Source organism: Coloeus monedula, assembly GCF_965178545.1.
Source record: "Coloeus monedula genome assembly, chromosome: Z".
NCBI lineage: Eukaryota > Metazoa > Chordata > Aves > Passeriformes > Corvidae > Coloeus > Coloeus monedula.
The window spans coordinates 73555153-73699331 of NC_138822.1; the positions used below are offsets into that span (position 1 = coordinate 73555153).

At 38.1% G+C, this 144179-nt stretch overlaps 1 protein-coding gene across 1 annotated transcript; it reads right to left on the minus strand.

The window, feature by feature from the left end:
- Positions 1-28728: 28728 nt before the first annotated feature.
- On the minus strand, positions 28729-101757 carry SPEF2 (sperm flagellar 2; the record flags this gene model as incomplete). The annotated part of the gene is given in 36 exon segments (XM_082301700.1): positions 28729-28812; positions 29107-29229; positions 29354-29542; positions 32607-32780; positions 37031-37213; positions 40155-40218; positions 43743-44214; positions 50697-50938; positions 52120-52258; positions 53883-53984; positions 55986-56145; positions 56935-57112; positions 57995-58155; positions 60544-60681; positions 65030-65168; positions 65276-65403; positions 66812-66999; positions 68500-68657; positions 69456-69561; positions 71007-71254; positions 71742-71845; positions 72598-72683; positions 73184-73250; positions 73467-73597; positions 74079-74295; positions 79359-79527; positions 80778-80965; positions 82262-82450; positions 87593-87809; positions 88658-88740; positions 89767-89907; positions 92049-92053; positions 92056-92218; positions 95427-95676; positions 99879-99981; positions 101700-101757. Coding segments are annotated over 36 exon segments (5547 nt in total).
- Positions 101758-144179: the final 42422 nt, after the last annotated feature.

Here is a 144179-nt window from a genome sequence, read left to right on the forward strand (position 1 = left end):
AAGCTTCAGATTAAAAACAGGCATAGACCTCAGCAAAGAGGAAAATGCGAAGGAGCAAAGAGAGGCAACATGATGGCCAGATGGCCAGATGAACAGATGGACAGAAATCATCTTGAGGAAGCTGAGCCTGGTGGCATGTGTGAAAGAGCAAGAGGAACCTGAAATAGTGTTCTTAATATTCATGTTTATTGTGCTCTGGATGTGGGGCTTCCCCACCCCCAGATAAGAGGGAGGGAGGCAGGGACGGTGTCCACACACCAGGAGTGGCAGCACTTCCTTGTGGCTCCCCTTTGCCACCTGGGCAGGCACAGGATCCACATCTGCCTGGCACAGTCCAGCATGTGAGTACTGCCATCAGTAGCTCCTGCAGTTGTGGAGGTGAACAACAGTGGGAACTGAAACTCCAGGGAAAACAACTGGTGTCAAGAGCAGGTGTTGTGGCAAAGCCAGGGTGCCCACGGCCTCCAGGGAGGTGGGGACAGGTGGGATGGGGAAGGACGATGGCTGCTGTGCTGAGTGCCCTGATGAGAGGCTAACCCTCTTAGCATTTGTCCTCTTACACCATTTCCATGGGTTTTGTGCTGCAGCTCTCAGATGCAAACCCCACCGTGTCCAGGTCCTCATCCCTGCTCCCAGAGAGAACTCATGGAGAGGTAAATCCTCCAGGGATGGGCTGAGGGGGGTGATGGCTTTCTAAACCAAGTTTTGTGCGGTTTAGGTGAATGTGAAGAGGACTTGGATAGCAACTTGGGTGGATCATGCTTCCAAAGGCAACCTTGAATATCTGCATAGGTTCCCTTTGCTTCTCCTTGCTCATCTTAGCACATCCCTGTCTTCCAGTTGCTCAGCAAGCAGCACTGAAGAGGCAGCTACAGCCATGCTCACTGTTAACCACAGGGGTAACTGAATTTACTGGTTAAATATACCATGGTTATATATAGCTTTTTTGGTAAGGTTAGAGTCACTAAAATATTTTTAAGACTGTTTTTTTAATAAAACATTTACCTTAAGCAGATGAGCATTAGATAAACATTAGACAACAAAAGATCACAAGGGAGAGTAATAATTTAAATGCTTTTACACTTGAATGTGTTTAAAAAATCTCTTCCCTGGTATAAAACCAACTTAAAAGTAGAGGACCTGAGAAAATCAGACAAGAAAATGAAATCACAACTGATTGTAAAGAAATATTGTCAAAGGTAACAAAGAGGTATATAATTCATGTGATTTGGTTTGGCCCAAGTTTTATGCACTGAAATGTTTAGATGTTCAAAATTAATTACATTTATGTTGTACCAGTTATATAGAAGTAATGTTTGAGATATCATTAAATTGATGTCTGTAAACCACAGGAAAAGATACGTGATCTACCTAAAAGATTATCCTCCTTTTAAATTATGAATATGGGGGTAGGAAAATCTCCATAACAGGGAAAAATAGTTACACATTTCCTCCCCATTCAAATGCCAGGTTAACGAGAAGAAAAAGAAATAGGCTGATAAGTCATTGATTTCAGAGGTCTGTGACAGGACCCCATCTGGCAGAGTTGGCCCGAAGATGTGCTGTCATTTTGTCATAACAGAGAGCATTCAAAAGCCACACAGAGATGGTTTCACATTTGGAAATGCACAAACTCCATCAGATTTCAAGGCTGTCCAGGATAACACAGGATGCATTCTTTAGTCTGGCTCTCAGCCCAGCTACCAGCAAGAGGCTCTACTCTTCCCTTGGTGCCCTTTGGGAAACATCTTTCTTTTAATCTCTGTTAAAGCCTGCTCCTGGCTGCTTTTGGCTGTCTACATTCCTGCTGCAAAATACCCATTCGCTCTCTCACTCCCACTCCTCCCATCCCCTCCTGCTCCTCACACTCCACATTTCTCTTTGGTGAGGCTCAGGGGCAGAACCTCTCTTCCCATGTCCCCCAAAGCAGGGTTTCACAACCACCACCACAAGGCAAACAGGCAATGCCTTGCCCTGCTTCTGCCAGGGCAGGGAACAAAAAATTTTATTCAATCACTGACAAGAAAGTGATGAGCCATGGAGAAAATGTAGACCGGGTGGACACCTCCTGTTGGGGTCTCCTCCACCTGCCATGTAGCCCTGGGAGAGGGGCCCTGAGGGGAGGTACGGAGTTTCCCTGCCCCTGGTCAGCCTCATTCCCCGTTGGATGTTTTGTGTTCCCCTGCGCGGGGAAGGACCCTCGGGTCCCGTGATTGAGCAGTTCCTGAGCAGAGCCCTGGCCACGCAGCTGGAGAAATAAACATCTCTGAAACATCTACCAAGAATCTGTCCATACTTATTTCCTTTCCACGGGACTCCTGGTTTGGTGCATTGTGTTACAGTAATCCCCGCTGTAACAATTGGTAGAGAATTGCCGGCAAGACACTGATCCCTAAGGACAGGAAATTTGTGAGTAAAAACCACTCTAGATCTCTCTCTTCTCACCTTGGTTTGGATATTCTCTCTGGACTATGGAAGAATTGTGGGAAATGTGGCTCTCTGAGCCACAGAAAAAAATGTATCTAGAAGTTAAAGGAATCCTTGAACAACACAACAAGAAAGTATTGGAACCGGGAGACCTAGAACATTTTTTAACTGGCTTTTCAAAAATTTCTTCTATATTTCTTGAGACTTACTTTTTGATATTGAACCTCCTGGTACTTGTCATGGGTGTTTTTGGGACGAGATCTGGGATGAGATAAGGGATCAAACAAAACATGCATTAGTGATTGAACCCTTGCGTGGATCCCTCGTTGTCAGTGAAGCTATTCAGGGGCATTTATATGGTCCCATTACCCCTAGAGCAGAGGATGGCCATAGTCCCGTGGCCAAGGCCATGCAGCCGCCATCCCAGGAGGGTGTGACTGCAGCCGTGCCGGCGGAGGTGCCTGTGCTGGATGCGCCCGGCCCGCTCAGGAGCGCGCTCCTTATCGCGGACCCCATCCCTGTCTCGGGGTCCCCGGCCGCTCAACCACAAGTGAGGGAGCGATGCCGCAGGCGCCGCGGGTGCCGTGGGCCACGAGCAGCCAGGAACCGGGGATCAGCGTGGCAGCCCGCTCTGAGCACACGGCTCGGAGAGCCCTGCGGAGGGAGAAGCGGCGCTTTCCACAGCGACACGAGAAGCCGCGCAGCGCCGAGCCGGAACAGGGCCGCTCTCAAAGCAGCGTGGAGTTTGCAGAGCGGAACCGCTCACAGGGCACGGAGCCAGCGGCGATGGCAACGCGGGGCCGCGCAGAGCCCAGACACGCCGGAGCAGCGCCGCTCGGAGGGCGAGGAGCAGCCACAGCGCGGGGGCCCGGCCGAGACATTGGAGCCGGCGAGGCGGCGGCCACACGGGACCGGCAGCCACGACGAACACGCAAGCACGTGATAGGAGAAGTTATAGCCACGAAAGTCACAGGAACTGTGAAATGGTACAATGTAAAAAACAACTATGGATTTATAACACGAGATGATACAGGGGAAGATTTATTCATCCATAGAACTGCTATTAAAAGGAATAACTGTAAAAATTACCTGCAAAGTGTAGGAAATGGGGAAGTTGTACAGTTTGATACAGTGCAAGGAAAGAAGGGCTTACAAGCAGCAAATGTTACTGGGCCTGGAGGTATTCCCGTCAAAGGCAGCCGTTATACACAAAATTATAAACAATATCCATCCCAGCAATTTCCCTACCCACAACCTACTTTCCCCTTTTACCCTATACCCAGTATGAACCCTTTCCTAAGTTTACCCCATCCCCAGTTTATTCCTAATCCGTTTTTCACCCCATGGCTTCCCTATACAATTCCCTTTCCCTACAATTCCTCTCCAATGCCGAGGGGGGAATGAAAAGGGGGAGGGAAGAAATTAAACCCTCTCCTGCCTCAGTTTCCCCACAAAGCATGCCCGGAGAGTTCTGTCTCCCTTCTGTCAGCCTTAAGATGTTCCACAGAATCTGTTTGGACATTCAAAGACTCAGGAGGGTGGCTTGTTTTGTTTTGAAACTGTCCTGGTTGTTTTCAATGTTAAGTGTTACATCTCTTTTGTTAAAAATAAACGGGTGAAATGTTGGGGTCTCTCCCCCCTGCCATGTAGCCCTGGGAGAGGGGCCCTGAGGGGAGATACGGGGTTTGTCGAGCCCCTGCTCAGCCTCGTTCCCCATTGGTTGGTTTGTGTTCCCCTGCACGGGCAAGGACCCTCGGTCCCATGACTGTGACAGTTCCTTGGCAGAGCCCTGGCCATGCAGCTGGAGAAATAAACATCTCTGAAACATCTACCAAGAATCAGTCCATACATACTTCCTTTCCACGGGACTCCTGGTTTGGTGCATTGTGTTACAGTCATCCCCGCTGTAACAACCTCCCTAATCCTGAGGGACACATTATTTGCTGTCAGGTTTTTGCGTGCTAGCTCAAGGACAGCCCGGAGGTCCAGCCGCACCCGACTGCCCTGCGGCAGGCACACACACACAGAAGCGCAGGCAGAGGGTGCGCTCCTCACCCGAGGGGGCTGTCCCTGAACAGGGTGTGAAGGCACGCAGGCAGAGACAAAAAACAAAAGAGAGAGGGGACTCTCCGTGTAATTTCTGCGCAGAAGGTTTATTGAAGCGAGACAGTGCGGGAGGAGGAGATGGAAAGCCAAGGATCTGAACAGGGTCCAGGGATTTTATAGTGGGGATTGGAAAGGCGGGGGATAAGGGATACAGCAAATGGGATACTTGACAGGAGGCAGGGCTGTGTGCAAGGGAACCAATGGAAATAACACAAAGGAGGGATTTAGGGAAGGAACCAATGGGGCATCGAGGAACAAAGAACTTTCTAGAACTGATACATATTAAACTTGGGAAATGAATATCTACAACCTCATACATAAAGCAAGGAGGGAAAAACAAACATTAATCAATCAGGGGGAAACATGGAAACAGCAGAACAAAGGAATCATGGGTTTTCAGCATGACTGCAAAGTTACATGCTAAACTTGGGTTGCTGACTACCACAGCTGGTTGTCTGAATTTTCCTCAGGAGACAGAGCAGCTGGAGCAACCTGCACTGCCACAATTTGTTGCATATTTTTTGTTTCATTTTTAACTGTCTCCTTCTCCATGCTGATCAAAGCAGGTGAGACCCCCAACCTGAGAATGAATAGTCTTTCTTTCTCTAGAGGATTAAATTGATTTGTATTAGTAATGTAAAAAAGTGAAAAATGGCCCAGGACTGAAATCTAAAGCACAGTGTCTGCTCAACAGAAATCTTCAGGTGTGGGGTCTAGCAGGTCTGCATAGGACAGCAGAACACTGTTTGACATATTATTTTTAATTATTATTATTGTTACTGTGATCATCATCATCATCACCATTATTATCCTCACCATTATTATTCTCATTATTATGATTATCATCTACATGGCACTTCTTTATGAGAGATTGCTGTGACAGTGTCTGATGTGTGGTCATATGGGACTAACAAGCCTTTTTCAGCACTCCACTGCTTCACACTGAAGTATATCAGCAAAGTGAGCAAAGATATACAGGGAATTTCACTACATCAATGCAGAAAATGTAAGAAAGAATATAATCTGATTAAGTGAGAATTTCATATTATCTGAATGGGAGAACTGAGTGAATAAATGGTACAGCCAAAAATCTGCAGCCAAATATACTGAGCTTTCAATGCAATGTGTAAACTGGCCCAGCAATACTCTTGGTCCAGTGAAGGCTGGTGGTACAGACACCACCTCAGAGGCTGAACACCTGTAGTTATGAAAGCTGGTTGCTAAACAGCATTATTAGCACACAGCTCTGATTCACCTAATATGCTGTACTGAGAGGTGGGCTCAGAGCACTCTGTGTCAGCACAGCTGCATCACTGCTGCTGTTCACTCCCTGCATCTGGACAAGACGTGCTCCACCGTGTGCTGTGAATGTAGCCTGAGATTTTTCAAGGTAGAACAGACTGTCCTGATGCGGTCTGTCCTGCAGCACAACATTGTCCTAAGAATATTACTCCCTGTCAATTCTAACTGTGATGCCTGACTTATTACATTGCTTCTTCTCAAGACCTGAAGTGAAATAGGAATTAATGCATTCCTGTAAATTTGTCTAAACATAACTTTCAGACAGCAGACCTTGCCTACTTTGGTTTATAAAAATAAGTTATCAGAAATTCCTGCTCACACAGTTAATTGCAATCAACAATGAAATTATCATTTTATCATGTTTTTTAACACATAAGCTAAACTGTAAGGCTTTAAACTTCTCACTGAGTAAAACAGGTCTTCCTGACATGAAATTTTCCTTCAGCTTTTTGCTGAAGTGCCCAGAGCCAGACACAACACTCTCAATAAGAGTCTCACTAATCCTTGTGTGGAGGGATATTGTCACCACTGCAGTTCTCTATGTTCTAGTGCTTATAGGCTTGCTCTGCATTTACTGGTAACACCTGCTGAATTACGTGTCCACAGCCTTACCTAACTTCATTTTGGAACCATTAACCCCATAAACTCAGCGCTTTATCTAAAAAAAAGGGTTGAGAGAGTGCAGACATTCACCAGATGGCATACAAAATCTGACTTCTGGGAATGTGAGGCTGCTGCTTGGCACCTGCTTTAGTCAGGTCCACTTGGGACAGTACTTGCTTAATTTCATGGGGCTGTTGCTTGCCTTGCTCACATGCCTTCCCTACAAACTGAAATTAACCTTCCTGCTGCTTGGTCTGCCTCTCTGGGGTGTCCAGCATGGGCTGGACAGACATCACCACAGTTAAATTTGTGTCATTAGGAAACACATTACCCAAAGAGTTCTGATGACCAAAGAAAGGGTCATTATTCTGTATAATTCCAGCACTATAGTTTAAGAGATATATTGCCTATATAGGGGTAGTAGAAGAACAAAATTGAAAGGAGAGTTATAAATTGTAGTGTAAAATAGCTCTCAGTGCCTGCACAGGCAGCAAAAGCAGGAGAAGGTGACCTAAAGTGGGATGTCCTACCCATCTTACAACTTCTGAGTGACCAGCTTGGTGCTTGTGGAGAGGTCTGTCAGGAACTGTACAGTGTCAGCATCACATGAGTGGGAGGCAGAGTCACAGAGAGAAGGAACAACAAAAAGACTGACCAATTTTTGGGTCTCTGCACACAGGCATGCTGCAAAATGCACTGGCCCTGAAGCTATGGCTTCTTGTAAATTAAGGGATGATCCCACCTGCAGCATTACAGGGCTTGTTCCTTGCTCTGGGTAGAGTGTAGGCCAAGAAGGAGCTTTTGGTTTGCTGTTCACCTCACTGAACAATAGTACAGAATCACAGAATCAATAAGGTTGGAAAACACCTTCAAGATCATTGAGTCCAATATTTGACAGAACACCTTTGTGCTAACTAAACTACAGCACCAAGTACCACATGTTTCTTGAACACCTCCAGTAGTGTTTACTCCACTACCTCCCTGGGCAGCCCATTCCAATGCTTAAACACCCTTTTCATGAAAAAATTATTCCTGATAGCCAGCCTGAACCTCCCCTGGCACAGCTTGAGGCCATTTTCTCTAGCTGCCTGGGGCTGATACCCTCCTAGCTATACCCTCCTTTCAGGGAGTTGTAGAATGATAAGGTCTCCCCCAAGCCTCCTTTCCTCTAGCTCCCTCAGGTTCTTCTCATCAGACCTGTGCTCCAGACATTTCCCCAACACCTCAGCGTCCTTCTTGCTGTGAGGGGCACAACTGGACACAGTGTTTAAGGTCTGGCCTCACCAGTATCCAGGACAGGGGTATGGTCACTGCCCCGGTCCCGCTGACTGCACCACTGCTGACACAGGCCAGGATGTCATTGGCCTTCTTGGCCACCTGGGAACACACTGGCTCATGTTCAGCTGCTATTGACCAGCACCCCATGGTTTTTTTCCACCCAGCAGCTTTCCAGCCACTCTGCCCCAGCCTGGAGCTGCAAGGGGTTGTCATGACCAAGGGGACCTTCCTGCCCTCCAGCAGATCAACACTCCCACCCAACTTGGTGCCATCTGCAAACTGACTGAGGGTGTTCTTGAGCCCCTCATCCAGATCTTTGATAAAGGTACTGAACAGGACTGGGCCCAGTGCTGAGCCTTGGGAAACCCCACAAGTGACTGGCCAACAACTGGATGCAAATATTGACTTTGCTGGCAAGATCTCTTTGCAGTCATCAGAGGTGCATGTGCTGCAGGAGGAGCCAGCCATGTGCAGACCCTCAGAGGGGCCAGGCAGCTCCCCTTCCATCCTAGCATGTACTCTCTCTTTCACAGGATTAGCCAGAATTTTCTGTTACTACACAGAGCTGATTTCTCTCCACTATAATGCATACATATGTACATGCTGGTTCTTACTGTCTACCACGGTATGAATTAAAATCATGTACTGCTGTCTGACTTGCAGGAATGGCACCGAGTTTTGTATGAGACACAGTTTTAAACTTTGCTTTCCCTCCACAATAGTTTAAATGCCTTGAAAGTCAAGGAAAATGTCAAAACCAAGTCAGAAATTGCTAAGTCATATGAGCCTGTTCCCTCATATGAAAAGGAAGCAATGCTGGTAAAAGCAATAAACATGGATTGCTTGCAGGTTTTGCAGGCTGCCCAAGCCTTTTGGTGACCTTGGCCTGAGGTTTGTTTGTTTGAACATTAAAACACACCTACATCCCCTGGTTTCACTTTTGAAGGCAAACACAAGCCCAGCCGCAGAGCAGCTGAAGTATGACTTCCATGGCACCCATCAGGTCAAGATGTCTCTGTTCAAAGCCAAAATGTTCTTCTGCTAAACTAAGCCTGCATGAAATCAGCTCACCTTGGAAAGGAAAAAAGGAAAAAAAAATGGGGAGTGAAGTAAAATTTTGAATGTTGATCAGCCAAAGGAAAAAGCCAAGCCACAACAGACAGCAGCTGCTGAAATGCACAATCATTAGAGCCCAAGATGAAGTGATCAGTGAGGTACTAAGTGCAGGTACAGTAGGAAAGGATGGCACTGGCCACGGACTTAGGGGTGGAGAAGTGGTACTGTTAGTGTCCTTCCTGTGATCAAGTAGAAAGGGAATTCATGAGGTGCATACTTTGTTTCTCAAGGAGACAGCGGTGAAAACTGTGGAAGGATTGAGGAGTTGATGGTCTGGGGTGTCAGCTCTCCACTCTCCACAGCTCAGCTGGAGGAGCCAAGCTGCTGCAGTGAAGGAAGCCATCTGCTTCTGGGCATAGAAGAGAGCAGGTTCCTGCTCCTCTGAGGAGTAGGAAAGGCCAGGTAAGACACAGGGACACTGAGACAAAGGGCTCTGGCGCCCAGCATTGCTACCTGACCTGAAGCAAGCCAGAAGGCAGGGTGCTGGAGTGCCTCATGGCTTGCAGCCTGCTCTGGTAGCAGTACACTAAACTCACTAACTAGAGTGCAATATCAGTGTTCAGATATTTCCCCATGACGCAGAATCATAGAACCACAGAATTATAGGATCACAGAATCCTTACGTTTGGAAAGGATCTCCAAGATCATTGAGTCCAACCACCAGTGCAGCACTGCCAAGCCCACCACAAAACCGTATCTCTAAGAGCCACACCCTCATCTCTTAAATACCTCCAGGCATACATCATGACAAATGCCATCTCTCCTTCCCAGAAACGGTGCAGTGTGACCAGGCCTTCACTTGGGCAAACTGAGATCAACTTCAGCATTTGCATTCCCTTCCTTGAATGTTTCCACAACTATCAGATCCAGTAAATGTTAATAAATTGTCCTCCATGGGCTCAGCCACACTTGGAGGAAAACCAGAAACTTTAAGCACTGGATGCTCTAATCAGTGAGAATCAGGAGTGTATAGTGACATCCTCCACAACCACAGATACATTACTTTGTGGTTCAAGACAATTTGTGAATGTTTACAGGGTAATGTTATAATTCTCTATAACTCCATCTCTCCATTAAAAATTTTTAGTGCTTGCCAATGTTTCACTAATTGGCTTCTCCTGTCAACACCCTTTCTTGCATGCTAAAGCACTCATCATTTGTGTGTGTTTATGTGAAGTGAACTTTGCAGGGAAAAGGGAGTTGCATTGCAAATGGACAAGAATCACATCTTCACACCTTCTCAGCTGTTACATTTAAATTTCTCAGCTTTCTGATTATAACAGGGAAAAAAGTTCAAAGTGGTATTATCCAGTTTAACTCCCACTCAAGGAAAATATTTTCAAAGTAATTAAGTAAAAGAGAGGGGAAAAAGCAATTTCAGTGGGATTTGTGCTTTCATTGGGAAGCTTTCAAAACTCCCATGATAAATGTTTTGTTACCAGAAGTTTATAGTGATTTTCATAGCTGATCAACACCTTACATTTATCTGTTACAAGTTGATAAATACCTCTAAGCAGTTGACCATATATCTGAGTAACTACAAATGGATTTCTGTCCCTGAATTTTAGGAACTATTTTGAGAAGGACTGTTCATAGTTTCTAACACAGAATGATGTTCCTTCCATTTCACAGCCCCTTTGCCTAAGTGTGGGGCTACATGGGGCAGTTTTATTTACTGTGGATTATTATTCTGCAGTTAAAGGAAAACGTATGTAAAATATTTTGGAGAAATGCCCAAAATTGGGAGTAATTTTATGTTGACTCACTCAGGGCTTAGACTATGCACAAGGACTACTGATTTCTGTCTGCAGTCTGATGCAGTTGCCGTCAGCCTCACAGCAAAGAGGATGTAGACACCATCACAAGCATGGTTTGAAAAAACAAAGTGGAATCAAGCTATTTACAGCACACTGATTTGGAGCTATTGATAACAAACCCCACAAAATCTTACTTTTTAAGATAAGTAAACACTAACTTCATTTCACAGAGAGGAAACTCTGCAATGTGAACTATGAATCCTGCCAGCATCCTGATCCTTTAGCAACCCTTTTTGTCTTTTGTCCACTTGTCTATCAAATTCAAATACCTGAAAAGGATGAGGAATTGAACATTGTTGGTTAGGAAAGCAGATTGGAAATGGCACCAACATTTGAACAGAATCACATGGTTTGGAATACTTTGTACTTCTGCCCTACTGGAGACTTAATGAAGACATTCTTCTTAACAGGAATTAGTAACTAAAGGCACTAAAACGAATAAGCATTTCCAGTGAATTCATGGTAGCAGTCAAACAACATTTGGGAAAGTCTGTTACTTAGAAAGTAATAACAAAAATAAACCCTTTCATTTCTGCTCCTTTCTGAAACCACAGAAGGACCATACAAAAAAGAAAAAAGTGCTTTCTTGATCATGAGAACTTTTCATTTGCACTTTTGTATCAGTTTGACTTTATTTTCTCTGAAATTCCTCATGTAAGTAAAACCATGATGAGAACTCTGGATCTCACTACGTAACCAAGCCCAGCAACATGGGATGTAGTGTGGAAAATGCATTATGAATCAGAACAGCCCATGGCCATATTATGTCTCTGCCACAAATATGCAGCCTTGAGTCCTATACAGATGTACTCTATATACCCCAGGCACCTTTGCTACCTAACAGTGGTTTAGGCTGTCACAGAAGTGTTATTTTAACAAACACATGAAGAATCTAGAAGTTTCCTGACAATTGACTCACATGCACATGCAAACAAGAAAATGGTGTTCAGATAGGAAGTTATCAAAAAACTATGCTTTCCTGTTTATGTAGTGGGGCCAATACTTAGCGCTTGAAAAATTTATTGTAGTCCTGAATACTCTTAGAATGTTCTTACTAATATAAAAATTTCCAACCCTTCATGTGCACTGAACACCTGAACTTTTCTATTCCAAGGTAAGAATAGGTAGCTGATGAAACAGAGGGTTCAACGTTAGCTAGAAGCTGAGAAGATACCAGCCCTGGGGACAGTGGAGAGTTAAACAGCTTCAGCTGGTTTGAACTCATTATTTAGTTGGGCTGGAAGTCTTCAGAACAGAGATTCTGGAAAGAGAAACAGACTTGATAACTGATTAGTTGTTGGTGAGCCAGGTCCATAAGTGTTGCTTCCGGTGCTCAGAGGCAGTGGAACCCTGAGGTGAGGGGGTGACTTCCTGTGCAAGAGATTTTGTCATAGACACCAGTGAGGCAAAGATAGCTTCCAGCAGCTAATCCATGTAGCTTTCTACCTGTCTTCATCTATTATTAACAAATATTTTAGGAGGAGCGTTATTTTTATATAACTACTTGAAAATTGACGTCTAGTTTCCTTGCTACAAACAAGTGCATTATCCACACAAATTACTAAAAATATGTAGGACTGATACATACAAACTTAAAATTCGTATTCCAAAACCTAAATTAAGTTTATGAGTCATGAGTACATTGGAACATCTCTGGATCAGTTTATGAATGCCTAGCAAAGATGAAAGGAGCTAAGTGAGCTTTTTTTCAAAAAATATTTGAAAAGAATAGTTTCAATAACTACAAACAGTGATGAATTTGATAGCTCTGCTAATGATGTTTGTCATGCAATTTACTCTGAAAGTCTTCCATCTACTGTAAAACCACAAAAATCTAGTGCCTTCAAATCTGCTGCAAGAATTTACTACATTTGAAAGGACGGTCTATGACTGCTATTTTAGACAACAAGCTCCAGATTCTTACCTTAATTAAAACTCAGCTCTCTTATTAGGTTTCCCATCCTAAAAGAGATACAGCAACTTGTGTTAGCATGTTTTGTTCCATCTCTTTATTTAAACACTAACAGTCTAATAGACTGTTTTGTTGTGTAAAAATAAACAAAAGTATTTCTGAAGAAAACATTTGCCTAGGTTGATTTTTTTTATTTACCCTACAGAAGCAGAAGTGGTTCATATAGGTGTGGGTGCGACGTGACACTTTTGCCTGTGGTTTTTGTGCTAGAACTGTTTTATCTAATGAGCCACTAGCGTGCAAGCAACCTGCTGCTGGCTGTTCGTGTTGGGAATGAATGATTGTGGTCTGCATGTTTCTCATAGATCAGCACTAAGTTACTTAATTGCATAAGAAAAACTCTGTCTTTTGAAGAAGTTTCACTTCTCACAGGTGATAATGGAAAAATCTAATGCTTGGCACAGTCCTTCTCCTTTCCCCTTCCTTAGTCCTTCCTTTCCCTTGCTTAACCCTTCTCTTTCCTTCCTTAAACATTCCCTTCCTTTCCTTACCCCTTCCCATTCCCTTTTGCTTTCTCTCCCTTCCTTAACCTTTCCCTTCCTTAACCCTTTCCTTGCCTTCTCCAGAGATGAAGAGGAAAAAAATCATAGCTTCCCACTACAATGCCATCACCACTTTTAAAAAGCCATTTTTAACAGAAAAGGTTAACTACACCAACTTCATGCCCTCTCTAATCCTCCACAGCCACAGACCCTCTTAAGAGGCAGAGAGATACTTGCCCTTTCTGACTACACAAAGGCAAGAATCTATGACAAAAAATAAAACCAACAAGAAACCCCAAGCAACCCTAATTAATGCTATTGATTCCACATTTGAAAACCACACAAGACTTTGAAAGGAGGATGAAGAGGTCCTCCAGTTGTGCACTGGTCTGACAATGTGTATCTTTGCCATCTTTTCAGATACGAGGAAGAAAACTGACATGATATGGAGTTTCCTGATGACATTTCAAGTGTTTAAAACATGGGTTAAACTCAAATATGTAAATTATTATATCTGAGTTGCTGCTGCTGTGGCAATTAGTGAGACAGTAATTTCATTTGTTTTGTCTATCTGAAAAGTTTGCAAAGCCCTTCACTTTTAAACAAACATGGCAATCAATTTAATGCAGGGACCTTTTAACCACAGTAACGCATGATGACCTAAATTAGGTCAGCTTATGTTTGTGAGTTTGTTAGAAGTGCAGCCTACTCAGATCAAATTAGGTCAGCTCTCAGTGTCCTGCTTAGTGAAATGTGGCTCTAGAGCAGGAGGTGTAAAACCTGTCAAAACAATAACTGAGAAAGCCAGAGCAACCTGGGAGTCCATCACCTTGTCTTTCAGGCCAGCATACCACATCTGGCTCTTAAAAATGGGAGTGAGAAAACATACACCAAATGCCCTTCCTCAGAAATGTTATTATGTATCTCCTCCAATACCATTTACCTGTTTACTTCAATTGTATGTCTGTCTGAATGCAATTGCTTTTTCAGACAGGTGAGTATCATCCAGGAAATTCTACAATATATTTTCTGTTTGCACAGAAAAAATCCCCAGCAATAAAAAACTTGCTCTTTCTTCTTAATTCCACAAAAGTATTCCAGTCTTTCCAAAAGTTTTTTTTTTCATGTTCATGTATTCTTTGGCTAAGGAGAAGCAATAAGATAACATATATTGACATTTTCTTTTTGGGTATACAGGTTCTTCCCTCATTAAGCCTTTAAACACGTTTTTTCCCCCCCAATCATCTGTTTGTAATATGTGCCTACTGGCTATTTACATTCCTTCATTGATTAATACCGCTTTAATAATACAATTCTACTAGGATAAGATTGATTTTTTATCCTACAGCTGCTGCTTAACTACATTAATTCCCTATCAATAATGCTGACACATACAAGTCTTTAGCTTATAAACAGAGGAATGCATTTCTCTACAGAAAATGGGGCACTCCTTTAGATGAAGGCAAAGTATCTGATGTGCAAAACCTTTTATGCTACTAGAAATTGACAAAATTTCTAGCCAGTCATCCTCAAAACCTGCCTGGCCTCTGTATTGTGTATTCTACTCTCAGTTGTCCTAAATAGCCTTTTCAAGAGCAGTAGTTTAACAGAGTCAGCTCCATTAAAACATCAATGCAAGAATGTTACCTTGAAAATCTCTGACAAAATATCTCTAATATACTGTGCAACTCCTGCCAAGCAAATCTAATTCTACTCGATTTAATGGATGGATTTGTAAATCTTTGTTATGGGAGTCGAGTTTGCAGTTCTAAATATAGAGCAGGTAACTGTTCAGAACTGGTATCAGCACTTACCTGTAGATTAAAAAGGACAAGTGAATTGATCTGAAAACCCAATTTGCAATGCCTAACTCCATGTAAGCACTTAGCTTGTTCTCCCACTCTGAGAATGTGTAGATCATTTACATTCATATATAAATCTAACCTAGATGTGAGCTCAGTGTTTCATAATTAAGCTTACAAGAGCTTTAATGTGATCAAGATCAGCTGTAAAACTCACCAGCAAAGAATTAAACATTAGTTTGCCTTCAAGTGTTCTGTAGTGAAGTGCTAAGAATACAATCAAAATACGTTCCTGTATTTATAAGCTAGACTTGTATGTGTCAGCATCAAAAGTCTTCATTGGGAATTAGAGAAGCTGCAGCTGCCAAGATACTTAATCAATCTTATTCTAGTTATATTGCATTATTTGACAGGCATTAATAGATAAAGGAACCTATGGTATGACATAAATACCCAAAATGGCACTTCCCCTGAATCCCCCCCACCCAGTCCAAGCAAAGCATATCTGCTGTCAGTAGAATATTTTAAAGAAAATTGCATCCTTATTCTGCAATAATATGGGCTTACTAATTTTATAAGGGCATTTTTAGGCCTTTGTAACACATTTGTTTGAAACTGGCCTTTTCTACTTGAAAAACACATAAGAAATCTTTGTTAGCTATTTACTGGGGAGACAGAACAGAAGGTGGAAGAAGAATTGCTAACAGCTGATTTCTTGATGGGCTTAACATAACTGAAACTGTAAAGCCTGACCAGATACCTAGGATGCTTTATTACAGAATGTGAACTCATTAATGCAGAGAAAAGTCTGTACAGACATATGGGGAGAGGCATCAGAACTCCTGGTTTTCGCCTATAAAAGAAAGATTAATAAAATGTGGTCATTTTATCTAGCTTCCAAAAGAAAGAAGGCTTTTCAACTTAGAAAAAAAAGCATAGCAAAGCTGCTGGACCATGGAGTTAGAATTCAACCTGAACAAGAGGGGAATGTTTTCTAGAATTGGAGTGTTAAAATAAATCAGTGTCTGATGTTCTGCATGTTCTTTTTCATATTCTCTTGCAATTGTAAGTGAACACTTTATTAAAAACTGCCAAGAGTAATTACTAGGCATTTTGCTGAGAGCTTTGGGATGAACTTTCTTGCAGTCAAAGGTCAATCTCCAGATGTAAACTTGGTTTAGTTTGAAATCAGAATAAAACAGTCCACTGATTTTAGTCAAGAGAAAAATTCACCTTTGAATATAAATACTCCAAAACAAACTCTTGATAGGAAACAGTCTTTGATTTTATCTGTGTATCAGCTCTTTTTTTTTTTTCTCTTTTTTGAGTTTGTCCTCATTTTGTTCCTTGCCTTACCATTGTTTTTGTTGTTTGTATGTTCAGATGTGGGTAGTGGTAGAGAAGAGGAAACCTGTGTCTTCTAATTCATCTGTTTCTGAGAAGCCACCCTAGCCCTTCCTTTGCTCAGTTTTGGATCTTTCAAGGAGACCTGCTTTTTAGCCATTTGGGTTTACAATTGAGCATGAGAAGAAAGAAGTAACAGAGATTTTTCTTCTTTCCCTTAGAACCAGATTGAAGAAAGATCAATTCACACTAGAGTTGTTTGCTTGGGGAAAAAAATAAAGCTGATTTTCACATAGCCTGTATAATTCAGATAATCAGAGGTGAAGATATGCCATGGGCTAAGCTTCAGAGTGCTCATTAAATTAAACCAATTTTAAAGGAAGTGGTGGGGGAGGAAAAAAGCCAAATAGGCTGAGGTACTGCAGATACATTTATTTTGAAGAAAAAGTCAATTGTTGCTAAAAGTGTTAAGCAGAAAACATGAAGAGGTTAATGTTAATCTCAATCTGAAAATTAGGAAAATAAGATTCTATGGGTCCTTTGAGATTCTTTAGAAAAGAAGCTTCTATTCCCTACTCCATTTGCCAATGGCAGAGCACAAAAGGGCATTTTTTTGAAAACTGTATTTTGTCTCCTAAGGATGTATGTATGCTGCAGAAAAAATGCCAGCCTTTGATTGTTTCAGCAAGATTACAGCGTCTGAACTAGGTTATTAAACTGCAGCCAGTTGTGACACTCCTGTATTACATTTCACTTCACTTGGCTCCATCTCAGGCCCAGTTCCCTTCAATATCTCCATAAATGACTTGGATACAGGACTCAAAAGGATATTAAGTAAGTTTGCAAATGATACAAAACCAGGAGGAGATGTTGACTCCCTCAAATGCAGAGAGGCCTTGCAGAGAAGCCTCAACAAATCACAGAGATGGGCAACCACCAACCATATGAAATTCAACAATGGGAAGTGCCAGATTCTGCACCTGGAATGGGGTAACCCCGGGTGTACTGACAGACTGAGGAATGAGAGGCTGGAGAGCACCACTGCAGAAAGGGACCTGGGGCTCTGGGCCGATGGCAAGTTGAACACGAGTCAGCAGTGCCCTGGCAGCCAGGAGGGCCAACCCTGTCCTGGGGGGCATCAGGCAGAGCATCGCCAGCCGGGCAAGGGAGGGGATTGTCCCACTCTGCTCTGAGCTGGGGCAGCCTCACCTCCAGTGCTGGGCAGTTTTGGGTGCCACAGTGTAAGAAAGGCATTAAACCATTAGAGAGTAACCAAATGATGGCCAGGAGGATGGTGAAGGGTCTGGAGGAGAAACCGTGTGAGGAGTTGCTGAGGTCACTTGGTCTGTTCAGCCTGGAGGAGAGGAGACTGAGGGGAGACCTCATTGCAGTTAAAACTTCCTGATGAGGGGAAACAAAGGGGCAGGCACTGATCTCTTCTCTGTGGTGACAGTGACAGGACTCTCGAGGGAATGGCCTGAAGTTGTGTCAGGGGACGTTTGGGTTGGGTATCAGGAGAAGGTTCTTCGCCAGAGGGTGGCTGGGCACTGCAATGGGCTCCTCAGGCCAGTGGTCACAGCACCAGCCTGACAGAGCTCAAGAAGCATTTGGACAATGGTCTCAGGCACATGATGTGATTCTTGGGGTGTGTGGTGCAGGGCCAGGAGTTGATGATCCCTGTGGATCCCTTCCAATTCAGGATATTCTATGATTCTATTAGACCTTACTGCAGAACTCTAACCACAAGATCTTACTTCTCTTTTAGGCTTCCTCCCTGAAACAATGTAAATGACATGTCCAGTTTAAAAACATTCTGGTTTCATTGTGTCACTAGTAATCATTATCAGATTAAAGAGGAAAACATGATACTAAATAAATTGCAATATGTACTATCTGAGTGTCAGCTGTTACAGTATTGCAAGGTTTTATGTTTAATCGAGGCCTGAGTATACTGAACCTTGACTTCCAAGAAATTTCAGCACATGCAGTTTTTAAAATACTGAAAATGCTTATTTGATTTTTGTACATGCTGTTATTTCCATTAACAAATTTAAAATGTCCAATGAAAATCCTACACTAACAGAATTAAATATTATTTATCTGAAAGTAGTAACATTTCCACAGGACAAATTATAATAAAGATCTTCTCCTAAACTTGCTTTATCATAGCTACAGTATACGTGAAGGTCTGCAGTGGATCAGATTATGTGTTCAGCAGTTAAGACATTGCACATTAAAAAAAAAAAAAAAGAATTCAAAAATCATCCTGAGCACTGGATGTCATTTGCTGGAAAAGCAGCAATTCACGGTTAACCAGGATGTAATTAAAATTCCTCATGTGAAAATGCACTCCTATCTGTAATTAAGCAAGAAAAGCTTTAGTTTTCTGAACATACACATGTATGTATATATGTGTAGATATATATTGACATATGTATGTATGAGTACATGTATACCTGTATGCATGCATATATATACATATATATATATATATATATACATATATATATATATATATACACATGTATTGGAAACAAGGAAAAGATGAACCTCTGTCATGAGAAAAGTGAGGAAAATGAAGGTTTTGCCTAATTTAAACAATTAATCATGCGTGGGCACACTCTTTCTTACTGACAAGTACTGCCGCTACTTTTTAATTAACAGGTATGACATTCATAGTGTAAGAAAAGTACAAGTTTTTCACAAAGTACAGACAACCACTTTTGTTACGTTAATGTATCACGGTCATGAACTAGAAGCTTGTCAAGCCTTTAATTTACTAAATCAAAACTCTGCTATTATGAAGTGTAAGAATGTCCAAAGCATTGCTCCTGAAGCCAAGAAGTTGAGAAGTCTTTAACATGAAATCTTGGATGCAAGTGAGAAGCATCCTACATGTAAGTGTTGATGTCTTCCTGGTATTGGGAGGTCCAGAACTGTAGTCATCACTGTAAATGAGTGCTAATTGCTTGAGGCCAATGACTTTTCTCCATCTACTGCAAGCTGTGTTCCTGTTAACACATGCCAAGACTGCTCTTGCTGCCAGGGCACACTGCTGGCTCGTGTTCAGCTTGCTGTCCACCAACATCCCCAAGTTCTTTTCAGCACAGCTGCTCCTCAGCAATTATCATTATGAGAGGCTACCCCTTTCAGAGGGCAACCTTTTTGCACCTTCCTTCTTGAATTTGCAGGGATATTCTATGATGAGATGTTGAACTGCAGAATTTTCATTACACATTGTATTTAAAATAAACTATAAAGAAAATGGGTTTTTTCCCACTGTCAAGGACATTTTGTAAAACTGGGAATTAAATTCAATTGCTTTTCTACTTACAAATAAGCATAGTTGTTATAGAATCTGTTAAAGATAATAAAAGCAGTATCAACCTAGGTAGTTTTTACTGATAATCTGAACAATACTACAACTTTTGAAATTTTCTGATTAATGTTTCTTTAATTTCATAACATTGCAAAGAAGTTTGTGTAGTGTGCTTGATTTTCAGATTGCATTTATCACTCTGTTCTTTCAATGGTTTGGAGAGCTTCTCTTAAGCTGTCTTCACACACTTAGAAATTTCAGCAGAGCTAAGAGGCTTTCAACAAAACAGCTGGCGTCACTTATGAAGAATAAAAAAAGAAAGCATGTCTGAACCTCATGCTCAGTGGAAATTTTGAGGTAAGGACCACAGAGCAGATTGAGGAACTTTTCTTGCTATTATGGTGACAATGTGACAACACTCAGCCATTTTCAAGCAAAATAAAAGTGTTCTGGTTACTTGCAAAATTTTGAATCTTCCTGTACCAGAGTTTGCTTTCTGAGGAAAGAATTTGGAAGTATTCTATTTCCTGTATCCCTGTAAAAGAATGGATCATAGCCCTGAAACAGATTAATAATGGTGCCTGAATTCTATAGAGAATGAAATGTTGAGATTGATTTATGCAGGGAGATTATATACAAATTAATAAAAGTATATAAAACATCCTAATTCAGCAGTAACTTTTGGTTTGTAGGTTTTTTTGAAAGAAGATTTTTGCAGGGATGAAATACAATTAATTTTAATTATTATGAGAGTATTGGTAATATAAGCTTCATTGCATCTTTTCTAAAGCGTGCAAGGCATTTTCTATGCAGCATAGACAAGAATATCTGACATAAATCAAATTAAGGAGTAAATAAAACATTAAAAGATAGCAGGCTGTGAAAACAGGATTGAGCATGTTGCATACAATTAACTGAAAGCCAGATTAGTCTTTCAGGTTTAGTTTTTAAGTCCATATGTTAATATCAAATGGGCAGTTATTCTTCTTTTAGTTCCTGTCACAAACTGTGTCTAAAAGAATTACTCATCTTGATTTTACAACACTGTGTTGAGGAAATTGGCACATTTAGCTAGTTGCTTCAACATTTCATCTACTTCCCTATTAAAAATCTGCATTTTATTTTGAAGCCAAGGGTTCCAGCCATTGAATCTAGATGGTGTCTACCAGAATGAAGATGGGTTCTTGTAGAAATGATATTTGAAACGCCATTAAATTTTCCCTTAGTGAAGTAAAGAGACCAAGTTCCTCACACTTTCTTATACAAAACATGATTTCCTATCATTCTTGACATTATTCTCTGAATACGTTTTAGTTTCAAATATCCTGCTTGAAGTGTAACTATAAAAGCTGAACATGATATAACTGTAACTCTCCTCCTACATCTGAATGCAAAACTACTCAGCATTCCCCCTTCATAAAAACAAGGACCTCTTTCCTATCTGGGTCACAGCTGGGCTGGGAACTCAAAATCTCTTGAATAACTCTTGAGATACTCGGCTATACTCAAGTAGTAACTGTTGAAAAACTACATTGCAATTGTCAGGGTGTACATTCTTTGCTTTGTAAATTATACCTTTACTTTCCCATGGAGGAGTACGATCTCACTGCATGAAGCTTGACACTTTATACAACCCACTTCACTTTCTACTCTTTGACACTGTTCTGCAATCTGCACTTAATTTCAAACTATCTCAGTAATGATTTTATGTCCCATTCTAAGCCACAGGTAAAATATATAAACAGTGTATGAGAAAGGTGTAATACTTGAAGAATGTTACCTAAATAGCAATTTATGATTTCCAGTAGCTGAAGCTTCTTCTTCCTTCACTTGGGTTTATGAACTGTAGGGAAGGCTTTTTGAAAATAATACCTTTTTTATTTTCTCATGGAGATCCCCAGTATGCTAAGTCAGAATTAAACACTTACTAATTAAAGCTGTTTTTTAATAAGAAACTAAAAGTGTAACAAAAGAAACAATTTAAAGATTATGAAACATGCAAAAGGCAGAGAAATAGATTGCAATTCTTTTCTATCCATGTAATATTTTAATATGGAAAGTAAAAAGCCAAATTCTTGTATGAATATATACCTGTGATGTTTAAAACATATTGGGGATGAAACTAACCAAATTGTACATGTTATGTAAAGAAATGATTCTGGTAACAAAGCAGATTAATTTGTATGCATATCATAAAGTCTGTTGTCACAAGCAGAACGAGGATGTTGAGGTTTTAGCATGGCTTGCGGGGGCACAACAAAGTTACATCTGTTTCTGTGCTGGTGTGGTTAGCACAAACTATGTAGAGTGAAGAGACATACCATTTTTTGCCTGAAGTGATAAGCTGACTGGGTTCTATTCTGAGATTCATGTATCACATATAGATGCTTTGATCTGCTACCCCTAGACTCTCCTTTCAAAATATGACTGTCTTTAATCAACAAAGAAATAAACCTGTCATTATTGACATCAGGTTCTAAAAATCTGAAAAAATATTTACTGCCAGATAAATTTTTTATCTGGTTTGTTAGTTGTTGTCTAACTGTAACTATGCCAGTTCCTCTGTTTTTGTATGCTGCTATTGTTTTTTTGATACAGAATTGTTTTACACCTCAAGAAGGTAATCTAGAAACCTTGTAGGGAACATCATCAAATGTTATGTGGGTACTATATTATGTCATGCACACTTGGCTAAAAAGTAATAAAGATATATTAAAATATAAAAAATATTCTGTGCAGATAGCATTCTCAGCAAAGGGTAAAGGTTTGTGGTTCCCTATGGGTTATATGACTTTGATGGGATTATTTGTATTCTTAAATAGCATCATATGTTTGAATACTTTGCTGAATCAAACCAGGGAAAAGAACCTTTAAACATTTTGTGCAATTTTTATGAGGGTAATGCTGAATGCAGAAAAAATATACTCCACAAGGAAGGAGCAGTGTTCAGATATGAGCTACTAAGGCAGGGTAGAATGCCGAAAGTATGCTAATACCTTGGGCAGCTGACAGACTACAAATAGACTATACTGAGTTCAGATAATCATAGTTACCAGTTTTCCTGTATTTAGTCTTCAGGGAACTTGACACTGTAGATCAGACTAATACCAGAATACCACTGAGAACTGAGAATTTATTAGGCATCTCCATTTTTAATTCCAGGGGAATTATTTACAAAGAGCATTCTGGAATGTATGTCACAAAGGTTGATGAAAAAAATAGTTCCTATCGACTTATAGCAGCCATCAATAGACACAAGAGAAAGGAAAAATTGGATAAAACTACATTTAAACACAAACATCCTACTAACAACTTCCAGGAAAGCCAGTAGACTCAGACTTCATACAGAAAAAGAAACTACCACTTCAGCTGTAAGTAAGGAGAATATTTGAGCAGGACTCTGCTTAATCTGCCTCAGAAATCAACAGTCTCTAGGTGTCATGGTGTGCCATAGATATTTTTAGACAAGCACCTATCACACATGAAAATCTGCAGCATGCATCTGGAGTATATGGTGCCCTTGAATGCACCAAGTGAATAAAAAATGGAGTCTTGGTGGATAACTGAGAAGGTTTGTGTGGAACCCCGCTGTGAATTTCAGCCAATGATGTGATGCTCAGATTCAGCAGTGGAGCCACAAACACTGCAGTGCTTGCTTGCCTACCCTGCTGCTTCACGTCAGGACCCGCTTGGGGCCACATGCTGGGAGGGGACATGGCCAGGGAGCAGCACCTGTGACGCCCACACCTGCAGGGGAGAGAGAGCCTGCAGGGTTTTAGCAGGTGGTAGAGCTGAGATGTAATGCAAGGGTAGAAATAGAAAGGTTGAATGGCAAAGATTAATCATCTCCACTGTCAACAAACAATCCGTTTTCATGTACATGATGCCCCGTTTATCCTGATCTTAGAGAAAACACTGTTTTCATTTATTTTATTAGCTACAAATTGCAACATGTTTTCAAAGATTAACTGATTACAGCATTTAATTAATTAAAAAATTAATTAATTAATTATATAACAAAAGCTGAATAGATATCTTAGTGCACTTGGAAGAATTGGACATATTCTTTTCTTAAACCAAATCTTAATGAACACACTACCATCTCTAATAAAGTTCAGAAACTGGTTTAACTTTATTTAAAAATATCATCAGACTGTTTAAGATGAGCAAACCATAACTTTCCCTGTTGGTGGTTTTGCTGGTTTTTTTTTTATTTAAAGTAACAGAAAACGTGTAGTTGTAATGGGATTTTGCTCTTGCAACAATAAACAAAAAACCTTTTCTCATGGAAGAGAGGACTGGACTTGTAAGACATTTCTTACAGACTTTGAGAAAAAAGATTTCTTAATGTTCATGAACAACATTTCATACATTGATGTCTTCATATGTGTTTTTTTCCCCATCAGTTGATTGTGCTTCTTTGAATCTTTGGAGAAAGACTGTAATATCCTATGAGAAGGAAAAAAAGAAATTTTAAAAGATCATCTCATGTTGCAGCCTGAAAACTGCAGTAATGACACCTTAAAACTTGCGGTAGTAACACCTGTCTATCCATGGGGTGAGCTTTCCAGTGACTAGATTATGGTGAAAAACTAGCTTTGGTGGAGGTAAATTACACATTCCCCACATTACAGACAATGTCTTCCAGCAGGGCACTAGAACTCACTCAGCTGAGGTGCTGTAATATCACTGAGATGATGTTTTCATGTTATCCACAGGAATTCATTGCTTTTGGAGGTTTTACAGAACGACACTGTGTTAAAATGCAACTCTTAAACAGAGATCTTAAACATCAGCTTAAAATTATTGGTAAAGAGAGGTATGAAGACTGTTGTTTAAACCAGTAAATGTTATTCAGAACATACAAAGGCAAATTCTTCAATTAAGGGTTTTTTAAAAAATATGTCATATTTCAGACTGAACTTTAACAATTCCAGGAAACAGATATAAAAGAAAATAAGTAACTAACACTTGGAATAATATATACCCACAACAGATTAATTTTCTGCTTAGTTCTTTGTAACATATTATCTGAATTGTTAATTTTCAATAATTTTGTATTAGCAGAATCTTCCCCATTTCCCATTTCAGCAATACTATCCATTGTAGGATGTGTAAATAGGATGAACAAGTAATGTCTGGTTTAAAAAAATAACATGCTGAGTGTTCAATATAAAGATAAATATTTAACTTTCTAGCATTTTCTGATATTGTCAGAATATGCTTTTTTTTCCTTTTGGAGAATAAATAACAGTCAGACTTTTTATATATATATATAGTAGTTTTATATACATGTTGTCCTATATATATATTTTGTGCATATTTTGAAGATACAGCCTTTTTTCAAAAGCAGGACCTGCCTGAATGTAATGATGCCTTACAAACTTGCAAAATATCAGAAGCATTTCAGTGAATACAAAACTATGCTAAAAGAAAATTTTACCAGTCCCTAGTTTTAGAAGGTTTCACTAATATTTATCTTTGACTAAAGGAAATACTTCACTATAAGAAGGCCTTTTCCAGCAAATTGAGTCAGAAAAAGTAGTTTCAATCCTGGTTTGACAAAAATAAATGTTATCAAATGTTATACTAAATACTGTCAAAAACCAGGAGAGAGAGAGATTTTATACGATTTTACTATTTACTATAAACAGATTTACTATGTCTGTCTTTAATGAAGGAACCTCACTTTTTTTTAACATGAACACATATTATTTATATTTCTTTAATATAAGAAACAACATCTTTTCTGTACCATTAAATTTTCTAAGACTATTTAGGGATGGGATACATGCTCAAGAGAAGCATAACATAGGTCTCTTTTTTTAATGAGGTATTTAAACACTGAGTTAGATTTTCCTTTTCTTCCACACTGGGACATTTAAAACACCACATGAAAAAAGCTTCTTGGGTTTCACAAGTATTACAATTACAGCTTATGACTAGACAGTGATACAGCAGTCCTCTTTTTAGGTCAAAGCATTTGATACATGGTCCAGTTCATAATTTGCATTTAGTATAATCTGCATGAACTCTCCCTATGACAAGAAGCACTTTCACTTTGTGAAATGATACATGGAGTTCTGAATGTTCGTTGAATTGTGTAATAAATTGCTGCTGTGGGTATAAACAGGTTTTGTAATTATTCTTCAACATACTAATAAGTGTTATTTGATAAAGACATGTTAACTATACATTAACAGCAATCCTGCTTCAATGGAACTGCTCTCTGAAAGAATATCTGAATTATGTTACTGAAATGATTAACAAAATGACCAACAGTAACAGCAATAACCATATGACTATGACAATTAATTTTAGAAAGAACAAGCATAATGCAAGGGCCTGTGCTAAATGTATTCAAAACAGAAACACATAGAAATGTGATGTGACATCCCTATCTCCAAAACCAGAGCTTTTTAAAAAGGGCTATTCAGGATTTGAAAGCAGAATAAGAAATGTAACACAATTTATCCAATGCATAATATTTTTGATATAAACAAACTGAATTATCAAACTATCTTATCTTCAGTAATTATAAGAATGTAGTCCACCCAAATTAAAAAATACTGCATTAAGAATTATAGAAGCAGAATATATCCCAAACTTTTCCTTTAAATTAATCACTATCAAAATGTAGAATTACTAAAATATATGGTTGTTTCTGTATTACCATATATGTGACAGTAAATAATGAGCCCTGTAGACAACCCCTTAATTGACCAAACCAAATAGACAAACACACACAGCAGAAAAAGCAGATTACTTCCTTTTCCCATCTGAATCAGCTGATCTAATAAAAATCTTCTCTCATTTTTTATTAAATTTATTTAAAGAAAATTTAATTGAGCATGTAATGAAGTGCCTTCATAAACATACGTTTATGTGTCAGCTGCCTATTCTCAAGGAATAAATTTCATCTGATAAATGAAAAAAATGTGTTGATAATGGTAAACACTTGAAAGTTCTAGATAGGACCAGAAAACTTTGTAATCAGAACAGAAAAGACAAGATGAAAAAGTAATAGAATTCCTGGGCTTATTTATTTCTAGAAATTTTTACTAAGGCTGACAGAAAGATCATCATCATGTAGTATGTTGCCAGCCCCCTGGCAGAGAAAACAAAATCCCTGCAAAAGACAATATCTCTCACACGGAAAAAATATTTTCTGAGATATGACAGATAATAATGGTTGAAATTGAACAGGTCATCAAGATTCAAAAGAATCAGGTATCCTAACTCAAATTTAAAAATTTGTAAGCTAGATATTCCCTTTATAGTTTTCAGCAAAACATTTTACTTTCTGCTGTTTATGACTGCATTAGTAGAAACATTTTAACTTTAAGAAACCACACCCTAACTTGCTATATTTATCTTGTAAAAGATCTCAAAATAACAGCACTTTGGTTGACTTTCATTTTTATAGACATCTCTGAGGAGAATTTCTGCAAAAATAATTGATGCTAAAAATACTGTCTTCGAAAGAAAAAAGTTCACCTGTTCCCCAAATATGGAATTGATACAGGAAAAATCATCCTGGAGTCTGTATGTTTTAGACCAGAATTGTAACCTACTCAAAAGAATGGCCCCTTGGTCTCTATGCCTGTTTACTGGAGAATATAACACTTTTTTTATAAACCTGAGTGTTGATTTCATGCATAAAACAAAAGTCTGTATTTAACAGTATGGTCAAGGAATGAAATAATCTGTGTTAAATACAGAAACCATAGAGTACTGTATTTGAGATACAGTCAGTATAAGCATTTTCAAGAGGAAATGTTAAGTATTACAAATGAGAAGTGAAGTTCTGTATCATCTAACTGTTGAGTCAGGAGATACAGGCATCAATGGAACCTGCCAAATAAGTGGAAAGATGTCTTATTTAAGTGGAATGATACCAATATATAAATAAGATGGGGAAACTCCTCTGGGCTAGAAACTTGTGCACTGAAACCCTCAGTTACTGCCAAGATTCATATACACTATCCTACAGGTCTTCTCATAGCCTGACAATTTTTATAACTGTACTGCCCTGAATATCTCCTACCAGTCAGAAATAACATAGGTGATTGATGGTAGTAATCAAATTTAAACATGTACTACAGTCTACTCTTTAAGCTATGTAACAAAGTTCCTCCTAGAAATGGTAAGGGAAGATTAGAAATTTTAATAAAGAATAGACACTGTGAGTTTGATTTTCAGCTATTTGCCAGTGTGAAAAAGTTTTAACAGAGTCCCTGTAAATTGCCAAGCATGCAGATATGGCTTTACTCTGATTACACCCTAATCAAGCTTTAATTTAGGTTTCATCACATTTGTTCTTCATGAAGAGGTTGCATCATGTTAAATGTTATGAAGTCAGTGAGGGTTTGTGTAAACAACAGTTCTTGATGTGGAACACATCTAGAGAGCTGGTTTAAAAAACGCTTTGGTCTACAAGAAGTTCAGTGAGGTTGGAAAAAAATCAAATCAGAAAATTCAGTATTCAATTAAATAAAAGGAGTCAGGAAGAAAGAATGCAGAAGGGAAGAGAGGAATGACCTAACATTACATGGCATCTGTCTTCCCAAATTGGCTGAGACATCAACATAGGCAGGATGGATACCCATTTATAGTTATAATCTTCCATTGTATTGTCTTTGTCTTACATTTTCTATAACTTTCTACTGTAGCAAATGAATTTTTAACCCTCATTTTACTGACTAAATATATTCTTTTATTCTTTTATCTTTTACTAACAAAGCTTATGAGTGATGTAGTAAATGCTGGGCAATTCACATCCTACAAGTGAGGAATATAATTAAGAAATATCAAGTTACTCCTGAAGTATCATGTATCTTACTCAGATTTACATTTTGCGGGACACTATGGTGGTGATCATCTAAAATCTGTGAAGACTTTATATCTGATGTGGGACATGCACATGCAAGAATCCTCTCATCTTCTCATGCTAGTTTCTTACACCATGTATATTGAATACTTTTGCCATAGCTTGTTATCTTAAATAGGGTGATTCTCTGGCCCAAATTTGCCTTTTGTGCAACTGTTTTAAAGCATGTTTAAAGATAAGTGCGGGCAGCAGGGAAGCTCTAGAGAATGACAGGGAAGAATACTTGGACCTGTACTACCTCTGCATGCCCTTTTCTGCTGCCTGGTTGGCCTAGGATGGAACAGGATCTACCGCATATCCTACAGTGTCCTGCAATACGATCCTGTTGGGAGGATAATTCAACCAGACTCCTTTCTATGGATGGGGAGAAAGGCAAATCCTCATTGGACAAAGCAAATGGAAAACCTGTAGGCAGCTCCAGGCCAGCAAGACTCGTACAAAGAACAGGTCAGAATGCAGCACAGTCTTTGATGGATGGAATTTTCATGGGACACAAAACATCTGATCTACCCTACAGCTGCTGGGCTGTATAGCTGATCTATATGGCAAATTGGCAGTACCTGTATTAATTACATGTACATTTCTGGGATAATGCAAATTTAAGCATGTGTGCTTACAAAGTCTTTGGTCCCAGAAAGCAATACTTACAGGAAGTTTGTATTCTTGGCATGTGTTGATCAAATCTTCCATGAAAGGGTGCTTCAAAAGGAGTTCAACTGCAATGGGTGTCAGATCTTCAGCACCTAATTCTTGGTACATCCTGATGAAATGCTTTAAGTAAAAATAATACGTGGTCAATTTATTGTTTAAAAGAATTGTGGAAAAGCAAATACTACAAAATATTTTTTAACATATGATGCAAGCTACAAAACCTTTCTTGACTCACTCTTCCTACCTTATCATAGCTGTCTGCCTTCTCCAGAGGGCTAAATCTATGATTATTTTCATCTTTACTTCCTCCAGTATGAAACATTTTGAGTAGAGATGTCACTGAAACAATTTCTTCACCTGTGTAATTCAAGACTTCTTTTTCATCTTCTATTAAAGTCTTGTCATTTGACAGTATGTTGGGGCTTGAAGAATCCTAAAAAATTAAGCACAGGTATCATGCTTGGGAATAAACAGTCTGTCAGTAGATGATCTGTTTAGGTTAAACACTCAGGAGAACCAGTGGATTACACTTCCAGACTTCAGTTCTTACAAAACAAAAATCATCAACTCACACAAAATTATCTATTACACTGTAGGATAGAGGAATAGATCCTGAGAGTCCAGAAATATCCATAATAGTGGCATTACCAGAAATTTAATAAACAGCTTTTTCCAGGAAATGTGGCCAACATTGCACAGAAAAACTAGTATTTCTCAGAGCAACAAAACATAAAAATATTTAGTAGTTAAAACTACAATACCAAAAACTTTGTGTTTATTTAAGGAGCAAACTGGGTAATTCTGGATGTTCTCATGAAAAAAACAGTATGAATTTTCTAATCCAAATTAAGGAGTCACTGCAAGAACTGTGCTTTGGCCAACAGTTAACCATCTCTCCACAGAAACATATATTTTCTAGTTTATGCAGAAAAATTAAGTTTACGTTAAGCAAGCAATTAGGTAGTTTTGTGGTGATATTAGAGCTCAAAGAGACAAAAACCAAAAACTAAACAAAAAACCTGCTGTAGAGATTTGTGAGCACAAAGATGAGAAAGGACCTCACAAAGGTGAGCAATGCTTTGACTAGGTTATGCCACCGTGTAGACTAGCCAGTAACAACAGGAAATTGCATTTAATTGAACAAACCATTTCTTTCCCCATTAGGAGGGAGAGACTGCTGAGGTTCAGTCACACCTGTACTATGTGCCTTGGGCCTTAATGTATTTTATTTTGAGCACAGGAGGACCAGAGTCATTCATACAGTCTTTTTAATACACAGTAGTCAGCACTGAAGTTGTTCTGTCTCTCACAGCATTGTTTACACTGAACTGTGAGACCTACACAAGTGATAACAACATTGTTTAGACTTAGAACGAAGTGAGTAAAAGAAGTCTCAAGAATGTGTGTCTGAGCTTCCCTTAACAACATGAAGGCTTCAGATGTATTTCTGTAGACAGATACCAATGAGAAGTGGTTACAATTATAAGCACAGAACAAAAAAAAAGAGAAGAGACAAATTAGGTGCAGTTCTGTTAAGTGCCTACGTATGAGCCAGCTACCTAGGACGTAAAACTTCCTAGAGATGAGCTGGATAGCTCTTTATATTTCACAGATGAATGTTCCACTGACAACATTTACTAAATTTCCAGTACCTGGAGTGAGAATATTTAGATCACATGTAAACAGCCACAGAGAAACAATGGTTTGGGTTCTTAATTTGATCCTGAAAACCACTTTGGATGCCTTCAGGACTCTGTGTATTTGACGGAGCTTGGCTCAAACATGACATGATATCAATGCACAGTTTAGTTTTTGCCCCCTTAATGAAATGCTGGCTCTACTAAAGCCTATAGAGAAACTCATTCACTTCATTCAATTCAGTTTCACATTCAGTGGAATGGGATTTCTTTTCTTGTCTTTTGTCTGTATTCAACATTATTGTTTAGGTGCATAGGCAAGGAACACAAGGCAGAAGAAAAAAGAAAATATTAAAATTATGTTCTATCAGTCCTGTCATTCTGAGCACCAGCTTAGACAACTATAAAGTCAAAGAGAATCCACATAAGCAAGATTAATTTAACATCTACTTCTTGGATATTCCTCGGTTTCCAAGGGGACACTCCAAGGTGAATTAGGCACCCAATCTATCTGTTTAATACACTGTGAGACATGTATCAGACATAGCACAGATTGACAGAGCCAACGCCTCCAGTGAGAAAGAAGGCATGAGGAAATTCTCAGGTTAGATGGGACATCCCTTTCTTCTCAGAGATGCAGTTAATTCTGGCTGAAGGCAAATGCTCCCCATCATTAGAGACTCACAGCCTTAAGAAGTTGTTGACACACAGATGATAATGACAGTGCTATTACTTATATATTACAAAACTTCCAACAAAACAGATTAAACCAAACAGAAAATGAAAAAAAGGAGAACAGGTGTAGCTTTATATCCAGTGAGATGAAAGTTAGAACTTTCCACTGAAATATGGGAAATTAGGCACTGGTCCACAACATCTAATTGGGAGCATTCTGTGCTCTCCTTCCTAGAAAATGTGGAAAGGAATTTGTCTTATTCAGTCTCTTCAGTGTACAAAAACTCTGTTGTGCCAAATAAAAGACAGGGAAGTATAATAACTTCTGTCATTTGAAATGATAAAATGCTATTTTGCAGATGTATATGATTATCCTGTGTAGTAAAATAATGCCTTTTCTGTACTGTTTCTAGAGATCCGAACCGTACTTTAAGTTCTAGGCAAGTGCTAGTCACTGTGGTTGAGACAGGGCAATGAATCATTTTATAATCTGGAGCAGCAACCTCTTTACAAGGTGTGTACAGGTAAATAATATAAGTCTCAAAAAATGACTTTTACTTCAATACTAAGTAATTGATGCATGCATTGGACTAATTGCAGTTTTAAGACTGTAACAATAACAACAGACTCCAGAAATACTCATAATGTTCAAAAGACAAGTTTAATTTGATGTGACAATACATTCATCATGTTTGAAAAAATAATTTAAAAATTATTTTGTATAAAACTATTATTAATCCTTCTGGTTTATGGATAAACCTAAATACTTGGAAATAACACAACAAAGATGTGTCTGAGTATCCCAATTAGTGGGTAACACAGTGGAAAATAAAGTAAGACCACCAATAATATCAGGTTTTGTATCTTGAGATAATATTACTGTAAGTCACACTACAGGGAATGACAGCTGGCCTAAGATTAAGCAAAAGAATTACTTCCATTTGTAAGTACAAGAAGTAGTCACCAGTAAGTATCTTAAACTTTCATTATTATTTGGCAAGCAAATTTCCAGACTTTTGAAAGAGTCCTTCTGAGTATTATTACCAATGCAATGTTCCCATGAATTCAGTGAGACTACTTGTAAGGACTAGAGATACTCAGTATAAGCAAATATAGAGAAACTTAGTTCATTTATAATTTGACAGCACTACTACTATTCTCTAGTATTTTTCTGTAATATTTTACCGCACATGGAAGGGAAGCTTCTTTTTTTCTGTGAATATATGTTCCAGTAGCAATGCTAAATGCTCTGTATACACCTTCAACTGGATCAGAGTGGGAGGCAAAATAAAGCAGCATCTCAGTATAGTTCAGCAGAGCAGGGTCTTTTCTGGTATCCGCAAATAAACTGAAGAAAAGCTATAAAGGGCAAAAATACACAAATTAATTTCTATAAGTGGAATTAAGCAAAATGCAAATCAAGGACTGTAGGGAAAAGGATGAAATACAGTAATTACTGCTAATAAGAGCCAACTATACTTAAAAATATGTTGAGGCTCTGCAAATCAAGGCTGTGATAATTCATAAATATGTGTTAAGTAATTCAAGGAAACAGAAATTGAATTTCACAGAAAAGGGAGAAATCAATACAGCCTTGTATCATGACAAATATGTTGAAAGCATTTTTTGTGTTCGGATTATTATTAGCCCCCTCTTTCATGGAAAATTCTATGAGCTCAGATGCAGTGATCATTTGCCTCCCATTCTTAACAAAGCTGGTTGTTTTGCAGCAAAATTAATGTCATTCAAATAAAAAGAGGAATAATTAAGTCTTTCTGAGCAGACTATGATTTAGAATACTCAAGGATGATTCTTGGATTCCTTCCTACATTATCCTGAAGCACCACTTAACCTGAAAAAAAAAATCAAAAAAATGCAGCACTTACTGAAAAACAGAGACCCAAAAACCTCTGAAATGAGACCTCTCATGTTTGAATAGTTATCTTTTCAAAACACCTATGTTTTCAGTTACCTTTTTGAGGTATTTCAGCCTATCTAAAGGCACAGGTTCCTTGCAACTTTCTGTTATGCTTAGATCTTCATTTCCATTAAACCATAAGCCAGCCTGATTTCAAAAAAAAATAAATAAAAAGAAGTTTGTTTATTTTCACACATTGAAACAAGGTGGTCTTTATACTCTCACTCTTCAACAGAGAGCCTAATTTTTGGACTTAATCAAATTGAATTTGTTATTAATATACAATGACATGAGAATAATTAAGCTGCTGTTTATACATCATAATGGATACTTGAGAAATTACTGAAAATCAAGTAGGATACAAGTGAATATATAATTTTGAAAAAAGTGAAAATTGACTACGTAGTTCTAAGTCTATGCTACCAAAGAAGCTGATTATGATATGGAGTTTCTATGCAAGTATAGGTGCAGAGAGAGAGGACAGCTGAAGCAGCTCAAATTCCCAGTGGAAGGTTATTCCTGCTATTCTCAGTGAACATTCCTTGTCATTGTTCTTGTAATGGTAGTAGGACCTCAAAACAATTGCCATAAATTGCTCAAAAAGAATACAACAAAGATTGCAATAAAACCAATTCAGATTTCCTAATCAATCCAGTAATTTGAAATTAGAGGGCTAAACTTAAGTGTGACAATTTCTGTTCCTGTTCTTCTCATAACTGCATATGCAAGAGTTCCAAACCACAATACTATCAGTAACACAAACTGCAGGCCATCACATACAGCAGATACACAGGCAATATGAATCAGCTGCAGACCAAACTCTTCAGAGCAATGCAGATGGTTGAACTGAGTCACTTTGGACAGTCTCTGGACATTGCCAAAACATTCTCTTAGAGCACATATCTTATGTGCCTACCTATACAGTTCTATTCTGAAAAAGGAGCTTCAGCTGTGTTCATATGTGTGTTCATGAACTTTTAAAGTTCTTCTCAGTCTTAAAGTGAGACTGTAGATTCAGAATTAACACTCCCATGGAAGTTGGGAAGAACCAACAGGGAGTATAGATCTAGAAACAAATTAGTTGCTTACTGCATGTTTACTATCTTGTAATACTGAAGCAATGAAATTAATTGCTTGGTTATTATTATATTTGAAATAGGATCATGTGCTAGAAAGAACATTTCTGGTCTGTATGTCTTGTAACGGTTAGTATATTTGCAAACTCTCACACTTCAGTAAAACTTAATAGAAAAATAAATGCACAAAGATCTGCACTTTTTGTGGGTTTTCTGGCTTTGCAGAGTTGTTTCTTGGAAAGTCTGTGGTGGGCAGGGATTGGCAGGTGCAGCTAGAGTTTTAGATGAACCAAAGAAGTTCTGAAAATGACAAGCCTCAAGATGAACACAGCCTTTATTATTTTTTTTAAAAACCAACACTAGGTGATTGGAAAAAAATTACAATAGAGGCTCTATGAAATTTATTCAAAACAGTTTGAAAATTATATTTAGTATCACCAAACAAATCTAGAAACTGGCAAGACTGTGTAGAACACACACATAGATATGTTGTAGCGGGTTCAGTTTGTAACCAGGCAGAAACACCAATTTAATGCAGTGGTTTGGTCCAAAATACTCATTACTATTTACCTTCTGTGAGATAAGAATTAGGAGAAACGCAAAGGAGGCACCAAACTTGAAAGAATAAAAAAGAAATTTATTAACAGACCTAAAAGAGGGAAAAAGAAAAAAAAAAAATAATACCACACCTTCAGAACTCTTCTCCTCCCCCCACCTTCCTCCCTTCTCCCACTGACAATGTGAAAAAAAACAACCCTTAAGATGTTCAGTCTGTTTACCACTTCCATAATAACCTTGTTCAGTCCATTTAGGAAGAGGAGTCTCTCTTGTTCATGCTATGAAAACATTATCACAATCAGCCAGCCACCCGGGTTGGTTCTCTGCTCGCATGTGAGTCCCTTACCCCAACTTGCAGCTTTTCCCACAACTGCTTTCGAGGGTCCACTCTTGAATTACTGGGGTACAATTTTAAGGTTGAGCCGTTCAGAAACAAAAGTTCTCTTCACCCATCTCTGGGAGCATTTCACCTCTAAGAATAGAGGCCCTTCTCCTTCCCTGGGAGCAAAGGGTCCTCCTCATCTTCATCTCCAGGACTATCTCTGGGAGCATCTCTAGGAACTGAGGTCTTCTTTTCCATTTGGAGCAAAAGTCCTCATCGCTTCTATCTCTCCCTGTTCAAACTTCTCATTAAATTAAGCTGTGTCAGCATCTGCCTATCTCAGCGCAGGTGCTTTTGCTCACAAGTACAAGTTGAACGCTCCACTCCCCATGCCTTCATGAAATTACAACGGGATGCTCTGATATATCATAGCTTTACAACAGAATTTCAGCTTTAAGCATCTCCTCTTTCTTCTCCCTCAGGTTTTCAGCTCTTCATAGCAATAAAAGGGTTAATCCCACCTGGGCCTTGCAGCTGGAATTTCGCTTATTGCTGTTGGTCACCTGGCCTCTGCCGGACAGTGGTGCAGCTTCAGCTGAATCTTGGCCTCACTGGAGGGGGGGTGAAGCCGAGCCGCTCCGGCTGCCCCCAGCAGGGCTGTGGGGGTGTTCTGCGGGTGGAACAGGGCCCATCGGCTCCAGGATGGCCATGGCCCAGCCCAGCCTGGCCTGAGCAGGGCCTGGGCCGGGCCCGCTGGGCCCCGCATGGGGCCCGCAGCCACCTGTCCCAGCACCAGAAACGAGAGAGAGATGTGCGGGGTGGGGTTTGTCTATTCTTAAATGTGGATCACAGAGGCGGTCACAACTTTAAGTGGCTCAAAGAATTGTCCATATTCAAACTGGCCAGCTGACAGGTTCTGTCAGATCACAGAGGAAGATGTAAGCACCCCTTTGCAAGAACATCACTTCCGGGACTATGCTTGCTAACCCATGACAGATGTGCATCTATAGACAATTATATGTGCATATATATGATACTTACAGCTATTATGGCCTACGAGAGAGAACCAGCAGTCATTCTAAGTATGATTAAAAATGCAAAGTAAAAGTAAGTGAAAATGAGCAGAATCTTGCTTAAAGAACAAAAATGTATTCATTTACATTTGTTATGTAAATGTAAACATACTCTTTTACGAAACTACCTTCCTGAAAAATCTTGCAGAACTATGTGACAATTCAAATAGAAGTTGTCTTCAGAGAAATGATCAAAGAATTTTATAATTTTCCATGTATTCAAGGTTTGAGGAATGATCTTAACTTGAGAAAATTAATTATTGGAAAAAATCTAGAATTATTTAATTAAAATGCAGCTGATGAGATGAAACTGAAATCCTTATTTTTGCTTGGAGCAAATGATCTTATTCAGTGTCAAGTAAGTTAATAGTCATCAAAGTGCACATGGAATGGTTTCTTTAAAACAGAAGGGATTTTCACTTGAGATTAATTTATGGGAAAAGTAGGAAAATCAAGTAAAAAGTAAGTTTAATTAGCCTGACTTGTGGAACTGTGGACAAGATACATACTAGGCTATCGATTTCCTGAAAACACTTTTCAGTAGAAAGCTCCCTCAAACCCAAAGCATTTAAAATTCAGACTGAGTTTCTCAAAGTGAATAAACCAAACAACATATCATTCACCAGAAAAAAACTTGCTAGAAAAGATAAAAGGATTATAACCTGCATGTAGTGCTCCTCTGTAACAAAGCCTGATCCGGTGACATCAACAGACTGGAAGCCATGCAGTGTTTTGAGGAGCTGTGTCACAGAAGGCACTGGCCAAGGCTGTGCTGCTGCCAGCAAGAATCTGCGCCAGTCAGTAAGTTCTGAGTTCACTGTGAATTCACGTGCCAAATTTTGGAACTATAAAACCAAAATAATAAATATTGTCAAATACATGTGCATAAACACACTCTTTCAATATGCTATGTATCCTTAGGTCTTTTCCTGGATAGGATAGATAAGGTTCTGCAGTGCCATTTCATATTTCTAAAAAGGGCATGTATAGCTAAATGAAATAGGGCATGGGCCACTGTGTGTCGACTGTCATGTGCAGTTGGTATTCTCTAAATAAATACCCTAAACAGGCATCTATATCTAAACTGCTTATGAGATATCATTCCTTAGAACAGGCTAACCCCTGAACCATGCTCTGTTTTGTGAGTACCAAGAACTGAACTGACAATTCAGCAGCATGAGCACAAAATCCTTGGTCCTGTGCCCTGGCCCTGTTACTCTTACAGGTGTCCACCAAGCAGCTTTTCTCTGCTCCAGCATTATTTATAGTTGGAAAAAAGCCATGCTAGAAAAGCTGCTTTGCAGCTTGCTGTGTATGTCTTTGCACCAATGAAGTTGTTGCATGTATTCAGCAGAGGAGAACACATGCAGAGGCTGTGTCTGAGAGGGGGAACCAAATCAGCCAAGGTCAATACTGCCCTGTGTCATGTCTGCACGGCCTTCTGCCCCACACCCAGATCTCTCTGTCAAGGGAAGCGTCTGGGTTGCTCCAGACTGCAGTCTGAGAGGAAGCAATGTGTTCACAAAAAGAAGGGCCAGGGGCAGCACAGAGTGAGACAATTTGGTGACATTGTGGATAACATCTGTCCTAACATTGGCCAGAACAGCACTGATTATTATTTATTGAAAATTTGTTTGAGATTCTATTAAGTCACACAGTGATGAAATGGTGAGTTCAGCTCAGAATATCTTGTGCAAAATAAATATATACCTTAGCTTATGCTTTGTGAGTTCCCTTTTGTAAGTAAGCTTGTGCTTCCACAATAAATTTCAAAGTCTAATTCAAAAATGGTTAAGGAAAGAAAATTCTATTATTAAAATAAAGATAGGATTTATGAGCACTAAAAGTTCTCAAAGAATACAGAACATGAGATACATGCACATTTGGTCTATTAGTAGACAATATTTGATGGATAGCTTTCCTTGTATAATTAATTTATTGTACTAAGATTAGGTTTTTATATAGTCAAGATGACAGATGGGACTAGTTTTCGCTAAACTCACTGGAACTACACAACTTTAAACTTTAACTGTAAAATGTTTTACTCATGCAGTTCATCTGTGTGAAGAATATATGAATAATGCTGTGAAATGATGTGGAATCCAATTAAAATTTTAATGTGAATCACAGTTTACTGTCAGAAATAGTTATCAAAACTGGCTGAAACAAGTAAAGATTTCCACTCCATAGGCTTACCAGCAACATCTGAAAGAAAAATTGACTCAGTATGGAAGATCTGGAAAGACTAAATTCTAAGTTTTTGTGTTGCTAAATCTGAAAACCTTGGACGATGTCTTAAGAACTGATATAATTGGAAAATTGTAAATAAATACACTCCTGACAAAATTTCTGGTACAGTGACTTCCATAATCCTTCTCTAGGGAAACAGAAGAATTTTAAAGAAAAACTGATCCTGTCCTATAATATTATAATCTTAATTTTATCATAATAAGGACAATGCTGCATCTTCTACACAAACCAATACTCCAGTTGAAGAGAATATAGGGGTTAACTTACATCTGGAAGTGTTAAGTTCTTCCATGCATCAGGAAAGCAATTTATTCCAAGATTCAAATTAACCAAGCCACTAAGAGTTTCAATAAATAATTTCTTTGGTATAAAACCTAATAAAAAATCAATATAGAAATATGTTTAGCCTTCTAAATAGACTTCCTCTGTTAAAAAAATAAAAATCTATTTTTTCATTTTAATGCTCATATGAAAAAGTTGTTTATTTTCCTATTATGCACTACTGATAATGCTAATATCTTCCAAACCAAACATAAAATCTCCTCATTTATAATTAATCATGTGTGACCTATCTAATAGCAAAATTTCAAATATTTTTCTGCACTGCAATTCTTCTCGTACTTGTCCTGATCTGAATTAAGACCACTAATCCAACCTCACACAGTCTACACTGACAATTAATGAGCTCTTCACAGACACCAATCACACAGAGTTCTGTGTATGGAATACCTACCAACTTTTTCTTCCACTCTGCTCTTTCTAATTAATCATAAATCTATCTTCACTCTTTAAAGCAAGTGCATGCTAGAGAATGGGCTGAAAAACATGCACTGTTGAACTCTGAAACAAACTTTAACTGTTTGAAAAGCTTCTCAGAACCGATGTGTGTGAGTCAAAAACAGCTCCATTAATTTTATTTTAAATAAATCCTAAGAAAAAAATAAATAAGTGCAGCAAATCCTATTTGTTTCTTAAGCAGGAATAGATTTGCTTATGAGCAAACAGAAACTTCAAACTTCATGTATAGTATTAAAAACTAAAATTATGTATAAAAAATTTTAGCAGACAGATATGAGTCTTTTCTTTCAGAAATGCACTTTGCTGGGTCAATGAGAGTTCACTGCAAAACAAAAACATTAGCAACAAAAATATAAAATAAGTTTCAAGTTCTTTAAATTTTTAGAGATAAAGCTGATTTGGTCAGGTTGTGATCAATTCCCTTGCATCAAAACAGGAGTTTTCAGATTACCTTTAAAAGCAAACACAATCACTGGAAAGACTTACTTATTTTTTTCCTTTTTCTAGTAAAACTTCTTGTTCTTTTGAAAAGGCATAGCTGTACACATTCTATGGCTAAGACAATTTGTTTGAAATGAAACAGTGAAGTAATTTAAGTTTATGAAAATGATATGTGGTAGGAATATAAAGAATGTGTTTGAATACTAATTTCATCACATCATTTATTCAAAATCAAGTTCCCAATCTGAATGAATGGTCTGCGTCTCTGTAGACCTGTTTACCTCCAATCAGGATTACCTCCAAATCCAGGATTAATGCTCTCAGCATCTTAAAAAGCAGAGAAATCCTACACATATATAAGCTTGGAGAGAAGAGGACAAAAACAGATTTGGAAAGCTAAAAGTCTGTTGGAAGAGGAAGAAGGAAGGGAGAAACACCTGGACTTGAAGCCTTAGTATCCTCCCACATATTTCAGCATGAAAGCAAAAGGTGGGGAAAAAATACCGTCAAACTGTAACAGTGTTCTGATGTGACATCTTGAAAAGTTTTTGAGTTATCTACATTGAGAAAGAACATCTTCTAAAAATCATGTGATAAATCATGTCCTGTTTACTGACGCACACTGGATTGCTAATATAATAATTTTAAGGTAATCAGAAATTTGGGTTCTTTTATAAAACTTCAAGCTTCACGAATCAGATCATTTTCATATGGCACAATGAAGCCTACATCACAGAAGCAAAATTACTGGGACACTTCATATAAGGTTCAATAAGCCAGGTAACATTTTAGTGGTTCATGGGGAAAACAGGCTACGGTCCATGAAGGAGCCAATGAACAACAAAAAGCAATAGGGGAAATTTTTACATCTTCTTTGCAGACTCAGATTTTTTAGTGCTTTACCATGAAGATCCCAGCTATGATAATTTTTATTTCATTTTTTGCTAAACATTTCCCTTTCCACATTTGATCACTGGCAATCTAACTTAGCTTTCTGTCACACTATCTTATGTTTTATTAAACTGTTCAACTTCTACTATGATTTCCCTTTATGACAATAAAAAATGTAGTTCCTGTATTTCTTAGGAGTTTCTGACTTCCTGAAATAAAATTTGGTTTTATGCACAAAATTTTAAAAGGATACTAATATTGTCATATCCCTTTTTGTGAGGCTACATGACTTCAGAAACATACATGAAAAGTATCTGAGGTGTTGGGGTTCCTCCGGCGGGGGGGGGGGGGGGAGAACCCCCAACACATGGAATTTAAAGAACTTGCATCAAAACTAATGTCTGAAATGGGATTAAAGGATTGCAATTTCAACTCTATTCACAATTTATATAAACTATATAATTGTTTATATTAACTATAGAATTACTGATGTGCTGTAGGGCAATTACTTTTACTTTACTACCTCCTCATGAAACATCTGATGAGGGACAATTCCAAAGTTATAGTAGTTCAAAGCCTTCAGATGGACTGTGACTTAATTCCTCCTGACATACATAGGAGGAATGAGGGAGTCTCTGAGAAATGGAGGAAATCCCTCATGAACAAGAAAACAAGACATGAAATACTTTCCTCACTGTGTTTTTAGATATTTTGTCTAGATTTCATGGAGTTAGGTATATAGTACAGAGCACAGAACTGTTTTTGAGTATCTGATTATAATGCCAAACAAGAGGTGACTCATCATTTCAGCTCAAGGGCTGTCAGTGCTTCATAATCATGGAGAGATGCTGAGAGTGGGCAGCTACACAGATGATAACCAGAAAAGAATACTGGTGTCTGCAAATGGTATTCTGCAAGCAGTGAAAGAAAATAAAGTCCTCTATGAAGGAAAAAGGAAAACAATTCCCAGAACTGGCTTTTTTCCACTTAGCAAGACTCATTCCAAAACAGGTATGCTCTTTACAAAATCCTTTTGTAAGTACAAAATAAAAGGACCCAAACCTAATAAGTTTTAGTTTAATAATGTAGGAGACTAAAGAGAAAATTAAACATTTTTAATTAGAAGGAGTAGCAAGCATCTTGTAAAAAGAATCAGTATTCATGAAGATTTTGAAAAACTGGAGGGACGGTCAGGATCAGTAAGTAAGTTTCACCAGAAACAGACCAAAGTGCTTTTTGGAAACGGACTGCTCAAATTGATGCATTTATTACATTGCAGATAAAACAATTCAGGAACAGACTTCAAGCACATTGGAGAACAGGATTAGAATCCAAAGTGAACTTTAAAAATTGTAGATAAAATCTAGAATAAAAGGACAGTATCCAATAAAGATAAATGTCAAGTGCCCCACTGGGCTGAAATAGTGAACTGAATAAATATCACAATGGGAATCTTACTGCAAAAGTAAAATTTCTATAGAAAAGTCTCTAAGGATTATGGCAGATTACAATATCATCAGAAAGTACATGAGAAGTCATCAGAAATAATGCTTTTTTTTTTTCCCCCAGACATTAAGGCTTCTGCTATAGTATGATTTTGGAATCTCTAGATCAAGAAGGATGTATGTAAACTAAAGACTACCCAAAACAAAGCAGCAAGAATCATCACAGGCTTAGAAAGCATGTCCTGAGAGGTGAGGTTGAAGGAATTCTGCTGGTTTAATGGATGAAAAGAAGATGATGAGAAAACATGCCCCCTCCCTCCATCATGGAAGTGGCCTCAGTGTTACAGATACAAACCCACCATTTTTTTGGTTTTTCTTTCTTTTTTTGTTTTCACCTGCTGGACATCCTCGGGACATATTTTCAAGCTTTTTCTAATCTCAACATAGTTAAAAACCTCCATTTGACAACTCTGAGGGAAAAGAACCCTCTTGGTAATATGTGATTCAAGAGAAAACCCTTAGAATTAACGATTCTAATATATAATAAGCCTCATATCTAATAAGGCACCCCATGAAATATATATCCTGTTGCTTATTAGGCAAACTATATCCAAACATTTTTCTTTTTTTTTTTTTTTTTTTGCCTGAGAAATCACAAGTTCAGATATTTTATATAACACACAGTACTGATCTCTTTTTCTGACCCCTACAGACTAACTCTCCTGGAGTGGACTAATATCCTTTAATGAGGCATTCCTTCAAAACCTACTACTTCAAAACCTACTCCATTTCTGACACACTGTTTATACACAGAAGTAGCATGAACATCTATGCAAAACACCAAAAAGAGACTGTATGTGTACATCTATCTATCTATCTATCTATCTATCTATCTATCTATCTATATGTTTGTGTGGTATAGCATGGCAGAGTACAGAGCAGAGCTGTAGTACAGTAGGGTGTGGGGTACTGGGTATCTTCTGCTGTTACTACATTATGTTTTAAATTGAAAGTAGAGAGCGTCTTGATTTAGAAGAAGGTTGATTCAAAGGTGAATGACCTCATATTAATTTCTCCCAGATTACCTGTAGTACATCTTCATTTTCTGTTGGAGGAACTAATAAGGGTCTTTAACAATTTAATTTTAGCTATCTTTTGATAAAAATCATTGCTAATTCCTTGATGGTAGAAATATATGCTGCTGGTATGCTTCACCTTTTGAAATATCAAGTAGAAACGTGCATTCAGAATATTTAGGATTATGAAAATATATATTCTCTAAACCATACTCATTCTCAGCTCCTAGATTAAAAATCAAGATACAGCATTCTTATTGCAACCCCACAAATATTCTTACAGGTAAATAAAAAGTAGTTCAAGCTGTGAACTGTATTAGTAATATCCTGTCTGTAAGAGTACTTGTTATGGAAAGACTAATCTGTGCAATCAATAATCAGCACTGGAAAAAAGGATCGGTTCTGCCTTTGTAGGGAAGTTTTCAGAAGGACAAGTCTGAGAAAGGTCATGTTAAAGTTTATCTGGTTTGCACATTCCATCAGGGTCTGCATGGGGACAGCCAGATTTAGCAATAGCATGGTATCTTCTAAAAATATTTTCTACTCTACCCAATGTTATGGAGTTCATGCTCTTCAACATCTGCTCAGCAGAAGCTGTATCTGGTGAAGCAGAACTGGCAGCTTCCATGCAGGTAGCCCAGGCATGAGCTTCACTACTCTGGTGTGTATTTATAAGTTCAAGTTTGAAGTCATCAGTGCCAGAACAAAAATTATTAATATTTTCCCCCAAATCCACGTTATGTTTACGACATGGTACACAAAACATTATTCCTCTTTCATCATCATATTTTAACCAGGAGTATTTCATTAGCCATATTTTTGGAAACTGGTGATTCCTCTTTGTTTTCTGATGTTCCAAATCTTTCTTCTCTTTCCCTCTGTCACCAACTTCTCTGTTGCTAGAAGAATTATTCTTGCTTTTAAATTGCTTCAGTGCTCTTATGGCTATAATTTAAAAAGAAACAACTAAATATAAAGTAGTTTTTACCTGATAAAATATCAATTGTATGTTTTCTTTTTTTATCCATATTTATCTTGTTAATTTGGAACTAGACTGTGACTTGAAATGAACAGCCGTGAAAGAGAACAAGGAAAACAGATCTGCTCTTAAATAATTTGAAGGCTACCCAGGATTCTTGTAAGACATGGTCAGTTTTGAATTTTGACTATCAGAAGTTTGTCAGTATGCAACCCGTGAAGTGCAGCAGCATCAATGCTATTTTTGAAACAGAGAAGAGCAAAGTTAGGAAGTGGAATTCAGAATGGTCTTATAGGCAAAACACCTCCAGAAAATACTGCTGAAGTCACAAACTTACTACAATGTCCATTATACCTGACATTGGCAGAAATGTTAACTTGGAGCAAGTCTGGAAATATATAATCAAAAACCTGAAACAGAATGCCTAAGATGCGTATGCAGTAGCTGACATGATCGTCTTAAAATTTATTTACCTGCAAATGATATTATTACTGCTTTCAGAACTGTATAAGCATTCTTAATGCACTGAGATTGTTCTCAGCTTTTCCCCAATTTTTCTGAAGATGGTCACTCTTGTATTTTGTAGGAGCAAATCCCATAAGCAGACATTTTGACATTTTTGAAAATTTTATTTCTAGACCTCATTTATCTCCTACTTTTGGCCTGTAATTTAATGATTCTTTTAATACACATTCGCCATACTTTTAGGACTTTGAAAAGAAAACAATCAAATAAGCAAGAGAAATTTCATGCAGAATGGAGGCAATAAAACTAGAAATCTGTTTTTTCACTGGGAAATCACAAAAGTAACACCCAGCAAATGACCTAAAATCTGACTCTCCTTATTGTGATGTGTACATCAAGAAACAAAATTAATGAGTACATTAAGCTAATCATAGAGAGAAATGCCATTTCTGGTGCTTTAAAAGGTCTTGAGAAAAAGAGGTTTTGTATGCCACTCTTCTCTATTTTAGAAGAAGGAGCAAATTTATATATATATATACACTATACAATTTGTGAGAACTGTTTGTTCCCACTGTTAAAAAAAGTGACAGTTTGTTGCAGTCTATTCTAAGCATCCTGAAAGGCCATAATATTAATAAAAGAAGTTAGGAACATGCAGTTTAAATACATTTCCAGTATGAATGATTCTTGTAAAGAACTTAAACTCTGAGGTAGCAGCTGTGATCCACATGGTCAGCAAAACAAACTGTCACAGGAGGTTTTTCTGACATGTGCCCAGGTACCATACCCAGAATTGAAAAGAGGAAGAGAAATATTCTTAACACACAGTAAACATCTTCATTAGGCAGACACAAAACTACAAAGAAAGGTGAAAAAGAGGTGGAGGGCTGGATAGCTGGATCTACAACTTCAGAAGTCAAAAAGGTGTAAAGGACAAAAACATTTAAACACCTCTACAGTGCCTACTGCTTCTTTAGGCATAAGGAAACCTGTGGAAATTTTCTGGTGATTATATAAATAGGGATTGGAGAAGACCTGTGATCCACTACCAGGGATAATATTCCATATAAAATGGGCCTTCAGTGTTACCAACATTTTTTCAATTCACATGGAGAAACTGGGAACATAGAAAAAGATGGGATCTGTCACAGAGGTACCTTGGAAAGAAGAGAGGATACAAAAAGAAGCCAGCCTTTACTACTTGTGAAGCAACTTCTTCACATAAAGTTTGTTATCAAATGAAATAAGGGAGAAAACTAATGTAGGAAAAGCTACACTAGGTAGGATTGTTTTGCATTAAAATGTTCTTACAAGGCCGTATCATTCTCTGACACACATGGTGACTGGCAAGCCTTCACATGTTTCAATAAGCAGTGCAGAAACTTCATAAACAAATGCAAAAAAATTAATTAGTGAAGAAATTAAGATTATGACCACTAGTGAAACTGAAAACAGAAAAAAAAAAAAATTTAAAAAGGAACATTATGAATGACAGCAGCATAAGTTTACACTACATCCTGAGAACCAGGACCATGACATTTTAAACGGAACCTGTTACATTTAAATAAAGAGCAATCACCATGCCTCAGTTATAAGGCAGATACACAAAAGAGACTATTTCTTAATGATACACCAGTCAGTAAAGTATTTTCTATAGGCACTGTATAAAAATATCGCCATAAACTAGTAGTAAATCTCTACGAAAGATTCTGATTATAAATTTACAGATGCAACAAAATATGAAGAGATTGTAAACTTATACTAGAGATGAGAATTATGTTAACATTTATTATTATCATCAAATTTTCCAAAACATTTGAACAGATTCATATTCCCTTCTATTTTCACTGAGAAAAATGTTTCCATAGCAATTCCTGACTAGAGGTTTGGCTAATGATCCATTGCAAATTACACACCAAACTCTGTAGCAATTTTACAAGGATGAATGAGTGAAATAAACCCCAAGGCTGAATTATATTCTTTTAACTTCAGGACTCTAAAAGGTAGTAATATGGGATACTTCTACCCTTAGATGAAAAAGATGGGAGTCTCAAAAATGTGGTATTTTCATCCAAGTTGTTGACAGGCTCCTCACTCCCTACAGGTCAATTTCACTGTAAATATTTACATTATTTATTCATTAATTATTACTGGTGCTGCTATATGTGTGATCTTCATTAAGTAGCAAGAATTGGGATTTTAAACTTAGAATTACTGTGAGTTAAGGTTCTTTTGTTGCTGCAGAGATGCAGTGAGGGGAGAGGTCCTCTGCCATGCTGACTGAAATTTTTAAATTATACATATATATATATATTCAAATGCACAGAAACATATACAAGCGTATTAAATACATTCCACAAATTTCTGAACTTAAATAACATACATGACATAGTAAGAGACATAACAGGAGGTGGAAATGGAACTATTGGTAGAATTACAAACTTACAAGCTTTCTTAATTCCAAGTTTTAAAAAAACACATTGAAGATAAATAGTCTTTAAAAGATGTAAGTTAGAGATGATGAAGCTATTCCTATGCTCTCATATGGACTTCAATCTCCATTTGCATCAAAGGCAGGCAATTACTGTTCTAAAACCTTGAATTGTTTCTACAAAAGTGCTTGTGGAAAGAAAGCATAATCTATAGACATTATCCAGGGTAAGCATATAATTCTGATTCAACAAAATATTTAATTAAAAAGGCAACATTTCAGCTGAGTCTGCTCAAAATCTATCAGTTGTAGAATTCAATTGACAAGTCCACAATTTGAAAACAAACTGCACTGCAAGATGGTCATAGGTTGTCCCTTACGTTTACATCTTAGCAGACTATTTAACAGTTTTATAAACAAGATTTTAAACATTTTTTGGTTACTAGGTATAGAACTTTTTAAAACCTGACTGATTTCTATCTATTCTATCTAACTATAGAATAATTTCTATAATTAAACTGGAATGGTTCATGACTGTGAAAAAGAAAATAACATTTAAAATTCAGTAATAAGATGGAGAACAATGTTGTGATAGAATCTGCTTTGATCTGCTTGCTAATGCAAAACCACATCCAAACTGCATTCTCTGAAACAGCTTTAGAAGAAAATGTAGACATTCCATATGTGTGCTAATTGAAATGACAAGAGACACGGTCACAAAAGATCACAGTGTTGAAGAGAATCAAAGGGATGAGAGCTAATAAATAATATAATTTTGTTGATAAGAAAAGCATACATTCAAAAAGGCTGTAAGAGAGAAAATAAAAAAGTGAATGTTATTAGCTCCATTTAAGACTTGTCACAGCTCTTCCTATGAAAAAGCACTCCCAAGGTAATATATTAGAGCACTGTTAATAACTTGATCAAAGACTTAGTGAAATTAGTCAGTGCAGACTCATGTTGACTTTAGGCAATAGCACTTTGGATAATAATAAAACAAAAAATAAATTTCTTTCTAAAATGAAAGACCGTCAGTAGGTAGGAAGGTCCAGCACAGACTGGTTTTTTGTCCACTGGTGCTTAGAATGAAGAGTAATGTGCTTCCATGGAGAACCAAGTGTGCAGGACAGCACAAAGTTGTCTGTGAAGAATCCGCAGTTCTTTAAAACTTTAGATTCCTAGGAAATACAAAACTGTTTCATAAGAATTCTTCCATGAATATCAAACATTTTTTAAGTACACTGCCACTCCCACTTTAATTTTGGCAATTTGTTAAACATATCTTGAAAATACTTCCTTCTGACATTTACCAAATATCTTGTTAGAAACCTGTTTATGTATCATTTCTTCTACTATAATCAGCTCTCCATTGTTACCCTTCGTTTGCTTGCATTTCTAAGCAAAAACTGCTTCTTTTAATCTCCATGATGCTTTAGAAAAGCCTAATTTCCAATTTCCAGAACAACGTTAGGAAATTTATTATTAACTACTACTTCTACTACAAGGAGATTGGTAGATTTATTCAATTTAGACTTGCCCAATAACCTACGCACCATGTGCTTACTCATGTGGATTTCCACTACGAATGCTGAGAGATCTGTTGGGGTGGGTAAGAATAAGGAAAAAAAAAGATGTTTTCAGGAAATCTAGATCTGTTTGGAGGTTCTCCAAGGTTGGGATTTGTCTGTTACTTTTTGGTATCTCCTTTAGAGATACTGTTCAACAACTTCATTGCCACTGTGCTGGGTGTTTTAGTGTTTTTCCCTCTTTTGTTTAGTGAGAGACTAACCACTGAGATAATATTTTCTGTTGACCCTTCTATTGAACAAGGGGAGACAGAAGGCTATGAAAAATTTTCCTGATGTTTTAGGAAAGAAAGGAGTCTATAATGAAGGGAAGTGGTTGCCTTAGGAAACCTAGGATGTGATTTATGCTGTCTTAAAATGTGTAAGAGAATGGGAGGAAGTATTTTAAAGGTGACTTGAACAGCTTTTGCTTTCCATCCTAATTCAGCTATCCAAAACCAGTAAGCATCTTAACTTAATAGTCACCAAACAGAAGATAAATGCTTGGGGTTTGGGACCTTGTTTTAAACAATTCTTTCCCGTTGTCTTAAAGAACAAGAAACAACATTCTTTTACTCTCTCAAGACTGCTAAGCCAAGAAATTTCCTTTTTTGGATAGTCATGCAAGTCATGTTGGGTCCTTTTAGTGAATATAATACTATCAAAAGGGAAATATTGTAGAATGATAAAGATTTAAGTTGTTTTCTTGCTAATTATTACACATTTACAAATAAAATAGTTGTTCTGCCTTAAAAATGTCAAGAATATTAAAGTTTGTAATAGGCAAAATTTTTTGTTTTAAATATCTTAATGATGAATGATCTAAAACCATAAAAACCTTTTCAACTGGAAGTACCAATCAAACTGGTGTCTGTATTTCACTTCTATGGCACTGTAATGATTACAAACATACAGATTTTTAGTTCCATGTGACATTATATATGCAATACTATCTGCAGAATAGGTCTCTACAGAAGATTGTGAAATGCTTACACACACACATCCACACTCCTACACCAGAGATAAGATGATATGCATCTCTCTAAGGGAAAACTGTATACATCTTTCTCCCTAAAATGGTTTTATATTCAAAAGAAAATTGGAATTGCTCTATAAATATATATGAAAAGCATTTCCGAAGAAAGAATTAAACTCAACTTCATTGTGCCTTTGTGGCCTTATTACACTGGAAGAATTAGATCTTAAATTGTAAGCACTTTTTTACACATTGTATTTCACAATCTTAGTGGCAATAATACTAAAATTATAGTTATAATATGGAACACTGGTAATGAAACACTCTGCAAATACCTGTATAACTACTTTCCATCTCAGTTTAAAACTGCCTTACCTAAATTACTTTGTAATATTTATACAGTCTCAGGAACTTTTGCAAGTAAGTCTTTTTAGGCATCCTAAGCCTTAAGTTCCCATAATTAGAGGGTAGATATACAGTAAATGCATGTTTAAAGGTAAAAAAGAAATTACATCTCTGAGTTAATGCTTGCAAATCACCCAAACAACAGGCACACGTTGACCTGAAGAATATAATAGTTATAATATATCCTACAAAACAGTTTCATGAAAATACTGATCATTTTAAAATTGTGTTTTAAAATAATATAGCCTGAGTGTTCACTGAGCTCTCAATTAGTAACAAGTTAAAGACTTGCATCTTTAAGCAAAGTAAGCATGATGCATATTGTACTAAAAACCTATTACAGAGACACTTGTCAGAGGAATACTAAACATGTGGTCTTAATGATGAAAAGCCCATAGTAAAGCCATTAAAATCTTTCAAGTGGTCTATTATTTCATATTTTCAATATTCCCCACAACAACTTTGCTTTTCTATGTAGCAGGATCTTTAACTGTAGTACAATCTTTAACAATATAAATAACTAATGTTTAGCAGTTCCCAGTTACTCTAGATTTTAAGTATGTAACCAACAGTTCCTTGGGAGTTAAAAGAAAAAAAATTTCTTACCTTTAGGTGCCAGCTGTAGAAACTGCTTATGAAGTGTAGTAAGCTGTGAAATAGTTAGAGTATTACTTCCAGAGGTTTCTATGCGTTGAAATTCTGGTGGAGGAACAGGGTCAGGAACAGGGTCAGGAACCATTTTTACATCGCCATTGATGAAGAAATCTGTTTCTTCTAAAGTCATTTCATATTGGATTCTGCTAGAACTCTCAATATGATGTCGTGCAACCTCTACCAGCTTTTCAACACTGAAAGTATAAATGCAGAAACCCATGAGTACTTATAATACACAGTTTTAATAACAGAGCTTTAAATTTTAATGTGCTTCTGCTTTTAAAGCTCTCCTAAAGTAAGAATTATGAACCCTCTGTGATAATTCTGTAACTACCAAAATCATAATGATGTCTACTTTTCCTCTGGATGCAAGAAATCTTTTGATTGTAGTCAGAAATTTATATAAAGTCAGATCTAAGGCACAGAAGAGACTTGATGGAAAAACATGAAAGTACTTTCTAGGCTAGCATAGTGGAGAGGCATATGAACTCCTGTTTCAAGTGCAATGAGTACAATTTATACAGGGAAATACATCAGCTGTCTATAATGTTCAACTAGACATAGCTTTGGCTTGGAGTGTCAGGTCAAAAGATATGATATTCTGTAAATACTATGTCTGTCAAGAGAGCAAATAAAACTAGCTGGAAGGAAGAGGCTTTTTCTCTTTGAGCTATTGCCCATTAAAACCTTCACATCCCCCACTTGTGCCTTTCTTCTCGAACACACCCTGACACGGATCAAGTAGCACTGTCCCAGGTATGATTCAAAAGTTAGTATAGGCCAGACCTGCAACGCGCAAAGTGACCCCTTTCCTTTAGAGAGGAAAAGCCCTTTAATGATAAGGACATTGGTCATTCTGTGCCAGATAGTCTAATGTGCTGTAGTGACGCCAAGTACATTTTATTTACTAGGACAGAAAAATTGTGAAGGTGGACTTTTCTTTTTTTAACAGTTCTTGAAATAATTTTGGGAAATGCAGTATGTGGTGATAAGAACAGTAAGGTAGAATTTTCCAGTGTGTGTAAAGAACAGGAAAGAAAATAATCCCACACTCCAAAGTGACAGAAGCTACTGAAATGATACAGTGCTTTCTACTAAATGGAGTAACTGATTGTCTGCTCATTAATCTGCTAAACCTGTAGTCTAGAAAAATAGCATACCATGATAATCACCTTTACAGCTACAAGCAGAACCTTTTAATCAGCCAAGAAATGAGTTATTAGCATTCAGGATTTTAAGATAAAACTAAATGAAATTATTATTTTCCAATTTTTTTTCCAAATTACTTCTTTCTATATAAACAACTATATTTACTACCACAGTCTAGGTTAAAAAAAGAGAAAAAAAAGTCCTATTTAAAATTGATATACATTACCAGGATACTTCTGCCAAGAAGGTGGATCCAAGCCATTTTTCCATATCTTTATAAGCCTCTTCTGCTTTACATTTTAGATCCTCAAGAAATGCTAAAGCTTTTTCTTTTATGAGTTCTAGTCGAGATTTTGTGGCTGCCTCTGTTTAAAGGGTAAAGTCGTAATGAATAATATTTATAAAATGTGAGACATGCTCTCATGTCTAAGCACCTGAAGTTCAGCATATTTAACTGTTTTTAGCAAAAAGTACCTTAGAGAATACTTGGTGCCTGGCTAGTCACCTTTCTGTAGTACAGTTAAGGCTGCTTTAATTGTGGCTTCTCTACATGTTCTTAGAGTAGCTGCTATCAGGATGTTAGGTAAGTGTATGACAATTTTTGTCTCCCTGTATTTTCAGAAGTAGGTACTGCATAGACCACTGATAAAGCTGTTCTCTTAACACTAACAGAATAAAAGGCAAGGTACATTGATGCAACAGAGAAATTACAAATGAAATCAATGTTAAAAACTTAGCAACTATACACACCTAGTGCCTTTGCTAGATTCAATGTGTCTGTATAATGAAAACCAGAAGTTACCAAAAGGTAACTGGATAACAAAGCTGCAAGTGAAACAATGATTCTCAAATACCAGCTATGTGCCTGTGCAAATAGGAAATAGAGCTCAACATGTTCAGCCTTCCTTAGGTTCCTGGCTTTTTTTCTTAAATATAGGAATAAAATGAAGTAATGTCAAGGGGGAAAGAAAACCATGTTAATGAATCCCTAAAATTTATCTTCTATCTATTAGGATCTTCAAAGTTATTACTGTTCTTCTCATTTCCCCAAAATCTTAGAATATTTATTCTTGAACTGCTTTTGTATTAAACCACATTGAAAGCTGTAGGTGTACAAGGTTCACAAGTATTTGGCCTGATTGGATCTAAAGAAGCCTTATGAGTTTTTGGTTTGTTCAATAACTGCTGTCTGCCCTCTACCTTTCATAATAAAATACTATGCAATAGTTAGCCCACCAAAGAGGTACCATATTAGGATGGGCTTGCCAACTGTTGCCAAATAGAATCTATAAAAGCTGGGTTCTATCTTCCCTTTAGTGACAAAACAGCCTTTCTCTAGTCGAAACCTATCTCAAAAACGAATGTTCAAACCATTTTCAGTTTGGGACTTCCTTTTTTCAAACACTTGAAAACACTTTTGGCTTAAATGAACCACTTGGTTTGGAAGTTACTGGGTGAGACACACAAAGAGACAGAATGACTGAACAACACGTAGGTTTTGGAAGAGTCTGTCCAGAAAGCAATTTGGAACAACAAACAAAATCTACGTCCTCCTGCTTGAATGCCATGTTGCTTGATGAAGAGGGAATCAGAGAAAAACATCAATGAAATATAAAACTGCCAACAAATTCTTTCCCAGAACAAAACATTTCAAATACGGAATCCAATTCAATTAAATATTGAAGTGTGAGTAACAATGTTTTCTCTCAGGCTGAATATTTGCTTAGTCATGACAAATTAGATTAGATGAAATGAAACAGAAGACAAAAGGAATGAAAATCACATTACTTGCTTAAGTATATTTACCACAGAATCACTGATGATTACCACACTAAAAAAAATTCCTGATTTCTCCAGACATGACTCTCTCTCCTTCTTTTTCTTTTTATCCATCCATTTTCCCTAGTCTCTGGTTAGTATTGACTAGCACACTAATCAAATTAAGAATAACAATCACCTACCGAGGTAAGTAACCAAATAGTAACATACCCTCATGTTTCAAGGCACTGAAATATTCTTGCTTTATTTTAAGTGCCAGTTCTTGTTTCCTTAATTCTTCTGGGTCTATAGGAACTGGACTGGCTTTTGCTCCTGCAGGAAAACAGACTTCTCAGTATTTGGACTTTGCTTGTAAATTTGTGTATCATGAAAAATTACACTTTCCACCTTACTTGGTGTGACCATTTATGAGAATACAAAGGTGAATACTCAGCTGTCAAATGTGATTTACATCTGCAAGCCATGCTAAGATTAACACTGCATAAAAATATCCCAGCACATACAACTGTATTAAAGTTGGTTAAACAGCATCCTAAAACGTATTTCTGAATGCAAAATCATGACTAAGTAAGTGTGCCTCTTGTTTGATTCTAGATAGTCAGAATGTCCTGTCTGACCTTTGTATCTACAAATTTATCACAATCAGAACATAAATAAATGTCTTTTGAATGATATTCATTTCTTCTGGAATAAATTCAAGTTTAACAAACTATAGTAAAAATGTTATGGTAGTAGTTACCACCAAAGTAGCGAAATGAAATACGCTATTAAAAAAAAAAAGGGAAAAAAAAGAGATCTGTTATTTCATGCCTCTTCAAACCTACATTTCCACCTTGTTTTGACTTACTTATCTATGAACTGATACTGTAAAGGTATTTTATCATGTTTTCAGAGATTGCATGGAATTCTGTAGCCATGCCATTTTGACTATTACTCAAAAATATTAAAATATTTGTAATTGCTTTATCCTAGAAGAACAGCAGATGGAAATGTTACAGAAAAAAAAAAAAAAGACATCTTCATGATACATAAGGTCAACATAAAACAAATGGTCAATTCTAGAAGTGATAAAACTACATGTGGTAAGTTGTATCACTCTGTTAGTAGCCCATAGCTCTGCCCTAGGGAGTTCTTGTGCTACTGGAACTCTACAGTAACACTGTATTTGAAATTAAATCAAAGTCAAAACATCAGCTACAAATCCATCAGTTCATAATTTGTCTTCTACTAGGAAGAATGCACAGCTGACTTGTAGCTGCAGTTCTGGTTTTGTGATTTCAGGTAGTTCACCTGGTACCAGGTCTGAACAAAAATTTCATTGCAAGAAGCAATGAAATCCACAAATTCCAAACTAGCCACTTAGCATACAACAGCTGCTAATTTCTTAACACAGAACTTTTCTAGAAGTCTGAAAATCTGCTACTCTCTCAGCTGAATTGAGATGCTAAACTAAGCCTAAGGCTCCCTGGGGCTCACAACTGGCTAAGTATTTGCAAGGCTATGCTTTTGTTCACTCTATATGGACAGAAATAACCAGAGAGAGAACCGAGCGAGCACAGTACAAATAAAACATCTGTCAAAGAAAAAAGTCAACTGTGTTACGTACAGTAACTCTGCAGTTACAGCCTTCTCATTTAGAAATGGAGTACCCAGATTTCAGGCTATCCTACACCCACCACAGGGCTTGAAACCTCTCTCTTGCTACATAGAATGTCTTAACAAAAGATACAAAGATTTAGGCTACAGGCCTCGCTTCCTAATGAAGTTATGACACATTGTGGACAAAAGGCGAACATTATATAAACTACAACCTGCACAAGGAAATAGTTGTGAGAAAATGTATAAACAGCCTTGTATTCCACAAACTCTTCCAGCACACTGCCTGTTTTACTCTCCTGCAAACAAATTTTGTATTTTCACCTGGTGGGAGAGGCCTACCTCACTAGGAGTCCACTCTTTTTTAGGACTTCAGCTGTCAGGCAGAATTTAATAGAATTTTATTTAACTTGATAAACTAGTTCTAACTGTTCCATTCTAATATTGAATATGAAGAAAAAAAAATATTTACTTTCAATTTAGAATATTTATTTCTACATGTAATGATTACACATGTTTAAATAAACGCAATTGCTATTCAAAAGCCTTTCCCGTTCTTTACCACTACCAGCTTTTCATACTGCTGTCACACTTGACATTTTAAAAGAGAAATTAAATCCAAATTAAATGTCTTGGGTTACTCATTTCTGTATTACTCATTTATTTACATTTCAGTAATTTCAAGCACTGCTAAAACAAAGCCTGCATTTTAAATACCTTTTTTTTTAGTCGGTGATTTGGGAGATGCCTTTTTGGCACCTTTGGTATCTTTCCCAGCAGCTTTGCCTGGTTTGTTCTGCGCAGCTTTTGAAGCTTTTGGTTTTAGCTGACGTTCTTTTTCTTCCTCCATTTCTCTAGACTCTATTTCAGCTGTTACCTTGACACCACAGTCACACATAGTACAGTACATAGTATCAGCTTTGTGCAACTACTGTTTAAAATAGCATATACTTACTGAAAATACTTGATGAGTAGTAGGCACTTAAAAAAAATAAAAGAGACACTTCAACTAATTGATTAAATTTTTATTATTTCTCAAAAATAAAATTCTGCAGCAAAAATGCAAGACAGACATATTTGGTTTAATACTTACAGACATTTTCTCTGCTTGAGGAAAACACTGGAAATGCAAGAATCAACAGTATACAAAGCAAGTCTAGAGTTACATGGTAAGGGTGCAGAAATTCTTTTATTTTTAAACGATCAAAAAGAAAACAAAAATTTAACCTAGAAACCAATCATTTGAAAAGCTCACCTAACTTACTTTTAGCTATATAGAAAAAAGAATGTAACCATAGGCTCTGAAGTTGTGAAAGGTTTTAGCAAACACTGTATCACAGGATTAAACTTGTCCATCTTCTCACATTTTTATTGAGGGATAAGAGAAGAGTTTATTTTGGAAGAAGATACATACAGGCAACATTTGAAATATTTCTCTCAGTAATGGCATGAAAGGCTCAGCTATAAATAGGGAGGTGCTGAAAATACAGAGATTCCAGAATTTTCTTCATAGAACTACAAATATATTCAATGGAAGTATCAATGGGGGAGCAAGACACATGAAACGGAGATACACAGTGCAAAGATGATTTGTTTAGGCTGCCTACTAAATGGGGGCTTTGCCTGCACAATCCAGAAATGTTTGAGTAAATTAAACATTCCTTACCATATCTGATACTGCTGTTACTGCTGTTTGCCATGTATCAATAACAAGATTTTCATCATTCCTGCAAGTGGCCACTCCATTTTCTGAATTCTTATCCTTGGAACACTCCTGTGGAGTTCCACTGCTTCTTGATTTGGTATTACCTGGTGAAGGCAGTTTCCAAGAAACTAGAGGAATCCTCAAAATAAAATATAAAGAATAATTTACATACCCCTTTGTAAAAAGTGTTAATAACTACATTGGAGAATATGCTGAAAGAATGAAAATGTTATTTTCAAAATTTGCAATAAAAAAAAAAAGGGAGGAACTTTCCTCATGATCAAAGTGATGAGGTGTGTGCATGGCAAGAAAATTGTCCAGTTTAACTGTAACTAAGAAATAATAACAGATGGATAAAACTACATCAAATGACTGTGATCTGCTGATGAATTCCACGTGGGTTAGACACAGTTTCATTACTCAGATAATTTCTAAATGCAATATAATTAAGTTAAAAAAGCAGTTGTTATTACTGATGGCATTTTCTATCTTGTGAAAGTATCAGGTGGTAACCCTTATCTTTTAACATGGCATTCAGTTTGGTTTGTCTTTGTAGGTTGCTTTGATTTACATTTGTTATTACATAACAATTAATTATATTCATATTTACATAAAATTGATAACATTTAATTATATTTATTGGCTCAAATTTTAAAGCTGCTAATGTTCCACAACAATACTTTAACTTACTTATGTGAGGATTGTGCTGTAAACTACCAGCAACACAGAGGAAAGTAGGAAACATTTCTATAATAGTACATTTCCTCCTAAGGCAGCTTTTAAAATGTTTTGCAATTCAGAGATGCATAAATGAATATGCTACAGGTGAATAAGTAAAAAATGAGGGATAAATGTAACTGCTAAAATGATTTAGGAGTCATCATTTCACCATAATCCCTGGTTAAAAAATTCTTATGTCTCCATCCCTTGAAATATGCACACATATAATTCCACATATACCAAAAATCTATCAGTGCATTGTATTTGTTCATATTTGTATAATTTCATAATGCATTTCTACCTTCTTGATTCCTCTTGATCGTCCTTCTGCTCTCCATTAATAATATCTAACAATGGGATTCTAGTAAAATCTGGAGTGTCTTCTGTTGGGATTTTTCCTTCCATTGCCCTATAATATTCATGAAGAAGACTCTTTGTATCTTGGAAACGATCCAGTTCAACCTCAAGAAGAAAGGACAAAGAGACTGCCGTTCAACATAGGGCAGAACAAGTTCTTGCTATCACATGTTAGCAGAAGCAATTCCAAATCCTAAGATTTTGAGGGAGAGTAAGAAATACAGCCATATTTGTTTTAAAATTTATAGTATACTGCATGCATACTTCTACTTGCATCTATAATGTAATCACACTGCCATTTCTAAGCAGTAAAAAGAATCTTAATTGTTAAAATAGGAAAAACTATTTATAATAAATAATGATCAATGCATTAAATTTAATTACAATATATTTTGATGTATATATATTTCTATAGTATCAAATATGCTAGTGCCAAGAAGTTATATGGATCATCTTTTTCAAAAGAAATAAAACCATAAAAGCATAAAATAAAATGGGTTATGAAAAGGAGAAAATTTTAGAAGTCATACAGTTTTTCTGGACTTAAGTAATCAACAGACTTTAAACACCTAAGTATCTTGAAGATTTTTGTGTGAATCATCTCAGGAGAAATCAAGTAAGATTCAAGAAACATTTAACACCTGTCATGTTTTGATTTATTGATACAGTATGGTGTTAGTTTCTAACTGACAAAACAGTACTAAATATTCATGGGAAAATACACAAAACCACATTCACAAAACAAAGGATAAAACCATTGTGGTGTAAACCAGCATTTATCCATAAGTTAAGGAGGAAATATCTTCTAGTATAACTGTGTACACAGAAAGCAGGAATGAAATCTGATAAACGGCATTTATACAAATCTATGTGTTTACACAGTCACAGAGCCACCTGGGGAATACATGTAACTTCCAACAGAAAAACCCACAAATGGAGAACTCAATACCAAAGAAGCCTATTTTTGGCTGCTTCTAAAAAGGTCATTACATAAAGTTATAGTTTTTATTTTTTTAGTTCTGTAGTTTTAGGATTAATAATTAATTTATTTGGGGGAATATGTACTATGTAAAGCAAGAAGCAATGTTTCCTATTAAACCTCCCTTTATGAAAACAAAAGCTTATATACAGTTAATACGTGTTAGTAATTTTAAACAGTTATTGTGCATATCCACACAAGAGAGATCAAATTAGATTCATAGTGAATCTCCACTAAACTCCATCATACATGCCCATAAAATCCTGTTAGAACTACGATTGTAAAGATATAACTGAATATAAAAGGAGAATAATAAAATATTTAAGCTCTGTAATGTAAGTTTGTCTCCTTTATGCATATAATTCAAGATGTATTTTTTAAATATTCAGGACTATAAATACCCCAATTACAGGACCAATGTGGTTCAGATAGTCAGCAATTATTTGACATTTTGACCTCTCTCGTTAGTCGGTCACCCAAAATCTTTATTTAGGGCATTATTTAGACTCTTTGAAAACAAAGTTAACAATTTCCTTACTATAGTACTATTTCACAAACTGTGCTTGAATTACCACAATACTCATATGATATAGGAGAGTGGTTCCCTTGTTTATTAAACATATAAAAATAGCACAGAGAATTAAAGGGCTGGAAGCCCACCCTAAACTGCTTAGGCCTGGCTTTTTCAGCTAAATCAGCATCACAAGGCATGTGTTTAAAACACTGTTTTCATTGTCTTCTTTAAATTTGCCAAGACTTTCAGAGGATGTGAAAGCTTACAGAAAAGCCTGTCTAGCCTAGTCTAGTCCAGAATACTCCATTCCAGTTCTAAACTAAATGTATGCACCTAGAACAGCAGTAATAGGGAAATCTTACTTTACTGCAGGACTGAATGGAGTCTTGAAAACCTTTAAGTTACATATCTGAAAGCTGGGTCATATTTAAGAGGTTTCCTTAATAGCAAAAAATGACATCTCATTCTCAAAAATGTCAGTTGATTTTTTGGGGTTTCTTTTTGTTGGTCTGTTGGTAAAATTTCAAGACATATTTGTGAAGTTACAACTGAAATAAATTTGAAGTATCGGAAATACTGTAACATCAAGCAGGTTTACAACAGTTGTGAATGATGTAATTCATAAATTAAAAGGAGATGTCAATATGATCACTGAGGGATAAAGACCTGTAACATCTCTGTCACAGAACTCAAGAAGATTCATTGGAGCAATAAAACTGCAAAAAGTAGCAGTTTATAATAGAGACTGAAAGTTTTGGGGGTTGAACAAGAATGGTATTTTTCTTAATCTTTCCTGTCTGCCAAAGTTAAATGTATGGAATGTCATCTACTTTCTGTCTCTTAACTTTCTCTACAAATTCAGGAAACACGTGAATATTTGCTTAATTAATTTTTAATCCTTCACATTTTTGGGGCCAACCATTTGAAATTCCTCTCATGCTCAGTGTCTTCCAAATCTAATTCATTGTTCCCTTCCATTTCAGACTCTAGCAGTCCATACCTGCATAAGTGTAAAGAAATGGTTCATTGCAAGCCCCCTATGATCTGGTAGCCACTCTTCATTCATGATATTAATACGTTCCTGCTCTGCTTCTTCCCTTCTGCTGTCACAGATATCCCACAGAAGATCTTTGAGGTTCTAAAGCACAAAATCAAATATGATAATTAATTATGAAAGAAAACCAATTTTTTTTTTTTTTTTTTTTTGGCCTGCGTATAGGGCATCTTTCTATCTGTGACTTTTTCTATATTGCTATAAATATCAACAGCTGGTCAGGTCATATGCCTACAGAGTGCTGACAGAAAATTTCTTTACAAATGTGGTGGAGAGAATGCGAAGATATGAGTTCAGTGTGCAAGCTGCCTTGCTTTCCTTAGGCAGAGATGATCTACCTAAGCTAGACAAATAGGAATAGCTAAGCTCCCAACTGCACCTACAACTTTCCACTTGAATGGTTTGCTAATTAATACACTAAGAATAGTTGTCTAACATCTAAGGGGATGTGCAATATGAAAAATACTGAGAAAATTGTGTCAGATTTCAAGTGCTTTTCAAATTTGGGTAGCTTCCACACCACTTTTCTCTGATGTTCTTTTAATTAAGGGCTCTTCAGCTGGTGACTATGTCAAATAGCAGCACTAAGTGGCTCACTGGCAGCACTGAGGACCTACTAAGCATGCAACATTATGCAAACCCTTTTTTCCCTACTGCAATCTCTGCATGGAAATAGTGTGACAGGCCGCTATGTGTACGAGGCCATGGGAGGAGAGTGCTGTTAAATACAGTGCCAAGGTAGGACAAGATGAGCTGTCTCTTTGGCTCCAGGCAGTTCTACCCCACTTGACCTGTTCTGGGACAGAAGAAAAGGAGAGGAGCTTAGGCTTCTGGTGAGGTGATTCCATATTCAACAGGTCTTGGTTGCAGCCTATTATGTTAGATTCTATTTCTCTCCCCCCCGTCTAAAGACCAGATAAATCCACTCATCCTCTGTTGGACAAAAGCCACAGGGAAGTCCCTGGGCCACCTAACACATCAGTGGTGGCTAAAAGGTAGCCAAGGTGCAGGCAATCAGATATTCATGGCTGTTCACATTGTAGAATATGCACATAAGGATATGCTGCTGGATGAAAAATACATGAGCATACAACTTATCTATTGGCAGTGGTGGGTTGATCTTGGCTGGTTGCCAGCTGTTCAATAAACTGCTCTATCATTCTTCCTCACAGGAAAGAGGGAGAGAATATGATGGAAGAGTTCATGCATCAAGACAATGATGAGAAGATCACTTATCTATTACTAGCATATGCAAAATAGACTTGATTTGGGGCAATTAATTTAATTTAATATCAATTAATAACACAGCAGAATAATGAGAAATAAAACAAAATTAAAATACCATTCACCCACCCATTGTTCTTCCCAGGCTTAACTTCACTCCTGACTCTTCTACCTCCTACCTCCTAAATGGCACAGGAAAAATGGGGAATGGATGATTGTGATGAGTTCATTATACATTTTATCTGCTGCTCCTTTCCCCTCATACTCTTTCCCTGCTCCAGAGTGAGGTTCCTCCCATGGAATACAGTCCTCCATGGATTTTTCCAATGTGGGTCCTTCCCACAGGCTTCAGTTCTTCAACAACTACTCCAGTGTGGATCCTCTCTGTGTGTGCAGCCCTTCAGGACTGTACTGCTCCATCATGTGTACCCCATCGGCCACAGCTCCTGCCAGGAACCTGCTCTGGTTGGGCTCTCCACAGGCTGTTGCTCCTTCACAGCATGTCCACCTGATACTGCCTGGGTGGACCGCATGGACTGCAGGGTGGAGATCTGCTTCCCTGAGGTCCTCCACGGGCTTCAGCGAAACAACCTGCATCACCGTGGCCTTCTCCACAGGCCGCAGGGGAATCTCTGCTCTGGTGCCTGGGGCACCTCCTCTTCTTCCTTCTTCACCGTCCTTGGTGACCACAGAGTTGTTTCTCACATTTTCTCACTCCTCTCTCACAGCTGCCACGCTTTCTTACAGAAGCCACCTCTGCAGACCCTTTGCCACAAAAAACTTTCACATAAACCCAATACCACACCAAAAAACACACTAATGTTTTGTACAAATTGATGTACAGCTCCTTCCAGTACTTTTCTTAAACATGTAAGAAGAATTTTCCTTTTTGCCCTCATATTATTTAAATCACAGTTTTGATTAACTGTAAGCCTTGGAGAAAATTGGAGAGGGATACAGTGAGTTATATTCCTCTGGCAGAAGCTAAAAACATGTTTTATGATTATCTTCTTTTTCTTCCCCACTGCTCTTCTTTTCACAGTGAAGCAGCTTCTCTCTCCTTCTTTTCTTGTAGTCAGGTGGTGAAAAAAACTAAAAAATTGATGCATTTGCTAAGTCCTCTCCTATTTGGAACAAGAGAAGTAATGATAGCAATGCAGTGAGAGGAAAGTCGGAGAAATTGCTGGAAGACAGACAGAGATGTGCTGCTGAAGTGTATTTTACCCACAGTAATTCTGTGTTTGGATATTTAGGATGTGTGCTGGTTTTGGCTTGGAAGAGTTAACTTTCTTCAGAGTGGTGACTATGGGTTATGGTTTGGATTTGTGCTGGAAACAGTGCTGATAACACAAGAATGATTTTGTTACTGCTAAGCAGCACGTGCACAGAGCCAAGGTCTTTTCTGCTCCTCACCCCACCCCACCAGAGAGGAAGCTGGGGGTGCACAAGGAATTGGGAAAGGACAGCTGACCCCAGATGACCAACAGGACATTCCACACCACATGGCACGATGCTCAATATATAAAGCAGAGGGAGAAGAAGGAAGCAGGGGGGATATTGGGAGTGGCTGTGTTTGTCTTCCCAAGTCACCATTTTGTGTGATGACACCCGGCTCTCCTGGGGATGGCCAAACACCTGCCTGCCCAGGGGGAGTGGTGGAGGAATTCCTTGTTCTGCTTTGCTTCTCTGCACTGCTTTTGCTTTGCCTGTTGAACTGTCTTTACCTCTGCCCAGGAGTTTTCTCAATTTTACTCTTCTGATTCTCTCCCCCATCCCACTGGTGGGAGTGAGTGGCTGCATGGGGCTTAAGTGCAGGCTGGGGTTAAGCTGCAACAACAGGCCAAAGTCTTGGCTGCCCTCTGGGCTTTGGACCTTTAAGGAATTTCACATACTTCACAAAATGGGGTGGGTTTTTACATTTCCCAGTTGACACCAGAGAAATTTGTTTTTCAGGTATTACAGCTGGCGCTTTCCAGTGTTTTAGAAAGGGTCCAGCTGAGATGACAGTGCTGAGCAGTCTGTGAGTTTGAGGAAAAACATTTTGAAGATTATCACTCTTCTCATTTCCTCTTTTTTCCTAGCAGCAAGGAAGGATGGCTGACAGAATTCATACATTCAGGGAGATGCAATGAGCATGTCTTTAAAAGCATAGAGGCAGATCACCTTCACAATCACCCACAGGTTTGGGATTCACAAGGAATAGAATGGGTTATTAAAAAAAGTTCTGAAAATCCTATGTTTACTCCAAACAGCTTAGGCTTATCACAGTATCTGAGTCTCAGTGCAAAATATGGGAGTATAACCTCCTCTTCACATAACTTGAATTGGATAATGTCAAGTATGTTTTGAGCAAAAGGTTAGATATTTTAATTTTATCTGTCTAAAATGTAGGACAGAGTGATTCCAGTCTTTTTATATTCCATTTAGTAGAAATTAGGAATATAGATGATGATCTTTCAATCCTTTACTCCATTCTCCTGGAATATTTCTATGGAAAAGGAGGTCCAATGCCTTTTCCATCTTAGCTGGATTAATCCATTATTCCTCAAATGTTCCTTTCAACTAACAGTGTTGTCTGTATTCTTTTTCTCTTTTTTGGGGAACATTCCTGATATGACTCAACTAAAAATCAGGTCTGTTCTGAAATGGAATCTGATGAATACAAAGATAGCTCTACTGTTGGCTTATGCTAAATCTAGCTCTGAACTTGTTAGGACCTTTACTGTTACGGATTTTTGTGAAAAAGAACTCCCAGGACATGTATGACCTAGAAAAGATCTACCTGAATCAAAACATCCCAAGAAATTCTCTGTACTTTGTAACGATCAGTTTTGGAAAACATATATTATCATACATAATTTACAGAAAAACTAAAACACTGCCAAGATTTGTTAGACTGTGATAGGAGCATCCAACTTGTAAAATCTCTGAAAACCACAAAATGTAAAGAAAAAGAGAGCAGAAAAATATTTATTTTACAGTGTACCACAGTGTAACCGAAAAACCAAAGCGAGATGTAAGAAAATTATGGCCAAACAACAGAGGAATAATTTTAAAGGACACTTTATGCACAAGAGGAAATGAAATAGCTTAAGAAGAACAATAAAGAGGGAAAAAAAGTAAATAATAATATCATTCATGTTGTATCACGCTTGTATACAATGAAATAATAGTCTAGGGTATATTGTAATTTCTACCATTTACTTACAGTAACTCTTTGGTGTAGTTCAGCTTTTGTTTCCTCATCATCTTGCAGGTCATCAGCAATTGAATTAAAATCTGTTTGCCACTGAGATACAAACTCCTGCTTAAGATGTGGACGTTTCAAATAATCTTGAAATTTTTTTCTGTAAATTATGGTAAAAAATAACTTTGGGGTTAAAAGACATACAGAAAGCCATATGAAAAATACAAAACACTAATATTAATGTAATAAGACACTATTTCTACTTACCTAATATCTGCTGTGTAATGAATTATAGCGTATTGTTCATCCCTTAGACATCTAAGTACAGTTTTGATAGTACTCATATATGTATTTTCTACCACTTCCCAGTAACATACTAAAAAATCAATTATCTCCTGTGAATTTTTAAAAAAAATCAAAATTAATTGATAAATTTCTTGGTAACTCATTTATCTGTAGCATTAGCAAATACACAAAAAAATATTTCATTAAATCATATTACTGATTTTTTTTTTAATATGCATTTCTTTTGGTTTACAGCCAATTACAGACATTGTACCAACATATAATTTTATCCTGTGAATTTCTTTTGGAAAAAGTGGTAGGAGTCTAAAGGAATAGGAAATTCCAGCAGAATACTCTAGAATCTGTTGTTTTGGATATGCTCATAAAATACGTAGTGCTACGGAGAGGGCACTGAAGTATGAAAATTTGGTCATTCATAAATGTTTGAGCTTGTAAAAATCTAAACTGACTGTCTAGTGTTGCAAGAGTGATGTTTGACTGACTGACTGTCATGAAATGTAAATAAAGACCATGGCCAGAGGAAACCCAGCATATGTGAGCTGACTGCAGTCAAGAAGGAAAACTGGTAAACATTAGGAAAACAATTACAGAACAAAATTCAAACCATCATTGTCCGCCCTTAAAAAATCTGCATCTCAAAAACTGCATGCAGTCCTAGCTTGTCATCTCAAAAAATTTACAGAAGAACTAGAACAATTATAACTGGATTGGAGAATAAAAGCGACATGAAATAAAATGAACATTTAAGAGATGCTTGTCACATTTTAAATACCTTCAGAGGTTGATTATAGAATTATTATTCATTGTATCTCTCAATATATGAATTAGGGTCACCAAATGATCCAAGCAAAGATCACGGTTTAAAGCAAAGAAACAGAAATACTTTTTCAGAATTAACATAATTATACAAGCTATGTCATAGAGAACAAAAACTAAATTACTTCAAAAAAGCTACTAAAGCAACCAAAAAACACACTCATGGAAGAAAAGTCCATTCAAAGCTACTAAACGCAAGATGCAGATACACAGCCATTTCAGAAAACCCCTAAATTTCAGATCACTACAATCTGAGAAGACCTACTTGGGGAAAACATATTAGGACAAAAAATATACTAGGAGAAAGATTAGTGCACACTGTTATTACTCTTTGTATGAGACCCACAACTTACCCTTGTCAGAGAAAGAAAAGTGATCTAGTAAGTTTGTGTTAGTATTTAATAATAGTAAAAAGTATTATTATTTTGAATGCTGTGTTTTTCATCATAATTGCAAAGAATTAAAAAAAAAATCTAAATTTGAAAGCATGATTCCTTATTTTATGTATTTTAGTAGCAACTGTTCTTTGCATATTTATTAAAAAGTAATAGCATACCTTTTATTAAAAAATACTGAAGAAAACAACATGCAATGATGCAAAAGGTTTAGGTAGGACACGCATAAAATAATAATAAAAATACATACTTTGATATTAAGATTTTCTGTCATGAATTAATGTACCTGGGGAAGTGGTTCATCTACATAAATCCATTCATCTGATCCTGGTTCAATCGGTTGTGGTGTCTCAGGAGAGGGAGAAGGCTGACTTATAACTGGTAAAACCTTTTCTTCTTCTCTAGCTGGTAAAACCTCTTCTTCATCTGTAACTGGTAAAACCTCTTCTTCTGGTGCTATTTCTTCCACAGGCCCTTGATATGAATGTAGAATTAGTACTTTCAAATGTATTTTAAGTCTCAATAAATAGAATTAGATATCTATGCTACTCTGACAGTTCAAAAAAATGGAACAGATTCACCGTTTCATTGCTTAGGTGTTGTCCATCAAAAATATATTCATGGAATCAGCAATGCTCAAGGAAGATTGGATCAGTTAACCCCTAAACAAATTCGACATCCATAAATGCATGGGCCCTGACAGGATGCATTCCCGACTACTGAGGGAACTGTGGGGCACCATAGCCAGGGGGCTCATGGTCATCTTTGAAAGTCATGGAGAACAGGAGAGGTGCCTGAGGACTGGAAGAAAGCAAATGCCACCTTGGTCTTCAAAACAGGCAAGAAAGAGGACACAGGGAACTACCAGTCAGTCAGCCTCACTTAAATCCCTGGAAAGGTGATGGAGCACCTCATTCTAGAGACCATCTCCACTCACATGGAAGACAAGAAGCTGATCTAGGAGTAGTCAGCATGGATTCACCAAAGGGAGAACATGCTTGACCAACCTGATTCTCTATTCTGCTTATATGAACCTAATAGTGAAGGACAGTTTGGAAGCTATCAACGAAAGTATTAAATTAAACTTTATTAATTGACCCCAGGTATTATTTCTTCTTAGGGAGTAAATAACCCTTATAGTACTTCTATAAAACACCTGGATTCTAACTAGAAAATCTCCAATCCATTTGCAACAATAGAAATTTTGCTATTGACTCTAGCAGTGCCATTAATTATATACCAAGCACATAAAAAAACCCCTCCATCCAATTTTCTCTCGGGTGTGGTATTTCCAAGAATTTTTCACGAACTAGAAACCTTGCACAGAAGTAGTGGGATAAACTTTTACTGTTAAGAGTGCTTTTCAAGTTTGGGGTTTTCTTTCTTTTGGTGGTAGAAGACACATGAAGATTTTCTCATAATAATTATGAAAAAAACTGGTTATTTAGAGGTCACTATTGCTGGTTTACTTGATGCATTTTTCCCCCTGGATGCTTCATCTTTTTTTTTTTTTCATTATTTTAAACGATTCTTTTCTTCTGGGTGATAAGAAGAAAAAATCAAATAAACACGTACCAAAATTAAATGTCAAAACCACTTCTACTTATCCAAATTTTTATGCTGTTACTGATAAAGCCCTCTATGTTGACAACGGCGTGTAAGACTTTCTTGTACAATTACGCTATCCCATATGATGAAGATGCTAGCTGTAATTTTTAAACCAGGAAGAAAGGACTGAATCTAATGCTTTAGTTTTTATGTGAAATTAGCCCATACACTCTGAAAAGGTAAAAACACAACAGAGAAGTTCATGGCTCTGGTGCAGTTATCACCAACTAGCGCATCCTCAGATTTTTTCAGGGGCAGCAAAAATGTAGGTTGCCATGTAGTTTTATATAGTAATTACTAATGTTAAATATAAAAAACAAAGTCTTTTATTACTGACTTCTAGCAAATAAGAATACGAAAACTTACTTGTACTCTGCTTTTTCACAATTTCTTCTATTATAATTTCCTTCACTCTTTCACACACGACACTTTCTTCTGTCTCTGCATTTACTTTCACTAGAGTGTTTTGATGGACTGAAAACCATTTCTCTAATTTTGGCCATGTCTTTAGAAAGCCTGCAATTCTACAAAAATCATATCGATGTATAAAATTAAAATCTAACTAATGGAAAATCAGACATTTTCTAAAATTAATAAATGAAAGAAAAAGCAGACCATCTAATTTAATACTTATACAACTCCATCCATATCAAACCTTTCATTTTAAATATAGGAAAAAATTCAAAATTCTATTGTTAACTAATCATGTATTTCTTACTCTTTCCTGTCACAACCTATATTTAATTTCTAATATCAGAATTAAACCAATAATAGTAGGCAATGTAATAGTCTGAAACAGTTAATAGTACTGAATATTCAGAAACAAGAATTGTTGTTCTTGATTTTGCTCTTTGTATAAAGTTAAACATCTAGTGGTTCAATTAAAATTAGAAAACTAAGGGTTTTTTGTAAATGTAGAAGTGGAAAATACCATTTTATAAAATCTCTAACTCAAATCAACTGTATTTCACTCAAGAGCAGTCACATCATATGTGACACACCTCATATATATGTGTACACATAGAGATACACATATGTATACACAGAATATATACATATAGTTAATGTAATATATACCTGAAAACTAAATTCTCCTTGGAACAATATCTTGGAAAACCAAAACATATGAATTCTTATTTTCAAGGATGATTTATATTGTGCAGAAAATGAAAATACCCTTTAGGTCCCACATTATAGAAAGGTCTAAGTAAATTCTTAACATTAAGCGTATCAGTATTGGCCTGGACCACATATGAGATTCAGATCAGTTAAATGTCTAAACACCTGGCTGAAGCAACTTTTTTGTACTTCATATAACATACCTGTGCAGCACCTGCTCCCTGGCTAAGTCAATCTTCTCTTCTAAGATTTCAGCTTCTGAGTTTTGATCACTGCTCTGTTCAGCCTGAGATGCCTTTCTTTTATCTACTGTGTGAAAAAACGCATATATAAGCATATACGGAGCAAGGATCAGACAGTTATTCACCCAAACTAAGATAATCATAAGAACAAATTCAGTGTTCCTTGATCTTAAATTTCTTCACTTAAATGCTGGGTACCAAACTGCCTAAAAGAAAGGAAAAGTCAGAGAACATCACAGAAATATAGAATTAAGCTGCGAAGTACCTAAGACACTGACTAGCCTCTTCCTCTGTTTAAGTGCATAGCCAATTAAAGCACTAACATTTCCTGATGAATGCTCTTCAGGCATAGAAGCCTCCATTTGAAGAGATGAAGCATTCCTGTGGGCAGACTATTTCAGGCCTACCTACTCTACCAGTTAGAAGATATTTTACCAATTTCATCCAAAGTATCTACTTTTCACAACAAGCAGACATTTCAGTTCATGAAAAGACGAGGTATTGTCTCCTCTGAGTCTTCTCTAAATTTTAAAAAGCCTTTAATTCATTAGAAATATGCCATTTTAAAAGAATTCTGATTTTTTAATTGTTTTTTTGACTCTATCATCACATTTGCATCTTATGAAATAAATTCCATTTGTATTTCTGAGATTATATTAAATGTCACCACATGTTCCAAGTGTTTCAGCAGCACAAGGTCTTAAAATTAGCAAGAGTTTCAAGTGTCTATATATTTATCCTCACCAGACTTTTAACAAAAGCTCTAAAGATTTTGTCCCATCCTTACGCCTCCCTGTACATAAAAGCTAAATGAAAATGGTGCTTTAATTCAAGCTATTTGCCATCTATGCACTGCAGTGAAAACAACAAAGAAGAATCTCCTCATAATCTGGATAATACACGACATACTCATTAAAAAAACTTCTGTTTCACCAAGGTCTTAAAATGTGTGGTCTGGAAGTGAAGCAGCTGTCAAAAAGCCTTTGATGCCTTTGCCTTGGCTGGTCAGAACTGACTTTGATGCCTGATCATTCACTAACTGAAGACAAGACAAAGGCAGTACAAATTTATGCTGGCACTCTCAGGGAATGAATATTGGCACATCCCTCTGTTCATGATTTCCTTTTTTCCAAGTGTGTATCCTGAAGAAAAATACTATTTACAGACACTCATTTGCAATACAGCATATTCTGTATCAGTTACAACTTGTGCTTTTTCCAGCTGCTGTTTTGTGTAATATCTAACACCACCCACTGTGCCACCTCAGCTGTAGTGAGAATTCAGTACAAATACTAAAAAGCATATACACATGCACTTGCACACTGCTGATGTGCCTTAGACTGAAACAAACAGAAGTATCTGAAATAACTTGGAAGTAATCAAGGCACAATTAACAAAAGTGATACTGTGAGATATACAGATGTTGCCCAGTAATGTTATTTTGCATTAATAAGTACAACTTACAGATACCTGCTTGTCATTTTACTTTGTTAATAGTAGTTGTAAACTTACATTTCACATTAGCTGCGCGTTTCAGTACCACACTGTCTGAAAGATCCAATAATATAGAAACATCAAATGCAGGTGAGGTAGGAGCAGGCTTGTTAGGGACTCTGGGATCTATAGCAAGGGACACCTTTTCAGAAATTGGATCTTTTTCTTCTACATTAATCCCTGTATAGGATTTTTCAAATAGCTTTGCCTGATTAATTGTCATTGGAAACCCTTCCACAATCCACCCCTTCTCTGGTGGTATTTGGCTAAAAGGAAATGAAGAACCAAAATTACACAGTGAATTGATAGCCTAATAATAAAACCTAAAGAACAGCTTGCTCTAGCCATCATTCACTCTTATTTCAGTATATTAAATTTCCTGATGAATAAAGAATATGACAGACATTATTAAACTGTGAAGTAACAGATTTTAAATCAGAAAAAATAACATCAAGTCTAATCAAAGTGAAAAAAAAATCAGAAAAAAACCCCCAATTTTTGCTGATAAATAAAGTTTTCAAAACCACTCTATAGAGACTGCTCAGAGCTATAATTTCAGTTTTCTCAAATAACTTTTGTGCTAAAGTAATAAATAGGTAAATCTATTTTATAACTTACAGTATACTAATGGGAGTAATACAACTTAAATGATATTCATGTAGGAACTTAAGTGCTAACTGCACATCAGGGTAGTTGAGACACTTTTCTGTCAAACAAGAGTAGATAAAACCAAGTATCTACACAATTTCATACGTAATGGCTTCCAAAAGGATGTCAACTAGTAATTCATCAGGAACACTTTTTCCTTTCTTCAACCATTTCTGGGATGCAGCACCAAGCTGGGCACGTACAGATAGCTGTGGAAGAGTGCAATATATGCTCAGAATGTTCATAACAGCCATTGTTGAAATTACTCCACATTTTATATTAAGTACTATTTATTTATTTATTTATACTGGGGGTGGTGGCTTTTATTTATTAATATTCAATATTTGGGGGGTCTATTAAGGAGAATAGTTTTAATAGTAAAAATTCCTAGTTTAATTGAAATCTCCAGCTGATTTCCATGATTACACTCTTAAAAATGATGAAAGAAACAAGATAAAGAAATGAAGGATATGAAGGCCAGAAATTAAAATTAAGTGTTCTGGTTCTAAGCTTATTCTGATTTTCACTACCACTGATGATTTCATACAGCAGCATATAAATTCATTACGTTTACAGGGATTCTTTTATATCTTAGCTTTGGAAGTAAGCCAAAGAAATCACTGTAGAATTAAGCATTTTTAACATAAAAATATGGAACCTTGTCATGGGATGAATTATCTGCTTGGCAGCAGCAAGCAGGAATACATTTTTGCTAACGCAGAAATGTCATTGAAAATACCACATCTTATGTAAATGTGGTATTTCACAAGAAAATACAGAATTTTAACAAAATGTACAACTCTAAACAACATACAGAATAAGCTCTTTTCATATTTCATACAGAAAATACTTGCATTGAGGTCAGTAATTCAGAATGATGAAAAACCGGCACCATTTAATTAACTTAACCATTTTAACTAACGTCTTTTTATAAAGTAGAAACTAAAACTGGACTACTAACCTTGGGTAGGTCATCCTGACTGTCATCCAATTCAAATTCTTCCTGAGATGGATCCTTCTCAACAGGACAATTGTCTAAAATAGATTCTAAAATACAGTTTAATGATTCTATTACTACAAAATTTGTAACTATAGATAAAGAATAAAAGTACACATCTTGATGTTCTTTGAACAAATCAATACAGAAGGTACATAAAATTGTTAGGATCATAGGACCATTAAGTAATTCAGATTAGAAGCAATTTCTGGATGTTATCTAGTTAAAGTTACAAGGTAAAGTTACAACCTTCTGCTCAAAGTGGGATCAGTTTTAAGGTCAGACCAGGTTTCTCAGCTGTTTACCCTGTGTGACCTGAATAACCTACAAAGATGGAGACAACACTACCTCCACAGGAAATTTGTTTCAGTACTTGACCGTCCTCATGGGGAAAAGGCCTTGTCTTATGTCTAGGGTAACAAGAAGGGCTTATACAGGTATCTCCACAGCAAAAGGAAGGCTGGGGAAAATGTCTGCTAGGACATGCAAAAGACTGAGGTATCCCAAGGCCCTGACACACAGAGGAAAATCTGCAGCAAGAAAGATTTACCTGTGGTGGTTTCTGTTTGGAGTTCCTCTAGAAGATTTGGTGGTGAATTTGGTAAGTTCTCCTGGACCTTGTATCAATTATGACAGGAAGTGGATTAGAATGAAAACTACATATTACAGAAAAAAACAAGCTGTCAATTCAAGATGACTCTTGCAGTTTTACCTGTCAAAACTTAGAATTAAGTTTGAAATTGAGTAAAAAAATTGAAACATGTTTTCTTTCTTACATGTTTCATTCCCATCTGCCTGTTAGAGCCAAGATCAAAATTTGGAAATATACTTACCTCACTCTGTTCTCCAGAACTCTCTGGTTCCTCTGAAATCACGTGGTGTTCAGTTTCCATTTCATTTTGAAGAAAAGCTTCAATGGCCTCCTGAACCAGAGTACCAACAGATAGCACCTGAATATTGCAAACTAATACACAAAAATATTAGATAGCTACAATTTGAGTTGAGGATACATACAGAGCAACTATTACAAGCAGTTAAATTAATTATTTCATTGGGGCTTCTAATGTACATTGTTTCCACTACGTCTTCTCCGTAACTACTTCATAATATGTATCGAGAATCACGTAGCTGTCTTGCTAGTCTCCTCTAAAACAAGCTATCTCCAAAGAAGTTTACCAAAAGCATTTTCAAATTCTCAATGAAGAAGTATTAACATTACAATACAATATCAATATTACTTTCAAGTTCCAGTGTTTCTAATCTTATTTTGGAATATAACAAAGGAATGACATGCAACCAACCCCAGCAAAATACAGAGGCATCTGAGGTTCAAGAATTAGTCATGCAAGGATTTGCCCAAGCAATTTTCATTGTAAGAGTGGGATTTTAAAACAAATAAAAATTTTAAAGAATTTTAGGCAAAGAAACAAACAAACAACCTCTACCTTTTCCAAGAAACTTTGCACAGGTAGTTTTTCCACTAAACATTTTTCCCAAAATACATCCCTTGATGGGAAATGAAGGAAATTCAGGTGAAGATTTGGGTTTTGGAGGATAAAACTTCTCCATCAGTCTACGAAGCACATGACCCAGTATGTTATTATTAAGAGGAGGTTTGTTTTCACTGTTCTCTTCAGTTGGGCTCCATTCCCCTGTCATACTCTGTGTAAATGAAAAATTAGCAAATCTCAATATGTCTTGTCTTCCATCTTTCTAAATATATGCACTTAAACACAATACATAAAATAATGAAATTTGAATAGTATTAAATAATAACACAGTTTTTAGAATAGAACCTAGTTAAAACCTTTAATTATGTCATAATCATTAAACATTTATAGATATTCACTAATAACTACTTGAGAGACAAGTATTTATACAAACATTTTCATAGATTCTGTGGTAGTTTACCTCTGGATGGATGCCATAGAGAAAATATAACAAAAGGTTCATGATCTGAGGTAAGAACAGGGAGGGATCACTCACCAGTTATCATAATGGCCAAAACAGACTCGACTTGGGGATATCGGTTGAATTTATTATGAATCAAAATCAGAGCAGGATAAGGAGAACTAAAACAAATCCTAAAAACACCTTCCCCCCACCCCTCCCTCCTTCCCAGGCTAAACTTTATTCCAAATTCTGTAGCTCCTCCTGCCCAGCAGAGCAGGAGAGCAGGGAATGGGGGTTATGACCATTTCCTCATGATGCTTCTGCTGCTGGTGCTTCCTCCTCAGAGAGAGGAACCTTCCCCTGCCCCAGCATGCAGTCTTTCCCACAGGAGCCAGTCCTCTACCAATATATCCAACTTGAGTCCTTCTCATGGGCTACAGTTCATCAGCTGTTCCAGCTGGGTCCCTTCCATGGGGTACAGTCCCCCATGAACAGACTGCTCCAGTGTGGTTCCCTTGTGTCTTGGGGTGACTTTAAGATGCGTATCCCATATCGCTGCCTATGCCCAGAAATTAATTCCTATGCCTTTCTATGCCTCTAAACTGAGCCTGAGAGGGGGAAGGAAAAAACTGAGCAAAACTTATTCAAAGCAGTTTCCAGCTTGTTCAAGGTCACACACAGATAGCAATTGGTTTCCCAGCTGTGGCAGGGGAGGGAGGAAGCATCCAGCTTGCTGCTCCTAGTTTTTTTTGGCCAGTGGTTCAGCTGCTTTGTTCTCCAGAGAGAGACTGAGAGTTGAATTTTTCCTTCCCTGGAATTTTGGATTTTCTCTCTTTTCTACTGGACTGCTTGATTGCTGTAACATCAGAGCACCTCGGGAGGACTTTCCACCGGGCACAGAGCGCCTGGCCCTGGGCCAAGCCCCAGCTCCAAGGAGACCAAAGGGATGACTCTAACACTTTTCCAGGTTTTTCCTCCACAGCGAAAGATTTTATTATTTAGCATTATTTTCCTTTTCCCGTGTGTTTGTTAAATAAATAGTTTTATCTTCTTCACTTTCCTTCGAAGAAAATTTATTTTTTCCTGAACCTGGTGGGGGAGAGGTGGTTGTGCCTTCTCTCAGAGGATATCTTTCTAAATTTGGCCAAACTGGAACACCTTGTGGGGTCACAAGTCCAGCCAGTAAACCTCCTCTCTCGAGGGGCCACAGGTTCTGCCAGGAGCCTGCTCCCACAGGATTATAGCCTCCATTTGGGCATCCATCTGCTCCGGTGTGGGGTCCTCCATAGGCTGCAGATGGATTTCTGCATCACCATGAGCTTCCATGGGCTGCAGCGGAACCTCAGCAACAGCGCACGGAGCACCTCCTCATCTCACCACTGACCTTGGTATATGCAGAGTTGTTCCTCTCACATTGTCTCACTCCTCTCTTCTCTGAGGTCTGCATAAAAACCTTTTTTCTTCTTAAATACGTTATCACGGAGGTGTCACTGCCATCGCTGGTTGGCGCAGCCTGGGCCAGTGATGGGACCATCTTGGAGCCAGCTGGCATTGGCTAGTTGGACATGGGGGGGGAAGCTTCCAGCAGCCCCCTGCCACCAGAACTTTGCTGTGCAAATTTAATACAGATTCCTATAACCCCTTTTCTAATTCCATAAACATGAAAAATAATTTCACCAATACTACAGAATTAAGCAGTAGCAGATTTTTGTATTAGAAATCCACTATCCTAATATTGTGTTCTAAAACTGGGCAACATTATTGCCCAGTACCACACTTAAATCTCCGAAAATTTAATGAGCAAAGATTTCAAATATATGTATTTGCCTAACACACATTTAATAGAGAGAAAAAAAAAAATCAAACCAAAGCCAACAACTCAAACCAATCCAAATATCTTTAAGGGAAGGAGATACTGAGTAGAAATTTCCAGTTCATGTACCCTGAGATCAATAGAAATTTATCAGTTGTATGATTTACTAGGTTTCACCAGTAAAGATGATTTTACTGAAAATCACACTGGAAGAAAGATAAGAATGAAAGGATGTAGTCAAAAGAACGGAACACAGAATTGTACTTTTGCTCTCCCAGTTTTGCATCTTATAGCACTAGGAAAGTCCTGATGTCTTGAAGTTTATGCTGTGAGAAGCTAAAAGACATTTTAGTACACAGAAAAATACTAGTCCTGCACTAATATTTATTTGGTTGAAGGATATTATACAGCTGTTTGAAAGATGTGTAGACTAATACTATTTCCAATTAGATTCTAGCTTGTCACTTCATTTTGGGTGCACAACAGTGTTGACGGCGAAGTCAAATGTTTCAACAAGGAACATTTCAAGCAGGACAAAAAGGAAGAAGAAAAAAGTTCACAATGAGACTGGTAAAGCATGGGAACTGATTGCACAGAGTCTCTGGAATCTCTATCCTTGGAACACTTGAAAGTTGACCAGACAAGGTGCTAAGCAACCTGACCTGACTCAGAAGCTGGCCCTGCTTAATGCAAATGACTGTCACAAACCTTTAAACCCAAACAATTGTGTCTTTCTCTATATTGAATATTTCATCACCCTCAACAGAAGTGGACAATTCTAAAGTTCTATTGAAAGATAAGGTTTTGAACTCGTTCTAGGCAGCATATGCAACCTCTCCCTGAATTTACTACCTGAATCATGTATTGCCATAGCATATATTCTACTAGTAGAACTTGATCAATATTGATTTTGAACACATGCATATTAGATAGAAAAACACAATTTAATTATCAGCCTCAAATAAATTTAAAGTCACTTATTTTTAATTGGTAAAAACAAATAAAGAAAATATTTTTGAGTTGCGCAACATCCCCTCTCTAACATATCTCAGAAAACATACTTCATGTGCAATTGAACAGACATCCTTAAAAAGCCCCAATCTTTGCACTATCTGAATAATTTTTCTTTAAACATACAGGTAGGGATGGATCAGTTGTTTTAAATTCTATTAGACCCCTAGGAAAAATTAATTCCAAGTGGAATGGGTTCCCCCACCCTTCAACTATCTTCCTCTTTTAACCAGAAGATTGCTAGACTGTATCTGTCATGAGGTAAAATAGTTTACCTGTTAGAAACAAATTTTCTGGCATCCAGGTGGGAGTTATATAACTCCTGGTCAACATTTTTGGATGAAGCTGGAAATTAATAATGCTATGCTTGGTATTGGATTATTCCATGAATTTATTAAGTGATTAGGCACATCTTATAACATGGCAGTTTCAAAAAATATTCTAAAAATAAAATGTAGTAAGTAATGTGCAATGGACTGATCACTGGAATTTTCTTGTATTTTATCAAATATATTTGACAATTGTAGCTGGTATTACTAATGTAAGCACGGTATTCTTGAGAGATGCCAAATTGCCTGTCCTGAGCTTTTTTCAAAAGCACTAAGAATATCGGCATAAATGTTGTCAGAATGGCCTGTCAATAAACTTTTATCTAGAAGCAATACTTTGAAAGAATTAGATGTTCACTTAGGTTTTTGGAAGACGTAAGTATGAACTGGTGCCAACAATTTTACGTCATATGATGCCAGCTTTTGATAAATAATTCAGAAAGGCATAAGACTAACAGCATCTGGGAATAAATCAAATATTAAATAATTTGAAATAGCCTGGAAGTAAAAAAGAGGTTTTAAATGTGTCAATAAATTTTTGTGACCTTCAGTGATGTTACAGTTAGAGAAGACTACTGAGGCTTCATAATATAAACAAAAATATGACTGAAAAACTTAATTTTTCATTAGTGCTCTCCACTGTTTCCTGCCTGTCTGTCTTTTATGTCCTCCCTGTTGACTTTGTGTATAGCCCTTTTTTCACCTAAGAAAATAATCACAAAATTCATACATGAGTTGGTATGCTGTGAATCAGAACCTTATAAAGAGATAAATCAGAAAAGTATGTGTTAAAATTGAAGCCACAGTAAATTGAGCTGTCAGGCATTCATCACAGAAACTTATAATGAACATCTCGACTCGTGGCAAAAGAAAATGTACCAATTGGCTCAGGCTGTGTATAAAAAGCGAATATATATTGTAGTTATAAATTCCCAACAAGACAAAGACTGGGTATTTGCCATGATTTTGCCACATTCTACTCACCAGGTTATTTGAGAAGTCTAAATATGTAATGGGATTTAACTAATATAATCATTAATATAATTTTGAAAAAATTGAACAATACATATTAACAGGGAAACGTCAATCCTTAATCTTTCAATTTTGAAATTACATCAAAGTATTGAAAAGTTGAAGTAAAGTTTTAATGTACCCTGAAAAATATTTACTTGTATTCTAACAGAAGATTAAGAAAAATGTCAGCCATTATTAATAATTTGAAAAAACATTACTATCTTAAAACAAATGGATCATTCAAACCAATAAATCTTGTTAGAGAACTTTTACTCCAAGTTGCTGAAATCAAGAATTCAGGTTTTGTAACATATACACTATTTAATTTTACTGCTTTTACTGGTTACTTTTTGTTGCATTTTCAAATCTGGTATTATTAATTGTACCTTCAAATTCCAGTTAGCTGAAAATTCATTGCATTGTAATTAACATGCTGGTCCTACAACTCAAGAAATATAATTAAGGTTATATATAAGAATGGAATTATAATTGCTACTAACATCAAATATAGTTTTCATATAAACAGGCAATGAAAAGAAAATGTGTGTCTAAATTTGACATTAGAAACCAGTAATAGAACAAAGTGCAAGATCACAACATAAAGTTTATTATTATGAAAAAGCAAGGTGTATTATCTTCCATTATGCCTTATCAGTTTGGTGTACCTTGTATTCACCATAATCTTTTTCATCTAACAGACTCATTTTATTCAGCTCTACAAGTTGTTCTGGGCTAGGTTCATCTGGAAAAGGCTGAATTGAGGCTTGCTCATATATTGGTTTTCCATTTAAAAAAAGTTCCTTCCAATCCAGCATCAGTTTTAACGGAACACGGCTGCAGAAAAAGGGAAAAAAAAAAAAAAGAGGTTTCAACCAAAAATTAGAGTGTTGGATATTTGACACTAGTGTATTCAAATTTACAAGAATCCCAATCATGAAACAAGCATATGCTAAACTAGTTATAGTTTATAATGCATCCTGTAATTATTACAGCCATTATAAGTGCTTGTTTACTTTTATGACAGGTGTAGGCACTTGTAGGCTTCAGTGTTTTCACAAATGTGTCATCACACAGTATTTGGTGGCAGAGTTGTGCCAAAACTGTGTGTAACAGTTTCGCTACAGCTACTTTTCCCTGCCCCAAAATATTCTTTCCTTTTCTGGTGTAAGGCCTCCTCTTGCCAAAAATCTATAGAATATTTTTCCTCAAAGTCAAAATTAATTCAGAATTATATGAATTAAACCTTTTCTTTAGCTAGTAATTTCACTAAACTGTGCCTAGGCTGACCATTTCATCACATACTAAATAAGCCGAAATGATATAATTTCCATGAAATATAACCATGTGTATTTCACATGGTTACACTTCTATTATTTTAACATACAATTACACTAAAAAGCAATAAGATTTTGGCATACTTTCTAACACTATAAGTCTAACCCCATAGTCAAATCACTGAATACTAATGAAAGAACCACAGCAATAAAGCCCCATCCCATGTTTTTTTAAACACTTCTACTGTAGAGGCACTTGGAGATTACTGCCTTTATAGGACCGTCTCAGAAATCCTGTGCAATTAGGGCATGTCAGAAGATGGAATCACAGCATGTAGAACTCAGAATAATTTGGGCTCAGTTGCTATGCTTTGGACAGTCCAAGCAGGTTTATCTATCCTGGGAAATTCATCCTGTTTGTATTACTCTGACAAAGTGTTAGTGGAACGGTCTAGAATGAGATGAGCACCATTCAGTTTTTAAATTCTAACTAAGGAATTTGGTAACAAGAAAGGAAATCAGCAGTTTTACAAGCCGTACCACTAGTGGATTTTGCTCTCCTAAGAATTCAAGTTAGTTGAGTTTTCAAGAAATTACGCTAAGGCTGTAGCATTTGTTCACCCTGTACTACACACCAGTGAATCCTCACATGAAAGTAATGTCACCATTCTCGCATACAAACTAATTGCAGCTGCCATGTAAAATATCTGAGAAACTACATAATTTGCTATAATGCTTAAACCAGCCTGAATAACGCAGCCTAACAGCTACCTAACAGCTGTTATTTTTGCCTAGCAGCTACATACTCACTTGTTTGTCAGTTGACGATATTCTCCTACTTTTGCCGACAAATCAATGATTTGGTCTATCATTTCCCAACATATAGAATAATGCTTTTTATAGCGTGCCTGAGCTCTTTCAGCAGCAATTTTCTTATGGTGTTCTCTTTCTCTGATTATTTGTTCTTCATTATAAATATTTTCTTGTTTTGCAAGAGCCTAGAATTGTTTTTAAGGAGAAAATTTGAGACAGCAATGAACATGGAAGGGCAGAGGTACACAGTCCTGAAAATGAAAATTAACTTGTTCATTTAACTCAAGAAACAAAAACAGCTCAATCCTCATCAGAGTTGCACAGCCAGAAGGCAGACTAATGCATAAACGAGTCTAAAAATTTTTATTCACTCTATAAATTCCCACTCATTTGCTTTCTAAAACAGAATAAAATAAAGGAGAAACCCATTACTTCTTTTATGACAAACACATTAAGACATATTCAGTCCTTGAGGGCAGTGAAATTGCAACTTTCAGTGTAACAACCCATTTAGAACATGTAATTTATATTACTAGATTCTGATCTTCAAATAATTTCATATTATTGGTGTTGTTCAATCTTTAAAAGATTTCTGGTCATGGTAGAAAATTACCAGTAGTTCCTGTGGTGGTGTGCTCCATCACCACCTCCTGTGGTGGTGGCTGAAAGCATACTTAAAGAGGTGATGTAATCAATAGCTATAGCTGCTGATTACACAGGACTCCAGCTGCATTGGAGGATTTGGAACTGTTGACTGTTTTTGACAGGACAAAAATAAAATTTCTAATATTACATTATGGCCTACTATGAGCATAGCACTTGGCAGTTTTCCACAGAATTATAAGTCCTTTTAATCAACTTAAAGCTTCAAAATAGGAATTAGCACTCATGAGTGAAACTACTCCAGCATTTGTCAAAAACAGACCTTAACACATCATATCTAAATGAAATTATGAACATGAATTTCAAAACAAGACCTTAGGTTATTGTCCTGCTGCCTCTGCGAGACTGTGCCTTTTAAACTAAGCACACAGAGATGTTTTCCTACAAAGTTAAAATCAGTATGGAAGAAAAAATCAAAATCAGACTTTAAGTTGCTCAGCTTTATCCCTTTTTACAGGACCATGGAACAACAGAATGGTTTGAGATGGGAAGGGACCTTTAAAGGCCATCTAGTTCAAGCCCCCTGCCATCGCAGGCACACCTTGCACTAGATCAGGTAGATTAGCTGTTCTTTCCCCCTGCAAAATCCCCCTAAACTTCTAACACAGTACAAAATGCACTCAGTCCTACAGTTACAGTTACATGCTTATTGCTTATAGCTGTACCTTTGAACTCAGACAAAAGAATATATTTATCACAAAGTCATCCTGTCCCTAGGAAAGTCCTGCAGTCTAACAGTTGACAACACAGATTCTATTTTGTAACATGAGGGTATTCTAGCACTCCTGCAGCAATTCAGAGATCAAACAATCTTTTACCGCTTCTCTGCCAAGAGCTTCCTGGAACTCCTTCTGTCGTCTTTCTTCATATTGCTTTTCCCTGAAAATTCTGTTTTGCCTTAGCACCTCTTTTTCATGCCGAACATGCATGAGTTGAGCAGCAATCCTCCGCTCATGCTGAGATTGTTTCATTAGTCTGTAAATGAGCTGCTCCTCCCGGTAAGCCTTCTAAAAGATAAAAAAATAATGGCACAAAGCACAATTTATAAACTATTTCCTAGAAAACTCATCAGTGCTAATATGAAAAATAGGACTGCCGTCATATGACAGCACCCACCTGCTTATACAGGACATAAATTCAGAACAACGTTCGTATCTGTTTATTAGTACAATTTTCACAAACTATGTAAGAATTCAAAATATGTCTTAACTGAGATACCCAGTAAAAATATATCTGGTCAGACTAACTCCATTTTAATATGGTTATTTCCTGTGTGTAAAGAAACTGCAGCATATTTCAAATAACAGCTTCTTGTCTGAAGATATACCCTTTCCTCAAATTATTAATTTAACCCTGTTATTCACCAGTCCCCATTCTCAAAAAAAAATCTACAGGACCCTCAAGCAGTCTATTTTCTACAGATTTGAAATTTCTCCTTCTTTTGGGGGAATTGGGTAATTATCTTCTCCATTCTTCCCTATTTAGCAGATTAGGACTATGAGGAAGAACTCAGAACAGAGCAAAATACAGGACCTCTGGGTAATAGTTCCAGTGTTCTCACTGGGACATGAATATAATACACTATGCAGTACTAAAAGAAAATCATTCTGAATCATTGCTTGAGACATGGTCTGTGTGCACAGACACTTGGAAGGCTGTGAATTGTTATTTTTCAAAGTATTCTTGAAACATAATAGTATCTTCTCACTGCTACACTTCTCCAGACTGTTCTTGGTATCTAAACTAATGCTTAATCTAACTAAAAGTTTTGCCTCACTATCGCAGCCCAAAACTCCTTTTGAGTCCTAAGCAAAAACACCGGCTTGCCTTACAAGCCTCATTCCAAATACGAATGCTACAGCAGAATTCTAGAGGAAATATTTGCTTCAGATGCATCAAAACTGCTATGAAATGTATTCAAATTTAAGGACTTAAATTGGGATCTGATTTGAAGATTTCAAATTCATTTTCCTAAAAACAGAGGCACAAGTAAAGTCAGTTAGTAGTAATTTAAAAAAATAAAATACAAAACACAGCAATATGAAGTATCACTTCTATTTTCTATCAGCTGTTTGTGACGGAGAGGGCAAAACACATTATGTAACTTCACGTATAAATGGAAAATCCAACTTGATTGCATATGATATATACATTATGATGATAAATATAAAGAGGTCTAGATCCGTCCTACACAATGCAACCAGGACACCTGTAATAGAATTCTAATGCACGGGATGACTATTGTAATTGCAACACTAAGAGCAAGAACTTTCTAAATAATTTAGATATTTAATGCTTATGTTGGGGTGAAGCCAATTTAAAACAAACAAACAAACAAATAAATCTCTTTCCATATTTTTTAAGTTCCTTTCCCTTCACAATTGCTGGGAAGAAAGTACATTCCAATTAAATTCTGGTGACTTGAAAATATTAGGCTGATATAAAAATGTCTTAACATTTTTCTTATTTTAGCCAAAATGTGGGCTTTGAACTCCCCTTTCCTAGCACTGAATCTCATGACACTGCATGATAGTCCTAGTGACAAATGTGCACTCATCTTGGGCCTTAATCATAGAGTCCTTCACCTGGATGCTATATTATCTCTCTGGAAAGCTTTTCACTAAATGAGGATCTAATTTCAAATGTGTCTTGTTATGTTCTTTATCCGTAGTATACTGTTTGTAAATAATTTTTCTATGGAGGGAATTATCATCATACATACAATTGAAATGGAAAACAATGCAATCACAACAATTTCATTCTAAGTGTCATTTGATATAGCTCAGGTGATAAAATTTTCCAATAGTACTGCCTAATGAAGAGTTAATCTGTCCATTTCCTCTTACATTCATGAACTCAAGACAATAACAAGAGGTATGGTACCCTTTGCTGCCTCAGTTCTAGACACTGTTTCCTTATACTTGGTATTTCAATTAAGATTTCAAAGAAGAGCAGAAGTTACACAATTTACTTCTTATTGCAAGTAAAAATCCTTCATTTTTTTCATTAGTTGCTGCTTACCCTCAGCCATGAATTACTGCAGCAGTAATAACCCTTCACCAGCAGAAAATGGATGTTAAAATCCTTATTCACAGAGAACTGAATGAGCCACCCTAAAAGTGGTGATTTGTCAAACCATCAACTGTGTGGTGCAAACAGTTGGTCCAGTGAGAAATTAAAACACCTTTTCTAGGTGAATTTGCTCTTCAAAAAGGAAATTGGAAGAGTCACTTCACATCAGCCAAAACAGATCTTCTCTTTTTAAAAGAATAGAGAACTTCGGTATTTTAAGTGATCAAATACTTTGGCATGCTCACTAGGCCTAAAAACAGCCAGCAGGAAATTTTTGAGGAACAAGAAATAGTGAGAAGGCAATTCAACCTACACATCAGATAAGTAAGGATTCAGAACACCAAACTCCAAACTCTTGGTTTCAAAAAGGATCCTCATTGGATGGTTGGATGGGGGAGTGAAGCATTAGTAGCTATTCTTTCATACAAAAAGGAATGCACAAAGCACTCAAGCCAAAGGCTGGTAAGTTTTGAAATTTCTGAACTTACAAAGACACAAAATAAAACTTGTAGTAGAAGTTTTTGACCTAACATTTTATGTAAACATCTTCACAGTGAACTTTGAAGTGCTTGAAGAAATCATAAATATGACAAATGGGACATCTTAGTAATACTTTGAAAAATTACTATTGAGAAAGCATAATAGACACCTTTTTTTTAGTTTACCTACTTAAGACAACAGTGGCATCCAGTGGCCAAATATTAACGCGTTTATGTTTCATGTTGTTCATACATAGTTACTATATCACGTTCTTCTATTTTTCTGTTTCCTTGTTTGATTTACATGCAAGTGAAAAAATCCTGTGCTGTTGTGTGGTCATAAATTTTATGACCAAAACTTAGAGCTTAGCATACATAAATCTACTTGACAAGTAATAAGCTACTAAAAATTAGTTTCTCCTCCCACTTTCAATTTCTTGATTTATTGCTGATAGCAGCTTACATCTGATAACTTTTTAACTCAGAGAGATAAAATCTGAACAGAGCATTGAAAATAACAAGTACAAATCACCAATAATGTGTTGAAATGGTGGAGATAAAGATTCAGAAGCCATACAACTGTCAAATACTTTCAACACCTGCCTATGAAAATCTGACTTCCATCACGCTGTGCTCCACCTAGAGTACTGTCATGTAATTGTAAAGTATTGTCTCTCCCAAGCTCCAACTTGTAGTGTACCAAAAAAAGAGAGTTTGAACAAGATTCTTCTAATAAACGTTTACAAGTATGGATACAAAACACAGCACTCTAAAGGGATGAAATTCCTTTGACTCTAAATGATCCCATGCTGTGTTCAAGGTTTATGCAGTATAGGTAAGAAACCAGACCCAAATGCATATAAACTGCTGCAATTTCAGTCAGCAAACCCTTTCCAGTTCAATATCTAATGGAAGAAAAAAGCGATTTTGAACTAATTTGTAAACTCATTCACTTTTAAAGAAAATACCTCCGTTTGCTTCCCACTTCTCTTAAGTCAACTAACATCTAATTTCTGAAATCTCACGAAGTTCCAACAAAACAGGTTTTCCTCTGCTAATTTAGAACCAAATTACCACTAAATAGATTCTCTGATATGGTCACATTACTGTTTCAGTCAAATGCTCATTTGTCTTTCCTTCTAGTCCCTGCAGTCTGTGATTTCAGTTGTTCCTACATCAAAGCTGATTTTTCTTCCTGGGAAGCTAGGAACACTATTGCTGCTTTTTACTTGATTTGGAGCTGCTCTGGAATTCAGCTGCTGTATCCACCAAGCGCTCTGCAGACTGGTAGCTGTGGCTTTTGGAACCACTGGTCCACACTGCTGGGGCTGCAAGAGCTGAGAGTGCCTAAAGAGCAAGTTCGGGGTCTGCAGTGATTTCAGGTAAGTAGGTTGCAAAACTTCTTCATGGCCTATGCATATCAACAAGAACATAATGTAAAATCACTTTGAATGAGACCTCAGAGACAGGATATATGAGAAATGGACTTTTGGTCTTAGCCACTACAGGTGTTTTTCAAAAATAGAGGTCTGACATAGACACTGAGAAGCATCTAACTTCTAGATGTTTACCCCAACAAATTAAACTTTTTCTTAATATTTCCAAAAATCTCCTGACATTGGATGTCAAGGCTTAAATAAATAAATAAATAAATAAATGCAATAGTCACATTTTCAGAGATGCTACACATCTGAAATGCTATTATTATGCAATATTATTATTATTACTACTATAGTTAGTATTATTATTACTAGCAGTGGAAATAGGATCAGCTATGTAATGTTTGACACATATGATCTAAACTAAGGACTCACAGGGAAATACTAAAATAAAAAATAACCAAAAATCAAAAAAAACACAAGTAAGTTGTAAGGTTGTATTTTGATAGAACCATTCTAAAAAACAGAAGATCTGTGAAATCAGTAATCTAAAAGCTGCTCTTTAAAGGAAGAATCTATGAAGAGGAATCCTAAAATCCTTGTGCTTTATGGGACAGGATTAAAACAGAATAACCTGCAACATTCATTTTTGGACACAACGCAGACATTCTTCAGAGACATATCTTTTATTCAATAACACATCAGATACCAAAGCTCTGACCTGAAAATTAAATTTTGATTCTTCATATCACCCAGCACAACCATTTCAGAATTCATCAGTCCAGACCAAAACCTTCATATGACACATTTGTAAATACAGGTATTCAAACAAGGAATGCCATGTTTTCTGGTTTTAAATGTGTCTTCTTTAGTACCAGTATACATTTTGATACCGTAGGATGTTCAACTTTAGAGGGAAGGGGCAGGGAAAAGAAGGTAGGTCTGCAATGGATTTTTAATAATCTTTGTTCTGCTGCCTTAATTTTATCCTTTAAAGTTTATAAGTATGACGTGAGGGTGGTGATGAAGAACAGCCAACCTTCCATATTTTTCAAGGGTTGACACAAAAGAGGTATTCAGACGTAAGTGTATGTAAGTCCCTTTATCCCCTTCAAATTTTATTCAGCCTTCCAGAAGTACTCATTTTATATTTATAAGCACATTTTAGATTACTAGTTAATTGCACATAGACTATGTACTTCAGCATACAATTTCCCACCTCCTGTGCTTCATGTGCTGCTAACTGATCCACAAGCATTTTTTGTCGTCTCTTTGCTCGTTGTTCTCTAGCAAATGTATCTTCCTCTACACGTTTTTGAATTTTCCTTATATATTCATCATCTGAATAAATACTTAACAGCTCAGTTCTCATCTCTGGTATAGTTTCTAGAGTTGTTTCTTGAAACTTCTGTGTTTTCAATAATTCTTGCATATCACTGGTTGAAAAAAAGAAAGATAGGAATTAATGTTCTTAAGCGTCTTTTCATAGAGATGCCTGTATACTTATGTGCAAGTCTAACAAATGTAGAACATCATTCTGTGGGCACTGTGGCTACTTCTTGATGCTCTTGTGCCCCACAGTGTCCACTAGGTCCAGAGAAAGGTTCCAGCACTGACTTCAGCCAACTAATCATTAGTTTCTTTGTCAACATGAAGCCAAATTCGGCAGAAACAGGAAGTTAGAATGGCTCACAAAATGCCAAAGAAAGATGGGTCACTCCTGAATATAGCGATACACTCTGAGTAGTTTTGCAGCTATTAATCACAGGTTTACACCCAGAAATATCCATAGCAGTATGCATGAGTGTCACATCTTCTGAGCAGGGATGTATATCACTAAGGGTGACAGAATGAAAATTACTTGCAACTATTCACAAATAAATCAACATGCAGATAAGTTTCAGGGGAAAAGTTACTTCTTTTCCCTTTGAGATATATTACTGCGTATGTACATTCACAACCATTCCCATTTTTCTGCAAGGCTAGCTGACCCTACAGACCCTATGACTAAAATGAACAGAAAAAAAGATGCATTTTGAGCCTTGCTGCATACATGGCAAAAACTATTGAAGGAAGTTTGAGCCATCACTACTACAACTAAAGGTAAGTTAAAGACACTGCAACTGTGTTGGAGCTGAAATCATAGCTAGTGCAGTACTCATTCAAAGGATAATCACAGTTTAAACTAAATGAGATATTACTCTTTTTTCAAGTAGCTGTGTACATAGCAGACACCTGAGGTAGGATCCTGCCTATTCTTAACAATTTAATATTCAAATGTTACCTGTCAGTCACCTGGCCGCGTACTTCAGAGGCACTTCCTGCCACTTGAGACTTCTCAAACTGTTCTATCTCCCTGTATACATTCTGAAGAAGTAACACAAAATTTTATGTTTCCTTTCTCTTCACAAAGCAATGTAAAGAAGGTTCAACAGAGCAAGTACTAGGGAATTACTTTCATGCCAGGTCAGTACAACAGAAATGCTTACACTGAAAATATTGTAAGCATCAGCCAACCAAGAATAAAGGCAAGATGATTTCTTACACTTTTCACTTCCTTTCCCTCTTCCCTCTTCCTAGCTACACCTACTTCCACCAGACAGAAAATCCTAGAATTTTGCAGGATATCTTTCTGCAGGATAATTCTGATTTTGCATAGGGCTCTAGCAGAGCATATAATTCTCATCATGTGGGGATTTGAAACAAAATATTCTGAACTACGATCTGCTTTAGATTTAGTAGCTTGAATGTATCCCTGATAGTTTTTCAAGCAACTATGTTCCTATAGGTTACTATACATTTAAATGCATCTGTTACTGTTCCCCCGTTGCAAAAACTGGTAATAGTTGCACCCCTAAGGACAATACAATCCATGAATTTGAATTACAATCCAAGAATTTTTTGGTACCAGATAATGCAGATTTTTTTTTTTTAAATTGCTGCATCTCTTGATTTGATTTAAGATTACTGTCAATTTGAGTTGTTACTAACATTTAATAAGCAGACAGTTTCATAGTGTGTTACAGAACAGTTCAAACATTACGGTGCAAAATGTCATCATGCACAAATCAGAAAGGAACATTAATGTTTTTATTTTATTTATTCTTTTTAGTAGACTTGTATCTACTTTCAGCAATCAAATTACTACCTATCTATGGTATTTATTCAGTATGAAATTTCTCTTAACATCAAAGTGATTCTTATTTAAAACCAACTGCAAAATCATAATCATGCAAATATTCAGCCCAATTTTCACTGGTTGAACTGATATAATTTTGCCAGTCAGCAGCTTTTGGATGGTGCAAGTACAACATTTGTAACTATAAATGTTCCCAGAAATTATGGGATTTGCGTTAATGTAATTAGCATTAAACCAACAGAGATGATAATTACCTCTGCTTCCCTTTTCTTCTTTAAGAATCTTTTGGCTTCAACAGATTTTATGGTGGGTCTTGATGGTTGTTTTTGAATCTGTATAACAGCTGCTTGAATCCTGGCCATTATTTCATTTTGTCTCCTTCTTCCTATGTAATGCTGGTATGAAGCAAATATAATTAAGCCGAAAATTATCTTCCAGGAAGAAACTAGAAGAGATTATCAGGCTCCAGATCTGAGCAGATGCCGGAGACTGAAACCTTATAGTTTATGACTTAAACATCTTCATGAAGGACCTTTGCTTATTATAGCAAAACTGTACAACAAAAGCTGCAGAGAAGTCTACCACGCCCTGAATGGAGCCCTGACTGAGGTCCTGAACTGCTTGCTGATGAGCATACGTAAAGTGACAACTCAGGGCTGGGGGAGAAGAATACATTCACAGAGCACAAGCTTAACACCTTAGGAGTGGAGACCGGAGTGGAGACCGCAGCCCAAGGGCTCTCAGCTGCCAGGCTTTGCACAGACCCTCACACCAAAGGCCGGGGGGAAAGAGGCTTTGGGTGTTGGAGAAGTCTCTGGTTCAAGGCAGTGAACACCCATCCTCTGCTGTACAGAGGAGCACAGCTGCAGGACCCCTCCACCCTGGGGAAAAAGCCTCACCCATGTGAAGGACAGCAGCGGAGGTGTCATGGCCCATCAAAGGCCCCCCACAAAGGGGTCCCCAGACCCTGCACCAGAGATGATGCAACAGATCCACTGTGTTGCAAGGGACTGTGTCAAACTGGCCCCCTGCAAGGGAGGCACATGGGTGTTCCCACCTGGCCCAAAGGTGTATTAATACACTGGATTTGATACATTTGGTGTGGCATGATGGCGCAGCAGTGGTGGGGGACCCTCACCACCAGAAGATCCGATGGAGGGGAGCAATAAGACATTGTTGGGGCTCTCGGATGGGTGATACGCTTCCTTATTTAACCTCTGTCACACTCTCTCTGTCCCCCCATCCCCATGCACAACTCTTTTTCTATTTCTTTCTTTCTTTCTTTTATTTTTCTTTCTCTTTGCCTATTTTACCATGAAATAAAACATCAATTTTTTGGCACCAACAACTAATCTCATTTGGTTTTAATCACATTTTTGGGTGTATTTTGAACCTCTCTGGGTCTGATCCATTTTATTTACAGAGGCTTAGTTTCCTCTGGTTTTCTGTGTTAAACTAGTTCACAACACCAGATAAACAGTGTTTAATAGGCTTTAAAGGGCTTTCATTGACTTCTAGTTCTAGTACAGTACCTGTTTCAGGTCTGAATACAGCACAGAAAATGAGAATACCAGTTTCCTGGCACAGAAACTGAGAATACCATTAGGTAACACATTAGGTAAAACTAGTCAAATGATCGAGAAGTAACAAACATATAAATTACACTCATTTAAAGTGCACCAGATACACATGCAGGTAAAGGTGGAACAAAGAAGAAAAATACTTTTTACACAAAGAAGTCAAAGATATTTAAAAACATATAATACATCAAAAGAGATATTCAAAATTTCTCTTTTAAAATGTTATTTTTTGAATATTTTGTATATTGCTTGCATTTTGTTTTCTAGATACATCTAGTCCCTTCTAGATGAAGGGACATTTTTTCATTCTTGTTAATGCAGTGGCAATAGAACAGCTAAATAACCACAGCAAGATTCTCTTCCTTCATTAGCCGTATAAAATACACATCAAATTAGTCAACTACTTTGTCAATGTGGTTCAACACCCCCTGAATACCAGGCCATTTCCTCTATATAAACTATGAACTCTGCTTTAGATGAGTGTTTCCATGTCTAAAGAAATTCCTTCCTCCTTTTTTACCTCATCAGAATAGCTACACACAAGTACAAGATGTTCTGAGGCCATACCCACTATAGGTGCCCTTCTGTCATTTTCCTGCTCTTGTACAGCGCTTCATCTTTTCTTCACAAAAGAAGAATGACACAAACCTCTTTTACAAGGACATCTCAAACCCATGCAAAGTGTGAAACGTGCACTTTGTCTTCAAATCTATAAATATTTTCCATGCTTGACAATATGCAAATACTCTCAACATCAAGTGATGCTTAAATACGTTTTTAAGGGCTCATAAGAGTACATTGGCTTTATTTCCATGCACACCACTTTTCTTTGTTTTTAGATAAATGTGAGTGTGTAGCACAGAATCAAGAAGCCTTCACACTGGCTTTAACTAACTCATTAAGCACATAACCTTCAGGAAATACTTCTTCAGAAGTCTATAAAAATAAGTAGTCACTTTTAAGTTTCTTGGGCTCTTTGCTCTTCTTGGAAGTTCTGAGCTCTCAGCTGCTCTGCAACATGCACATGAGCTCTCTTATCTGTTATCATCTTGGATTTTGGTTCAGAAGGCTCTGAAATCTGCTGTAGTTGCAAGTCATTCTGATGTAGTACTACAGTTTTCAAATGCTAAAGCTAAACATCAAGCAATGAAGAGTCAGAAATAGTAATAAACATATTAAAATATGATCATTTTGAGACAACTGCTTCAAACTGTGTTTTTCTGTGTTAATCTACACAGAAAAACCTCTAAACATGTTCAAACTGAAAATCAGAACTAGGTCCATTAAAAAGAACTCAGAGATTTGAGCTTGAATGATGCCAAGCTTTGTTTAGTTGAGAGAAAAGGACACCTCATTGCTCTGTACAGCTTCCTCTGGAGGTGAAGTGCAGAGGGAGATGCTGTGCTCTTGTCCCTGGTATCCAGTGAGAGGACATGTGGGAACAGAATCACAGGATGGTTTGGTTTGGAAGGGACTTTAAAGATCACCTAGTTCCAAGCCTCCTGCTCCAGGCAGGGACACCTTCAACTAGACCAGGTTACTTAAAGTCCCATCCAGCCTGGACTTTAACACTTCCAGGGATGGGGCATCCACAACTTTTCTGGGCAATCTGTGCCAGTGCCTCACCACTCTCACAGTAAAGAATTTTTCCTAATATCTAGTCTAAACTACTTTCTTCCAGTATGAAGGCATTCCCCCTTTCCCTGTTGCTCCATGCCCTTGTAGAAAGTCTCTCTGCATCTTTCTTGTAGGCTCCCTTCAGTTCCTGGATGGCTGCAATTAGGTAGCCCTGAAGCCTTCCCTTCTCCAGGCTGAACAATCCCGTTTTTCTAAGTTTGGCTCCTCATAGCAGAGGTGCTCTATCACTCTAATAATTTTGATGGCCTCCTCTGGACCCACCCCAGCAGGTCCCTGTCCTTCCCGTGCAGGGACCCCAGAGCTGGATGCAGTGCTCCAGGTGGGTCTCAGCAGAGCGGAGCAGAGGGGCAGAATCCCCTCCCTCCCCTGCTGCCCACAGGGCTCTGGATGCAGCCCAGGACACGTTTGGCTCTCTGGGCTGTGAGTGCCATGGCCGGGGCATGCCCAGCCTCTCACCCACAGCACCCCCAAGTCCTTCTGGGCAGGGCTGCTCTGGGTCTGTTCATGCCCAGCCTGTGCTGATACCAGGGGTTGTCCCAACCCAGGTGCAGCACCAGAACTTGGTCTTGTTAAATCTCATCATGTTCCCATGGGCCCACTTCTTGAGCCTGTCCCCCAGTCTCCATCCTGCTGTTTATCCACTCAAGCGGTGTGGATTGAGAAGTGAAGACTGAGGCAAAAAATTGAGTATCTCAGCCTTCTCCTCCTCTGTTGTTACCAGTTTTCCAGCATTGTTTATTGACCTTCCTTTTCTGCTTAACATACCTGTAGAAGCTCTTCCTGTTATTTTTTGTGTTCCTTGCCAGGTTCATTTCCAGCTTTGCCTTGGCTTTCATCACTCCATCCCTACACAACCATACTTCATCTCTATACCCTTACCAGCTCACCTTCCCCAGCTTCAGCTGCCTGTGTGTTTGCTTTCCCAGCAGTTCCCTAACTCAGCCATGCCAGTCTGTTGTCTTCCTTGCCTGATTTCTTGCTCCTGGGGATTGCGACCTTTTGCTCACTATGGAAGAATTCCTTAAAGATCTGCCACCTCTGTTCTCCTCCCTTGTCCCTGAGGGCAGCCTCCCAGGTGATTATCTTCCCAAAGAGCTGGAAGTCTGCTTTCCTGAAGCTCAGGGGCCTACCTTTACTCCTTACTTGATCCCTCAGGACTAAAACTCCATCAATGCATGGTCACTGCAGCCCAGGCTGCCTCCAGTCTTGATGTCTCCAGTTATCTTGTTTGCATTAACAGATCCAGTATCACATCCCCTCTGTCTATTACCTGGCTCAATCCTCCATGCATTCCAGGAGTCTCCTGGATTGCCTACAGCTCCCTGTGCTACTTTCCCAGCAGATGCTGGGGAGGATGAAGTCCCCCAGCAGGACAAGAGCCTGTGAGCGTGACGCCTCCTGTAGCTGGAGCAACACTTTGTCAATAGGCTCCCCTTAGTCAGACAGACTGCAGTAAATACACAGGGTTCCCTTTTTTGTTTTGGTCTCTGATTCTTATCCACAGGCTTTCAACCTTCTCATGTCAATCCCTGAGACAACTCTTCACACTGAATCAACCTCTTGATTTAGAGGGCAACCCCTCAGCCTCTCGTTCCCCTCCTGTCCTTTCTGAACAGCCTGTAGCCATCCATCAGTCACAGCATTTGTCCCAGGCTGCACCAGGGGAGGTAAGGAAGCATTTCTTTACTGAAAGTCTCCAGCTTTGTAGATATTCAAACCACACTGAACAAGGTCCTGAGGAACCTGCTCTAGCCGGCTTTGCTTGGAGCAGGGGGGTTAAAATAAGTGAGTTCCAGAGGCCCTTTCCAACCTCAACCATTCCATGACTCAAATGCCATTCTGAACTTGTCTAAAGACAGGACCTCCTCTCAGTTGCTCAATTTCTTTAAGCTGTCTCTCTACAGGCGAAGAGATATTTCAACTTTCCAGTACTATCTTTGTACTTGTTGGTAAACTTTCTGCTTGTAGACTGTTTTTCAGAAATAGACCCAGAAAAAAAAAAAAAGTGAAATTTCTCCCAGCTGAATATAATCAGTGATATACACCTTCTTAAAAACTCCTCATCCTGATAACAAATAATGGTCTGGACATACTGAATATTACCACTGAAAACAAGAAGGAAGTCTTTAACGGAACCTACCACATCAACACTGACTTCCTCTTAGACATTCTCTTTTCCCTTTATTTTTCTCTCTTTGTATTTCTCAGCATGTGGTTATTGCAGAATGGAGTGCAGTATAAATATATGGAGAGACATGCAACAGAATGAACCAAACCACTGTGGCACATAGTTATAAATAGGTTTCCTGGAGGGGAAATTAGTCTGAGTTGATATCTAGACCGCAATGCAGTCTACAACCTGTACTCATCAAAAGAGTAAAAAGGCAGCTGCTGAACAACTACTAGCCTTTGTTGTTATAATATTTTAAGTCTGGAGAAAGCTTGAAACTAGAGCAGGTAACACAGAATGAACCAAAACAAAGGAACACAGAAGACAGAATATCAATATCCTATTGAGTTCCTGATAAGCTGTGCAAACACACCGTGTAACAAAGGACTGCTTCTTTTCTTTATAAGTACTGGGTTTTGAATAGGATATTTACAAAGTAGAGAGGGAAAGCACACAACATGCTTGAAAGGTACATGTAAATATGCTACCTTTTTTGTATGTATTCGAAAGAGGCATAGTTAGTTACCTCTCGATTTCCACTTTCAGTAGACTTAAGCTTTACAGTTGCTGCAGGTCTCATTGCTTCCACGGCTACTCCAGTGAACTTTGCCTTCCTCTTTTTTTCTAAAGCAATATACAATTCATATAAAAGATTTGTTGCAGCCCCATGCTGTCCTGTCATGATGTCTTGGGCCATATTCGCATTAAACTGCACACCAAGGAGGTGAAGTGTGGGTTCCAGGCGAGAAAAATTGTTAATTTTTGCATCTGCAACTCTATATAATTAAAAACAACAACAAAAAAAACCAGAACATAAACTTATTTTCAAATTCAACTTGCTGCATTAAGCATGGTCATGACATTTATCTCATACCAAGACAGGAGAAGGAAAAAACCAACCCACAGAGGACTTCCTTAAATAATGTGATACACACTTTGGCTTAAATTTTATGCTGCTGTACAGGTAACTGCATTGATTACTAGGCAAAACTTTTTGAAAAGACAAAGACCACACTGGATTATATAAATCCTGGTATATGTGCACACAAAGTGCATCTAACAGCAAAAGCTAATCTGGATTGCAGCTAATGGTATACCATCCACCAAACACACAAGGAGTTTGAATGAAGTTTCTGTATTAGCTGTACCAGTCACTTGAGCTCTCACCAGTTAAAACATAAGAAAGTACAAAAAAAGTCTGTATTATCTATTAACCCTTACAACACTTCAACATATTGTTTCTCCAATAAAAAGAAATGGACACACAGGTTAAAGCAGTGTTGAAAACAAAGTCTATGTTCTAAATGAACAATTTACATTTGAAACTAAAATAGTGGCTTGCAGGCTAATATTTCTCTTGATATGTACATTCTCATGAAGAAGCACTCGGGATCAACAGATACACAGGGCAAAACCAAAGAACAATAAGTTATCAGTTTATAACAATTAACACATCAAATTTCATCAAACAAATCCATAACTTCATTCTGAGTCAGAAGATCATGCTTTCTACTGCTCTACTGCTTAGCAACAGTTCCCTCACATGAACCAACAAGCTTTTGAGGTCAGCCAAGATCCAGCATAATTCTACAGAAATGCCTAATTTTAGCTGAAGACCTTCTGCTAACACAGTATTTATCTTATTTCTAGATGAAACTGTCCAGGAGCTCATTATTGTCACTGTAACTATTTCCTACACACCTATACTGAACTGAAGCTTACAATTATGGAGCATTTTTCTGCTATTGATTCAAGGTTAAGATGAGCCCTCTCACCAGAAGTCGTCTGACATGCATTGAGAAGTTCTTTTCATTCTGTGAGGCTGACTGGCTTGTACATCTCCACTTCTCCTTTCTCGCACTCCTTGAAGAGAACAGCAGCAGTTGCAGTCTTCTGGTCCATGGGACTCCTCCACTCACCACAACCTTTCAAAGATTATTGAGTGGCCCAGCAATGGTATTGGCCAGGTCACACAGCCCGGGTGAATATGTGCCGTCAGGTTCCACGGATTTGCATATTTCCAGTTTATTTAAATGTTCCTTAAACTGTTCCTGCTCCATGGGTAAATCTTTCTTGCTGCAGACTTTCCTGTACGTCTCATGGCCTTGGGATACCTCAGTCTTTTGCATGTCCCAGCAGGCCCACATTTTCCCCAGCGTTCCTTTTGCTGTGGAGATACCTGTAAAAGCCCTTCTTGTTGCCCTTCTGCCTAGACACAAGACAAGACCTTTTCTTCATGAGTGCAATCATGCATATTGAAATAAATTGCCTGGAAAGGTAGTGAGTATAGTCTCCATCCTTGGAGGTTTTCCAGACCACACAAGGTAAAGTTCCAGATCACACAGGTGCAGACTTCCCTGTTAGCTTTTCAGGCACTTGGGATTTCAGAGTGTGAGTTTTATTTATGATAGGCATTAAGTATCTCAGCCTCAGCATGGCAGATATTCATTTGGGAATCTGAGAGGGAGGCTGATGAATGGAGCCATACTCTGCCATCTTTTTGATGCAGGAAGACAACTAAGAATGGCCACCACTGAGGCAGGTCTTGGATCTTCCCTGCTCTCTCACTTAGAGGGCAGCTCCTCTTTGTCCTCACCTTCCCAGCCTGTCCCTCCTAAGGAGCCTAGACCAAGCATGGCAGCGCACCAGTCCTGGGACCTATCCCACTACCTCTCTGTGATCACAATGATTACCCAGCAACTGCTTAGAGGCCTCTAATTCCTTCTGTTTGATCCCCATGCTGCATGCATTAGTATATAGGCACTTCAGAGAGGCAGCCAGTTGTGTGATTTAAAAAAACTTTAGAGTAATTCAGAGAAGATGTGAATGCTTCTTGCATAATCCCGTCTTCTCAGCACTTCCTTAATTGCATTCCTACATTTGGAGTGGGCAGCCTTCTGCACTGTTTTGATGCTCTTATTCACACCACCTTCCTCTTGCTTGCCAGTCTAGGCCATCACTTCCTCTTGTTTGAAACTGATTCTCTCCATCACCTTCATTCCTAGTTTAAAGCTATCTTCACCAGGTTTGCCAGGCTGTTAGCAATGATTCCCTTGTCCAGCTTGGTCAGGTGTAACCCACCTCTTCCTAGCAGTCTTCCCTCTCAAAAGAGGATCCTATGACTATGAAAAGCAAATCCCTGCAGTGGACAGCAGCTGCACAACCACTTGTTGACCTGTAGGACCTATCCACTCCTCAAGCCCATCCACCAGCAGAAGCAAGGAAAACAAATACTTCAGCCCTCATGCTTTTGGTTCCAGGTCTCTGGCAGTATCTTTGGTGCCCACAGAGAAGAAAAGCAGGGATATCAGTGCAAGGGTTGGACAAGTCTCTGTAGACCTGGACTGAACCCCCAGCATGCAGCAAACCTCCCTGGCTAGCATGTGAGGTCAGCAGATGGCACTTCCATCTTGTGCAGGAGAAAGTCTCCCACTGCTATCCCCTACCTGTTCCTCATGGTGCCCCGGTGTGGTTTAAACTTCACCTGCTCAGATGTTTTGTTACACAGTGCCACCAGCACTCATCTGCTACCACCGCAATGAACCTGTTCTGCAGCAGTGTTCAGCAGGTGGAGAGGACACCTACCTTTCCCTCACAGAAGTCACGAGCTGTGTTTTCCTAACACAATTCTGCCTGCCTCTCCCTCAGTGCAGCTGTGGGTCCAGGTTCATGTATCTGCAGTGCCTCAGAGAAGATCTAGTGTACGGACCTCATTCTGCAGCAGCTTGACTTGATAACACAGCTCCTCCATGAGTACATGCCTCTGCAGGCAAAGCCACCATGTCACCCTGATGAAAGCACTCCCATCAGTTTGAGACTGGGAGAATTGACTCCTTTCACCAGAGGTAAATTCGAGTTGAGGCCTCTGACACTGAGTAGTTGCTCCAGTGGGTCTGGCTATCATGCCCTGTCATGCATCACCGTCTTTGCTTAGCACACATACACTGTCTCAGCAGAGTTTCTAATCATTTCCTGCACCTACTGAAGTGCATCTTCACTAAATGCACCTCTCTAATCAGCAGGGGACAAGATCTCAAAGCACCCTTTTACTAGGAACAACTGGGAGAACTTTTAGAAGCTGCTAGAGCTTGCTAGAAGAAATAAAAGCCCCCTGAAGCTATTTTTCCCAGCAACAGCAGGCACTCTAAGAGTTACAAGGGGTTCTCCAATGATCCCAGAAATTTCTGAGAGATCTAGAAGTCCTGCAAGCAGAGTTCAAAAACTGCTGTTTGTTGGCTGCCTTTATTAGCTGTGCTCAACCTTCTCTCCTACAATTTGGTGGGACTTGGGATAGAAAAGGGTATGAATACACGACATGTTCAAAGAACATAAAAGCAGAGGTTCAGAAGAAACACGAAAATTTTGTACAGCCTGGAACTCTTGATGTACGCGTGTACCATGGTCTGACAAAACACAGCATAAGCCAGCCTCAGGAATTGCATCATCAATGTACCAAAGCTCAAGATGTCTCAGCTTCCCATTTTACACTTCTCCTTGATTACATATATTACACCAGATTACTTCTAAACATAAATTCTTACATGCTCTTCTGCCAGAGCTCCACTCAGAGCCTCATGTTTCTCCAATATTTTCATTTTAGTGAAGGTGCAATGGTCACCACCAAAACACAGCTCTGTATTCCTGGCTCTACACAGCTCATAGGCAGAGTGCCACTATTCCCAATCTTAGAGACATCCTTGAAAGGCTTTTTGGACCTTTGGTCTAACCTGGTACTTTTGTAGTTACAATCAAAATGCATAATTATCTTCAAGAAGTATGATCAATTTCTCTGGAAATACTAAATCAATTCATGCATCAGACACATTTAGCTTTTGATTACTTAATGTTTTAAATCTCAGTAAGTTCTAGATGGTTTTTCCACTTTGCATTAGCAAATCCTAGCATATTTGTATTTTGTCTACTTTATGTAAGAGACCTGTTACTTTATATAAGAGACCTGGAATCCATATGTACTAACCTGCTCTTTGAAAATTGTTTAAAGTCATCCTGAAGACCGTATTTGTGAAGGAGTTCTCCTAGAAGGTAGCCAGTAGAAAATGCTTCTGGAAATGATCCTGGAACTAAATTTGGGGTTTTCTTGTTCGTTATGTTTTGTTTTGTTTTTTTAATCAGACAATTAAAAGAATACAAATGTTAATCTTAAGAAAACTTATTATTTGTTTATAACAAAACTAAATCCAAACTTTATTAAATAATTCAGAGGAATTTTAGGAGACTGATCTAGCAGTAATAGTTTTCAACTCACAAATAAATATACTTTCTGTGTAGCCATTTTGCAACATCAGCTTTAGATAGTAATTTCTAATTTGCAGTGGTAAAATGCAAGCATTGTCAAAATTGTCACTGAGATTGTGAAAATATGTATAAACTATAATTACTAAATTTTCCATACAAAATGTAAAGGAAAAAAAAAGCTAGCTCTAATGTGCTCCTCTTCATACAATCACAGAACCACAGAATAAGCTGAGTTGGAAGGGACCCATCAGAATCATCGAGTCCAACTCCTGGCCCTGCACAGCACACCCCAAGAGTCACACCCTGTGCCTGAGAGCATTGTCCGAATGCTTCTTTAGCTCTGTCGGGCTGTGACACTTCCCCACGGACCCTGTTCCAGTGCCCAACCACTCTCTGGGTGAAGAATCTTCTGATATCCAACCTAAGCCGTCCCTGACACAACTTCAGACCATTTCCTCGGATCCTGCCACTGTCACCACCGAGATCAGTGTCTGACCCTGCATTTCCCCTCGTGAGGGAGCTGTAACTGCAATGAGGTCTCCCCTCAGTCTCAGCCACTCCTCACACAGCTTCCCCTCCAGACCCTTCACCATCCTCCTGGCCATCATTTGGTTACTCTCTAATGGTTTAATGCCTTTCTTACACTGTGGCACCCAAAACTGCCCCAGCACTGGAGGTGAGGCTGCCCCAGCTCAGAGCAGAGTGGGACAATCCCCTCCCTTGCCCGGCTGGCGATGCTGTGCCTGATGCCCCCCAGGACAGGGTTGGCCCTCCTGGCTGCCAGGGCACTGCTGACTCGTGTTCAACTTGCCATCGGCCCAGAGCCCCAGGTCCCTTTCTGCAGTGGTGCTCTCCAGCCTCTCATTCCCCAGTCTGTCAGTACATCCAGGGTTGTCCCATCCCAGGTGCAGAATCTGGCACCTGACCTTCCCAGAGTTGGTGATTGCCCATCTCTCTAATTTCCTGAGGGTTTTGCTCCCTCCTTGCAGTGCCAGCACAACCCTTGCCATTCAAAACAAAGCACTACTTTCCAAACATATTAAAATATTTTTTATTCTCTAGAGTCCTTATTAGCAGGTAGCGTTTGAGCACATTGCATCTCCCGAGAGCACCTGCCCCTTGAGGAGAATTAACTTCAGCTCGAAAATTTTCAGGCATTGGAATATATTGTCCAGGAAGGTGAAGGAGTCACCATCCCTGGAGGTGTTCAAGAAGTCTCTGGATCTGGCGCTGGGTCATGTGGTTTAGTGGTTCAGGGGTTACAGGGGCACTGCCGGGTGCGTGCTTGGACTGGATGGTCCTGAAGGTCCCCTCCAACCCTGACGAACCTACGATTTTGTGGTCCCCGCCTTGCACACGAAGATTAAGAATGTACCTGCGGAGGCACGTGGCCGCGGGAGGCGGGCGGACCCGTCAGGGGAGTGGCCGCGGGCGGACCCCTGGCACAATGGCCCGGTCCCGACCTCGGCCCCGCTGACCCCGCTGACCCCGCTGCCCTCGCGGCCAGGGACTGCCCGTCCCCGCCCAGCGGGGCCGCACTTACCGATGCGGCGGGAGAGCTTCACGTCCCGGTTCAGCCACTCGCACAGGATCTCGGACATGGCGTGAGGCGCCGCGGCCGCCGCCGCCGCCCGGCTTCGCGTCCCGTTGCCGCGGCGACCACGGGCGGTGCCCGCGCGGCGGGGGCGGGGCGCGCGGCGCGGGCGCGCAGGCGCGGGCGGGCGGGCGGGCGCGCGGGTGTCCCCGGGCGCGGAGGAAGGTGAGCGCGCGGCGGGGCGGGGCGGCCCCGGGGGAGGCGCTGGGCGGGCGGGGGCTGAGGCGGGGTCGGCGCGGCGGGGCCGGGCCCGGCCGAGCTCGGCGAGAGGGGGCGCGCCGCGGGCCCGGGTGTTGGTCCGCTTTCTGCCCGCTGGTCCCACGCCCTGCGGGGCTGCAGGCGCGGAGCTGCCGCCCCGGGAGCGCTGCCTGCCCCAGGGTCGCGTCCCACGTGTGTTTGTTTAAACAGCTACTTCCCTGTTCCGCCCCGATCCCGGCGCGGTCCGTGTTTGCTCGTGAGCTGGTGCGGGTGGTGCAGGGCAGAGACCGAAAGACTGGAAATCAGGAGGAATTTCTTCGCAGAAATGGTGACTAGACGCTGGAGTGGGCTGTCCAGGGAGGTGGTGGAGTCACCGTTCCTGGAGGTGTCTAAGGAAAGACTGGATGTGGCACTCAGTGCCATGGTCTGGTTGACCACGGTGATTCTGGGTCACAGATTGGACTCGATCACCTCAAAGATCTTTTCGAACCTGATTGATTCTTGTGATTCTGCGAAACGCAGCCTGGCGGGAGAAAGGGAATTAATCCAGAGTGATTTTCGCAAATCGTTCTCATAAGAGCACACATTATTACTGTGTTGGCGCCGTGTGGAAAGGGGGAGGGAGAGCGAAGGAGTGCCGAGAAGAGCTCTGGCAGTCCAAATGCGCGCCGCACTTGCAGAGGGGTGTTTTCCAGCAGCTCTGTCGGTGTGAGGCTCGGGAGCGTCCCCGTGCCAGACAGCTGCTCGTGCGGGAGCCGAGCCGGCTGTGGAGCGAGCCTCGCCGAGAGACTCTTTGCTCAGCTTTTGTTTCCATTGTCGTCTTTGTTTTAGAGTCACACTCAAACAACCACGCGTGGTTGCAGTGCTTCTCTTTGAAGCGTGTGTAATAAAACTGTAGAGCATAGGGAAGAGAACTACATCTGGGAAATTCAGTGCGCGCTGTTGGTATTTAAATTGGCGCGCTTTTTTTGTCACGGAAAAGATATTTTAACTACTCAAGTTTTCGAGTGCCTTTCAGCGCACTCTAGAATTGTGAAGGATTCTTTTTGCTACAAAAGGCAGGAACAAGATGATCTATTGGCTAATGACAGACAACAAGCTAATCGTAATTTTCAAGTGACAATTATCAACAGTTGGCATAACTTGGAATGTTACAGATTCTGTTCCTAGAGAACAAACAGAATTCCTCAGATTAAATCTGTGTACTTTGACAGAGGAAGTGCTTTAAATCAAATTAAATCCTTGAGAATAAGAATATAAATGTATAACTGACCAGGTGCTTATGCATCTTGAGAAGGTCAGTGTAGAGTTAGTGGCATATGAATGAGTGAAGTAACAGGAAAGTTCAAGAAAGAGGAAGTACTTTTAGAACAGATATTTAAATTAATATTTATATTCTTTTAAAGATTCAAAGTTTTGCATATATATGAAGTTATAAAAATGCACATACTTCGGGGGAATAAAAAAGCTCAATTTTTTTATATTTTTATGATTGTATTTGTAGTGCGTGAATCTACTACCAGAGTATTTTTCTGGTATGTCAGGGAGGAAAGAACAAACTTATTTTAGCTTCATCATGGAATTTTTCCCATGGCTCCAGCAACCAATGTATATGTATTTATGTTTATATACAGTTAGGTGTTGCTGCAAGTAGTCATTAACAAAGTTTACGTTGATTTAAAACATGCAAACCACAATTGATTTATATTAAGTATAGAATTTCTTTCTGTTATCACCTCTTGATTGTGAAAGGCTGGTACTTCCTGTGTCTTTAGATATTTTTTTTTAATAGAATGTATTCCTTCAAATTCATGATCTTATTCAGTGAATTTCTAAACTCCTGATTTTGTTTAAAACGAACATGAGTTTTTCTGTCTGCTGGGATGACATAATAAAATCTTATTCAGATAAGCTAGAATTATAAGATGTGACATTTCATATTTAAATTCAGTAGTGGGTTGCTGTTCATCTGTTTTAACTTAACAAATTAATGTAACTTTCTTTATTCTGAGAAGTGATGGGATAATGTATTAATAAAATTTTACTTCATTCTTCCCTTGAATTTAAGAACTTGGAAAGATGTCTGTGTTCTGCACTGTGAAAGCTGAGTCCAGAGAGCAGTTAAAGGAAAATAATTACAGATAACAGATAAAGTAAGTGTATGCCTCCTTCTACTCCTGCTGAAAACACCAGTATTTTTAAATAATAAGGTTGTTTATTTACAGTGCTCTCAATTTTTTACTTTTCTGCTAGGAATGCCACTGGGAATATCCTGGAGATTCCAAACTGATTTTTCACAGGACTTTGTACTTTGGAAGATGTAGATTTTTAAACAGTAATAAGGGGTTGTGGAATACATATGAATTTTTCACCTAAAAATCTGTCTTTATTTTAAACTTCATGCATCTTCTTGTGGACTTGCTTTGAAAGAGAAGAGGATTGTTTACAAGCTGAATTTGTAATAGTCACAGGAATAGAAGACATCAGGCAGCAATTGAATTGTCAGAAATTGAAATGTCAGGGATCATCTGTTACATTTCATTCCTTTTGCTTGCCTGAAAGAAACTGCACATATGATGAACAAAAAATCTATGATGTGACCAAGCCCATAGCTTTTTTGGACATTAGTTTTGAATAACATGGACATAATAGTGCTATAGAATAAAATGGCAAAATCCAGCTTTAAGGGTGAATGTCAATAAACTGTTTATGACAAAAGGACAATCAAAATACTTCTAAATGTTGAAGGTAATAAACTGAAGGGGGAATTAAGTAGAAGGAATTACTGCAACTTAATGCAAATAAGATGAAGAAAAGTCAAATAAAGCAGTACCTGAATTCTCAAATTAAATTGCATTTAGATTGAAGTTGTGCAGACAGTAATAGCAGTAAACTGATATAGAGTAATTAAAGAATATGTGGGTTCAGGAGTGCACCAAAATTTGTTTTTCCTATATCAACAAGATTGTTTTTAAAAATACTAAAGTATAATTTTTTTACTAGTGATGTTCTGGTTTATATTGTTTGGTTGGTTTTTTTTCTTTCCTGGGAAGTTACAAAGAGGCTAAGTAGCCTCCACGTCTCCTAGGGCTTCTTGCCACTCTTCCCTCTCTAGTTTATTATTCATTTTACTTGATTTTATTTGAATCACAGAATCACAGAATATTCTGATTTGGAAGTTGGATCCACAAGCATCATCAAGTCCAACTCTTAAGCAAATAGACCATACTGGGATTGAATCTGCAACCTTGGCATTATTAGCACAATGCTTTAACCACCTGAGGTAATCTCAGGGTGTTTATCCATGCTGACATGAGCAAATGATCATGTCCTCTTTGAAACTTAGTTTTCACTTCATTTATTCTTCACAGATACTCCCCTCTGGTTATTTCTGGGTCCTCATGTCTGTGCTGAGGACAGAAAAGGATCAAGCTCTAAACAAAAAAATCATGATCTTGAGGTTTGTGCTTACCACATGTTTCCACAGGTGCTTGCTCAGTGCATTTCTCAGCTCCATGGCCCCTACTGGCTCTTAGAACAGCACTGTGGAAACTTGTCCTGACTTCCAACTTGGTTTTCTCTGTTGCCACAAGACAGCAGTTATATTGAGTCACACCCCATGTAGGTCTAGTCTGGTCTCCTATCTCTAACAATGATCAATAACAAATTTAGGGGAAGAAATGGGGAGAAATCATAAACTAAGATCTGTTAGCATGTACTCCATTCCCATACAGAACATTCTCCCTGCCACCATTGAATGTGGCAAAGGACTTTATGCATTGACATAAGTTGATACAATTAACTTTTCCTTCCATGAACACATGCAGACTGTTCTGAATCTCTGTAAATGTTTAATATTGACAGTGGTCTGTGGTAAGGAAATCCATAATTTAACCTGGTTTTGTGTGAAAAAGTTAGATTATCCTTTGTTATACAAAGAATTTCATTGTTTTGTGTAGAGATTGTATCCTCTGCTTATTTTGTTTTTTTCAAACCTCTACCTGCTCAGTTATTTTTAAACAAGGACTTTGGGCATCTGACTTGCAGGTTGAACTGATGCTTCAAGTGCTATCTTGCTTCCAGTAGTCGTTTAAAAGATGCATTGTTAACATTTGCTGCCCATCTTTATTTTGTCTCAGTCTTGTTTGTGGGGTTGTGTCTCTGGAGAACTGTGGTTCCTATGGCATATTCTAATATTTTTATTATCTGCACAAAGAATGCTAGGATGTGAATGTGCTGCACCAGTCCTGCAAAAAAAAAAAAGTCCTCCACTTCAAGCAGTTGCAGAGCTAACACTTGGCAATTCTAAAGTGGCTGCATACAATAGATATGCAAGATCTGCTTTTACTGGTTAAATAATCTCTTTATATTTTAAACAAGCATATTCAAATACTGATAAGAATATCTAATGAAGTCTGGAAAGTTACAGGTGTGCTGTGTGCAGGAGAATGTTGTGACTGGGTGCATTGTTTTCTGTACTGCAAAATGGATTATTAGTATGTAGGTTCAGCTTGAGTAAATCTCAGTAAACTACTGGGCAAGATTAAAGCAAGAGAAGAGCAGAGAAGTTCTGGCACTATTAAGAGACAGGGCAAAGTGCGTCCAGTGTGAGCCAGTTCTATGGCTGACCGTTGTTATGATTCTTTTTTCTACTGGTACCCAAGTAATGAAAAAGACAAATTGATCTTCTTAAGCAAGATCCATAACTTTCTGGTTGTATCTGAGACAATATGGTTCCATTTAGTTCAGTTATAGCAATTGCACATTTAAATCAAGGATTGAAGGATTTTTCAGCTTCAAGTATGAATTCACTATCTCCAGTATGATGTGCTTGGCAGAGTTACAATCTACTATGGCAGATAGTGGAATATGATACTGAATAACATTTGAAATATCGATGCCATCTGGCTTAAATTGTGAGACTACTTAGAGACTTATGGAAGCAGAGGGGGGTTTCGTTTATTTTTTGTTTGTTTGTTAGTTTGTTTGGTTTTTTAAAAAGCCACTGCTGACTTCGAAAGTTTTTGGAGACATTTTGTAGCTTTAAGGTAGACAGTGCTTCTTAACCATTTCAAGCATCAAAACAGTAAAATAAAGCATCAAAACAGTAAAAGCTGAGTGTAAATGGTGAAAAGAAGAACCAAACTGCCAGACATATTAAAAATTCACATAAGCAAAACAAAAGGAGGTAGTAGGCTCATTAGAACCTCTCTGAGTAATGAGTACACGCATGTCTTAAGGACACAGTAAATTACGTGAAAAATAGAGACTGGCACGTCGATACAGCTTTAAACAAGTGTGCGAAACAAAGAAATGGGGAATTAAAGACATTTTTATTTTGGAGAAGTTGCTGTTATGCCACTGAATTTCTTTATCCATTTCTGAGCATCTTGTTCTTAATAGGTTATTTTTGGGTTTATTACCACTTTCTTTACGGTAGTTTTTTTCTGTCAGAAAGTTGGGCATTTTGGGTTGAGGATTCTGTGCTTCCTTAGTGGGATAACAGCAGTTTAGCTGGGAAAGCAGTAGGCAAGGGGTAAAAAAAGTTGATGATTAGAGACTGGAATTGCACAAAGGTTCATTGAGGAATGTGACTGGTAGAGGTAGCTAGCCAAGTAGAGGATTCCATTAGGGCTGGAACAAAGAAGATCAAGGCAACACGATTTGCTTTAGTTCTATCGCTTAAACAGAGTCTTGAAATTCTGAGTCACTATTTCTCTGCCTTAGGAAATTGTATGTAAAACACACTGTCAGAAGATGGGTTTAGTCAACCCCAGTAATTACATATATCCACTCACATCTGTGTCACAATACAGTCAGAACTAAAATTATGTGAACATTTTTCTTGTAATCATTCTTTTATGTATAGAATAGTTGTGTGCTTGGTGTAGATGAATGAAAGCTCTCTCCAGTTGTTTTTTTTTTCAAAAAAGAAAGCAGTGAAGTAGTGAGTAAAGTTCAAATGGTTCGTTTTTGTCATGCACAGCTTAATTCATTTTTTGGCGTAGTGTTTCTGCATGATAAAAATCCAGTTAATAAATCAGATTTTTCTAGGCAGCTACAAATTGTAAGTATATAATTTTATGGATGGATTACTTTATATACAATGGTCTGAAATATTTTGAGTAGTACTTAGAATACTCTCAAGGCGTCATCAGCTATTATTTTATCTTTTTCATTCAAGAAATGCTCATTAATTGTAAACATTTGTCCTACATTCTTTTACTGTGGTTTTTGTCTAGCATTATTAAAGAATGTGTGTAATGTAACTAGAATCGTCTTGGAGGTTACTGAAATAAAACTGCTTTTTCTTTCAGAAACAGTATGGCTATTGTGTACTAACAATTCTGTTCAGTTATGTTTTTAGAGTATAACAGTAAGAATAGTGTGTCTGTTTTTGGAGTAGAGAAGGAATGCAAGTAAGCATAATGTAACCAAGTGATCTGGAATTTGGCTAGCATTCTAGGAACGAATGCCAGCACTTAAAAGCTTTGGATAGCTCTTTCTTGTTATGTTGAATGAGAACATTGGTCAAGCATACTCTACATTGGAAGTATTCCTGGTAAAACATCAGGTTTTCAAAATTGTTCTTTAATCCACAGTACTTAGCTAATTAGGGTAAAACTGATGATGTGAATAGTTGAAATCAAAGTGATTTTGATGTAGCTAAACAAAGGAGAGACTATGGGCTAACATGCCCAGTTGCTTCTTTTAACAAAAAATTAATGGTATATCATGGCACAGTAATGCTAGTACACAGAATATAACTTCTTTTCTATAATAATGATTCATCTTTCAAGTTGTTCATTCTTCTCCTCTTATGCCAGTATAATTTTGTTCTCAGGCTGATTCCAATAGATGTTTTCTTTTCTTTTTGATCCAGTAGATGTTTTCTTTGCTTCATGAGCGTAGGAGTTGCTGATAATGACAGGGATATTATTATGGTTCTGCTTAATGGCTACGGAAATACAGTTTTAATAAAACTTTGAATTATTCATAAGCAGTTTCTTATTTGATTACATGTGCTCTGACTAGAAGATTTAAACAGGAATAAACAGTCTGTCTTAAAATAAGTAAAATTCTGTAAAAAAAGTTTAATTTAATGTAGAGTGACTGAAAACAGGCCCTAGTGAAAGATGCAAAAAAAAAAAAGCCATCCAATTGTTCATACTTTAAGCTGTGGCACAGATAAGCATTTTAAACAAATGACAGAAATTTTGCGACTTGTGTGTTGAAGCATTGACTGCCTTACTGTTACTGATGGATCACTTCAAATCATGAAACAATGTAGAAAATTCTGTGATTAAACCAGTAGTAAGCCTTTGAAACAGTGTGCTACTCTGCCTCTGATTTTCTCCAGCTGTTTTACTTATTCCCATTTCCAGGCCTTTTTGCTCTGTTGGTTCCTATTCTCTCCTGCAATCAGAATTACTCTTACCCATATATTTCTGTTTATTTCCTACTTCACATTTCTCAGGTCTTCACATCTGATGATGTGTCTTTCTTCTCCTTTACATCTCATGCTCCAACCCTTCTGTCCGATCAAGGTTTATACATGCATTTTGTTTTGAAAGTAATTTACACACATTCTGAATTATATGTTACGTCAGATTTCTAAAGTAGCGACTCTAATCATTCCCTTTTCATTCTCCAGAGTGATGGTAGATACTGTTAGAATTGTTCTTTAGGTTCAAATGGCAAAAATTTAGCTCTTTTGTCCATTTGAGTCATTTGGAGGGAAGTAGGTCAAAATCCTTTCAGTGCCTTTTCTGCAGGTACTTTGTAAACTCTTTGGCCTATGTGTGTTTGGCACCTGCCATCTGGACGGATCAATGTCTTTGCTGATCACAGTTTTGAAATTCCTTCCCCAGAGGCATGATAGATATCCTGCTTCATCCCAGAGAAATGTTGTATGAATGAGATTTGAAATTAAAACCCAAGAAAATCATGGTTGGGCTGTCAAGCATCCATAAAAGCGGTTGGTGAATACACCAGCTTTAAAAAAACTTTATGACTAGACAGAATATCTGTTTGCTAAATACCTTGGGAAACCATTGATCATGTACATTCAAATTTGCATAATTATGCCCATGTTCATATGTAGCTTGTGCCTTATTCTGAACATATGCTTTAAGTTCTAACTCATCATACACAGTTTATGTTCTAAGTTGTCTCGGTTTTGAAAGACAGGTGTCTGCTAAGGAAGGCAGAAGCCCCCCTTGAAGTGGCAGATATAACCCCTTTTCCCTCCAAGTTATTATATTTTGAAATCAAGGGCCTTTAGGCAAAGATGTGGGAAATAGGAATAACAGTTCTTTACTATATATATATATATATATATATATATATATATATGTATATGTATATAACCAGTCAAATCAAACAACAACAACTATGACAGTAACAGCACACACAAACCCAGTGCCAGCCTTCTCGGCTGTCGGGCCCTTTCCCCTCGGGTGCAGTTCCGCTCGCAGCCGGCAGGGGCGCTGGCGGCTCCCGGTGAGCAGGGCAGGTGCGATGGTTCCCCCGCGGCTGCAGGGGGCGCTCCGGAGCGAGCTCGGGGAGCACGCGGCACTGGCGGCCTGGGATCCCGGGAAGGGATGGGACAAAGGCTTCACAAACCCCTGGGCAGCCGATCCCGGACTCTCAGGAACAGCAGGCTGGAACGGCAGGCCAGAACGGCAGGCTGGAGCGGCAGGGACGAACGCAAATCCCGGGTGGCAGGCGAGATGTATCCAAATGGGGAACCCCACGGATGCCCAGGCAGGCAGGGCGAGCAGGGCTACAGCGCAGCGAAAACTCGAAGCAGCAGCAGTGGGTCAGGGCAGCCACAGCTCGGCCTCCAGCAGGGCAGGGAAAGTGGCTTTTGGGGTCCCAGCGTTGTTTCCAGCAGGAAGAAAAGAACGGCCAAAAAGAAAGAAGCAGCAGCTCCTTTCTCTGCAGCTTCTCTCTCCGGACGTTCAGAGCGAACTGACCCCACACCCAGGTGTAGACAGAAGGAGTAGCCAGGCCCGCCCCACTCCCTTTTTTGTCTTTCTTAAGTACAGCTATTTGTCCCCTAGCAACATGCATATGGGAGAAAATTCCTTTAACAGAAAAAAAAACTAAGACTAAACTAAAACCCCAACATTATCCACCCCGAATTTTTTCCCATACTAACATGTTACATTAAACTTTTTTTCTTAACCATATAAATCTATGCATTACCCAAATTATATACAAATATACATGCTGATAGTGATACAAGTACAGAGCCATGGGTAGTTCACCCTAAAACAAAGTCCCCTTGAGGCAAGCATCGGGTCTCTCCATCCTTTTGCATCACCCACCAGGTGCAACCTGGTCCCTGAGCAAAAACGACCCCACGGATGGGTTTCTCTTTGCTCAAGGCAGACTTTACCCAAACAGTTTTTCCAAGCATACCTCTCATGTGCACCACTGGAACCTTATCCCCATCTGTTGTTTGTAGGGGTTCGGATTGGGCAGGGCCTGCTCGGCTGGTGGAGCCTCGGGTGTTAACTAACCAGGTGGCTCTTGCTAAATGCATCTCCCAGTTTTTGAAAGTCCCCCCACCCAGTGCCTTCAAGGTGGTTTTAAGCAGTCCATTACACCGCTCAACCTTCCCAGCTGCTGGTGCATGGTAGGGAACGTGGTACACCCACTCTATGCCATGATCTCTAGCCCAGGTGTTTATAAGGCTGTTCTTGAAATGAGTCCCACTGTCAGACTCGATTCTCTCAGGGGTGCCATGCCTCCAAAGGACTTGCTTTTCCAGGCCCAGGATGGTGTTCCGGGCAGTAGCATGAGGCACAGGATAGGTCTCCAGCCATCCAGTGGTGGCTTCTACCATTGTGAGCACATAGCGCTTGCCTTGGCGGGTTTGAGGCAGTGTGATGTAATCAATCTGCCAGGCCTCCCCATACTTGTATTTGGACCATCGCCCACCGTACCACAGAGGCTTCACCTGCTTGGCCTGCTTGATCGCAGCGCATGTCTCACAGTCATGGATAACCTGGGAGATACTGTCCATGGTTAGATCCACCCCTCGGTCTCGTGCCCACTTATAGGTGGCATCTCTGCCCTGATGACCTGAGGCATCATGGGCCCATCGAGCTAGGAACAGTTCTCCTTTATGTTGCCAATCTAAGTCTATCTGGGACACCTCTATTTTCGCAGCCTGATCTACCTGTTTGTTGTTACGATGTTCTTCATTAGCCCGGCTCTTGGGGATGTGAGCATCTACATGACGGACCTTCACGGATAGCTTCTCTACCCGAGTGGCAATGTCTTTCCACTCTTCAGCAGCCCAGATTGGTTTTCCTCTGCGCTGCCAGTTTGCCTTATTCCACCTTTCCAGCCAACCCCACAGAGCATTGGCTACCATCCATGAATCAGTGTAGAGGTAGAGCTTTGGCCCCTTCTCTCTCTCAGCTATGTCCAGAGCTAATTGGACAGCTTTGAGCTCAGCAAATTGGCTCGATCCACCTTCTCCTTCAGTAGCCTGTGCAACTTGTCGTGTGGGGCTCCATACAGCGGCTTTCCATTTCCGGCTAGCGCCTACAATTCAGCAGGAACCATCAGTGAAGAGGGCGTATTGTCTTTCACTCTCTGGTAGCTCGTTATATGGTGGGGCTTCTTCAGCACATGTCACCTGCTCCTCTTCTTCTTCAGAAGATAACCCAAAAGTCTCACCTTCTGGCCAGTTCGTAATTATTTCCAAGATCCCAGGGCGACTTGGGTTTCCAATTCGGGCGCGCTGCGTGATGAGGGCAATCCATTTGCTCCAAGTAGCGTCGGTGGCGTGATGCGTGGAGGGAACCTTTCCTTTAAACATCCACCCCAGCACTGGTAGTCGGGGTGCCAGGAGGAGTTGTGCCTCTGTGCCGATTACTTCTGAGGCAGCCTGGACTCCTTCATAGGCTGCCAGGATTTCCTTCTCTGTGGGAGTGTAGTTGGCTTCAGACCCTCTGTAGCTTCGGGTCCAGAATCCCAGTGGTTGGCCACGAGTCTCACCAGAAACCTTCTGCCAGAGGCTCCAGGACAGACCATTGTTCCCGGCTGCAGAGTAGAGCACGTTCTTCACCTCTGGTCCTGTCCTGACTGGGCCAAGGGCTACGGCATGAGCAATTTCCTGTTTGATCTGGGTGAAGGCTTGCTGCTGTTCAGGGCCCCAGTGGAAATCATTCTTCTTGCAGGTAACCAGGTAGAGAGGACTCACGATCTGGCTGTACTCGGGAATGTGCATCCTCCAGAAACCTATAGCGCCTAGGAAAGCTTGTGTTTCCTTCTTGTTGGTCGGTGGAGACATTGCTGTGATCTTATTGATGACCTCAGTGGGAATCTGACGCCGTCCATCTTGCCACTTTACTCCCAGGAACTGGATCTCTCGGGCAGGTCCCTTGACCTTGCTCTTCTTGATGGCAAAACCAGCTTGCAGGAGAATTTGAATTATTCTCTCTCCTTTCTCAAACACTTCGGTCACGGTGTTCCCCCACACAGTGATGTCATCAATGTACTGCAGATGTTCTGGAGCCTCACCCTTTTCTAGTGCAGTCTGGATCAGTCCATGACAGATGGTGGGACTGTGCTTCCACCCCTGGGGCAGTCGGTTCCAGGTGTACTGCACGCCCCTCCAGGTGAAGGCAAACTGAGGCCTGCACTCTGCTGCCAGAGGAATAGAGAAGAATGCATTGGCAATGTCAATAGTGGCGTACCACTTTGCTGCTTTGGACTCCAGCTCGTACTGGAGCTCCAACATGTCCGGCACGGCAGCACTCAGCGGTGGAGTCACTTCATTCAGGGCACTATAGTCCACAGTCAATCTCCATTCCCCGTCAGACTTGCGCACAGGCCAGATGGGGCTGTTGAAGGGTGAGTGGGTCTTGCTGACCACCCCTTGACTCTCCAGCTCGCGGATCATCTTGTCGATGGGGATCACAGCATCTCGATTTGTCCAATACTGCCGGCGGTGCACTGTCGAGGTGGCAATTGGCACTCGTTGCTCTTCCACTTTCAGGAGCCCAACTGCAGAAGGATTCTCAGATAGTCCAGACAGGGTGTTCAATTGCCTAATGCCCTCTGCCTCCACAGCAACAATACCAAATGCCCACCTGAGTCCTTTTGGGTCTTTGTAATAGCCATTCTGGAGGAAGTCTATGCCCAGAATACACGGGGCCTCTGGGCCGGTCACAATCGGATGCTTTTGCCACTCCTTCCCAATCAGGCTCACCTCAGCTTCCAAAAGGGTCAACTGCTGTGATCCCCCGGTCACCCCAGCGATGGATACAGGTTCTGCCCCCACATGTCCTGATGGCATTAAAGTACACTGTGCCCCAGTATCAACCAATGCATCATATTTTTGTGGCTCTGATGTGCTAGGCCATCAGATCCACACTGTCCAGAAAACTCGGTTCTCCCATGCCTCTTCCTGGCTAGAGGCAGGGCCCCTCTAGCCCTGGTTATCATTCTTTCCCTGGGCGTACATGCTCGAGGTACCTTCAAGGGGATCCGACATATCATCCTCCCTTCTGTAATACCTGGCAGCTCGGTCACGGGAGGCTGAGGCTACCTTCACCTTAGCGGAACCCCCTCGGTTAGTGCCTCCCTCCTTGAGTTCACGCACCCGCGCTGCCAGGACAGAGGTGGGTTTCCCATCCCACCTTCTCATGTATTCCCCATGCTCACACAGGAAAAACCACAGCTCAGCTCGTGGGGTGTACCCTCTCTCTCTAGCAGGGGGACGACAGGCTCTGACTTGGGGGCCTGTGACTCGCACTGGTGCCACACTGACCTTCCTCATCTCCTCCCTCATCTCCTCCCTCATTTCCTTCCTCATCTCCTTCATCTCCTCTTTGAGGTCCTGGACCACAGCAGAGACATGAGCTTTCAGCGGGCCATTGATCATGCTGTCATAATGCCTGAGCTTGCTGGCAACAGAGCCCACGGTTTCTCGGGTATTGTCAGCATCAATTGTTGCAATGAAGGTGGTGTATTGCGATGGCCCTAGCCTTGCCAGGTTCCACATCATCTGTCCTGTGCACCTGACCTTATCGGGGTCATTATCATGCTGTCCATCCCTCCCAAAGAGTACCTCTAATATTGCCACCTCTCTTAGCTGTTGGATCCCTTGCTCGAGTGTCTTCCACTGCATTCTATGATGGTACTCCTGCATTCTTTCTTTGTGAATGAACCTTTCTCTCACACTCATTAAGAGCCGCTCCCAGAGGGAAAGGGGCCCTGGCTCCCTCACAAATACCTGGTCCACACCTGGGTCCTGGGTCAATGATCCCAGATACCTTGCCTCACCACTATCCAGTTGCACACTTGTGCCCATAAGGTCCCAAACCCGAAGCAGCCAGGTGGTATAAGGCTCACGCCCCCTTCGCACAATGTCATTTCGCATAGCACGGAGACTGTCGTGCGACAGGGACTCAGTGATGATTTCTGGCTCTGGCTCTCCTGCTGGTTGTGAGGGCTCTGGTTGCCCATCATCATTAACTGGTCGTACTGATTTGGTCTTACACTTCGTTCTTTGCACAGGGGCGACTGCTGCTGGCTGTGGTTGTCCTTGTGGTTCAGCTGAAGCCTGGACGGTTGTAACATCCGTGGGTTCTACTGCTGCACCATCAGACTCACCCTCTTTGGGGCAGGGAGAGGGCTTTTCACTAGCTGAGGAGGTGTATTCCCTTAGCAATTGGCATATCTCCTGGCGCACCTGGCCCATCTCCTGGCACATCTCCTTGCGCACCTGGCCCATCTCCTGGCATATCCCCTGGTGCACCTGACCCATCTCTTGGCACATCTCTTGCATCCCTTTTGCCAGTACCCCCACCCAGTTTGGGTAGTCCATTTCTGAGGTGGGCTGTTGGGCAGTATCAGTCTGTGGGGCGGGGTCTCTAGTGTCTGGGGCTGCGTCAGGCTCTGGGGTAGGATCTCTAGTGTCTGGGGCCGTGCCAGGTTCTGGGGCAGGATAGGGCTCTGGGGTAGGATCTCTTGTGTCTGGGGCCATGTTAGGTTCTGGGGCAGAATCAGGCTCTGGGGTAGGAACTCTACTCTCTGGGGCCATGTCAGGTTCTGGGGCAGGATCTCTAGTCTCTGGGGCTGGTGTCCAGGTAGATATCCAAGCCAATCTCAACTTATCCTTGAGTGCTAAATAGAGTAGGCCTATCAGCAGCAGATGGTTAGTATTCAGAGGGAATTTAAACCCTTCGAAAATTGATGGGGTGGGCCCGAAGAACTGGTTGAGGGGTTGGGGGAAAACTTCCCCTGGTGTCATTTCCTCACAGAAGGTACCATTGTTAACATAGCCCCAAAAACATGTGCTCAGTGTGTGATAGCCGTTTATCCATGTGCCCACATTCCGGAGGAAGCTAAAAACCCATGAATTCCTCACCTTCTCGACCCATAACGCAAGCTGGATAACAGCAATGGTAGCCTTAGTCAGAGGACCCATATTCAAGTAAGGAGCTGCAAAGGGGAAGAATATAGCTACGGCCACATGCCACCCGAACCAGGGTAAACTAGACCACATAGTGCTGCCTAACAAGGTTCCTATATCTGGCACACAAAATAAAGTTATCCAAGAACTGTTATTCCTTTTTTTTTTTTTTTCACCTCTCTCTCTTAATGCCCTCGTGCCCCACATTGGGCGCCAAGATCTATCATCTCGGTTTTGAAAGACAGGTGTCTGCTAAGGAAGGCAGAAGCCCCCCTTGAAGTGGCAGATATAACCCCTTTTCCCTCCAAGTTATTATATTTTGAAATCAAGGGCCTTTAGGCAAAGATGTGGGAAATAGGAATAACAGTTCTTTACTATATATATATATATATATGTATATGTATATAACCAGTCAAACAAACAGCAATAACTATGACAGTAACAGCAAACACAAACCCAGTTCCAGCCTTCTCGGCTGTCGGGCCCTTTCCCCTCGGGTGCAGTTCCGCTCGCAGCCGGCAGGGGCGCTGGCGGCTCCCGGTGAGCAGGGCAGGTGCGATGGTTCCCCCGCGGCTGCAGGGGGCGCTCCGGAGCGAGCTCGGGGAGCACGCGGCACTGGCGGCCTGGGATCCCGGGAAGGGATGGGACAAAGGCTTCACAAACCCCTGGGCAGCCGATCCCGGACTCTCAGGAACAGCAGGCTGGAATGGCAGGATAGAACGGCAGGCTGGAGCGGCAGGGACGAACGCAAATCCCGGGTGGCAGGCGAGATGTATCCAGATGGGAGAACCCCACGGATGCCCAGGCAGGCAGGGCGAGCAGGGCTACAGCGTAGCGAAAACTCGAAGCAGCAGCAGCGGGGCAGGGCAGCCACAGCTCGGCCTCCAGCAGGGCAGGGAAAGTGGCTTTTGGGGTCCCAGCGTTGTTTCCAGCAGGAAGAAAAGAACGGCCAAAAAAAAAGAAGCAGCAGCTCCTTTCTCTGCAGCTTCTCTCTCCGGACGCTCAGAGCGAACTGCCCCCACACCCAGGTGTAGACAGAAGGAGTAGCCAGGCCCGCCCCACTCCCTTTTTTGTCTTTCTTAAGTACAGCTATTTGTCCCCTAGCAACATGCATATGGGAGAAAATTCCTTTAACAGAAAAAAAAACTAAGACTAAACTAAAACCCCAACATAAGTCTAGCACATCATGTGTTGCCCGGGTTTCAGAAGCTGTTTTTTCACCTTAGGATCAGCTCGTTGTCAGTGTGTTTATCTTTTTATGCAGAATGAGTGCTCCCAAAGAAATTGTATCGATTACAAGTTCTTTTTTAGCAGCAGAGGAGCAGCATTTGTCCGAATGAATCATTAACAATAGTCGGAATGCACTCTTCCTGCCTCTTCTGGAAACCTTACTGATTTTGAAGTATCATTAATCTGGGTATATGCCTAGGTAGACGCATTTTTGTTGTCAGTGAGGAGGTGACTCTTTCTTCTTTTCAGTGGTAGTTACTGACAGTAAAGCTCATTCTGCCCTTTGTGTTTTTGTACCTCTCACCATACTCTTACTTCTCTTTGGCAATAACAGATACAGATGCTAGGCTGCGCTATTCAAAACGATTGTTTCAGCTCCAGTTACAATAGTGAGTACCTGCTGGTATTAGATGTTTTCTTATACAAATACTGCTAAGTTACTAGTAGAATTTCTTCTTTATTTGTCATTCTGTTCAGCAGAGGATTGGAAAATTTACTATTGCCTTGAATAGAATTCTTGCTCTTTGTAACAATTTAATAACTTCTTCTTTTCCATTTTAAAAATTAGAATTTTCATGTTTTCTGTGACAAGAATTCTCTTGCATGGTAATTAATAAGATATGTAAGTGAAGTCGATTTAATCTATGTTTTGGTCAGTTTGCCAGTGGATAGCAGCATAAAATTCTTTCACTAAAGCTGATACCTGTTGCAGATACATGATCAATACATGCTGCACACATCAGAAGAATCTTACTGGAACAGAGTAGCCCTTATCCTCCACTTTGAGAAAGGTGTCTTTCTAAGATTTAAGTCTACATTTTTGTTTTCTATGAGCATATGATTCTTTATTATCATATTTGGAATAAGAAAGCTATAAAAGGCAAGCGCAACTAAATTTATTTTAAACCAAATAAATTCTGTCCTTTGGTTTGATTTTTTTTTTTTTTTAACCGATTAATGCATGATATTGATTGAATGGGCCAGGTAAAGCACAGAAAAATAGTTCTAATTTTGAAACAAGAAATAAGCGTATCTCACAGACCTTACAGCTGATACAGTGTCAAATTAATCCTATAATTGTGTATAGGTTACGTAAATAAAATTTAATGGTGTACTGTATAGTATGAGACATGGAACCTAAGGTGCACATAATTCTGTTTATGGAGTTACACAGCTGCTGCTTGTGATTAGCTGCCTAGGGAACCTGTGTTCAACAATCCTTTTTAATGAGTGTTTTTAACAGTTTGGGTTCCGTGGTAAAAGAAGAACCAGATATAGAATGTCAAATATAACTAAAATAAAAATAAATGAGGATTCATAATGTAATTTAGGTATAGATTATGTATGTGTGTGCAAGCACATGTGTATATGCTTTTAAATATTTTTTTGAAAACATACAGTGATTTTGAAAGCTCTTTTACAAACACAGTGTTCAGTGTTTCAAATAATAAATAAAGAAAAAAGTAGTGATTGCTTTCTTACTGCTGCAGTTAGTTTCTTTCCCATAAAGTTACTTATTGCAATAAAAAATAAAATAAAATAATCACTTTCCCCCCCGAATTTTAAATGTAATTCATTGTTTTAATGATGTTTTTCTTCCATCATGACATTATTCAAATTCAAATAACTATAGAAATACAACTTCTTTAAACATTTTGTTGGTCCCTTCTAACTGAAATACTTTATTCTATTCTTTTCTGTTGTCCAGTGCTATGCATCTTTTGGATTTGTTTGTGCAAAAGGAAGAGAATGACTATAGCATTTTTATTAAATATCTCTTTTTATTAAATATCTTTGAAGTAGAGGAAGTAAAATTGTTTTCCTCGTGGGAGTTTTTGATACTTAGGTAATTTGTTTCTTTTGTCCACTTCACTTCTGTTTTTGTGAGCTACTACTTCCAGTGTTTTTGTAAGATTAAAGTAGGTATTTCCATCCTGTGTACGATGTCAGCATGTAGAACAGCCTCTGCTAGAAGTAGTTTTTCAGTAATTGTAACTTCTGGTTTTGTTGAACCTTGTAATTTATTATACTCTATGTCTCAATTACACAACAGAAACTTTTAAATATGGTTCGTTTTCCCCCTTTGTCTTGATAGCTTTTGTTTTCTCTATGATGAACATATCCTCAACAGGGAAGAAGACTTTATTGTTGATCATTCATTTTCAGGGAGGATCCCTTAGAGTGTTCAGAGTATGCAGGTGTGGTTCAGCCATGGTTTATGATGCCATAAACTGTAATGTGGATTTTAACAAGCAGAAAAAACCCGCATGTTTTGCAATGTGATAAACTACAGGAAATTCAGGACAAATAATGGAATAAATGATGTAATTACTAAATAATGGAGATGTCAAATCTGTATAAGGAGTTCGTTAACTGCAATTACAGTTTGGCTTAGCAACAGATATTTGGAAGTATTTGTGTTAATTAAAGGAGGAAACTGTTTGGAGTTGAGAGACATTTTGGTTTTAATCCAAGTCCAGTCATAATCAGTAAAATACATTTGATAGAGACATAAGATGAATGATAATGCTTAGCAGAAATTCTTACAGAATTCTGTTAATCTATTGAGAGTTCACTTGTCCACTCACTGTGTAATGGTCTGGGCTGAGGTACAGTGGCCATAACCTTTAAGTAGACCATTTAGAAATTTATGCTGACTTGTAGTGGTGATCCATATTTTACTTTTTTGAAAATTAATCCTATCACAAGGCATTGCTGTTTCCCAGTTACCCTGGTGAGAAAGTTATAGTTGTCCTCTTCATCCACAATGAGATGTTGACCCTGTCTGGCTGCTGTCTTGTCACCATTTGGAATCTGGGTTATTTTCATGTAGTTGAAGGACTTGTCTCAGTTTCTAAGCTTGTTGTCAGAGTTGAAGCATAAAGCATTAAAAGGGAGAAATGGAGAGAGAGAGAGCAAAAATCTAAATTATTTAATTTTTTCTTTTGCATGTATTGTCCTTGTATGGATCAAGAAGTTCTTAAGACAACCGTAGATACTACACCATATTATTCCTTTTGCAAGCCTTATTTACCCTTATGTTTTAGATAATCGGGTGTAGTGTATATTCCACATACATTCTGTTTACATTCTTAATGCTGTAATTGTAGTTCTCTGGAATAGTATTTCAAAAATAAATGGAGTACTAATTCAAGCCCTGTGGTGTGAAAGTGCAAAATTGCTAAAAATAAAAGTAGTAGAAAACCCACTGTCCTTCCTACAGGAGCTCCATTTCAGGCCCTAGCTGAATCTTATTAGTATTTCTCCAGCCTCTGCTTCTCTTATGATCCTGACTTCCTCATCATCAACTGATGTTACTGTAATTTTTACTCTTGTAAGTACTCAGGAAGCATACTAGCTTTATTTCTACAAAATTTATTCTTGTTTTCTCTTGTGCAAAGCCTGCTTATTGTCCTTTGCATTTCTTCCTGCTATCCCTCATTTTTGTAAATTGTCTATTTTCTCAGTGAAGAGAGGATTTTTTTCTACTTTACTCAGTTGAGATTCCATTTCTTTTCTTATGTATTTAATGTTTCAGAAATACTAGAAGACCAAAAATTCTTATATATCTTAATCGGTCTGTAAAAGTCACTTATTTTCCACAAGGGTTCCATATTAGAGGCACCTGGATATGGCACTTGGGGTGATGATGGTGGTACTCTGTTGACAGTTGGACTGAATGATCTTGAAGGTCTCTTCCAACCCTGAGGTTTCTGTGGTTCTGTGATGTTAGAATGAGCTTTACATCAGGTCTTGGCAATGTAAGTCCTAATCTGAATATATAGGATACCTCCACAAAAGAAAGAAGGCAATGTGTGAGTTTAGGAGAAATAATTTTACCCTACAATTATAGAGGGTAGCAAATCCTATCAGCAGCTCTTTAGCAATCTGCTGATCTACAGTAGCTGGAAAAAAAATACTTACAGGGAAAATATTATGTGTAAAGTTTAACTGGTGATCAAAAAAGTTGAGCTTAAGGCTCTAAAATGCCATGCTTACAATTTTGTGAAGTATTTTCATAACTGACAGCTTAAAAATGCAGGTATATCGCAGTTACAATTTTGTTAAGGTAAACAGAAATTTGCTAGCAAGTGGCTTAGTGGACCTGGATTTATCATGATGTTCTCAAAAACTACCAATGTATGATAAGCACGTTCATTATGTAATATGAAACACATGCATTCTGTATTGCTGGCACGCTGAAAGCTTGGAAACATTTCACAGCTTCAAGGCAGCAAGTATGTAAAGCAGTAAGATAAAATCATTGATAATCAAGTTCTAGGCAGAGGTTACACCACCGTTAATGAAGCAATTCTCATTAAAGCAGTTTTTCTGGATAGGATGTGCCTCACAGAATAGGAATGCCTCTTTCCCAGAGAATGTAAGCAGCGACTAGTAACCCTGAATGTCAGCAAATTGGAGGAAGAGGTTCTGATTAATTCTCTTTGGGGAAAAAAAAATCAGCATTTTCACTACAATCTTAGGTTTGAAACTGTGTGAAAAAAACCCAATAAAATAATAAAATAGATGAAAAACAGGTGTTTTAGTTCAGAGTCCATTCATAAGCAATAAGAAAATAAAGTGTATTGAGAGAGAAAAGAGAATTAAAGGAAGTGAGGTCTATTTGTTTAGCTGGAGAACGTTGATATATTTCCTTGCTCAGTCCTTAAACTGACACTAACCTAAGAAGGATTTTATGATGAGGTATTTTAATGGAAAAATAACCATATTTGCTATACCTATATCCCAGTCACATAGACTCAGAGGCTTGAAGTGACCATGGTTTTCGTGCCCCAGTAAGATACCTGTTTATACTGTTACAGTTTCTGTGCAGAACAGATATATAGTAATTGATTGCTGAGATACAGTGTAATCTACTTAAAGTATTTCTATTTTCTTCTAATATTTTGGCTAGAGTACTGTAACACTGAATGTGAAGATTTGCTTTCAGTCAAGTTGTAAACTTGGGAAATTTTTTTCATATATGTGAACAGTTTTATTTTTATTCTTATACAATTTAATTTTTTTAAATTTACAATTTAAAATCAGGTATAATATGAAATTCTGACTTTTTGAATTGTGGGGTTTTTTTTCCCTAATTCAGGAGCTTGTTTGTTATTTAATCCATTTCATGCTCAGTTTTTAAAGAAAAGAAAATCAAATGGTATGACACAAAACAGTAGTCCTTGCAACAAAATGCCAGCTGTTAAATCATTAGGAACCAGTCTGACTTGACATTATGATCAATACGCTGGATCTCATTTGTGACAGGTGTGGTCCTTTTGTGGCTTGCATAGGAGATTATATTTTTAAATGAAGTAGAAAATTATACATTGTAATTTATAGTTATTGCTAGTAATTACTGTTTATTGCATTGCTGTGACTCAGAAATCTATTTATGATAGGAGTTAAATACAGAAGATGCTGATGCCTGAGAACATGTGTGAGGTGAAGGTCAAACCATATTTTCTAATTTGTTGTTTCTTTTTTAGTTTAGCATTTGACTTTAAACGTTTTATCTGTAGCAGCTCATCAGTTGATGTAATTTGGGATTAATTCTCAGTGTGCTACGCACAGTTGGATACTGAACTATCCATTCATTTTATTTTCCCTACAAAAATAGGGTGCAGTCTATCTTTTAACTGAGGGACAACCTCTGAAATCACAACAGCTTAAACTAGCACTTGTAGCAGACGAAGACCATATATTTGTTGTTGCCTAAACTGTGCTGCTTTGGTGGTCTTGCCAAGCAGCCTTTTCATTGGTCTAAAGCCTAGTTTGTTTGTTACAATTTCCTAGAACCATAGAACGGTTTGGGTTGGAAGGGACCTTAAAGACCATCTAGTTGCAGCCACCTGCAATTGAATTTTTACATCATTCGATGTGGATATGGTGTTACCATCTTTCAAAGCAGTATTCTTTCATTTTAAGTTAGACTGTAAGATGTTTTCATAAAAGAAGTTAAGCTATAAGAGAATCATCAGTCTAGTTCTCTCCTGTTACTTTTTGTGTATTATCTCACTTTGATCCTATTTTGGTCAGTCTAAAAGAGTATTTTTACCTTCTACACCCTTTAAAATTTTACCTGTGCTTTTGCTGTTAAGTTACTTTTTAAATATATCTTAGTTTCTTAATTTCCTTTGAATGTTTTCAGATGAAGTGCTAAATTAAATATTATTATGAATAGATATAGTTTTATATATTTTTGGTATGGTTTTTCTTGGTTGCTTTTTGTTTGCTTTTCTGAAATGGAAAGTTCATGAACTCTCCATTTTTTTTTCAAGAATATGAGCTTTTTTGCACACATACCATTAAATTTTGGAAGCAGATGATGTAATTATAAAGGCAAATGCATGTTTACATCATGGTGGGATTTTTTTTTAACATTGGTAGATCACATGTGTAAATGTTTTCAGTATTTCAGAATAAATCTCAGTGAATATATCTATTTTTATGTATATATGTATCTGTGTCTATGTAAGCATATATAACTTGTGTATACATACATAGTGTTACACATTTTATGTTAAGCTGTCTCTTTATAAATCTGTAGCTTAGTGTTGTGAGAAAATGCTCACCATTATCAATTTGCTGTCGCAAATGAATATTTTATGTCACTCAAAGAATCGCCAGCAAAGGTGCTGGCCCAAGCAGGTTTAATATTTAAGTGAAAGTGTAACAAAGTTCGTTGGCAAGGTTCATTCTACTTACTCGATGATTAAAGCATACACAGGAAAAATTGAACTAGAACCTAAAATCAATCAACCTAAAACTAAAACTAACCAAAAATCATCTACGTGTAAACTGGGAATGGAAAAAGCGCAAGGATAGGAAAGGATTAAGGATAAAAATGAGTAAAGGAGACACTCCTATAGAGTCACAAGATTTTGACTAAACCACTTGGCCCAGACTTGACCAATGGTTTAGGCCTAAAGGTTTTAACAGCACTTAAACCTAACAGCACACTTACTAGATATTTAAACAATCTATCAAAAGATTCTATAGAATTTACTGTAAGCATAACAATAATTCACCTCAGGCCTAACTTACAAATCCAAGTTACTTAACAATCTAAGAGAGCAACATTCATAGTACCTCTGCTTTAGCTTATTCACACTTGTACGCATGCAGACCTGAAGGTGTATGTACAAGGTAATCGCTTGCGAAAAACTTCCCTCAAGGTCAGGGAAATACTCACATTGGATACTTTTGCATCTTCTCAAGAGGTGAAGGGCTGGGCCTTGAGGAGTGGGGGTATCAGCCCAGGATCCATTGTCATTGTTCACTGGTCCTCCGAGTACAGTAAACTTGCTGAAAGGTGCTCCACTCAGAGGAAGATGCGATCGCAGACCACTGCAGGCCAGGAGAGCTGAGAATCATTTATGAGTTTGCAAAAGATCTAAGATCATCAAGTTCTGATGATCACCACCTTGTCTACTAGACCATGGCACTGAGTGCCATGTCCAGTTGTTTCTTGAAGAGCTTCAGGGATAGTGACTCCACTACCTCCCTGGACAGTTCAATCTAATGAATTCCTGTCAAACAATCCGTTCTGAGAAGAAATTCCTTCTGAAGAAAGGGTATGCTTAGGACCACTGTATCTAGGATCACAAAAGAATTGGCTTAAGTTATAATAATCTTCCATCTTGGCCACAATTCAGGTTGGTAACTTCAGTGACAAAAACGTTGTTTGACTTAAGTTGTTATTCAGGCAAGAAAAATAAGTTTCTAAAGTGGTTTGTGTTAGACAGCACAAGTTCCTGGGAGCAGACAGTATTTCTGATAAGCTCAAGAGCTTAGTCCAGGTGCTGTTTGTCAAGGCTGAGGCCTAATGAGCCTGAGATCACAGTGCAGCCCAAGGGGCAGGGAGCAAGGGGAATGCACCATCACACTTATTAAATGTTTTTGCTTCCTGCGTAAGACATCCTTAAAAAGATACATTTAAAGAAATGAAAATGGGAATGACATGCAACTTGCAATTACTTTTCTTGGCCCTGGGAGAAAATCTTTATCTTCAGTTCAGCAGTAGTCACTGTCAAAAGAGGAAAGAACAATAATATTGGAAAGGGAAAATTAATTTTGAACTGGCATAAGAATCTGCTTATTTTCCAACTAGTTGAGGGGTTTTTTTAATAATACTCTATTGATGTTGGGAAAGAAATAATGGCTTCTACTGTCTTTTAAATACTTTGAGCTATTAAGCTGGTACGAGAACGACTTGGTACTGCGTAATTTAACTGTGTATGAGGAGAACAACCTGCTCTAAGAGATTATGTGCTGTCTGTTAATTACTTCTTCCTAAAGTGAGATATATGATTTTTAAATCAAGGGAAAACTTGATGCAGACACAGCCATAAAAAGTGATGATTTTCTAAATTAATAGTGAATAGTATACCTGTAAGACTACTGGGTTAGCCTCTGAGGAACACGAAAAGCAGTAGTAGTATGTCTTAAACACTGAGCAAAATGTATTTCCTGCCCTCCATGCACACCCTCCCCTAATCACTGGAAGTAATATTCCTGTCAGACAAACACAGCCATTCAGTCCAGAATGACTAGATAAATAATTGGATACAGAAATACAAGTCAATACAATGAGTTGCTATTGACTCCCTTTACTCCTTATTCGCATGAACAAAGTAGATGGCGATTTTGTATTCTAGTGGTCAGATCTAAATGGCTTTGAGTGATGTTTTATTTATAGAGCACTTGGTTGCCTATAAGGTGAGTTGAAGTGCAAATTGTGATCAGGATTAAGACTGACGTTTCCATATCTGGTAAAATAGCATCAGTAGTCAGGTTTGGATGCGTGAATAAAGTATAGACTGGTAAGAGGAGTTTTGCTGCTGTACTTCAGACTGTCCCCCATATGTGATGAGTCAGAATTTGTTCTTGGAATCTGAAGAAGTTATGTTTGTAATTCTGGAGTCAAAAACAAATTGGAGAGCATCATGACAACAATCTCAATCCATTAAGTATTTGGTCTTGATTTTGAACAGATGTATCAATGTGTGAGTGGACCATGTTCTAGGCAGCTGCCTCTTAAGACTTAGGAGCATTTTTGGAGTATGATCTATATGATGAACACTGAAAGCTGAAGAGGCGTATGTAAAATCAACAGCGATTTTGGTATATGTGATGCACTTTTTATGTTACACATGAGGTTTACTTTCTATAACCGTAGCTTTTTTCCTAAACTAGTCACTTTCTTTTTGCTTTATTTAATTCTACTTGCGGTAACAACAGAACCAAATATGGAACATGAAACAATTGTATCATTTAACTAATCCTCTCCAGCAATATTAGTACAAGTTATTGATATGTTAATCACATCAATAGTGATCTGTAGATAATGCCAATTGCTCTCCAGACATTAATTGGGCTAAGGCTTTGTGGCAGTTAATATTAGAACTAATTCATGTTAGTTTAAATCCTCAATTGCATTTAATTATAGATTTGTTTGTGAAAAAAACAGCTGCACCTTTTCCTCATCACTGTTAGTCTGCCGATTGAAATATGCAGCAGAAGTTTTCTGCACTGGGCAGAGTTATCAAAAATTTTACACATGTAATCACACAATCTTTGATTATTTGTTGGCCACTGAATTGTCTTCTCCAATCTTTGAGACAGTAGTGAGAAAAACTATGTATCTCTATCTTTGCAGATAGTATTATTTGTATTCATAATTATCACAATAGATAAATAGTTTGTGGGTGAACTACAGATCCATCATCATTACAATTCCAAGATTGTATGATTGGGACAGAAATTTGGCTGCTAGCCATCACAATGACATGGCTTAACTAATGTAATCAGTCTTGAAGCAGATTGAATCAGAATTTTCTTTCCTCAGGGAACAGAAGTCCTAAGGTATGTTCTAGCCAGCTGATATGATAAATTACTAATTTTTTTTGTTCTAACCAGGGATGGCAAATATGCAATTTTGTACCTTTCACAGAAAGAGATCTAAGGAGCAGCTTGTTTATTTTTTCCTTCTTTGTTTTTTTCCATTAATGTATCAGTGAGTGCTAATTCCAGTAAAATGATCCTTATGAAAGGGAAGCCAACTCTTCTGGAAGTGCAGTTTTGTTGAGTTGAACTTTGCTACAAACCTTTGCAAAATTCAGGTCTGCTGAAAACTGAACTGAACCTCTTCTTACTGCTAAATAAAGTAGAAATAATATGAAAAGGACCTGTACTGCAAGAGTACAGTATATGTATTGCATATATGAAATAGACGATGTGGGAGGTATCCTGCCACTTTATATTAAAAAAGGTAAAAGTTAAGCCACTTTCCATTAAAAGCATAGCATTTCTGTCTCAAAAACAGGTTCCATGTAATGGAGATGATGAGTTTAAGAATGAAGTGAATGGGGAGCATAAGGCTGGGAGCCATGCAAGGGACAAGAAACAGCAAGGAAGCTACGGCATGATAGACAGTCACTTGGTTTAAGGCGATGGCAGTACTGACAGAATTTGGAAGAATGTAGCTTGCTAGTCAGAGTGAAAGGAATAGACAACAATAACTGAGGTGTGATGACAGAAAGGAATGTAAGAGACAGATTTGTATTATTGTGGAGATTGAAATAGAACAGCCTAGGCAAAGCAAACTTGAAAATAATGTTTCCTTATGATACTTATTGTGATTAACTTGTGCAAGTAACCAGAGTTTCTTTTTCTTGACTATCATTAAAATTTAATTTTTTCCTCATGTTGAGAATCCTGTATTTCTTATTACATCATATACTTTATCACCGTGTGTCTTGCCTTTAGGCCCACCCAGCATCTTACAGATGAGATGGCTACTGATTGGTTGTAAATATATTTATCCCTCTGCTTAGGAAAGGATGAGTCTCTTTCAGAAGACTGACATAGGAAAAAATACATTGTTGGAAGGTATATTAGCTCACATCTTTCTGGTTCTATCACTATTTTACAGACAGTAAGAAGATCAAGATTGCAAAAAATCTACACAGCAAAATAGAAAAAAACTGTGGATCGGTTGTTTTGGGGTTTTTTTAGTCATTCGTATGGGCTTCTATTTTTCATTAGGAGATCTTTAACATAACTTCTGATCATTGAACACTACATTCTTGTTCTTTCTAAACATTGACTACTGCATAATTAATAACTTCAATATAACCTATTTGGCTTTTAAGTTAGCAGCACTGAAATTACTAGAAGAAATTTTATGGCATGGAGTTCATTGTGTTATTTAATTCTGAAAGTGAGAAAAAGAAACAAAATGTTTAATACTGTTTAAACTTCCTCTTAATAGGTAAATGTAATAGATCTTCTGCCCTATGTTGAAATATATTCACTGTATAAACAATATTTTCTTTTAAAAACAGCTCTAGAAGAGTCTCTAACTCTTCAGCAATGGAATATGCCATTTAAAATTTGTAAAATTTTAGCACCCTTCTCAATGCAAATAGAGAAATGAAGTCTACACAAAGTCTTTGTTTTGTTTTAATCACTTGCTAGCATTGAGTTTGTAATGTTCTCTGAAATGATTAATTTTATCAACCAGAGACAATCACTTGATCTGTCACATTTTACAGACTGTGTCAGACTTTGTGTAGATTATATTTCTCCATTTGCATCTAGAAGGATGATGAAATGTGAAAAGTTCTAAATGGCATACACCTTTGATGAAGAGTTTGAGACTCTGCTAGGACTGTTTTTAAAACAAGACCGGTTTTATAAAGCTTACTCTACTGGGAGAAAGGTGAGTCAAAAATATCATTGTATGTCCATGCTTCCTTGTATGACGTACTGACCACAAAATCAACTTCATTCCTTTGTTGAAAAGGGGCAAGTTATGCCATGCCTTTCTAACTCTGCAATCCAAAAAATATTCTCTTGAAGGAAAAGTATAAACAACAAATATATAGACAAGCAGGTAGTTAAACATGAATTACTACTGTGAAACAGTTAAGATTAGTGCAGATTTCCTGTATGTCTTCAAGTAGGTGCTGTAATGAACAGTAATTATAATAGAAAAATCAAAACTGGAACTGCAGTGATTGAAAACTTTTATGACAGATACATGGAAATGCTGGCAATTTAGGTTGTTTTGGTTTGCTATTTTGTCTGATAATTACCTCAGCACACTTGAAAAGGCATCATTAAGTATTACAAAAAGAAAAAACTGTCATCATCACATTAAAGTTTACATTCTCTAATGCTGAAAGCTACATCCCTTTTTAGGAAATAGAAATTTTTATGTCATTTTAGTGTCTGTGTCTAGTGGTCCCTTTTTAACCTGTGCTTAACTTCCCTTTCAGGAAAAGGAGCCTGAAAGAATACAGAGATTTTGAAACAAGAAGTGTGAAACAAATCCTTCTCCTGCCCAGGCCCCCAGCTGTGCTACATGATGTAAGTTATTTAAACATTTTGTCTCTGTTTTTTTCCTTTGTAAACAATGAAAAGATACTATTTTCTGTATGTTTAATAATGCTTCGTTTTGATTAAATTCTTTAAAAATCATGGTGAAAATTTTAATTTAATTTTAAGATTGAAGTTAATTTAGTAGATATAAAAGATGTTGAAAGACATAAAAGATTTTTTGAAAAAAATTATAAATTGAAGCCTTACTTCATTACTTTTTCAGCTAAAACTGTTAATTAGACTTGTAATACTTTCACAAATTACTCCAGCTGACCTAACCCTAAGGTATGTGAGACTGCTTATTACTACTTTCTTTGCATTGTTACTGTGTGCTTTTATAATGTTTTGAGCATTTAGAAAGTAAATGTTCTTATTGGTTGAAGTTCTATAATCTTGTTGTGTGGCTTAAATAATTTAATTCTTTTGTAGCTGTTAAAATAATATTGCAGTGTTTCAGTCCCAATGGTCTGGAAGGATCTATTCACTAGTGTATCCAGGAAAAGAAGTGATCTCATAGGAAAGAGATCAACAAATTCCGATATATAAGTTATAGAGAATATGGGGAGATATCAGAGAACTTAAAAGAAAAGAAATACTTAATTCTCTGTATGAATCAAAAAAGTCTGACAAATTTAAGTTCAGTATCCGTGTTAACACAGTATTAGCACACAATCTGTCTTGCAAATCTTTCAACTGATTTGTGCTACAGTATGAATAACATACATCCATAGTAACTTAAGGATAGAGGTAATAAAATTTTAGAGGAATTTCTTGGCTACCTAGATTGGTAGAACCCACTCTGCAAAAGTGAAGAAATAAGTAAGTTGTTTAAGAACAAGAAGTGGGAACTTGGAATCCTGAGTAGCCTGTATTTGAAAGAAATGTTCATAGCTCTAATGATTCTCAGTTAACTGACAAGACGTGTTACTTCCATATGTCCTAGAAAAGCCATTCACTGAAGTCCTCACTGTAATTATCACAGTGGGGATACTGCAACACGTGTATCAATCAACGAGGCCTGTGGAAAAGGAATATATATATGGACTGATTCTTGATAGCTGTTTCAGAGATGTTTATTTCTCCAGCTGCATGGCCGGGGCTCTGCCAAGGAACTGCCGCAATCACGGGACCCAAGGGTCCTTGCCCATGCAGGGAACACAAAACATCCAATGGGGAACGAGGCTGACCAGGGGCAGGGAAACCCCGTGCCTTCCCTCAGGGCTCCTCTCCCAGGGCTACATGGCAGGGGGGAGGGCCCCAACATGCAATGAAATATCAGTTGTGATCAATATGTTATTTTATTTGGAACCTGATGTTTAGTGTAGCTTTGGTTGTTTTCCATACATTAGTACAAATATATTTTAACATAATTTCTATCTTCATTCTTACATGACTTGTAGGAACATAAGGACTCAGGGTTCCTCTAGAGTGGGTGTAAACATGAACTACCATGTGAGAATCTTGATTTTAGTCATGAACTAACCTTGAGTGTGCTTGTGTTCTTTTTGATCAGTGTCTTTTCCTATTTCTTATTCCTTCTTCTGTTGCAGAAAGCCCTATATCCTTTTAACTTTGATTTTATCTTACCCAGTATTCCTCCAAAAGGAATGAACTTGAAATCTTTGTTGTTTATTCACTAGTAATTCTTTTAAAAGAATTTTAAGTTTAGATTTGTCACATCAGTCATTATTGCTTTCTAAGCATTTGTAGTTATTTCTTTCTTTGTTTTGCAGCTGAAAAGGTACTTACAAAAATTAAGTAATTAATTAAATTTTAAGGTAGTTGTGAAAATTAGCTTCCTTTCCTAACTATAGTCCTATTCTTTTCTTTTATACAGATGTAAAATACATGATGTCAGCACAACTGTGTTTGCAACTGTCACTTGTTTCAAAGTTGCTAAGAATTAATGCTGGGGGTTTGCTGTAAGTGCTTTGTCTAATAACATCAGCTGTCCTTCTAAATGTGGTTGTATTTCTTATAAAAGTCTAACTCCTAGATGAAACTTCTTCATCATTAAGGTTTAAAATGTCTAATTAATGGTTTGGTTGTGCATTAACATTATTTTTAAAATGTGTAAAATATTTTATAACAGTGATTTCACAGAGCATTGATAATGCAAGATGCTCGTAGTCTTTATAGACTGAACACTCTTTTAAAAAATAATTTAAACAGTCTGTCATTTTCCAAAAGCCCCTTAGTTTCTTTTCAATGTATTTTCAATGTGCACATTTTGCGTGGTTCAGTCACCTGTGTAAATAACAGCTTTCTCAGAACTGAAATGAGCAAATAATTACTAACAATTTTGCATAAGCATTTTTTTATTAAAAATAACTTTTCACAAGTTTACTCAACAACACAAACCATGAGGAGACTAAAGTACAAAGAGTATACAACAAATGCTCTTACTTTGTTTAACTGTGGTTGTGCTACTACACCTACTACATCTTGCTGATCACTGTACTATCTTAGCTTATAAGGAAATTGATGCTGTCTCCCTTATTGCATTCTTTCAATCTGGTTTACTTTATTTATTTATTTATTTAGGATGTAGTCTGTAGGAAAATAAGTCAAATTATGCATTCTACTTTTTTTCTGAAAGTAATAGAATTTATAGTTTTTCCAGCTTCCCAGGGCTAAATTGACCAATGTGGGCCAGTCAGATGAGCTCTTCATCATTGTTTGTTGGGAGTTTAAAAACCAAACTAAGCAAAGCCAAAAAGACCCCCCCAAATCCCACAATAATTTTCTTTACATTTTAAGCCACTGTTCCTGAAGATGGAAGGTCAGTGTCATGGGAAATTGTCTTCATAGTTGTGCTAACCTGATCTTTTTTGTCATCTAAGCTTGTGCACTTGAGGTATTTGAAAAGGAAAATTGAAAACTGATGTATAACCATATTCAATAGGAAAACAATTATATGAGTGGAGTGATGTATTCTTGGTGACCTGTGTTGCTTAGAAACAAACTGCTGTCTTGTCAATTGATTAAATCCTTGTCTTCTAATTGTTTTTTACTGGAAAGTCCATTGCAATGCCTGACTCAGGCTCAGACATTCCTCCATTAACCACGAGGTCAAGCTACTATCTGCTGCTGTCCTTTCTTCAATCTCACTTCATCTCAACTAAAATCACTCAGACACCTCTCAGTGAGCATTTCTAACATAAAGTTACAGTTATTAGTCCTGAATTTACCTGGTGTAAGTTGGGTTAGAACACACATGATCACATAGTTCATTTCTGTTACATTAGCCAGTGCACACAAAAAAGGATTTTAAGTAGTATTTTATTAATATTAAATTAGTTTATATGTGGCCAGGTAAATAATCTGCCAGTAGAAAGTTACCCTGTCAACATTGTTTGAACAAATTAAAGCCAATGAAGTAATTTGATACAAGATCTATTCTATGTGTTGTAGTACTGCATGCTTTTGGTGAAGTACAAGAACTTATCTGGCTGGATTTACAGTGTCACTTGTTTTGGGTTTTTTTTTTCTATTAGTTACTGAAGAATGTTTCTAGAATCACAGCTTCCTTATTCAGCTACAGATCTGATATGTTTCTTTTCTTTTGTTTCACCCTTTATCTTAATTATTGTAAAATCCTTCTTTTGAACTGAAAAACATAGCTGTCTTCTGTATATATTTATGTAAAATATTGCTGCAGTGTGTAGTTTCTCACCATCTCATTTCTATATCTACCTTTAAACTTGTTCCCAAACTTCTCACTTTAGACCCCAAATGCCTCCCTTTCTATGCTAGCCATTACTGTCCACTTTTTAAATTTTCAAGTGGTGTTTTTTTTGCTTTCTCTCATTTTGTATTTCCCACTTGGTAGGAATTTATGTAAACATTCAGTAAATCCCTTACATTCCATGGCTTCTTACTGTGACTTTTGGTCCATGTACTCATTAATTCAAGAACTGAGTTTCAGAAGTGTTCAACCTGCTTAGGGAATGTCCTTGAAGTAAGTAATAGTAACAAGCTCAGTGGAATTAAGAGCATACAAGAAGATCTTCATAGCTTTTATTCTTTTCCTTACAATGACCTATAGAAAATAGCATTAAATAATCTATTTTCAGGTGGGATATACCTTAAACCTGGACATCATATGTGTTTCTGGATACTGTGGTAACTGCTGTTGTGTTGTCAGGGAAACAGCCTTGTGCTGTAGGCAAAACCAATGAGGATTAAGCAAAGCTATAATATAGCTAAGTCCCTGTGACCTTATCAGGATCAAGATCTGTCAGTTCTTCACTTTGCAAGTGTCCCTCAGGAGTGAGAGAGATATGCACAAGTAAAAGCATACCTGCAGTATGCCTGATATAAGTATCAGTCTTGGAGTATTCTAAGAGGTGAAAGCATTTCTCAGTTAGATGGATTAAAAGACTCCGTTTGTGTAAGTAAAATCTTTATAAACTAAATGATAGAAAAGTTTTCATGTGAGCTATGAATGTGGATGAGATAACTGAAATATGATGAACTCTGGAGTCTCATCTTTGTTGAAAATTCACACAAAAATATACCAATATAAAAGTAAATTAAAGTCGCAGTGATAAGAAACAAAGTTGATAGCACTCTGGGATGCAGAGTAGTTGCCAACAGTTTTCAGCACAGTGTTCTTCTTTAGTAGTAAATATTGATGCATGTGTCACTAAGGTAAACTCACACTCCAATATAAATGTATTTAATCCCAGGGTTTTTTTGTATTAAAAGAAGTTAAACATTTCTGCATAAGTGTTAAATTATTTTTGGTGTTTGTTTCTAATGCAAAACAGAATGTTACACATTAGCTGAATTTTCATAAAAAATACGAATGAGTGAAGGAGCAACTACATTTTACATGCTTTGGCAGAGTCTCTGGAGTTTATTGTGCTTTTCTTTCTTGTATTGTTGTGTAACATCAAACATGATTGAATGTCTTTCTTAATTAGCCCTAAGTTTTAATTATTAATCTGCATTTATCAACCATTGTATTTTCTTTTGAAGTATCTCTTGTGTTACATGTCCATTATAAAAAAAAATTAGATTCAGTGTTATTTCATCTGGCAGAAAATGCCATATGAATCTTTTTCATTAGTGATACTGTCCCATGTCTTGTGCTGAGAAGGGAGCATCTGAGGCAAAGTGTGAAATGAGACGTCTGATATGATAATAGCTTGACTTCTAACATTACCTTGTGATATATTTTCTTTCTTAGTGATTTGGTTTTTTCCTTCAGGTTAATCTAAACCTCTGGCCAAAGACAGTGGATTCTGTTGATTTTGATGATTCCTTTCTGCCATCCCAGTCCTTTTTCTCAGTGGTCCTATATTTCATTCTTTTTAATATCTGATTATTTAAAATACCTGGGTGTTTGGCTCAGAATGATTGTCTTTACCATTTCATCGAAGTTACAGAAAATTTCTGTGTATAAGAAAGCAAGTGTATTATCAAAATAATTGTATTATCAAAGCAAGTTCAGACATTTTGCAGCATGTTTAAAGCCATTATAGAAAACTTGAAATTGCCCTGATTTTATTGCCTCATTTCTGAGAGCAGCCACTTTCCTGATAAGGTATTTCTATCAGAACATCAGGGGAATAAATTAAGCAAGAGGACAGTGAAGATTTGGCCACTTCTGTGAGTTCAATATGATGTCAGCCTTCTTAACTATGTAAAATGAGCTGTAGAAAAGTTAGAGATGAGACCATATTCAATACTTCAAATATTTAATGCTTACATATTTAAGAACAGAACAACATCAAAGTTTTTAGAATACATGCAGCAGTTGGCTTAGACTGCAGCTTAAGTTTTGGAAGAAAAATGCACTATGATGAAAAACAGAACATTAATTTACAAAGTTAAAGGATTAGGAAACATGTTGTACCTTTCTCCTTCCTGCTTCCTCTTTTATTATTAATTTTTTACTTTTAGTTTTCAAATTAAATACAGAACTGCATACTTTTCTTAACGTATTATCTACATCTCAGACTTTTTTCCCTTCTTGCATTTTTTTCTTATTTTGTACAAATAAATCTGTCCTTATTTTCTCTTGGTCCACCCTATATTAGAGCTCACTAATATGAATGACCTTGACCAGTAATGACTAAATTAGAAAACAGTAAGTAGAATCCAACTTTTTCTTTTTCTTTTCTTTAAACCAGCTAACTAGTTCAACAGTATTCCAGTAAATTACTGCAAGTTGTCTACTACCCTGCTGGTTTCTGGGATAATCTGCAATCCTGAACAATAGCGATAGCAGCAGCACTCTCCAGTTGTTTTGTTTGTGGACAAAGAGGCAGATCAGCCTTTCCCAGCTCATGGAGTGCATTAGGTGAATCCAGGACATGTCATCCTCCCTGTGCATGTGCTGTGCAACTGATCCATGAGTGCATAACAGGTCTAAGATATTTCTGAAGCTGTCGATTTACAGCAGGCCATCTGTGCATGGCCCAAGGCCACGTGTCCAGGTGTTCCAACTTGTTTAGCAGATATCTGTTCTTCCATGTGAAATGCTGGCAAATAGTTTTCTCATTCTATTTTAAATTACTGGTGTAACTTTGGTCCATCTATTCTAAATACCATGTACCATGGACATTTAATTTTTTGGATCAAATTCAGACATGAATTCAGAACTAGTCATTGGAAAAATGTTATGGTGAGGTCAGCTTAATTCTGTAATATCAATATGGACGAAACCAGAACTAGACTTACAGTACTCTACTCATGTCTGATTTTTCTTCCTCTTTTATCTTATATGGCTACTGACAGTGCTGTAAAATACAAGAACAGTTTACAAAATCAAAATATTCACATTTGTCATATATTGACAACAAAACCCCAGAGAAAAATGAGGTTATGGAAGACCTCAGGTGTTTAGGTTGCTGTTTTCAAAAGACTGAACAGATAACTGTAGTTTTAATTGAAATAAAGAAAAGCATAATGTCCAAGCTCTGATTTAGTCCAAAGATCTTCTCAAATCTAATTCTTGTGAATTATATCTCCAAAGATTACGGAACATTAGTTCCATGATTTTTATGAGATTGTGTGTTTATAGGAATAGACTGCATTCATTATCTGCACTGCATTGTAATATGTTGAATTTGGTGCACTATACATAACCCAAGTATACAAATCTGTAGGTTGGATGGGTTTTTTTCCTATGCTTATTGTTTTCTAATTTACTTTTAGACTTCTGATGTACATGTTTAAGAGTTAAATTTCTCATGAAAGTAACTTAGTAGCCATAAATCACCTTCTGAATAGGTTTGTATGAGTGAAACACTCAGCCTTGGAACACACTTACTCAAGTTATGAAATACAGATGCTATGGTGGGTATATTAATTAAGTAATGTGTGGTTTCTTAAAAGAAGGACATATAGCAATATGCTGTTGTCTATCAGTTTCAAGTGAAAGACTGTCAGCCACAGCAGCTATCTGTGAACAACTGAATGTATTTGTAGTAGCTGTCTTTGTGTCACTGCAATAATAAGTAGCAATAGATAGATAATCCTAACAGAAATGAAAGACACTAACAACTAACCAGGAGTATCTCATGCTTTTGCAAATTCCTTGCCCTATCTTTTTTATATGGAAGATGATGCAAAATGCTTATATCAGCATATTCATATTCGTCTGCATACTTGACTGCATGTTTTATCATTTGCTCCATTAGTATTTATTTTACTTGTGTTTTGTGTACAAAAATAATCAAACAAATAGAAAAATAGGTAGCGGTAGGCTTTAGATCTATGGATATTCTTTACGAACAACTCACTGTGGGTGTGGTTTTGTGTGTGTGTGTGTTTTACACATTGATTTTCTGTTTGCAAACCAGTTTAAACTTAGAGAGAGGATCAACCCAAAACTTCAGTTATAAGGCTGTTATCACTATGTTTGACTTTATATCCTCCTTAAAATCAAACTCTTTGACAGCAGCAGTAGTTAATCATGCTGCCTTGAGGCTTACTGTGATCCAACAAGCAGCATGCAAGCTAGACAGTGCTTAAGGGTGCTCCCTTACGGCTCACTTCATCTTTCAGGAGAAAACAAATGAATTCAAGTAGGGACTAGTAGCTAAATGCCTCCTCCCATGCCTGTCCACATCCTAACTCAGAGAGCAAGGAGGCTGCTGCAGAGGTACAGAACAGTGAAATCATAGCTCTGCACTGAAGGAAAGTGAAGTGTGGCTTTCACAGCTGTCCTCTCTCTGTAAACAGGGAAGGTGTTTCATTTCAGAATCAAAGTAGTTTGGCTTAATTACCTGTGAAAACTGTGTAATACTTGACAGCAATGTGTGGCATGCTACCCTGTAATTTCATTTTCAAACTGTTAAAAAAGGGGAAGTTTGGGGAAGCCTCAATGCTTCTTGGGCTTTTTGATCTCTTGGTAAGTGTTGTACACATTTGCAGATATTTATTAAAACAATATAAAACATGCATGTTTTCCACTATTGCTTTTATTTGAAGCACCAGTGCTTCAGTTTAATGTTTCAGAAGTGATAGAATCAAGTCCAGAAAATAGGAAAATCAAGAAAAATTCAACTGTTTTGCTAACATTCTTTGTTGTCCCCATTTTGAGTCTGCAATTTAGGTAAAACCTGAGTAAATGCTGGTGTAAATATCTCTGAGAGATATTACATTCTTCAGAAGCAATAATATTCAGTCTGCTTCATTCTAAGAAAAACACACAGAGGATCATTTGGCTTAACAGTTCTGTTTTTTAAGGGTATTAACAGGCCCACATCCAAGAAGGTGATTATTTCAGTGCTTGTTGCTTAGGATTTATATTGAGGCACATGGTTGCTAACATAAAACTGTTCTGCTTCCTTAGGAAAAGGTATTTAAGTCCTCTCAGGCATGAAAACACAGAAGTGGCTGCAGTGGATCACAGCTGTTCATTTTTCCTATATTCAGCCTGTGGTTGAAGTTCATAACCCATTCTACAGAGAAAAAGGAAAGAATATTGCATTTACAGAATAATCATCTTAATAAAGAAAATTTCATGTTAGATTCTTGCTGCTTGTGAAGCTTGATTTATATGCAAAGACTGCTCAGTTGAGTAAAATGGAGAAAATGAAGAAATGGTGAAAGTTACTTCTCAGTTTTCTTGAGTAAAGGAGAACAGTATGACAAATAGAAGGAAAAAAAAACGGAGAGGCCCACAAATTGACAGTGACACAAGTAGCTGACTGTCTTCTGAATAGTCAGTATTTGATGGATATTGCCTGACCAAGTACAACAAAGAAATTGGGTAAAATTCAGGACAAAATTTTAGGGAGGGGATATGATTGTCTGTCAAGAACATAGTGAGAACCTTGGATATATCATAAAGAAACTTTTGGGATATTGAGTGATGTTAATTACATGTCCTGATACATAGGTTAGATAACAGTTGTAAGAGTTCTGATATGAGATGTCTGAAAAACTCCATGTTCAGCCTCTGATAGTAAACAAGACTGCTGCCTTTTAGCATTTCTTTCTGCACTTTGGTATTTACAGTTTCTGAGTCATAGAAGCCCAGTATATTTTCATTGCATCATTTGTTGTTTTATAAGCCCACATTGTTATCTCCTTTCTAAGTTACACAGTCCAGGTCTTTTTTCTCTTTTGTATGGGTTGTTTTTGGTTTTTTTTTCCTACATCTTTCCTTGTATTTTTAACATTATATTAAAATTCCTGTCTGAATTCCTTCTGTTATTTCCTGTAGTTTTTTCTTTTTTGATAGAGTATGTTTTAAACTGAAATCAGTAATACTAGTATAGATACGTCTTTGATTTCTGTAGTCCATATGAACACTGATAATACTGTCCAACATTCTATTCTTAGAGCATTTGTATTAAAGAGGGGGATTTTTTTGTTAGTAGGTTTCTTTCTTAGTACATCCATTTGATTTCATCTTCATTATAGGTACAACTACTTGGGTTTTTTTCTTTCAGTGTTCACTGAGTTTGTAGGTACCAAGAAAATTGTATTTGCTAATGTGATTTTCAAAGTGGAAATGAAATCTATGCATGTTCTCTTGGTTATAGAGCAGAGCTCAGATACAAACCACAGTCAACTTGCATGTCTTATACGCTGGTGCTTGTGGAGATTGGACTAGAGTTTCCTGCTGTTATCTCAGTAGTCATTTGAGATAATAGAACTTCTAAGAGTTGAGGTTACAAACAGCCTGTTTGACAGAGCAATATGGTGTTTGGATGACCAGAATCACAGTTAGGCAAGCAGATACTTTTCATCCAGTTGTCCCTTTTATCAGGTGTCTGATATGTTCTTAAGTGTTCAGGATCATGGGTTTCAAGCCTATTGAATTCCTTAGCCTATGATATTAGGTGTAGTTTATAGGTCCCACACTGTTTAGCAGGGCACATTCATTTTGCACAGGGTAAATGTCACCCTGGAACTTCATCCAAGAATTTTCAGCTTATGTATCTTTTAAATCTTCTAAAAATATAATATACAAGCTTCAGTAGAACCCAGCAGAAAAAACCTAATTACTTGCATATTTTACATGGTACTAGACAAAAGTGATACTTACCCTACTTCTACAAGTCAAACATATGCTTTTTCCTTTAAAACTCCTTTCAAATATCTGACTTCAGTTTTGGATAAGGCAGAAACTTAGACTAGTTATAACAGGTATTGGGTCTGCAGGAACAACAGGTATTAGATACATAAGTTCCTGTTTTACTGACCATGTAAACCACACATAAACCTTTAATATAATCTGGCATGTGTACATGACTGCTGCATTACATTTTCTTAACAAGGTTCTGTTTAAATTTCCCATTTATTCACTGGCATTTTGACAACTCCAGAAACAGGTCTGGCAGGATTTTTTAAAATAAATATTCTAATCTGTTTTACAATGCTACAATTTTATTTTTTTCGTAGTAGTATTCAACTTGGCTTTCCCATACAGCTGCGTTAATGTCTTTGATTACTTCATTTCAGGTAAAAATTCCCTCTAAATTTTCTTTTCCTTGGCATGTCTGCAGTAGATATCTCCTATACACTATCTTCATGAAAGGAATTGTGTAGGACTCTAATGGCCTGTGAATATTTGCCAGTACATGATAAAAAATGTAAACAGAACTGTGTTTCAAGTTCTGCAATTCTTGGATTGAGTAGCTCAGTTGGAAGGGACCTACAATGATCATCTGGTCCACCTTATTATCACAGAATCATAGAATAGTTTGGTTTGGAAGGGACCTTAAATATCACCTAGTTCCAACCCCCTTGTCATGGGCAGGGACACTTTTCACTAGACCAGATTTCTCAAAGTCTCTTCCAGTCTGGCCTTGAACAGCTTCAGGAACAGGGTGTCCACAGCTTCCCTGGGCAACCTGTTCCAATGCCTCATGACACTCCCAGTAAAGAATTTCACCCTAATGTGTAATACAAACTTACACTCTGTCGGTTTAATGACACTGCCACGTCCTGTCACTATATGCCCATGTAAAAAGTCCTTCTCCATCTTTCCACATATTATGTATCGGAAGCCTGCTCTAAGGTCTCCCCAGACCCTACTCCTCTCCAAGCTGAATATACCCAACTCTCTCAGCTTGGCTCCAACAGGTCTGTGTCCTTATGTTGGCGGCCCCAGAGCTGGATGCACCACTCCAGGTGGAGTCTCACAAGACCAGAGTAGAGGAAGAGAACCACTTCCATTGATCTTCTGGTCACATCATTCTTTGGATGCAGCCCAGGACACAACGGAGTTTCTGGGCTTGCAAGCACATGTCACTAGGTCATGTTGAACTCCTCATCCACTTATAACCCCGAGCCCTTATCCCTAGGTCTGCTCTCAATCCTTTCTCATCCCAGCCTGTACTTGTGCTTGGGATCACCATGACCCAGGTGCAGGACCTTGCACTTGACCTTGTTGAACTTCACAAGGTTCACACAGACCTACCTCTCAAGACTGTCATGTACATGTCCAGTCCCTCTGGATGCCATCCCTTCCCTCCAGTGTGGTGATCACACCACACAGCTCAGTGTCATCAGTGAGGGTGCCCTCAATCCCCCTGTCCATGTCACCAGCAAAGATGCTGAACAATACTGGTCCCAGCACTGAGCCCTGAGGGACACCACTTGCTGCTGGTGGTGTCCCTTACTTGGACATCAAGCCATTGACTACAACTCATTGAGTTCAACCATCCAGCCCATCAAGGTATTCAAGACTGATTCCTGTTCTTAGGACTCTCCAATGGTTCCTGTGCCCCCATGAAATTTGTTCCTTAGGATTTGGGGATTTTCCTAAGCATAAACCATCTACTGATCATACTGATTTGCTTACCCTTTATAATTGCAGTCTTTACTGATAATTTTAAGTTTTCATAGAGTCTAATATAACCAACTTGTATGCAGTATTATTTAAATACACGATGAATTTTACTTTTTCTGAAGAAATCGAGTTGGTAAGCCCTCAGGTTTGTGGTCTTCTTTTTTAACAACTCTCTGGGTCTTGAGAGGATATGATTAAAACTTTCATTCATTTTTTTCTAACTTGGAGTATTGTTAGGAGATAGTGTAAATTTATAAGTCTGAATTTTCATCTGCTTAAAATCATCATAAGTCACTTTGAAACAATACAGCCAATTACCCTGTTGGGTTTTAAAAAAGAAAAATAAAACCTTACAAAAAGTATGTCTATTTTTGAAAGATATTTAAATATAGAATAGTTGGCTTTCTCAGGTATGAAAAACCTGTATTTAGTAGAATCATAACTTTTTGAAAATATATTATTAGTTATTTATTATTGTGGCTTCTTGATGGCTTCTTTAAAGAATAATTCTGTATTCTTTGTCCAAGTATATTTATCATAGTTTTTCCATTCTTTTCCACGATTAAAAAATACTTGTATTTTCTTTTATTCTTTATCTTTCTTATCTCTCTTCAATTCCTTGTGTTCCATTCTGTGGATTACTTCACATGTATAAGTTACTTGTTAAACTGTCCCTCTCAGAAATCTAGGGAAGGGTGATACAAGTCAAATGTTGTTATTGATGCCAAAAAAAAATACAATGCTATTGAATTGAGTCTGATAGTTAAGCTAGGGGCACAGTGTTGGAGACACAGACTTATGGACTCATTTTTGTTGGAAATAACCTTTAAGTTCAAAGAGTCCATTAAGTCAGCCTGAACCAACAGCAAAAGCAGTAGCTGTGAGAGAATGAGAAAACATCAGGATAACATTGATTCAGTGTTTCTTTTGTGTATGATTTGTTATTTTTCTAAGATACTGCAGAAATTGATTTAATAAATTGTCTGCTTAGTTGGCATTTAATATTCACTTATCTTGCGTTGCCGTGGCTGTTCTGTTCTGCAGCTTTTCCCACGGTGAACCAAACTAATTTACAAAGTTGTCAGGCTGCAAATGAGTAGGAAAGAGAACTAGTGCTTATCTTACGTTCAGGGCTAAAGGAGGTGAACCTAGGCGTGTACACTAGCAATGTGCTTTGGAAAATGCTGTAAATAAGATGGGTTGCATATCAACACTAATAATTTAGTGACTTTGGAGTCATGTCCCTTCAACACTACTGAGTCCTTTTCATTTAGTTTTGACAATTTGCAATAGTTCATTTTATTATTCTGTTCCAGATCTTGTACTGTTATGTGCATTTGAAACAGATTTTCCAATATATCCTCTGTAAGGAAAGCTCTTTCTGGTTTGGTTTTTTTTCTGACAGCCTCTCATGGTGCCACTGAAAACTCTTCATGACACTTACAAGTCAATACTTTTTAACAAGGTCACTCATTTAATTTTTTTCTTGAAAGTAAACCCTGGATTGGTGGATATATGAATTTTTTTTTGTGTGTTGGACATGAAGTAAAGAATATGATGGATACAGTTGCAGATTAGTTCCTTAATAATATAAATTTGGACATAAATGATGTCCTGTCCTTTGCTGAGAACTAACTGAAGGCCTTTTTCGCCTCTTGTGGGTTTACTGACTGGATTCACGGAAATAATCCATTATAATATTGTAAACTTTTACCTCAGCAATGCACCCCTGTGTAATTTACCTGGTTTATGTTATTGTTTGCTTCTTGCTCCTAGGTTTCTTGGTCTCTCATAGTATGTCACAGGCACTGTCATCATCCTAGTCCCCCTGTCAGTATTACAGTCTTAAAAATCCTGTGCTTTCCTACTTAGGTGAGAAATCCCAATCCACACTGATCCTATTTTCCTT